The 136310-nt window shown below is 62.8% G+C and overlaps 5 protein-coding genes across 9 annotated transcripts in view; 4 read left to right on the top strand and 1 right to left on the bottom strand.

Annotated features, from left to right (window-relative positions):
- The first annotated feature begins 18665 nt into the window (after nucleotides 1-18665).
- On the top strand, nucleotides 18666-49306 carry GPC1 (glypican 1). The gene is made up of 9 exons (XM_066345432.1): nucleotides 18666-19488; nucleotides 42338-42496; nucleotides 43584-43975; nucleotides 44814-44979; nucleotides 45804-45934; nucleotides 46022-46141; nucleotides 46233-46366; nucleotides 46664-46839; nucleotides 47313-49306. The coding sequence occupies exons 1-9, from the start codon at nucleotides 19323-19325 to the stop codon at nucleotides 47543-47545; spliced, it is 1677 nt and encodes a 558-aa protein (XP_066201529.1). The 5' UTR covers nucleotides 18666-19322; the 3' UTR covers nucleotides 47546-49306.
- Nucleotides 49307-50115: 809 nt separating this feature from the next.
- ANKMY1 (ankyrin repeat and MYND domain containing 1) lies at nucleotides 50116-96437 on the bottom strand. Of its 2 annotated transcripts, none has more exons than XM_066345710.1 (16): nucleotides 96354-96437; nucleotides 94540-94683; nucleotides 90507-90982; nucleotides 89271-89487; nucleotides 88732-88896; nucleotides 83902-84299; nucleotides 81599-81770; nucleotides 77954-78094; nucleotides 77438-77578; nucleotides 71763-71870; nucleotides 69703-69834; nucleotides 66257-66370; nucleotides 65782-65947; nucleotides 64163-64238; nucleotides 62544-62704; nucleotides 50116-50265 (listed from the first exon to the last, which is right to left on the bottom strand). In XM_066345710.1, the coding sequence occupies exons 1-16, from the start codon at nucleotides 96393-96395 to the stop codon at nucleotides 50135-50137; spliced, it is 2784 nt and encodes a 927-aa protein (XP_066201807.1). In that variant the 5' UTR covers nucleotides 96396-96437; the 3' UTR covers nucleotides 50116-50134. The 2 variants fall into 2 exon arrangements, with proteins under 2 accessions (XP_066201807.1, XP_066201808.1); XM_066345711.1 differs by lacking the exon at nucleotides 50116-50265 and adding an exon at nucleotides 61489-61560.
- A 5663-nt stretch (nucleotides 96438-102100) lies between these two features.
- On the top strand, nucleotides 102101-104392 carry DUSP28 (dual specificity phosphatase 28). Of its 3 annotated transcripts, none has more exons than XM_066345712.1 (3): nucleotides 102101-102619; nucleotides 102759-102844; nucleotides 103367-104392. In XM_066345712.1, exons 1-3 carry the CDS (start codon nucleotides 102227-102229, stop codon nucleotides 103542-103544), a joined length of 657 nt encoding a protein of 218 aa, XP_066201809.1. In that variant the 5' UTR covers nucleotides 102101-102226; the 3' UTR covers nucleotides 103545-104392. The 3 variants fall into 3 exon arrangements, with proteins under 3 accessions (XP_066201809.1, XP_066201810.1, XP_066201811.1); XM_066345713.1 differs by having other exon boundaries at nucleotides 103238-103505; XM_066345714.1 differs by having other exon boundaries at nucleotides 102759-102893; nucleotides 103238-103505.
- Nucleotides 104393-107744: 3352 nt separating this feature from the next.
- On the top strand, nucleotides 107745-120408 carry RNPEPL1 (arginyl aminopeptidase like 1). Of its 2 annotated transcripts, none has more exons than XM_066345378.1 (11): nucleotides 107745-108389; nucleotides 111899-112039; nucleotides 112545-112696; nucleotides 113305-113421; nucleotides 114473-114708; nucleotides 115688-115801; nucleotides 116125-116237; nucleotides 117341-117449; nucleotides 118289-118591; nucleotides 118683-118825; nucleotides 119402-120408. In XM_066345378.1, exons 1-11 carry the CDS (start codon nucleotides 107853-107855, stop codon nucleotides 119675-119677), a joined length of 2241 nt encoding a protein of 746 aa, XP_066201475.1. In that variant the 5' UTR covers nucleotides 107745-107852; the 3' UTR covers nucleotides 119678-120408. The 2 variants fall into 2 exon arrangements, with proteins under 2 accessions (XP_066201475.1, XP_066201476.1); XM_066345379.1 differs by having other exon boundaries at nucleotides 107746-108389; nucleotides 118361-118591.
- Nucleotides 120409-129899: 9491 nt separating this feature from the next.
- CAPN10 (calpain 10) overlaps nucleotides 129900-136310 on the top strand; it is a 22946-nt gene continuing 16535 nt past the window's right edge. The window contains exons 1-2 of the mRNA XM_066344852.1: nucleotides 129900-130186; nucleotides 135221-135352. Of these exons, the coding sequence (XP_066200949.1) occupies nucleotides 130061-130186; nucleotides 135221-135352 (258 nt within the window). The 5' untranslated portion in view covers nucleotides 129900-130060. The remainder of the gene's footprint in view (nucleotides 130187-135220; nucleotides 135353-136310) is intronic.

Here is a 136310-nt window from a genome sequence, read left to right as displayed (position 1 = left end):
AGGCGGCCACACCGCTGAGCGGCTCCAGCCCTATGAGAGGCCGCCGGCCGGCCGGGCTCTGCCGTCTTCCTGGGAGAGCTGGCCTCCTGGACCAGGAAGGAAGAGATGGATCCCAGGGTAGGACCACCGGTTCTGTCCCCTGAGGTGAGGCCAGGAGGAGACCAGACCAGGAGCCAGAGAGCCCCTGTCTGCTTTCCCCGATGACGTCCCTTCTCTGGCCTCAGTTTCTTCGTGGGAGGATTGAGGGCACTGGGGGGAGGGGGCTGAGGTTTAAGGACAGAAGTGTCTGAATGAGGAGACTGTAAGCCCGAGGCAGGGGGACAGGCAGGTGGCCCGGCCCTGGTCCCCGCAGCTGCTGCACCCACACCCTGTCCCCGGCGGCCCAGCCCCTGGAATGTGCGGCTGCTGAGCCTGCCCAGACAGGGCCGGCCCAGCCAGCACGGGGACGGGACGGGCATCAAAGGAGCCCGGCTGCGGCAGAGGCAACAGGCTGGGGCACGAAGGCCCACCTGCCGCAGGTGGAGAGCCGGCCCCCGGCCCCCCGAGAGGAAGGCGTCCCCACCGGAGCGAGGCAGCCCCGCGCGCCCCAGTCAGGGCCCGGGTGGGGTCCCGGCCGAAGCTGAGCGTGGCTTCCTCCCAGCACTCCCACTCTGGGGTGTCCCCCACTGATGGCAGCTCGCGTGTCCCCACAGGCAGCCGGCCATGTCCTCCGTGGCCCTCCCGGTCACAGCCCCTGAGGCAGGCAGAGTAATGCCCCCAAGACGTCCGTGTCATTGTTTGGGTCCTCGCCAGAGGGAGGCCAGAGGGCCAGAGCAGGAGACTGGAGGGGGGACGCAGGCACGAAGTCAAGAGGCCACGCACCAAGACTGCCGGTCCCTCCAAGGTGGGAAAGGCCAGCGTCCCGCAGGACCCAGCCGCTCACACTCGCCAGCAGTGGGGCTCCGCCCAGGCCTGGCTCTGGCACAACTCACGGGCGTGCAGGAAATTCCACATTCGTTCTCGGTGGACGTTTAAAAGAGCAACAGAGCAGAAATAGATGGAAACCTCCCTCACAAGACACAGATGCCCACCTCAGCCCCAGGGTGGCATCGCGTTCGATGGGGACACACACACCTTTGTCCCCAGGACCGTTGGCACTCTCTCCCTGCTGCAGAGATGCTGGCCGGAACAGCGAGAAAAGAAAAGAAACCAGAGGGTCAGAGTGGACGAGAGATCGGCACAGTTGGCGCTATTCTCAGACAACGGGACTGTTCACCTGGCAGAACATCTTAGGGAAACCGAGTGGACATTGTCACAAGCCACAGGAGAGTGTTGCACAGGTGACTAAGTTCAGTACTAACATACAAAAACCTGTAGTTTTCGTAAATCCAAGTCATCAGAGACTGCAGGCCCCATGGAAGAAAAGTTCTCGTTAGAATGGCAACAAAGACGGATATAACCCTAAGGCACAAGCGTAACAAGATACCTAGAAGTTCTACATGAAGAAAATGCGAAAAGACATTCGTGGGACACGGCTACACATATATACATTTTTAATTAAACGTATTGGGGTGACATCGATTAATAAAAGTACACAGGCCCTGGCCGGTTGGCTCAGCGGTAGAGCGTCGGCCTAGCGTGCGGAGGACCCGGGTTCGATTCCCGGCCAGGGCACACAGGAGAAGCGCCCATTTGCTTCTCCACCCCTCCGCCGCGCTTTCCTCTCTGTCTCTCTCTTCCCCTCCCGCAGCCAAGGCTCCATTGGAGCAAAGATGGCCCGGGCGCTGGGGATGGCTCCTTGGCCTCTGCCTCAGGCGCTAGAGTGGCTCTGGTCGCAATATGGCGACGCCCAGGATGGGCAGAGCATCGCCCCCTGGTGGGCAGAGCATCGCCCCTGGTGGGCGTGCCGGGTGGATCCCGGTCGGGCGCATGCGGGAGTCTGTCTGACTGTCTCTCCCCGTTTCCAGCTTCAGAAATGAAAAAAAAAAAAAAAAAAAAGTACACAGGTTGTAAGTGTGCAATTCTGTGACGCGTCATCTGCATGATTGCCTTGTGCGCCCACCACCCAAATCTCAGCTAATATTGAACAAACCCAAAGACCGACTATGTCTTTGTGGAGATAGATTCACATCGTAAAGATGTCAGCTGCCCATAGAGATATCTAGAATATTAATGCAATTCCAGTAAATAAAAACAACAACAACAAAAAAAACTAGCAAAACATGTGAAGCAGAGAAGCAAAAGTTTAAATGAAAACATGAAGCGTCGTCATTGAAACCACAAGGTGCCATGGGGCGGTACGCACAGCTGAACGGCAGTGCAGGGCAGAACAGGTGACAGGCAGGCCACCCGGGGGGGTGTCAGGCACTGCTGCTGGGACAACCACAGAGTGAGCTGGGGGATCTCACCTGTGACACCAAAAAGTCACAGATGGGAATGGGCAGACAACAAAACTGTGAGTGTGCTCACGGGAGCCGTGGGACAGCCCAGCCCTGTCACGTCCTAGAGGGACACGCACGACGAAACCCAGGCGTCGTGCGGTATTGGTGCACATCGATCACCTCGGGGACTTCGCTTCCGTTTAGGAAGAAGTCACGGGAGAGGTCACCAGAGAGCGTCGCTCCGACCAGGACAAGAACGCGCCGTTGGAATCCTAATTCTGGACCCAGGGGGAAGCACCGATGGGAAGGCAGCTGGCTGGTGAGCCGAAACCCAGCGGGGACAGTCCCTCGGGGACGGACGAGACGTCCACTTCCCACTTTGGCAGAGCAAAGCAGATGAGAGAAAACGGCCGATATTTGAACAAATAGGTAAGGACCCCACGGGGCTGGTGGGGCAGTTTGGGAGCCCTGGAGTCCAGACAGAAGGAAACACGCCCTCGGGGACCACGCTTGACTCAGACCCACAGAGGTCCGTCCGGGAGCCGTGCAGGGGGCTTGGGAGAGCCGCTCTGTGGTGTGCGGCACCCGGCCAGCCAGGGTGGAGGGAGCAGGGAGGCCGGGAAAGACCCACCTGTGTCCTGATCCTGACGCACGCCGGGCCAGGTGTCCTCTGTGGCAGGGGAGTGGGCGCCCACCTGTACTCAGAATGAGGATGAGGCTGGTGCTGGCCTTTGGTGGTGCTGACGGGTATGTAAACCCTGCACTGGCCACCATGGGGGTGGGCAAGAATAGAGACCCCTGGAGGCTCAACACACTCCGGTGTGTAAGTAGACGTGCAGTTAGTTAGTGATAGGACCGGAGAAAGATCGCCGCCAGTCTGGACAAGCACACTGCAGTTATGTCACATGTCCGCTCTGGGGGCGGCAGGGAGGGGAGTTCTGTAGCCCACCCCCAGGCCTCTGACCCCTCTGCCACACCGCCTCCAAGCTGGAGCCGCACCTCAGACGCAGGGCCTGCCCCCATTCTGAGGATCCCTCACAGACCCCCGCCCCCACCCCGGGACCACTGTGCAGGCTGTGCTCGTCTCTGCCCACCCAGACTGGCCTTGACCCCTGCCTAGGACAGAGAAGTGGTCCGCCAGGGGACATGCGTGTGGACCGAGGACCCACGGGTCCTGCCCTGGGAGCGTGTGGGCTGTTCAGAGCCAGCCTGGTCCTGCCCTCGGGTCCCAGGACGGCCAGCTGGGCAGCTGGGCACTGATACCCAGGGGTATGGCATCCTAGATCCTCCACGGGGGCCGCGTGTCCTCACCACATCCTCTCAGCACCCCAGGGGGCACCGCTGCCCTCCCCACCGTTGCTGAACCCTGATTGGGGGGAGTCGCCTGCTTCTCCTGGGCTCCTCCTGGGCCGGCCCGCCATAGGCCCCGTCCCTGCGAGGCCAGGCCACTGTCCTGTAACCCCTCACTCCCTGGTGGTGGGGGGCTGCTCCAGCCCTCAGGCCTCAGGCTGCTCTGAGGGTGGGCATGGGAGGGAGGGGAGACAGAGGGGGGGACACGGGCCACAGGGAAGGGCCCCCCCATCCATCCCTGCGAGGCCAGGCCACTGTCCTGTAACCCCTCACTCCCTGGTGGTGGGGGGCTGCTCCAGCCCTCAGGCCTCAGGCTGCTCTGAGGGTGGGCGTGGAAGGGAGGGGAGACAGAGGGGGGGACACAGGCCACAGGGAAGGGCCCCCCGTCCATCCCTGCGAGGCCAGGCCACTGTCCTGTAACCCCTCACTCTCTGGTGGTGGGGGGCTGCTCCAGCCCTCAGGCCTCAGGCTGCTCTGAGGGTGGGCGTGGGAGGGAGGGGAGACAGCGGGGGGGGGCACGGGCCACAGGGAAGGGCCCCCCATCCCTGAGCAGGAATCCACCCAGCGCAGGGCTGAGGTTTGAGAACAGTTGGAGACGGCTCCCCGGCCGCGAAGGCCCCACGCTGGCTCCGTCTCCCGGGCCTGGGGGTTTGACTGGGAGGCGCCTGCAGGAAGAGGAGCCCGGCCAGCTGCTCGGAGGGTGGGAAGGAAAGCCGAACTGGACAGGCTCCTCTTGGACCTAGAACAGCTGACCGTGGCTGTCCACCTTGGCAGGAGGGAGCAGAAGCATCACAGGAGCCAGACCAACCTCGGCTGGGGTCAGCGCGGCCCACCAGGCCCAGAGCCGCCCTGTGGTCCTGGGAGAGGGAGGAGCCCGTGGAGCTGGGCGCCCGCGAGCCGTGGCAGGATGACGGCCGGGAGGTTTGGGGTCAAGTCAGGACACCAGGCTCCGGCTTCGTCCTCTGCTGACCAGCCGTGTGGCCGGGCCGTGGCCTCGTGTGGATGGCGGGTCTGGGCCTCCTCCTCCGGGATGTCTGCCAGGGGCAGCGTCCAGGCTCGAAGCCCTCTGGAAGGCACGGGCCTTCGGGTCCAGCGCGGGGTGAGCCCCGGACAGGTCCAGTGCTCCTGGCCCCTTCCTGGGACAGGCTCTCCAGACGTGGTGTGGGACACCGGGGATTCCCTTCCCCTCTCCGCCTTCGCCGTCGGGCTGTCTGCTCCCCGTGCGAAAACCGAGGTTCTGTGAGGGGAGCGGAGTTGAGGGTCCGAGTTCACTCCTGGGCAGCCTGGGGGCAATGGTCAGTCTTATGTGTCCAGTCAACTAAAAAAATATAGTTCCTGGCGATTCAATAAAGCACTAGTCTGGGCGTTGCCAAGAAGGTGTTTTACGGGCAGGGTCAGCATCTTACAGTCAGCTGACTCAGTGGAGAGGGTGACCTTTCGTGATGGGGGTGGGCCTCATCCAATCAGGTGAAGGCCTTAAGAGCAAAACTGAGGTTTCCTGGAGAAAGAGACAGTCTGCCATGGATAGCCGCATAGCTCATGCCCAAGGCTTGTCAGCCCGCTGACCTGCTCTATGGGTCTATGGATTTTGGACTTGCCTGGCCAGCCCCCCAAACCTCCTATCCAGGTATAAAGTCTCAACTGGTCCCATCTCTCGGTCAAACTTTAACTGATATAGTGAGCCAGAAGGGCAGGACATGGGGTCCCCCTTCTTGACACAACCCAAGAGCTTTGGGCTTGTCCATCTTATAGATTGAGATAGGGGTCCGTAAGTTATTCTTAATTAAGTGAGGGGAGGGGAGGCAGAGAAACAAACTCCTATATGTGGCCCAACTTGGATCCACCCTGCAAGTCCCCTACTGGGCCATGCTGCCCATCTGGGGCTTTGTTCCATTACTCAGCAAACAAGCCACTTTTAGTGCCTAAGGCAGAGGCTAGGGAGCCGTTCTTAGCTCCTGGGACCAACTCGCTCGAACCAATGGAGCCATGCCTATGGGAGGAGAAGAGAAAGAGAGATGGGGGAGAGGAGAAGCAGATGGGCACTTCTCCTGTGTACCCTTCCTGGGAATCAAACCCTGGACATCCACATGCTGGGCTGACACTTGACCACCGAGCCAACTGGCCAGGGCCAGTCATTCTTTTAATTAAACATTTTCTGCTAAAAACAAAATTTTCACACCATGGATGGAACCCAACCTCATCCATGCCCAGAGGTGGAAGAGGCAGGAGGGGCAGGGAGCCCAGCCCCAGACTCTCCCTGTCTGTGGTCCACCCCGTGCAGATGGAGCAGCCGCTCAGCAGGTAGGGTGGGAGGGGGCTGGCCGTGCCCCCTGGACCAGTCCCTGGCAGGCAGCCCCTGCTGGGTCATCAATCACCCGGCGTGGCAGAGAAGACTCCAGAAAGGCCGGCTTCTGCTTGGCGTCAGCGAGCTGGTGGCCCTGTCCTCCTGCTCCCTGCTGTGGCCTAAGGAAGGGCTCTGGCTCGTTTTCCTGGGACTGAGCGCCCACTGCTGCTGTCCTCGTCGCTCTGGGACCTGGGCCGAGGGCTGGCTGTGCCGGTCCTGGGGCTCGGGTGCTGCTCCTGCCTGCCTGCCTCGGGGATGCGGAATCCACAGGCAGCCCTGGGCGAGAGGCCGAGTCCACCCCAGGCCAAGGCCCTCCCGTCCTCGGGTCCCCAGCGTGCAGGCCCCGCGGGAGTCTCTGCTTCCTGCACCCCTGCCTGGGGGTCCAGAGGAGGGCCAGACTCAGAACCAGGAAATAAATGCAGGTGGGCCCTAAGAACCGTGATCGGGGCACAGGAGAAGCCTGCTGCTCCCGGCCAGGCCCCACCTGTTCTAATGAGGAACGTCGCCCAACCTCTGCCCCGGCTTCTGGGAGGTGAGCTCGGAGCCCTCGGCAGATCTGCCTGATAGAGGGGTCTCGGGCCACACCAGATAGTGACCGTGTGCTTTAGCATGGGGTCTCTGGGTCCTGTGAGTCAGTTGACCTCAGGAGGGCTGCAGACTGAGGGGAGCTATCTGAGCAATTACTTGATCCATCCATCCATCAATCAGTGGTGCCGACGTGGTGCAGGCTCCATGTAAGCTCTGGACACACGGCTCCGCGTGCCCCTGGTTGGCAGTGCTCCCTGCGTGTGGTCACACGTCACTGCCGGGAGGGTCCTGATCTCCGAACCGCACGGGGAGAACCCTGGAGCTTCCTGTGGCCGTTGACGGGCTCAGCCTGTGCTCTGGCCGGACCCTGCCTCCTGACCCGGGAGAGACTGGAAGCTGGAGCGTAGGGGCTTCGGTGAGCCCCGAGTCTCCCCGGGGAACGTCGGGGCCCCACGGTGAGCCCCGAGTCTCCCCGGGGAACGTCGGGACCCCACGGTGAGCCCCGAGTCTCCCCGGGGAACGTCGGGACCCCACGGTGAGCCCCGAGTCTCCCCGGGGAACGTCGGGACCCCACGGTGAGCCCCGAGTCTCCCCGGGGAACCTCAGGACCCCACGGTGAGCCCCGAGTCTCCCCAGGGAACGTCAGGACCCCAGCAATGGTCTCACACTGGTGTCAGAGTGAGCATGGTCTTGCGTAGACGGATCCCTCCAACTTGTGCAAGGTCCCGCCCTGCACCCCCACCTCCCAGAGCTACCGAGGGGAGATGCGCCCAGCTGTCCAGTTCGTCTTGAACCTCGGGGGCTGGAGATGACTCACTTGCTCTTAGGGTGGGGGTGGGGGCTGAAGAAGGTGGGCATCTGCCAACATCTCCATGAGCCCCCAGCCCCCACCCCAGGCCTCGGTGTCCTCAGATGGAGAGGGACGTGGTGGGGAGGGCGCGGGGGTGCAGCCCTGCCTTGGCCACCTCCCAGAGCCACACTGCGGTCACTCTGGGGAGCCCCGCCCCAGCTCCACCTCCGCCCAGCGGTCAGGCTTCCCTCAGAGCCATCTGTGCAGACCTCAAAATTCAAGTAAAATCAAAGGGTGTTTTTTTTTTTTAGAGTTTGGGCAAAAAAAAAAAAGAAAAGAAAAAGAAAATCTTGTGATTTTTTTCTTTTTGCACATAGTTTGGGCTTGGCAAGTCCCAAACGGCACTTCACCAAGAGCTCCTTCCTCCTGTAATTTAAAGAAGAAGAAAAAAAACCAAAAAGCAAAACCACCGTGCGTCTGCAGGAAGCGCGGCCCGCGTGCTGCCGGCTCGTTCTCGGCCATCGGAGTCTCGGCTGCAGAATCCGCGCGGCGTCCAGAGGGCCTCCCGAGCCTTCTCCGGGCTTTGTGACGTCCTGACACTTGACCTTTAATCCGCCAGCGAGGTGTCTCTGGGGGCGTCAGGCACCAGCCAGGTGCGGGCGGCCAGGGGGGACCTGCTTCTCCCTGGGGCGGCCGGACCCAGACCCCGCTGTGGGGGGAGGGTCTCCCGGGCTCTAAGGCCGCCGTCCGCCCTGCTGGTCCACGTCAGAGGTCAGCGGTGCAGTGGACGCTCTCCTGAGCCCCCTCACGTGCTGGGCCAGACACAGACGACAGACGTGCCGACAGCACCCACGTGGCCCGGAGGGCTGGTGGGTTCCGGGGGACGGGGCTGGAAGGATCATGAAGTCACGAGTCACAGCTGATGTTTGGCCTTCAACTCGCCTTGTGGGGTTCCCTGGGAACCCGGGGCAGGGAGCTGGAGGACAAAGTGCAGAGGGACAGTCTCCTGGGTGAGCAGGCCCCAGGCAGGGGGACCGTGGGCTGACCGGGACCCTGGCTGGGCTGTCAGGACAGGCTGCCCCAGACCCAAAGACGCCTCCTGCCGTTCGGTCCACGGGACGTGCTGACTGTCCCTCCCCTGGCCATCGCCCTGTGTTCGTGGGCTTTCTGTGGCCCCTGGTGGACGGTGGGCCCGCACAGGCCCCAACGCTGTCTGCAGATGGGCACCACACCCCAGCAGACACAGAGCCACACACACCCACGCGTCACGACAAGCCACCAAGCCCGCTCACAGGGCCGGGAGCCGAAGAGTCCACAGCCTTGAGCAGCGGTTTCTGCTGGGACGAAAGGGGGCGGGTGCTCGTTTCTGTGTGTGCCGCGTTCTCAGATCTGCCCGGGCACCGAGGTCTGCTGGGCACACCGACCCGCACCCAGACCCACACTTGGACCTCACAAGGGGGTGGCGTCCCTGCCCTCCAGCCCTGGGCGGCCCTCGGCCCCGAGCCTCCAAGTGCAACCCTGCAACTGACCAAGCTGTAGGGAGACATCGTGAGAGGACCCTCTGCAGGCCCCTGGTCTCCGCTGCTGGTGGGGGTGGAGGAGGGCACACCAGACCCGGGGGGCTCGAGGCTCCCCTGACTCGCTGGTGCAGGACCCTCCTCCTGAGCAGGCGGGAGGTCCTTGGGGACCCCACCCATTTCCAGGGACCCCACCCATTTCCAGGGACCCCCCGGAAAAGGCCATGCCACCAGGCTCCCCAGGGCCGGACAGGGCCATTGTGACATGGGCAGTGCTGACTGAGGACACTGAACCGTCCATGGGAGGCCCAGAGGACGGGTGAGAGGGGGGGCTTGCCAGACCGTGGGACTTGCTGTGGGACTAGCTAAGGCGGGACGGGGTGCCGTCAGTCACAGCAGGCGGAACAAGGCGGGACCGGGTGCCATCAGTCACAGCAGGTAGAACAAGGCGGGACCGGGTGCCGTCAGTCACAGCAGGCGGAACAAGGCGGGAGGCGGTGCCGCTGGGACCCGCTGGGACCTTCCTACCCACGGTCACAGGGACGTGGACGCCGCCCGGCGCCTGCAGGGGACGGACGGCTGGGGCAGGAGGGGCCAGCCAGGCCGTCAGAAGGGAAGGGCGGGGAGCTGACGGTAGCTAGCCGGATTTGCGGCAGGTAGGGTTCTCAGTCCTGGGCATGAGGACAGTGGGGCATCCGCCCGTCTATAAACATAATTCACCGCGTTAGGAAGTGACAGAAGGGATAGTACCCTAGAAACAAATGCAGAAGAGTCCCATATCCTCTCCTAAAACCTGAAAAAGAAACCTTTTAACAAAGAAAGGAGGAGACTTCCCGGGCAAAGGTTTCTCCTAAAAACCGTCAGCCAACATCGTGATGGCGGGAACACTTCAAACACACCCTCTCCCCTGACAATCGGGAAAAGACGGGGTCTTGGGGGTCACCCCGTATTTTTATGATAGTTCCTCACTCACCAGTATTCTACTAGAGACCCTAAGCAAGGCAGTAACACAGTTTGAAAAGAAATGACCGGCATAAATATTTGGGAATTAAAAGATCAAGTTATGACTAATTGCAGGTGCTACCAGGAACTCAGAAGGTGGTCCCCCGGAAGCCCCTTAGAACTAGTGAAGACTGTTCAGTAGAGGCCGACCAGGCGGTGGCGCAGTGGATGGAGCGTTGGACTGGGACGCGGAGGACCCAGGTTCGAAACCCCGAGCTCGCCAGCTTGAGCCCAAGGTCGCTGGCTTGAGCAGGGGGTCACTCACTCTGCTGTAGCCCTCTGGTCAAGGCACATATGAGAAAGCAATCAATGAGAAACTAAGGTGCCGCAATGAAGAACTGATGCTTTTCATCTCTCTCCCTTCTGTTCTGTCTGTCTCTCTCTGTCTCTCTCTGTCTCTGTCACAGCACACACAAAAAAGACTGTTTAGTAGAATTGTGAGGTTAAACAAACAAACAAACAAATCAGCGTCCAGTGGTCAATAGCTTTCCTGTCCAGTCATGACCAGTGAATATATATTGTCAACACTGCTCAGCACAGCCAAGAATATCTACAAATAAATCCAAAAATATAAATGGCTTAGAGACGATAAATCTTGATTGACAAGCAATTAAAAAAAAAGACTGAGTAAAGAGGGGAGGCATTTGAAATACAAAAAGTTCTCAATTTTGAGAAGAAACAAATAAACAAACAAAAAATCCGTTTTCCCAGAAGCCGTCTCTAAATCCAGGACAATTCCCATCCATTATTCATGAGACTCGATAGGCTGTATCCAAAGCTCTTATGGCGAAGCTTTGAAAGGACAGCCAAGAACTTCCGAAAGTAAGAAGTGGGTGTCCTGTAAAAACGACAGCCTTCCAGGCAGGGGGTCTCGGCCCAGACGGAAGTACAGGCACAGCGACCAACGGGGGGGCAGGGCGGGAACAGCCCTGGGGGTGCGGGCGGAGGGACCCCTTCTGCGGCTTCTCCACGTGGTGGACAGGGTGGGGGTGGGGAGGGACCGCAGCCCAGACTCCAGGCAAAGATCTTCAACCCATAAAAGTGCTCCTCAAAAATCAATACAGAAACAGCCAAGAGGTGACGGTGAACATGGCGGCGGGTCCTTGAGGCGCCGGCCCAGCGAGGTGCCGGAATGCGTCCGCGTCCCAGGCTCACGGGGGGACCGCTGGGGCCGCTCAGGAGAGATCACCTGTCGTTCCCCAGGTGGGCAGAGGCCGAGCGCCTATGTGACCAGGTGCTGCACGCGACCGACCACCTGGAGGACCGGCTTGGCCGTATCTGCTCACCATTCTCAGCAGCGCGTGCCCCAGAACTCAGCGGGTGTGTCCCGCCAAGTCACTGTGTGCTCACAGACAGCCTCGGTGCCCCTCGTTTGTCTGTTTGCTTGTTTGTTTTTTGTTGTTGTATTTTTCTGAAGTTGGAAACGGGGAGGCAGTCAGACAGACTCCCGCATGTGCCCCACCGGGATCCACCCGGCATGCCCACCAGGGGGCGATGCTCTGCCCCTCCGGGGGCGTCGCTCTGTTGCAACCAGAGCCATTCTAGCGCCTGAAGCACAGGCCACAGAGCCATCCCCAGCGCCCGGGCCATCTTTGCTCCAATGGAGCCTCGGCTGCGGGAGGGGAAGAGAGAGACAGAGAGGAAGGAGAAGGAGAGGGGTGGAGAAGCAGATGGGCGCTTCTCCTGTGTGCCCTGGCCGGGAATCGAACCCGGGACTCCCGCACGCCAGGCCGACGCTCTACCACTGAGCCAACCGGCCAGGGCCTCCTCGGTGCACCATCTTGACGCTGCTGTGCTCGAAACAACAAAGCCCCCTACGGAGGCCCGGTGAGAGAGAAAACACACAGACATTTCCCAGGACACAGGCCTCGGGTGGAAAGGACAGGGAGGTGTGTAGGTACGAGCGTGGACTTAGCCCCACCACACGCCTGACAGACCTCATGCCCCCGGGAGGACCCAGGGAAAGTTCCAGATGTACTTGCAGTGCTAGCCTTCATTATTCTGGGGGGCGGGGGTGGCTTAGCTGTGAACAGAAATTTTCTTTTTTGTTCACAAGCTTCTGAATTTGAAATGTTAACAATCACATATACGTGCATTACTCAAGGGATTCCTTTATTCATTGTTATTATTATTATTATTTTCAAGTGTTTAGAAAGCTTTAACTTCCGGCTGTTCATCCCATCGAACAAATCCTGCCTGAAAGCAGTGTCTTCAGCCTCTGAGCCGTCCTCTCTGGCTGGCCCCCGGCTCCCAGGGTGAGGGCTGACCCTCCCGAGTGGGCAGTACCAACTGTGGTCACACCAGCTGTCGGACGTGGAGACCCTGGGGTCCCCGGGGTCCCGCTGACCGGCACATCACGCCACAGAGAGGAACCGTCCACTCCGTCCAGCTACTGCGTGTGGCTCTGCGTGTTTCTAACCGCTGGGGGGAGGGAGGGGAAGTGTAGGAGGCTGCCCAGCGTGTGAGGTGTCCACGTGTGTTTCTGAAGTGGACCTAAATCAAAATGCCCAGTGTGGACAGCTCGACGGGGCAGACGTAGAAATGATCACTTGGCAAGAACAGCTCCTCCCAGTGAATCTGCGGACAGGCCGGGAAGGAACCTGGACGAAGAGGAAGTGGGGTCCTTCCGAGGCCATGAGAGGGGTCAGCACACAGGCCGGCTGGTGACCCCCTGCTCTGCGAGAAGACGGATGAGTCTGTATGTCCCATCCAAGCGTCACTGTGAGCACAGCCCTGGGAGAGAGGTGTGTCTTGTCCCCAGAGGAGAGGCCTTAGAGACGGTGCCGGCATCCCGGGGGTCCGGCGTATCGACCTGGACCGTGGCACGTGGGAAATGTCCAGGGTATGGACACTCAGGTGAGGGTCAGCCTGTGCAGAGGCAGTGCTGAGTCAGGGGCGAGAGCAAAGGTGTCCGTCCCCACTGCCCTCCCCGCACGAGGAGCTCATGAACTAAGGAGCCAGAGGGGGGAGGGGCGGGGGACGGAGTGCAGCCTCCCTCACCTGCGGCCGAGGCACTGCCCACCCGGGCTGGGCTGCCGGCTTCAAGGACGGATGAACACGTCCGTCAGCACCTGGTCCACTCCTCTCGGGTGCTGGGGTGGGGGGAGGCGGCGGAGATGGTCACGACCCCCACGGCGAGGACTCTCCGAACTCAGAGCGAGTGTCCAGACGCCTCTACGGACACCTGGCGTCGCAATGACCGCCCCACACACGGCCTTTGTCAGCCACACAGTGCCGTCGGGGCCTCACCTTCACGGTGACAAACCCAAGGCTGACATCACAGCGAGGACCCCCGGGGGGGGGGGCTTCCCCTCTGGCACACGGTGCCCACCCCCTGCCTGCTCTGGGAGACCCTCGTCATGACAGCGACGAGAGTGTCCGCCGTCCCGGGGGGGCGGGGGTGGGGAGCGCGCTCCCACGCGTCAACCACATCTACACGGCGGGGCGTCTACACGGCAGGGCATCTACACGGCAGGGCGTCTACACGGCAGGGCGACGCTGCTTTATTTATTCATTTATTTATTTTAATTGAGGTAAAAGTCAACTAACGTAAAACTCGCCGTACAAAGAGTACAACTCCGTGGCGTTGAGTCAATTCACAATGGTGTGCAACCGCCATCTCTAGCTGAAACATCTTCATTCCTCCCAAAGAAGTCCCAGACCCAGCAGCCGTCCGTCCACAGCCCCCCCAGAGCCCCTAAGGGGATCCTCGGCTGAGGCCAGGACACCGTGGCCCTGAGGCGGCAGTGGGCAGGGAGGGTGGCTGCCACAGAGGCCTGTGCACACCTGGTCCCAGGAGGCGTCTGGCTGGAACCAACCTGCTATTTTAGGCAACAGCACAGCTTCCAAAGAGCAGCGTGGTGGCTCATTTTAGATGTTGGCTTCTCTCTTCTTAAAGCTGACGGCTGGAAAGCAGGTTGTCCTCCGGCCACGTGGTGGACCCCTGGTGGTGGTGGTGGCGTGGGCAGGACAGGCCCAGTGCCTGGGCCCCCGCCCCTGGGAACTCGACGGATGCCCTGCACTAGGCAATACCCTGGACACTGGTCTGTGTTTCGGGGACCAAGCAGGCCCTGAGGCCACGCCTGTCCACAACCTCTGGGCAAGGCCAGTGGAAGGCCTCAGAGAGCAGGACGCCAATGCCCCTCGTGGTCTCAGGGGCGGTGTCTACACCGACACACGGCCTCTGCAACAAGCCCGTGGAGCCGGGTGCAACCCTCAGTCCCGCCCCGAGATGAGGGGAGATTCCAGATTCCGGGTCACCACGGACATCTGGGGATGGGCTGAGAGTTCGGTTTGTTTCCATGGACTGGCCAGGCGTGGACAAAGCCCAGACGCACAGCAGCAGTGGCCACGTGCTCCTTGCTTTATTCCGGGCTTTTGATTGACACCGGCTTTGGAACAATCAGCCTGGCCGAGCAGATCGGAGGGAGGTCAGCGACAGTCCAGGGGGGCAGAGGTGTGGGGAGGGGCAGGGAGAGCCACTCGGAGGGGCTGCTGGCGTCTGGGCTCCGAGCACCCCCCCCACACACACACACACACTGCACACTGCACACACACTGCACACACACACACACACACTGCACACTGCACACACACTGCACACACACACACACACACTGCACACGTGCTTCTGTGCGCCGGGCGGAGGAAGGGCTTTGTCCCAACGTCACCCGTGCCTGGGTGCCCGCGTCTGGGCTTCTGCCTTCCTCCCGGGATGAGCCAAGGAGCCAGGAGGAGCAGGAAGACCGCACAGGGATACTTGGGCCTGGCTGGGCCACAGCCGAGCACCGGGAGCCCTGGTCATCCAGCCGGGCACAAGGGCCGGAGAAACGGGCAGCAGCTCTCGGAGGGGCCGCCCCACCGCCCAGGTGGGGGCGCTCTGAATCAGCTTCCCCTCTGCGGGGCGTGGGTGAGAGGCCTGCCCGGGCCGACCAAACCCGGAGCAGGCTGCCACGAAGCCCGCCCTAAAGTGTTGCCCCCCACACAGGGCGTGCAGGGAAGTGGAGGTGGGTACAGGCGGGACCACCATTGCCGGAGAGTGGTGCCCATGTGCTGTCCCTCCTGCACACCTTGTGCCTGTCCTGCTCCCAGCCTGCCCAGCGCACTCTGACCGGGTGCACCCGCTGCCAGCAGGAAGCACGCATACATGGGGGGGTGACGTTGGCAGAGGCGTCCAGAGCGGGCATACAGGCATGGAAGCGGCTTTCACCGCCCGGTCCGCTTGGAAACTGGAGGGTGACCAAAGACAGCCAGCAGGAAAAAAAACCCCATCGTTCATCGTTCCCGAACCCTGGGGACAAGAGCTCTGACCCTCAGGAATCCCAAGAGGGAGGAAGCAAAATAATTTCTGAGGAAGAAGAGGCGGCTGCCCCCTGTGTCCTCTGAGTGGTCAGGACCCAGCCTCATCCCCCACCCCTCCCGGGTCTCAGGCAGGAAGTGGGGGCGGGGCGGGCGCTGCCCTCTGAGACTTGGGGTCACTCCTCCAGGAGACGGAAAACATGGGCGCGCCCACGCCCCTCCTGAGACGACTCAGAAGGGCCCCTTTCTTCTCCGCCCCCACCCCCGAGTCGGCCGAAGGGCAGCACCGAACAGTCTGTCACACGCCCCAGCGCAGTGCGAGCAAGAGGCTCACTCCCTCGTTCCTTACGCATGTCACACGCCTGTGCCACATGGCCGGGACAGCAGGCCAAACTCCCGCCTGAAAGATTCACTCACGCGGCCTCGTCTCCTGACGCCACACTGCGCCGGCCTGGCCAACAGCGTCCCTTGTCCTGAGCTGCATGGCCAGGGCCACTGGTCAGCGAGGCCAGCCGGCAAAGGAACGGCGAGGTCCCGACAGCCTGTAGTTCAGATGTGCTCCCCGGGGGTGGGGACTAGGAAGGAGGCTCTGTGGGCCTCTGACGGCTTCAGTAAGACCACCTCGAGCTGTGTCCACCCAGCGGTCAGCTGTCCCTGCACCTGGCCTCCCTGCTTCTCCTCATGAAGGGTCTCTGGCCAGTGCTGCCCCACCTAGAGCTGGAAGGACCACCCTGCCCGCCATCCACGAGGCCACAGGCCGACGCCGGCATGGCCCCTTGCTGCAGTTCTCCTCCCCGGCCCCTGAGGGCAGCGCCCAGGGCCGGCTCCACCCTGGGACCTCGCGGGCACCACTCTCAGATCCTCCCCTGGATCCTCCCAGGTGTGATACGGAAACTTCAGCCGACCACCGCATCCCAGATCACCAGCCCTGCACACGACCCTGGGTCTCAGCGTGCCTCGTGTGGGACAGGACCGTGAGCCGCCAGGCCGGCAGGTGACGGGGCCCAGCCCTGCACGTGACCCTGGGTCTCAGCGTGCTCCGCCCGGGACAGGACCAGTAAGCCGCCAGGCCGGCAGGTGACGGGGCCCAGCCCTGCACGTGACCCTGGGTCTCAGCGTGCTCCGCCCGGGACAGGACCAGTAAGCCGCCAGGCCGGCAGGTGACGGGGCCCAGCCCTGCACGTGACCCTGGGTCTCAGCGTGCCCCGCGTGGGACAGGACCGTGAGCCGCTAGGCCGGCAGGTGACGGGGCCCAGCCCTGCACGTGACCTTGGGTCTCAGCGTGCCCCGCGTGGGACAGGACCGTGAGCCGCCAGGCCGGCAGGTGACGGGGCCCAGCCCTGCACGTGACCTTGGGTCTCAGCGAGCTCCGCCCGGGACAGGACCAGTGAGCCGCCTGAGCCGCAGACCCCACATGTTGGCTCTCCTCCGACGCTCAGGGTGGCTCTCTGTCACTTTCCACCGGGGAAAATGCTGAACCCTGGTGGGAGGCGCAGGTGTCCTGGGAAGCTCTGCAGGCCCCCCTGCCTGGGCACCCTCAAAGGCGCCCGATGTGGAGGAGGCCAGGAGGAGCAAACGGCCAGAGCCCCAGGCCCCAGAGCCGGAGGGCGGCTGCGAGTGTCCTTGCGGGCAGTGGCAAGGATGCTTTTAAGGCAGGGGTCCCCAAACTACGGCCCGTGGGCCACATGCGGCCCCCTGAGGCCATTTATCCGGCCCTCGCAGCACTTCTGGAAGGGGCATCTCTTTCATTGGTGGTCAGTGAGAGGAGCATAGTTCCCATTGAAATACTGGTCAGTTTGTTGATTTAAATTTACTTGTTCTTTATTTTAAATATTGTATTTGTTCCCGTTTTGTTTTTCACTTTAAAATAAGATATGTGCAGTGTGCATGGAGATTTGTTCATAGTTTTTTTTACAGTCCGGCCCTCCAACGGTCTGAGGGACAGTGAACTGGCCCCCTGTATAAAAAGTTTGGGGACCCCTGCTTTTAAAGGATGGCGCCATCGTACACCTGAGAGGCGCCTGAGGAGGTGTGCCCGTGCCCACCACGTCCTGGAAACCTGCTCGGACAGTACGGTCATTCTGCTGTCTGGGGGCCAGAAATGCACTGGACACTGACCCCACCCTCAGGAACCTCCCAGTCTGGCTCCACTAAGAAGTCGTGACAGCGATGTTCACGAGAACAAGGACAGAAAGAGTGGGTGACTTTCTAGCCTCAGGCAGTGGGTAGGGGTGGAAGAGGGGTGTTTAAACCCCAGTCTGGCTCCTGCCTGATCTGGAAGCATAGGACTGGAAGTGAGCCAGGTGTCCCTAACCTCCCAGGTGGCCTGAGCCAGGCAGGCAGTGGGGAGGTGTCCGGGCCCAGGCAAGAAGGCGCAGGCCCTCGCGAGCGCTGCAGGGGAGTCTGTGAGTCACCGAGGGATGAGGCAGCAGGTGCGTGTGGAGAGGCAGAAGGTCTGGGCACTCGGGCTGGGTTCCCACGGCTGTCGTCTCAGGCAATGACTCAGTCTCTGGGTGAAGGGAGTCCCCGTCTCTGGGCGGGCAGGTGGGGGGAGGCAGAGCTGCAGCCCCTCCTTCCTTCCCCCTGGGTCCACAGAGCTGGCGGGCCCAGGGCCATCGAGGGGCAGCACCCTGCAGGCTGGTCTGTCCCTGCTGGGAGATGAAATCACAGCCCCCGGGGCTCCCGAACCCTTCCTGCCACATGGTGGCCAGGGCGAGGGTGCTGAGTAATTTGCTTGCCCCCCCTTCCTGCCAATCGGGCGCCTGGGTCTGTGGCCTGGGCCGAGCCTGCGGTCTCTGAGCCTTTGCCTACGAGGCAGAGGAGAGAAGAGGAGGCTGGGAGAAGGGGGCCGCAGTCTGGGAAGACTGAAACGGAGAAGTCTTCAGACACCAGTGCCTCTGCTTGTCACCTCTTCCCACAAACCCCACCCCGCACCCGGGCAGAGCTGGGGGCCAGCCTCACTCGGGAGCGGCCCTGGCGGCGGGTGGGCAGCCTGGCAACTGTCTCTGTAACTCCCGGCTTCCTCATTACCCAGCCATCTGACCTGTTGTCGGCCCAACTTCGTCCCTTCTCCAAGAGGTCACCTGCCACCGCCCAGCAGCCCTGGCCAATAGACAGTCATCACTTTTGTTTCTTCAGCATCCAGAGAATCACGTGGAGGGGACCAAGAAGGGCCCAAGACCTCCAACAACTAAGTGGTTCGTGCCTCTCGATAAAGCACGGAGTGGGGCGGAGCCTCTCGGTCAGTTTCCCCGCGTACAGCCCCCCACTATCCCCCACGAAAACACCAGGTGTGACCGGAGCTGTGGGAGAGGCGCTGGGCAGGGAGTAGGGGCGAGGCGCGCACAGAGGTGCAGGAGAGGAAGGAGGCAGCGGACGGAGGTGTGGGAGCCGGGCAGCGGAGACGGGGGGCTGCCGGAGCGGACCGCGGGGCGCGCTGCCAGGGTGCAGGACAGCAGGGCCGGAGCCGGGGAGGGAGAGGATGGGAGGGATGCTGAATTCGGCTGGGGGCGGGGAGGCCCCTGATAGGCGCGCGGGAGGCGTGATGTCACGTCCGGCGGGGGAAGCCCTGCCTCAGCGCCCCCGCCCCGCCCCGCCCCCACAGGTGGCGCTGCCGCCCCGGGCGCTGGGCGTGGGGGGCCCCCTCGGGGACCCCAGACGCGGCCCGCGCGCTTTCCAGCCACTCCCGCCTCCCTCGCACAGTGGACAGATTCACGGGAGCCACCGGGCCCCTAAGTCCTCGGGGAGGGGAGGAGCGCCCCGTGGGCCCTGGTCGCGCCCCGCGCCCCGCCCCAGGGCTCCCCCTCCCGCCCTGCGCGCCCTTCCCCTATACTCTCCACCCCGCCTCTCTACCGAGCCGCGAGGGGCCGGGCCGGGCCGGGCCGGGGGAGGCGCCGAGCCGGGACTGCGCGCTCGCCCGCTGCGCTCTGGGCGGCCCGACCGAGCAGCCGGTTTTCAAGCCCCGCGCGCCCTTCGCCGCCGCCGGCTTTTGTTGTCTCCGCCTCCTCGGCTGCTGCCGCCTGCGGACCGCGAACCGCGTGCCGGGACCTTGGTTCTGCCCTTCGCGGGCCGGGAAAACAGATCCGAGATCCGAGAGAGGCGCGGCGGGCGGCCGGGGGCGCCACAGCCCCGCCATGGAGCTCCGGGCCGGAGGTTGGTGGCTGCTGTGCGCCGCCGCCGCGCTGGCCTCCTGCGTCCGCGGAGACCCTGCCAGCAAGAGCCGGAGCTGCAGCGAAGTCCGCCAGATCTACGGCGCCAAGGGCTTCAGCCTGAGCGACGTGCCCCAGGCGGAGATCTCGGGTGAGTGAGGGCTGCGGGCCCCGGACCCCGGCGCGCCCGGGTTTCTCCTGCGTCTCCTGGTGGGCCCTGCGCGGCCACTTGCCCCGGACGCCCTAATCGCGCCTCTTGCGCCCGGCCACCCGGGCTCTGAATAGCCCCTGCGCCTCCGCTCGCCTGCATTCCCTCGGGCCCTCGCTTCTGAGCCCACGGTGCCTTCCCTCCGCCCGGTCTCCTCCGCTCCGCTCCGTCGTCACCAGTCCCCAACAGGCTCGCCGGCCCCTTTCCGTGGAGCTGTCCTCTCTGGGCTGTGACCGGGCGGTCCCCGGTTCCCTGCGCCCCTCCAGGGCCACGGCTCCAGCTGCGGCCACAGGCTCGGCCCAGCGCGGCGGTGGGGCTGGAGTCCGAGACCCGGAGGGCGCGCCAGCCGTCCTCGCCTCTAGACAGGGCGAGCCGCGGGGCGGCTGTCGGGGTGCAGCTGACGGTGCCTGCGGGCTAGGAGCTCCCACTGCACTGTATACGGGCCTCTCTGGGAGGCGCCCGGAATGGGCTGGGGATTCCCGCGGGGTCCCCAGCAAAGGCAGCCTAAGGGGGCGCTAGGGTGTGTGTGGGAGGGGGGAGGACGCCTCTGCCACTGTGAGCAGGAATGCTGCTTGGCAGAAATTCTTGCCTGGGAACTTGTGCCCGCCTGGCGCACCCGCCTGCCTGGCACTCTGAGCCACTTCCCAAGGAGTCCAGCTGCAGGTGGTCGGCATTTTGGATCCTGGCCAGGGGCCATGTCATTCTTTGTAAGAGTTATCGACCCTCCCAGTGGCCTCAGCCCTGCAGCTGCTGGGCAGCCCTGCCCATCCCCTCCCTGCTGGCCTCTGAGGAGCTTTGGGGACAGCATTGCCTGTGGGGGTGGGAGTTGGGGCAGTGTCCTCCGATCTCCCAGACCTCCAGACTTCATCCTCCAGCTGCCGTGTCCGCCGCAGCCACACTGGTTCCGTGCAGGGCGCCTGGGGCAGCGTGGACCAGAGCAGAGCAGACTGGGTTCCTGCCCTGGGGGCGCCTCCCGGACTAGGGTGGGGAGGCAGGTAAGGGCAGGCTCAAGCTGTGACGGGGACGTTGAACGGCCAAAGCCACAGGAATGTTGAGTGAGAAGAGTACATGGGCATGAGGGGTGGGTCCGTGGCCCTGGCCTTGCTTGCATGGGGGGTGAGGGCGGGGGGACGGGACAGCAGGCTCCTCAGAGGGGCAGGCACCCAGGAGGTTTCCTTGGGAGAGCCAAGCCCTCACCCCCGCCCCCAGCCCCTCACACCCCAGTCCTTCCTGTGCCTTCCTCTGCTGACTGCCGATGGGGCCTGTCATTGTCGGGGACGCCTCCCTCCCTGGTGAGTGCCGGCACAGGCTCTCTGCACAGTTGGTTCATGCTCCACCACCCCCCCACCTCTCCCACACACACACACACACACACACACACACACACACACACAGGAACTTTTGCCTGGCTGTCCGTGGTTCTCCTGGTAACCCCTCCCCGGACACTGGGGTCTCGACCCCAACCTGGCCCCAGAGCTTGGATAGAAGTCTCCCCCGCTGTCCTCCTCCTCATGTCCACTCCCGTGTCCTTGGGGGCCATCTGAAACTTGCTCGTGTCTGCAGGCCTCCATCCCAGTGAGGCTGAGAGACGGAGTGGCAGCATTGGGGGCTGCCAGGGGCTAGGAGAGTGCGCAGGGGCCGGGGCGAGGGTGGGGGGCTGGTCTCGTCCCCTTGGGCTGAGGGTGCAGCAGGTTAGGGTCTGAGGATGAGCAGACCGCCCTGCGGTGAGTGGGATGGATGGAGGCTGGGTGCTCTCCGTCCAGCTGGGGGAGAGTGGACACCCAGCAGCTGTCCAAGCATCGTCCCGGCCAGGATTTCAGGCACCACCCTCCTCGGGGCCTGGAATGCCAGGGTCTGCGCCCTCTCTGCCAGTGTCCCACGGCTCCTCCATGAGGGGAGCCTCCCCCGCCCCCCCGTGCCCTCCGGAATCCTAGGGTGCCCTCCAGAGTGCCCTGTGGGTCTCAGGCGCAGAGGGGAGTGCCAGCGCCACGTGGGTGAAAAGAAACAGGGTGACCTCCCGGGGCAGCAGCCACCAGTCCGTCCCCTCCTGCTGCGCCGTGTGACTCAGCCGGGCCTCCCTCCGTGGGCCGGGTGCCCTCTGGTGGCCCTGCAGCGGCATGCTGCTCTGCTGAGCACAGGGGGCCAGCCAGGCTCGCTTCTCTCCAGCACGGGGTCCTGGCTCCGCTGGCCCCGGTCGGCCTGGGCGGAGACTCTCCTTCCCGGTGGTGGGAGGGCGGGCGGGCGGCCCTGCGGCTGGGGTGGCCTCTCGGCCTCTGCCCGAGGACCAGGAACGGTGGGGAGTTCTAAGAGGAGTTTGTGTGGGTTTGGGGACTGCTGGTCCCGGCGGTGGTGACAGCGGCTGTCATCCCACTCCACAGGTGAGCAGGCAGGCCTGGGGGCGGCCCTGCCGGGGCGGCCCCCCCTCAGGCCAGAGCGTGCACAGAAGCCACGGGCACGAGGGGGCCAGGCTGGGCCCCTCGGCGGTGCTGAATCACGCACGCACATTGTCGGGTTTTCCACCCGCCACCGGCTGTTTCCCGAGCACCTGCTGGCCTCCCGACTCTCGGCTCGGTCTGTCCTGTGTCTCTCCGACCCCTCTCTGAGGTCCGGGGTAAGGGAGGGAGCGCCTGCCTGCACACTTCCCGGTTGTAACTGCAGGGCCTGGCGTGGATTCCGATGCTGGGGAGGTTCTGGGTCAGTCCTCAGTGGGGACTCACCCAGGGTGTCCTGCTGGGCGCTGGGCTCCGCGGAGCGCAGCACCTGGGTAGAGGAGAGTGACCATCAGTGCCCCACGAGGTCTGGCCGCTGCTCTGCCCCAAGGTTGGGACTGCCTGCCAGCAAAGGTGGGCACCTTCGCTTCTCGTGCCCACTCTGACCCCATGGGTGGTGGCGCAGCTTCTGAGGAAGAATCAGAAGCCCTGGGCGCCCCCACCCCACGCTCCCTAGAACCCACCCGGGGTCTGTCCCTCAGCCGTGGTCAGCAGGGCTCTTGCACGTCCCCTGGCACACAGCCTGTCCCCAGACCGGAAGGGTCTGTGTCCTCCATCCTGGTTAGAAGGCAGAAGCCCACCGTATGCCTGGCACGGGTCCCCAAGGTAGTCCTTGCCTCTGGCCCTGCCTCGCTCAGTCTCTCCGCCATTCAGGGAGCTGAGGTTTCATCACCCCCGGCGTGGGGGCAGGGCTTAGAGGGGGCACGTGAGGGGGACCCAGGGGAACCGGGACCTGACAGGGCTACCTGTGTGATGCAATGGCCTGGGCCCCTTGCTGGATGGAGCCTCTGTGCTGGACACGTCGCCGTGCTCCTGCGAGAGGCAGGGCGTCCCCCTGGGCCTGGGGTCAGAGGCAGGGCCCTGCCCCATCAGCCTCCCATGCCCCTTGGCCTCTGCCTATTTCTGTACCTGTGGCAAGAGCCATAGTCTCAATTACCCCTAGAAATTGCCGGGAGGCGGAGCATGCTGCCCGGGCACCCCAGGCCAGAGCCCCTTGCCCAGAGCCCCTCAGGGGGGTTCACCCTAGAGACACATCCTCAGTGTGAGCCAGACGCCAGGGGGTCAGCATCTAGGTGAGGAAGGGTCTTCGCCTGTCACTCACGGTTGAGTAAACTGAAGCCCAGAAGAGCCGCATAACTGTCTTCCTGGCTCACATGGAGCTCGGAGGTCCAGTCTGCTGACCTCAAAGCCTGTGGCACCAGTGGCTGCCCAGTCCCAGTCTGTGCTTTCTGGAAGCCTCGTGCATCTCCACCTGGAATGGGGGTTTGCAGCCGGGCCCTCTCCTGTTGGCTCCCTGCTTCTTAGATCATGTGAGAACAGTCTAGACGTCCCTGGGACTCCCCCCAGCCCCAGCCCTGTCCCAGGCCTGGCCTTGTCCAGCCTGACACATGGCTGGGCTTGCGTGCCCTCTGCCTGCCCACACTGCCCTTCTGGCGGAGCCCAGCTCTCTGGTGGGCTTGGGGCCTGCTGCGGAGGGCTGTTCCCCGCACCGGAGGTGTGACTCAGGTCAGCGGGTGTGTCCACAGAGGATGGCTGGCCTGAGGAGAAGCCCCCCGTGTGTCCCCAGCACTGGGTTGACCCACGTCCCCGAGGCACCGTGGACAGACGTCCTGAGGAGAAGCCCCCCGAGTGTCCCCAGCACTGGGTTGACCCACGGCCCCGAGGCACCGTGGACAGACGTCCTGAGGAGAAGCCCCCCGTGTGTCCCCAGCACTGGGTTGACCCACGTCCCCGAGGCACCGTGGACAGACGTCCTGAGGAGAAGCCCCTCGTGTGTCCCCCCCGAGTGTCCCCAGCACTGGGTTGACCCACGTCCCCGAGGCACCGTGGACAGACGTCCTGAGGAGAAGCCCCCCGTGTGTCCCCAGCACTGGGTTGACCCACGTCCCCGAGGCACCGTGGACAGACGTCCTGAGGAGAAGCCCCCCGAGTGTCCCCAGCACTGGGTTGACCCAGGTCCCCCGAGGCACCGTGGACAGACGTCCTGAGGAGAAGCCCCCAGTGTGTCCCCAGCACTGGGTTGACCCACGTCCCCGAGGCACCGTGGACAGACGTCCTGAGGAGAAGCCCCCAGTGTGTCCCCAGCACTGGGTTGACCCACGTCCCCGAGGCACCGTGGACAGACGTCCTGAGGAGAAGCCCCCCATGTGTCCCCAGCACTGGGTTGACCCACGGCCCCGAGGCACCGTGGACAGACGTCCTGAGGAGAAGCCCCCCGAGTGTCCCCAGCACTGGGTTGACCCAGGTCCCCGAGGCACCGTGGACAGACGTCCTGAGGAGAAGCCCCCGAGTGTCCCCAGCACTGGGTTGACCCACGTCCCCGAGGCACCGTGGACAGACGTCCTGAGGAGAAGCCCCCCGAGTGTCCCCAGCACTGGGTTGACCCACGTCCCCGAGGCACCGTGGACAGATGTCCTGAGGAGAAGCCCCCCGAGTGTCCCCAGCACTGGGTTGACCCACGTCCCCGAGGCACCGTGGACAGACGTCCTGAGGAGAAGCCCCCCGAGTGTCCCCCCGAGTGTCCCCAGCACTGGGTTGACCCAGGTCCCCGAGGCACCGTGGACAGACGTCCTGTGCGGGGGCAGGCGAGACGAGGAGACGGTGGTCGTCTCGTTGGTTCCCTGGCTCTGCTCGTCAGGAACGGTGCCAGCCTGTGGTTGGCAGGCCTGCGGGCTCAGCAGGCCTCCCGGGGAGAGGCTGGGGACATGCTGGCTGGGAGAAAGGCGTGCCGAGGCCACACGGAGCCAGTGTCTGCCCTGCCCGGGCCTGGACGTGCCCAGGCAGTGACAGGCTGGATACCTCTCCCGGAAGGCAGACCCTCCTCCCCAGGCCTGACCTCGTGGAGGGGGATTTCTGACCAGACCTGAGACTCGTGTCGGGGCCGGGAGGGTGTCGCGCCCGCTGTCTGCCCCCCGCCACCCCAGCCCCTGCCTGTGTCACGCCTGTGAGCCCAGCACCAGGTGCCAGCTCCGATCGTGTCTGACTGCCAGCGCAGCCCTGCGGGGTTCGTGGGGCCCGCTCGCTGCCCACAGGCTGGGGAGGGGGAGGGCTACCGCCCAGGGCCACCCACCCTGGATTCTAGCTCTTCGCCAACGAGCCAGCTGGCAGCCGTTCCTGCCCGAGTCCGTCTGGAACAGGCCTGGGCAGGTGCCCTGAGCTCCTGACGTCTCCCGGTGGTGGGGGCGGTGCCCTTTCGCCCCAGGACCGCCCACGTGCTCCCCGCCCCTTCCCTCCTGCTCCGGGACCGCCCACGTGGGAGCACGTGGCAGGCCCAGGTGAGGGGCAGGCGGGCCGTCCTTCCACGTGGTGGCCGCTGTCCTGGGAGGCAGAGCCCGGGCCTCCAGCCCCGTCAGGCCACGGGAGCAGGGGCACACACCTGCTCTCCCCGGGCAGGAATTCTGGAATCCTCGGTGCGTCTAGGAGCTCCTGGGAGTGCCAGGCCAGCCTTAGCCATCCCCTCGTCTGCCTGTGCCCTTGGCATTGTCTGCGGCTGCTCCTGTCGGGCTCACCTGCCTGGCATATGCAGTCAGTCCCTCCTGCCAAGTGGGTCTCCCATGCCCACCCAGGCACAAGCCCAGCATCTCCTCCCTTGGGGTCGGCGTCGCTGCCCGACTTCCCTGGGCACCCCCCAGCGCGTGCACCCTGCGGGCTCTGCCTTCTCCTCACTCCTGGGCCTCAGGCCTCCTGGGCCGGGTGCCACGGGTCCCGAGGACCATGGTGGCTTCCCCAGGCGGCCGGCACAGACACCACGGACCAGGTGGCTCTTCTCACGGCCCAGAGGCTGGAGGTCCGAGGTCCAGGTGTCTGCCGGCAGGATGGACCGTCCCCAGCCTCCAGCGGCCGCTCACGCCATCACGGCGTCCCTGCCCCGGTCGTGGGTCCCCGGCCTCCCTTTCCCACGGTATTCGCCTTGTGTCTGTCTGCCTCCCGTTCTCTCTTGATGAAAATAAGGACGCCAATCCTGTCCAATTACGGGCCACCTGCCTCCCTCCCGTGTGTCGTCACCATAACCAGTTACATCTGCAAGGACCCCCTGTGAAGTGAGGTCACCTTCTGAGGTCCTGTGGGTCACAGCCCTGGTCGATGAGCGAGGGGCCCTTCCTGTGGGTGGTGGGTGGAGAGGGTGGCCCCTTGAGCGTTTCACGCCGGGCTCCTTGAGACAGAGCCGTGCCTCCCCAAGTCTGCACAGGCCCAGAGGGGCTGTGTGAGGCCCCCGGTGACAGAACACGGTTGTCGGAACATCCCCTGACCGCTCAGGGGCTTCCGGGCACAGCCCTGGTCTGGGCGGCCTCAGCTTCGAGCTTTGTGTTGCTTCCTGCTTGGTCCTGGGCCAGCCCCCTGCCCTGTGGACCGACCTCTCCATTCCTGTCAAGGTGGACGGGCCAGGGCCACCCAGTCTGATGTTCAGAGCCTGGTAACTGCTGGCCCAACCGGGTTGGGCAGTGAGGGGCCGGCCTTAGGGGGCAGATGGCCCCTGGCTGGGAGTTGTGACTATGTCACCAGCGTGCCTTGCACAGGCTCAGGGTCCCCACGGGTGAGCGGGTAGGCCTCTAAGCAGGGAGCACAGTGTGTGTGGGGGGGGGGGGGGGCAGGGCAGGGTGTGGAGAGGGAGGGGGAGGGAGGCAGCCAGCGCGGGGGAGGGGCCGCCCGGGAGGCTCGCTGCTCACTTGTGCGCAGTGCTCCCTGGGTGCTGGAGGCTGGGCTGGGTGACAGGGCAGCCCCAGGGGCCTTCATCAGGCCTGTGCCCTCACCACCTCCCTGACCCCAGATCCTCAGGGGCCCGGAGCCCTGCCCACCACCCTGCTGGCCCCGGGCACATCTCCACGAGGCGTGGGCTGGGGCTTTGACAGGAGGAGACCAGGTTGTTCACAGACCAGCCCCAGGCCCCGGGCAGAGGGCGGGGCAGACAGAGACCAGTGCTCAGGGCTGCAGGGTGGGGCTGAAAGACCAGCCCTCAGCACCCCGGGCAGGCCTCTGTCAGTGGACAGGGCGGCCACAGCCGGGCCTGGGGCTGAGGACCGGACCTGGGCCAGAGCTGACGGGTAGGGGAGGCCCTGCAGGAGCCCCCAGCTCTGGGCACCGCCCTCCTCACCCCTCCTTGGTACCTGCCAGAGGCCCCCCTCACCCCCGAGGCTGGCCCAGGCCTCATTCGTAGGCCCTGTCTCCTTTAGCCACACCCTGACCTCTGATGGCCCGTTGTCTGCAGGCTCCTCCCAGAGAACTGGGCACTGGGCAGGACCCGGGCTGGCTGGGCTGGCTGAGTACCCTCTGCTCTGATCACTCAGGGGTGCAGGTGGGGAAACTGAGTCCCACAAGGGGGTTCCCGGGCCTCGGAGCACCGTTTATTAAGTGGCTTCTCTTTAGCGCATCACCGCCCCCCAGCCAAGCCCTGCTGGACTGAGGGCGTCACCTCGCCCTGGCCCCAGCTGTCCGGTGTGGGCACCAGGTGACGGTGAGAGGGTGTCCCAGAGCGGAGTGGCCCTGTTCCGCGGGCATTGGGTGTGTGGTCCCAAGGGTGGGGGGGAGGGCTGTGGGAGGCACAGGACCCTGGTCGGTCCATCCACCCACCCATCCATCCACCACCCACTCACTCGCCCATCCATCCACTGTGTGCTCGCCCTCTGCTCATCTCGGGGACACAGAGATGAACAGCCACGGTCCCTGCTCCACAGAGGAGCACAGTCTAGTGAGAAACGCAGTTGGGTTTCCTGAACCCAGCCGCCCCGGGCCCGGCAAGCACTGTCTGTGTCCTAAGCCTCCTCCACCCCTGGCCGACCCTCGGATGGTGGATTTGACTGCAGGCCAGCATGTGTCCCTCCCGTGTGGGCAGCAAGGCCCTGCCAGGTACGCCTGGAAGAGACTACAGCCCCCGGGTCTACCTGGGGGGACACGTATCCTGGGCTCACCATCAGTCAGCGCCTAAACCCGCGCAGGCGTGTGGCCCGTGCGTCACAGCAGATAACGTCCTCAACACGGAGGGACCTCTGTCGGAACCTGTGGGTGGCTGTCTGGGCTCACCCCTGTGTCTGGACACATCCTCAGTGCCCAGAGCCCCCTGTGGCCCCTCTGCTGAGCCTGGTGCGATGTCCGAGTGCATCCTCACGCGTCCGGGGCCCCAAGTGCCCGTCCCCGGCTCTGAGGGCTGCGGGAGCACACCCCACCTCCTGTGACCGCGTCCAGGCTCGGGGGAGGAAGATGATGCCATCTCCTGCCAGGGTTGGCTCAGGCGCTCACTGGCGCTTCCAGTTGTCATGGAGTGGGAGGGACGCACGGGGCCAAACAGAAGTACATATTTCAAAGGGACAAGGCCCTTTTTTTTTTAGAGACAGAGAGAGTCAGAGAGAGGGACAGATAGGGACAGACAGACAGGAACGGAGAGAGATGAGAAGCATCAATCATCAGTTCTTCGTTGCGACAGCTTAGTTCAGGGGTCGGGAGCCTATGGCTCACGAGCCAGATGTGGCTCTTTTGATGGCTGCATCTGGCTTGCAGACAAATCTTTAATAAAAAAAATAATGTCAAAAATATAAAAACATTCTCACGTATTCCAATCCATTCATTTCCTACCGCTCATGTTCATGGTTGCAGGTGGCTGGAGCCAATCACAGCCATCCTCCGGCACAACAGCAAATTTTTATTGGATAATGCCTAACGTACATGGGTCGTTGTATGGCTCGAACGGAATTACATTTTAAAATATGTGGCGTCGCCCTGGCCGGTGGCTCAGTGGTAGAGCGTCGGCCTGGCATGCAGGAGTCCCAGGTTTGATTCCCGGCCAGGGCACACAGGAGAAGCGCCCATCTGCTTCTCCACCCCTCCCCCTCTCCTTCCTCTCTGTCTCTCTCTTCCCCTCCCGCAGCCAAGGCTCCATTGGAGAAAAGTTGGTCCGGGCGCTGAGGATGGCTCTGTGGCCTCTGCCTCAGGCGCTAGAATGGCTCTGATTGCGGCAGAGCGACGCCCCAGATGGGCAGAGCATCGCCCCCTGGTGGGCATGCCAGGTGGATCCTGGTCGGGTGCCTGTGGGAGTCTGACTGCCTCCCCGTCTCCAACTTTAGGAAAATACAAAAAAAATAAATAAAATATGTGGCATTCATGACTCTCAGCCAAAAAGGTTCCCGACCCCTGGAGTAACCCCTTGCTCAAACCAGCAACCTTGGGTCCAAGCTGGTGAGCTTTGCTCAAACCAGATGAGCCCGCGCTCAAGCTGGTAACCTCGGGGTCTCAAACCTGGGTCCTCTGCATCCCAGTCCGACGCTCTATCCACTGCGTCACCACCTGGTCAGGCAGAACAAAGCTCTTAAATAATTCAACCCCACGTCCCTGCTCCCTGTTCCCAGCCTGTGGGGACTGCCCACAGGACAGGCTGGACAACCTCCCTTGGAGTGACCTAACACCCAACAAACAACTGCCACCTCCATGTCACTGTGTATTTGGGGTGGGAGGCTGGGGGCCATGGTGGGGGCACAGGTCAGACACACAGCTAAATGCCCCTCCCTGGGATATGGCCATGGCCCTGGGGGCACTTGGGTTGTCACAGTGATTTAATGGTGAAGTCAGGGAAACGAGGGATCCCACACCTTCCAGAAATGCCAGTAGAGCCCCCACAAGAGACACTTGAACCTAAGCCGGAGACAGGATGGGACCAGGGCAGAGGGAGCCCAGGGAAGGGCCAGCCTGCGGCTTCCGACCGGGAGGCAGCTGCAGGGGTGGGCAGACTGGGTGGGCAGACCCTTGGAGGGCGGAGTGGGTTCTCGCTGGGGTGCACAGGAGAAGTTCAGCGATAGAATTCAGGATTTGTAAACTTGGCTAAGGGAGATACTATGTTTCCCTTTTCTCTAAGCTCTTAACCGAGAGTTACATTTCCTGTTACTGTGAACACGGCTCAATGGCATTTCAGCGTCTGGGAGTCGGTCACCACTGAGACTTCCCCGTCCGTCCCTTCACCTTTGTGATGAACGGACAGCGCGAATACCGCTTACCCTCGCCACAGCTCTGAGGTTGGTCCGCGTGACCCGCTGCAGGGACGCTCTGCGGGCACTCGTCACCTTTCGGACGACGCCCTGACAACTGTCACACGCTGCTCCTGGTTTCCTTCGGGACCCTCTGCTCAATGTTTCGCTTCCTTATTCCAAGAAGGGGGTCTGCAGGCGTGAGTGAGAGAGAGTAGCTGGTGGAGCCCCAGGGTCAGCACCCAGGGAGCCATCGGGTGGGAGCCCGGCCAGCTGCCCGCGGGTGGCATCATGGGGACGGGGACAAGGAAAGAGCCGTCTCTCGGAGCCACTCAAGCAGGTGTCCCCTGAGCTCCTCCTGGGTGCCGGACCCTGTTCTTGGTGCTGAAATGCAGCCACAAACAATGCCGTCACCAGGGACAGGACAAGAATCAGAGGTCTCACGAGCTGTGGCTTTGCCGGCTGGCCACAGCAGTGACCGACCACGTGTGAGTTAAGACAAGCACGGGGGGGGGGGTTGTGGTCACGCTCCCCCTACCCTCACTTGGGAAAAGGGCTGAGCCCAAGCACGGCTTACCTGCTCCTGCTGTGAGCGGTGGCCTCTGGCCCTGTCCTCCTCCTCGGCGAGCACTTGACATGCACAGAAAAGTCAGGAAGGCTGCCTGGAGGAGGGGCTGCAGAGCCAGAGGAAGGAGGGCAGGGCTCTGAGGGAGGCCACACCCTGGTTGAGGACCAATGTCCCTTGAATCTACTGGCCATTCTTAGTGACCGTCATCTCAGAAAAGGGGCGGATCCCTGGAGGAAGCCAGAACGGCCGGCCATGCTGGACACGGCTGGCCTTGCTGGACACGGCCTGCCTGCGGAGGCTCAGGCCCCAGCGTTGCACTCTGGCTGTGTGACCTTGGCCGACCCTGAACTGCTCCGTGCGCCTCGGTGTTTTTTTCCGTAAAGAAGGGGTGTTAGCAGTGCCTGCCTCGTGGAGTGGCCGTGAGAACCAGTTCCCAGGGGGGCCGCTCCTCTGGGTGCCGGGCCAGAGCTCACGCCGCCCAGGATGGGCGTCGGTGGTCTTGGGAGCAGCTGCTGGAGAGGCAGGTGTTCTCGCCCCAGCCTGGTCTGTCTGCCAGAGGCTGCTGGTGGGGAGGGGTCCACCTGCCCCTGGCAAGGCTGAGGAGCCGCCCTGTGGACGCCAGGACTCGGGGGTCCGGTCTGAGGGGAGAGGCTGCCCTTAGTCACCTGGCGCTGTGACTCGGAAGTTAGGGATTTCAGGACGAGCTAGCCGCAGGCCCCTCCTGGAGGGGTGGCCCACCATGAGGGAGCCCAGCCCCCACCACAGGGCCTTGGAGAGTGGCAGCTGGTTTTCAGAAGGGAGCTGTGACCAAGGCCCCAGAAGACACTGCAGGCAAGGTCGCGAGGTGGGAGGGGCACGCAGACAGTGCCAGTGGGGCCCCACGGTGGGGCAGCCTGTGACCGAGCCTGGTGCTGGCGGCCTGCTTCAGAGAAGGCGCCTGAGGCAAGGGTCATGTGGGGCCTGGTCATTGTCCTTCTGGCTTCTCTCTGGGAACAGGGCTGGCTCCATCCCCTCAGCTGTCTGCTGTAGGTCTGACTGCCCAGGGCTGTGGGCATGGGGTCCTGGTGCCACTCTGCCTGCTGGGAGTGGCTGGGCAGGGGGTGGGGCAAGACATGGTCCTGGGAGAGCGGATTCCCCGCACCCTTAGCCACCGGGCCCTCTCTGCTGGTCCTCCAGCGTGACCGTCCCGAGGAGATGACCTGAACAAGTCAGGGCATAAGACGGTCTCCACTTTCCCACCACTGGCCCCAGGACCCCGCGGCAGGATGGGCCCCGCCTCTGGGGAGCTGGGCAAGCAGGCAGATGCCACGGGCAGCTCCAGACGGACCCGTATGCGTGTGAGCGCCCACACGTGACGACGGGGAACTTGTGTGACTTTCATCCAGCTTCTCCCCCCATCTCCAGAGAAGGCTGCCACGTTCAGCAGGCAGAAGAACTACAGGACACACCGCGAAGCCAGAATCCCAGCCAGACAGAGTCATTCCATAGCATGCGTCGTGGGTTTGATTTCAAAGGGACGACAAAGGAGTTTCTGGCATAAGCGCGCCCCCGCCCCGCAGTTCTTTGTGTGGGTCCGGTCGTATCCCAAGCAGCTGGGGGAGGCTGTTTGCTGCTGTGGTGGTGAAGTACGCGTAATAAAACTCACCATCTTAACCACTGCAAGGAGCACAGCTCAGCAGCGCTGGGGGACGCTCCCGTGGTTGGGCCGCCATCGCCACCACCACCACTGTCCCCAGTTCTCTGTCACCGACTCAAAAGGACACTCTGTCCCCATTGAACACCCACTCCCCTCTCCCTCCCCTAGCCCCTGGCACCCACCCTGTCTCTGCCTGTCCTATGGATCTGACCACAGGCAGGACCTCAGCGAAGGGGCGTTCACGGTGTTGGTCGTCCCGTCCGTGGGCTCAACGTCTCAGAGATTTATCAGGCTACGTCGTAGTGGGGGGGGGGGGCTCAGTTCCTGTTGCTAAACGGTTTCCGTCGTGTGTCTGTGCCGCACTTTGTTGACCCATTTCGGCCCTCAGTGGACGCAGGTGTCCACCCTGTGGCTCCGGTGACTGGGGAACAGGGGTGTGCAAGGTTCTGTCCAGCTCCCTGCTTCCAGTTCTTGTGGACCAATTCCTTTTACACTACAAAGTCATGCGTCGTTTCTGTTTTGTTTTGTTTTGTTTTCTGAAAATCACATCCAACCGTGTCCTGCCCTGTCCTGCCCTGTCCTGCCCTGTGCTGTCCCTACAGTGCCCGCCCTGCCCCCCCCTCCTTTTGCCTGCAGGGCTGGGCTCCCTGCGGGGCCCGCACACCTGTGAGCTGAGTGCCAGCTGGAGATGGCCACCCGCCTGGGGCGGCCACGCTGAGTCAGTGGCGGGGGCCGGGCAGTCTGCAACGTGCTCGGCGGAGCTGGGAGGAGTCTGCCCGCTGGCCCAGGAATTCCCCGGGACTGGAACCCGTGGGAGAGGCCAGGACGCTTCAGCTGTGCCCAGCCTGTGTCCCCTGCCCCCTCTAAGCTGAGGGACCTCAGCCTGTGTCCCCTGCCCAGCCTGTGTCCCCTGCCCTCTCCAAGCTGAGGGACCTCAGCCTGTGTCCCCTGCCCAGCCTGTGTCCCCTGCCCCCTCCAAGCTGAGGGACCTCAGCCTGTGTCCCCTGCCCCCTCCAAGCTGAGGGACTGCAGCCTGTGTCCCCTGCCCAGCCTGTGTCCCCTGCCCCCTCCAAGCTGAGGGACCTCAGCCTGTGTCCCCTGCCCCCTCCAAGCTGAGGGACCTCAGCCTGTGTCCCCTGCCCCCTCCAAGCTGAGGGACCTCAGCCTGTGTCCCCTGCCCAGCCTGTGTCCCCTGCCCCCTCCAAGCTGAGGGACCACAGCCTGTGTCCCCTGCCCAGCCTGTGTCCCCTGCCCCCTCCAAGCTGAGGGACCTCAGCCTGTGTCCCCTACCCCCTCCAAGCTGAGGGACCACAGCCTGTGTCCCCTGCCCAGCCTGTGTCCCCTGCCCAGCCTGTGTCCCCTGCCCCCTCCAAGCTGAGGGACCACAGGCTGTGTCCCCTGCCCAGCCTGTGTCCCCTGCCCAGCCTGTGTCCCCTGCCCCCTCCAAGCTGAGGAACCGCAGCCTGTGTCCCCTGCCCCCTCCAAGCTGAGGGACCGCAGGCTGTGTCCCCTGCCCAGCCTGTGTCCCCTGCCCAGCCTGTGTCCCCTGCCCCCTCCAAGCTGAGGGACCTCAGCCTGTGTCCCCTGCCCAGCCTGTGTCCCCTGCCCCCTCCAAGCTGAGGGACCGCAGGCTGTGTCCCCTGCCCAGCCTGTGTACCCTGCCCAGCCTGTGTCCCCTGCCCCCTCCAAGCTGAGGGACCTCAGCCTGTGTCCCCTACCCCCTCCAAGCTGAGGGACCTCAGCCTGTGTCCCCTGCCCAGCCTGTGTCCCCTGCCCCCTCCAAGCTGAGGGACCGCAGCCTGTGTCCCCTGCCCAGCCTGTGTCCCCTGCCCCCTCCAAGCTGAGGGACCGCAGCCTGTGTCCCCTGCCCCCTCCAAGCTGAGGGACCACAGCCTGTGTCCCCTGCCCAGCCTGTGTCCCCTGCCCCCTCCAAGCTGAGGGACCGCAGGCACACCACGGGAGCTGCCCGGGTTGCCTCTGTCGTGTCAGGAATAGGGAAGAAGGAGTTGCTGTGAAGAATTTGGTTCTGAAACCCGGAGGTAGCTGAGACCCTCACATAGGGAGCCCTCTGTCCGTCCGGACACGGGGGTGGCCAGGTGTCTGTGATAATGAGACCCCCTTGTGGGGCAGGAACTCCCCCCTGTAAGGTCCTCCTCACACCAGGACGCTGCTGGCTGTCATGCTGCCTCTGGGGGTGGGGTCACAGGTCAGGGCTGAGCTGGCTTCAGGCAAGAGGTCTGGACTGTGGCTCTGGGGCCATGTTGGTGTTACTGCTTGTGTCCTTAAATGCCGGCATTGGGCAAACGTTTTGCAATTTCTTCTTTTGTTTTGTTTTGTTTTGAGAGAGAGACAGGCAGGGACAGACAGACAGGAAGGGAGAGAGATGAGAAACATCAACTCATAGTTGTGGCACCTTAGTTGTTCATTCATTGCTTTCTCATATGTGCCTTGAGGGTGGGTGGGGGCTCCAGCAGAGCCAGTGACCCCTTGCTCAAGCCAGCGACCATGATGGGGTCATGTCTATGATCCCACGCACAAGCTGGATGAGCCCGCACTCAAGCCGGCAACGTCGGGGTTTTGAACCTGGGTCCTCTGTATCGGGTCCGACGCTCTATCCACTGCGCCACCTCCTGGTCAGCCTGTAGTTTACATATGTATTGATGCTGCCCAGGTGCTGGGCAGAGTCCAGAGAAGGGAAGGGGAGGCTCCCGCAGCAGGGAGGACCCCAGGGGAGGGCAGGAGGTCTTCCTTTGGGCTGGAGGGTCCTGCAAAGGCTTCCTGGAGGACGAGAGAGTGAGTGGGCCTGAAGAGAGAGCAGAGCTGGGGGTGGGGAGGAGATGGAGTTATCAGCAGAAGCAGCCAGTCACCAGCTGGGTGGGGGTGACAGCAGGGCGGGCAGGCCAGGCTGGAGGAGTCCGTGACCTTGAGGTGGGCTGCCGGGCTTTGCGGTCAGCGGCTGGGTCAGAGGTGAGCCGTCTGTTCGGCCCTCAGTACGTATGGCAGCCGGGCTGGGCGTGGGCCGCGTATGGCCCACCCGAGTGGGCTCCTGTGGCGGCATCGGGGGTCTTCTCTGTGTTCTGGTCCAGCTGAGCAGTCTGTGCTGGCCTCGCCCGTCTGGCATCGCGGGGGGCCTGCCCTGTGTCTTTGTGGAGAACGTGGCTGTGAGGACTCGAGGAGCTACCCCCCCCCCCGCGCTAGTCCAGGATGCCCCCTGTGGACACGGCAGAGAGGCAGCCCCAGTGCACCCCTGGGGGTCTCCTCGGCTGTGCCCAGGCCCTCGCTGTGGGGGCCGGGAGCAAGCTGGATGGGAGAGCTGTGTAAGACGGGTGTGTAGAGGTGGCCCAAGCAGGTGTCTGCCACAACACGGCTTGGGCAGGGCTGAGTGTGGCCTGACCAGGCTCCAGGAGAGGAGCTCCCTGCCCTGCAGCCAAGACCCGGGGTCCGGGGAGCAGCGGGTACACACCTGGCCCTCTCTCTCCTTCATTTGTCCTGTGACCACAGCATGACTGTGAGCCCTGAAGCAGCCCCGGAGAGGCCAGTGGAGGGCGGGGAGCCCACCTCTCTGTCAGGACTGTGACCAGGCCCACTATCTCACCAGAGTGCCTCCAATCCTGGTGCCCACTGGCAGGGTGGCCTGCCCAGGGAACCCCTGAGCAGGAACCAGGCAGCGCAGGGTGCAGACATGAAACCCCTTCTTCCGGGGTCCTAGGTGTGTGTCCAGCTGGGTTGGCAGCAAGTGTCTCCATGTCCACACGTGCAGGCTGGCCTGGGGAAGGGGGACACACAGGACCACCACACGGAGGGGATGGTGGCCTCGGTGGGTGAGCAGAAGGTTTTCTCCAGTGGGCCCAGCAGGCACAGTGAAGGGGGGGGTGGAGAGTATTTGTGGTAGCCATCACCATGTCCAGGGAGGGTGAGGGCCAAAGGAAGCAATGCTGTGGTCAGGTGAGGTTTGGTGTTTTCTAGGGTCAGCAGCTCAGGACCTTGGGTTGGGGACCAGGGTCATGGAGGTGAGAGACCAGTGGACCGGAGGGGCAGATGGAGGATGCTAGGTGACCGGTGGTGACCTTTGAGTGCCCAGACAACAGTGGGGAGCTGGTCGTTGTCGGTGGGAGAGGGGACTCCCAGGTGGTCAGCTGCCACTCTGTATCAGGAAGGAAACTTGACATCATCCACCCCTACCCTAGTCACCATCCCTGCGTGGGCCCTAGTGTTTTGAGCGCCGCCGGAAACCCAAGCCTGTGCCAGTGGGTGGACAGGGTGGACAAGGGGGAGGACCTGTCCTCCCGCCTGCGGAGATGGAGAGCAGCATCCGGAAGGGGCTCGGCCGCCACGGTGGGCACCGGGTGGGCACCGGGCTGAGGGAAGAGAGGAGCTTTGGGCCGCTGCCCTGCAGATGGTGGGAGGGGCGCAGGGTCCGGGGGCGGCGCGAGCGCGGCGGGCGGGGCTGCGGGAGGAGGCGCGCCCCCGCGGGGAGCCGCCCTCGCCGTGCGCGCCAGTGCGGCTTCGGTGCCGCCCCCCGGTCGCGGTAGCAGTCCTGGTCCGGCATCCTAGCGCCCCGTCCTGCTCCGGCTCCGCTCCGCCCAGCGCTCCTCCGCCTTTCCCCGGCTGGACTTCCAGAACCCCCGCATCCACACCCGGAGTCGCGCGCATTTCTCGGAACGTCGCCACCGCTGGAGCTGCCGCTACCGCCGCAGGGAAGGGATTTCGAGCCAAGGCTGGGGTGGCGTCCGCCGAGCTGGGGTCCACGCTGGGGGATCTCGCCCGGACCCCAGCCCACCATCCGCCGCAGAGCCATCTCCATCTCCGCTCGCTGCGCATCCCCATCCCCAGGCGCGCCGCCGCCGCCGCCACCTTCACGCCCTCCTCACCCCTCATCTCCGCCACGGTGGCCGCATCACCACCTCCTCGGCCCCACCCTCACCCTGCCATGGCCCTCGTCTTCCTTCCTCTGCGTCCCCATCCGTCCGTCTGCCCTGGTTCCCATCACGAGCACCTTCGCCCATCTCCACGTCCACCCCTTGGACCTCTCCATCCTCACTGTACCCCATCTCCAGCCCTGCTCCCCACCGGTTCCCCACCTTTGCCCCGTCCCCACGGCCCTCTGCGCCAGTATGCCCGCAGCGTCCGCGCCACCCCTCCACCCCTTCCTCTGCTCCCGGGTCGCCTGCCGCAGCCCCCTTACTGCATCAAGCCCCCCTTCCTCTCCCGCAAACCCTCCCCGCCCCCTCGCGCCGCAGCCCCTGCAAGCCCCTCTCCCACCAGCCCTCCCCGTGCTTGCCGCACCCTCTGCGGCAGACCCTTCCCCGCCAATCGCGTGGCCCGCCGCCCCTCCCCTTCCCCTCCCCGCCGCAGCCCCCCAGGCGCACCCCCGCCGCCTCCCTGCCTGCCGCAGCCCCGCACCCTCCGCCCCGCGCCGCCGCGCCCGCTGCGCCAGGAGCGCTGCCGCATCTGCAGACCCCCTCGCGCCGTCTCTGGCTCCGCGGCGTGCGGTCCTCCGTCCCCAGCCGGCCCGCGGCGACTAGGGACGGGCACCTGGGGCGTCCGGAACCCCCACCGCGGCGGCAGCGACGGAGCAGCCCTGGGCCACCCGGCCTTTGTTCCGCCGCCTACGACCCAGCCCCGGGCAGCCTCGCGCCCGTCACCCGCGGGCCAGGGGGGCGGACCCCTCCCACACAGCGCAGAGGCGGCCCAGCCGGAGCCCCTCGGTTTCGGGTCCCAGGGTGTGACGGAGGCTCGGCGTCGGGCGGCAGAGGGGCTCCTTGGTGACGCTGTCATTTGGCTGGAATGGTGGAGGGGGCTTGGGGTGGTGGGTGAGGTGGTGGTGAGGGGCAGGGAGGGAGCTGGGTGGGGGTACTGCCGCTGTCGTTAGTAAGGGGGGCAAGGTGATGTTGAAATGCCCTCTCACGGGTGGGTCTGAGGCCACCCTGGGAGAGGGGCAGAGATTTCGGGAAAGGAAGGTACAGAGCCGGGCAGTGGGCGGTGCCCAGTGGTCCTCCCGCCAATTGTCCGGTGCCCCAGCCCCGTGGGCTGGTGGACACGCCGGAGGATCCTTCGGCTCCTAGAGCTGGGTGGGGTACAGAAGCAGGAGTGGGCATGAGGCAGTTGTCCAGAGCAGGGTCTCTTGCTTGGGGAAGCATTCTGCACCCTGTCCATCCGGGCCTGCTGTAGGGTCCAGAACGGAGCAGAGAGGAGGGGTGGGCAGGAGCCCTGCCTGCGGCTTTTCCAGACCTGCCCTCCGTCACCTGCTTCAGCACGGTCCAGAGAGGCCACTGAGCTAGAGAGGGTGCTTGGGTGGCCGGGTCAGCGGGTGCAGAGCACCAGGGATGTGGCTTTAACGGTGGCTGAGCAGGCAGTCTGCACACCCGCGTGAGCTGTGGAAGCTTCTGGAGAGATGGGCTTGGCATGGCGCCATCTTCCTCCCGCAGTCTCCTTGGGAGGGCTCTACAGCCGCCAGTCACAGAGCTGCCCCGCCGGCCAGGACCAATGGGCTCCATGCCCAGCATGGGAGATGGGGACCACTGTTGGGATGGGGGCCTCAGGCTAGAGCGTTGGGGTGACTGTGCTGGTGGAGTGGCTGCAGGATGGGAAAGCCGTTCGGAATCTGCCCGTGCCCTAAGGTAGGAGAGCCGGGAGCCATGTCAGCAGGTGACAGGAGGGTGTGAGCTTTTCCGAGTGCTGGGGTGAATGAGAAGCCGGAGTCCGGTGTGGCCCCAGGAGGGCTGAACCCAGCGTGCTGCTGACCGCCTTAGGGGAGGGGCAGGTACTTTAACTGAGGAGCAGGATGGGGTGGTCTGGGACTTGGGGGCCTGGAGGGTGGGGGAACACACCTGTGATGAATCCATAGCCCTCTCCTCTGCCCCTCAAGACACCCGGGGTCAGCTGAGAAGGAAATGTCCTGAAGCCTCCGGGCAGGGAGAGTTCTGGAAGGATGGAGCCAGCTGTCCAGAACCCAGCACAGGGGGACAGCAGACAGGAGGGGAGGCTTTCTGGCCAGTGGGGGAGCATCCTCAGTGCCACGGGAAGGGTCAGTAGGGGGGAGTGGGGTGGGCAGAACGGGTGGGCTGGGCAGGTTTAAAATGGATTGTGAGGAAGTGGAGCAGGACCGGACTCCTGACCTGGTCCTCACCTTTCTCCAGGTATTGAGTTGAGAGAAGTAGGGGTTTGGGGGTGGACAGGTTTGAAATGGCAGGTGGAGAAGTCCCTCAGTCTGACTTGCACACCTCCAGGGTCTGGGAGCTCCTCTCCTGGCAGGACACTCCTCACCCCAGCACTACTTGGCTTGACCAGGAGGGGCAGGCTTCTTCTGCGTTGCCCGGGGGTACCCTGGAGAGCCGGGCTCTGCTCACCCTGATGTCCCAAGACCAGCAGACGACCTACAGCCCAGGCTGACCTGGGCCGGGGCTGGGCAGAGGGGACGGACATGCAGAGCCTCGGTGCCCTGGCCGGGTGTCTGCCCTGCAGGGGGCTCGGGGGGCTGCCTCGGCCCAGTCTGTCCGGGGCCTCAGGCCGGCGCCCGGGCTCTGGCTCCGTGTCTTCACTCCCGTGTGTGACCGAGGAGGGAGGGAGGGCCGGGGGCTGTGCTGGGGCTGCCGGATCAGCACAGGCCGCCGGGCGGCTGGGCCAGGTGGCCAGGCAGGGCTGGGGTGGGGGCGGCAGGGAGGCTGCGGGGTGGGGCCGGCTGAAAGCTCTGATCGGTGGGTGTGCTGGCGCTGAAGGGGCCGGGGGCCCGCAGAGCCTCCCGGGCGCCCCCTCGTGTCTGGTGTTTTGTCCTCACCTCTGTGGGCTCAGCCCCTCTCTCTGCTGTCCGCATGAATAGCCAGTTTCAGAGTGGGGACTTGGGGGGCAGTGGCGGCAGGCACCAGGGCACCGAGCCGGTTCTGGATGGGGGGGGGGGCGCCCAAGATGCTGCTGCCCCTCTGGCCTGTGGTGCACACGCCCCTGCAGTCGGCCCTTCTGAAGAGCTGTGTCTGCCCACCCGCTGCCCCTGGACCCAGCCAGCCTGGCCCGAGCACCGTCCCAGCTGAGCCCAGGGTGTCACCTGGAAGTCCCAGGCGGGCACCTTCCTCCCTGCTCCCCTGCAGCTCACCTCTTCCCCCCCCACACACACACAACCCCAGCAGGAGCGTGGTGGTTCCAAGCAGCAGGCAAGCCTCCCGGCCCCAGACCCTCTCCTGGCCCCTGTTGTTGGAGGGCAAGGCTGGTAGGGTGGGGAGACCCAGTCAGCATGAGGCGGGGGGCTCAGGTTCCTCCTGGTTGGGTGCACACAGCCCTATGCCACCGCCACATTCTACCCCCTGGGAGACAGACAGCTCGGTATCTGCCCTGCTCTGCCCATGGGGACCCCCGGAGAGAGGGTCCTGGTCCCACTCTATGCCTGTCCATGCCGGCCAGGGGCCAGGGCCGCACATCCGAGTCAGCAACAGCAGCTGAGGGGGAGGGTGGCAGCTGGCATGCCCAGCCCTCCCTGCCTGGAGGTGCCTGTCCCCCCACACAGATGGGGGGCAGGGACGGAGGCATCTCCTCTCTGCCAGGCTCCCTCCCTCCCCCCGCCCCTCTGGCTCTTAGGTGATCTGAGAGGCCTCACTCACCCTCTGGGGTCGGGACCCCTCAGGTCTTGTGAGCCCACAGGGGCTCTGGCTGTTCCGTCTGTCCGACCAGCCTGACCGGAGGCGGGGCGGCTTCGAGGGCCTGCAGGCAGGAGTGGTGGTCCTGATACATCCTGGGCCCCGTGGGTGGGGGCAGTCCTGGCAGACGAGGAAGGTGTGAGAGCAGAGGTCACCCGGGGTCCTGGGGCCGGACGGGAGGGGGCCGTCCTTCCTGCCCCTGCGTCCTGCCATCCACACCTGCCCAGGCCCACCGCCCATCTCGGCCGCCCCCAGGGCTGTGCATGTGGGGTGGGGAGATGAAGACACAACCTCGCCAAGGCCCACCACCCAGGAGGCTCTTTAGGATGAACTCAGCCTCAGGATAATGGGCTCACTAGACTTACACCCGCCCCCCCATTCCCTGCCCCCAACCCCCAGCTCATGCCCTGGGCCAGGGTGTCGACTGCAGGTACCCCACCCACCTTAGGACCTGAGGAGCTCTGCCCAGTCTGCTTCCCCCCCCCACCACTGTGCACAGGGGTGCCGCTCAACCTCTGCCCTGGCCAGACCCTGCCCGCATTCCACTGCAGCCCGGGCCTGTGGGGAGTGGGCTGGGCAGGGGCTGTGAGGAGGGGGTGGGACCTGAGCGGCCCAGCCCCCAAACCTAATCTCTGCTGCCCTCGGTTTCCTGGTCTGTGAAATGGGATCCCAGCACCCCCTTCAAACCCCCGTTATAAAACCGTCAAAGGTGCAATGCGGCCCCTCCGGGTGGGCGCCCCTCTCTGCTGGGCAGGGCTGACTCCCCAAGCCTGCCCCCTTGACCCCGTGGAGACCTGGACAGGGCGGGGCTGTGAACAGCTGACCTGCCTGCAGGGTGGGCGGAGAAAGACGGGCTCACGTCAGACCCCTCCGCCCCCAGCCGGCTCGTTCCTCCAGCCGTTTTCCTGACTTGGGGGAGCCGTTGCCCTCGGGGCCAGTGCCTGTGGCCAGCTCAGAGCTGTCACCGCCCACACCCACAGTACCTGGCCAGGGCTTGCTGTTAGTGGAACCTTGAGCCTTAGGTGGTGCTGGGGGAGGAGGCAGAGGCTGCCCTCCGCCATGGGGCTGGGCCCGCAAAGGGCACCAGGCAGGCCTAGAAGCCGCCTCCAGTGAGCCCGCCCCCACACCCCACACAGGACCCCAAGGTGCTCTGCCCTGGGGTGAGATGTGGCCTGAGCTGCTCCTGGCCCTGGGGATGGCCCTCCCTCCTCAGCGCATGGTGACGCTCTGGGGGGGTGACCCCGACATTCCGCCCTGGGGCTCGGCCCTCTGCACCCCTGCTCTGTGCCCAGCCCCACCGGGCTTGCCCAGGGCGGGCCTGGAGCTGAGGGTCTGGAACGGAAGGGGTGGGGGCGACCTGCGCCTCCCCAGCCTGGTCTGCCTTCCCCCAGGCTCCCCCCCTGAGCTGTGTGTGCCCCCCCTGGGGCCTGCCAGCCTGAGGCGGGTTCTGGTCCCCGGGCAGTGGGTGGGGTGGAGGCCCCCCCCCCACCCTCGGCCTCACGCCGTCTCCCCCTCCCCCCCAGGTGAGCACCTGCGGATCTGCCCCCAGGGCTACACCTGCTGCACCAGCGACATGGAGGAGAACCTGGCCAACCGCAGCCGGGCCGAGCTGGAGGCTGCCCTGCTGGAGGGCAGCCGGGCCCTGCAGGCCACGTTGGCGGCCCAGCTGCGCGGCTTCGATGGTGAGTGGGGCTCGGGGACCACAGGAGACTGAAGCAGTGAGGACCTAGGCCCACGGGGCCTCCCCCGGTGGGTGGAGTCGGGGGCACGGGGCAGCGCTTCAGGTTGGGGGCTGGGATTTGGGGTCCCGGGAGCAGAAGGCTGCCCACTTGCAGTGGTTCGAGCAGTGGAGCCGTGAGCCCCGGAGTCTGAGCCGTGTGTGCCTGCCCTGTGGTGAATGCAGCCCAGTATGGGTGCAGGTGCATGCTGAGGGGTGTGCGGAACCATCCACTCCGTCAGGCCCTGGGAGGGGACCCGTTCTGCGCCCAAGGTGGCTCCTTGCACGGGTGGAGCTCTCCAGGGCAGCTGCCAGGGACCCGCTTTGGGCTGGCCACCGGGAGGCCCGGAGCCAGGGAGCTGGGTGTGAGGGCTGAGACCCGACGGGGCTGCAGAGTGCCGGGCCCGCCCTGGGGTGGGGACAGGAAGAGCTGGGGCTCCCTCCAGGGCAGCTGCCACGGTCGAGCCGTTACTCCCAGCTCCGCACGGCAATTATGCCGACCCTGGGTAGAGAGCAGAAGACCCTGGACAATGACTGTGGGGAGTAGTTGCAGGGGGATCCCAGGAAGTGACCCCGAACCAAGTCTCCGTGGGAGAAGAAGGCAGCAGATGGGGCAGGGAGGCCAACGGGGACCCTGTGTGGCCTTCGTCCCAGGGCGTGGGTCTTGGCTTCTGGACTCCTGTCCACAGCAGCCGGCCTCACAGGCGCCCAGGGAGCCATGACCCTTGAGGCCGTTTCCACATGGCTGCTAGGCCTGGCCAGTTTTAACTGACCTCCACTCGTTGGGGCCCACCTGTCCCCATCTGGTTGGCCGCACTGTGCTTGCCCCTGGCGAGCCTCAGAGCAAGCCTCCCCGCCCCTCTTGGAAGAACGGGCGGGATGTGGACAGCCACCCCCTGCAGTCCTGGGTCCGCCCTGAGTGTGGGGATCCTCTGTGGGTGTCCTGGGCAGTCCCCCGAAGTCTGGTCAGGCTGCCACAGCTGGTGGGGGGCGGGGATGGGACGGGTGGGCAGGGGTCCCCGCTGGCCTCAGAGCCGCGTCCCTGTGCCCAGATCACTTCCAGCACCTGCTGAACGACTCGGAGCGGGCGCTGCAGGACACCTTCCCCGGCGCCTTCGGGGAGCTGTACGCGCAGAGCGCCAAGGCCTTCCGGGACCTGTACGCGGAGCTGCGCCTCTACTACCGCGGGGCCGGCCTGCAGCTGGAGGAGACCCTGGCTGAGTTCTGGGCCCGCCTGCTGGAGCGCCTCTTCCGGCAGCTGCACCCGCAGCTACTGCTGCCCGACGACTACCTGGACTGCCTGGGCAAGCAGGCCGAGCCGCTGCGGCCCTTCGGGGACACCCCGCGGGACTTGCGTCTGCGGGCCACCCGCGCCTTTGTGGCCGCGCGCGCCTTCGTGCAGGGCCTGGGAGTGGCCGGCGACGTGGTCCGGAAGGTGGCCCAGGTGTGCCCAGCTGCCCGGGGCTCTCGGGAGCCCCTCGGGGACCCTCACCCTCCCAGCTGCCCAGGGCTCTCAGGAGCCCCTCACGGACCCTCACCCTCCCAGCTGCACAGGGCTCTCAGGAGCCCCTCGGGGACCCTCACCCTCCCAGCTGCACAGGGCTCTCAGGAGCCCCTCGGGGACCCACACCCTCCCAGCTGCACAGGGCTCTCAGGAGCCCCTCGGGGACCCACACCCTCCCCAGCTGCCTTACATCCCAGCCCCCTGGGCCCCCTGCTGACCCTGAGTGTCTGCCCGGGGAGCTTTGGACAGCGGTACATCTGAGGACGTGAGCTCTACTGCAGAGCTCTCCCACCCACTGCTGTCCAGTCTGGTCCTTGGTCAGTCTGGATCCCGGGCAGGAAGGGAAGAGAAAAGGGCCTGGGGCTGGACACTGAGCAGCTACAGGGTCTGGCGGACAGGAGATGAGAACGGCCTCTGCTTGGAGGCCGAGCTGGCTGGGGCCGGGTCACGCAGGCCGAAGGCCTTGCCCCATTGGGCAGCTCACGTCAGACTCACCTGGTCACAGGTGTGGGAGAGCAGTAGCCTCAGACCCACACCGCCCTGGGTGTGAGCCACCTTCTCCTCCAGCTGGGGTCCTGAGAAAGCCGTCCCTCAGCCCTGGGCCTGGGTCCCCTCGTCCGCATGGCAGCTGTAGTCAGAGAAGGGCTTCCCCAGGGGGGTCAGTGACGGCAGCCAGGGGGTGATTATCAGCATGCGTCCTCCAAAGCCCCCACTCCGGGGCTCCTTGGGGGGGCTGGGCCCCCGGCCGCGAGGTGCTCAGGCTGCCTTGGCCCCCCAGGTGCCACTGGGCCCCGAGTGTTCCCGGGCCGTCATGAAGCTGCTGTACTGCGCGCACTGCCTGGGGGTGCCCGGCGCCCGGCCCTGCCCCGACTACTGCCGCAACGTGCTCAAGGGCTGCCTGGCCAACCAGGCGGACCTGGACGCCGAGTGGAGGAACCTCCTGGGTGAGCCTCGCCGCGCCAGGGCCCTGGGCGGCGGGCGGCCCCCTGGGGTCAGGGAGGGAGGGTTCCTCTGCACGTCCTGAGTGGGCTGTGACAGGGGCAAGTTCCTGGGAGGGAGGAAGTCCTGGGGGGGTCAGGGAGGGAGGGTTCCTTCTGCACGTCCTGAGTGGGCTGTGACAGGGGAAAGTTCCTGGGAGGGAGGGTTCCTTCTGCACGTCCTGAGTGGGCTGTGACAGGGGCAAGTTCCTGGGAGGAAGTCCTGGGGGGGTCAGGGAGGGAGGGTTCCTTCTGCACGTCCTGAGTGGGCTGTGACAGGGGAAAGTTCCTGGGAGGGAGGAAGTCCTGGGGGGGTCAGGGAGGGAGGGTTCCTTCTGCACGTCCTGAGTGGGCTGTGACAGGGGAAAGTTCCTGGGAGGGAGGAAGTCCTGGGGGGGTCAGGGAGGGAGGGTTCCTTCTGCACGTCCTGAGTGGGCTGTGACAGGGGAAAGTTCCTGGGAGGGAGGAAGTCCTGGGGGGTCCATCCCTCCTGCCCTTCCCCACTGGGTGAGCGCCCCAACATGCTTACATGCCAACACGTGAGTAACACGTGGTGGGCCATGAGCTAACACGGGTGCAACTTGGCACACACATGCCCAGAGGTATGTCACACATGATGGACCAACATGCACATGTGCCAACATGTATGTGACACAGCGGGCCACCGCACGTATGAGCTAACAGACATTGCTGATGTGTACATGTTAACACGTGGGAGCTTGCATATGTTGGCATGAGGTGAGCCGGCACACAGACGTGTAAACTGCCCTGTGTGTTCACGCTTGTGTCAGACTCCATGGTGCTCATAACTGACAAGTTCTGGGGCCCGTCCGGCGCGGAGAGCGTCATCGGCAACGTGCACCTGTGGCTGGCGGAGGCCATCAACACACTGCAGGACAACAGGGACACGTTCACGGCCAAGGTGCGGGCAGGAGGGTGCGGTGGGCGTGGGAGGGCTGTCCCAGACGTGGCCTCGTGCCGCTCCAGGACGCCGGTGGTCTCCCCTCAGGTCATCCAGGGCTGTGGGAACCCCAAGGTGAACCCTCACAGCGCCGGGTCCGAGGAGAAGCAGCCGCGGGGCAAGCTGGCACTTCCGGACAAGCTGTCTACAGGCACGTTGGAGAAGCTGGTGAGCGGCCCCTCAGCTGGCCGGGCCCCCGGGGACGGGAGGAGAGGGAGGCTGGGCTGGGGAGCCCAGGGGCCTGACCGCTGCCCCACAGGTCTCTGAGGCCAAAGCCCAGCTCCGTGACGCCCAGGACTTCTGGATCAGCCTCCCCGGGACGCTGTGCAGCGAGAGGATGGCCATGAGTGCCGCCAGCGATGACCGCTGCTGGAACGGCATGGCCAAGGGCCGGTAGGTACCGCCTGGCTGAGCTGGGTGCTGCGTGCTGCACGACACGGGTCACACAGCAGGACACAGAAAGGGACGAGGGCCACACCCTCGCCTGAACCAGCTCTCCTGCGCACACACGGTGCCGGTGCAGCCACAGCCCACGCGGCAGGGCCAGCTTGTGCTCCCGTTGGTCCCTGCAAACTCCCGGGGGGGTCTCAGACATGCTGCCCGCCCCCCCACAGAAGGAGGGACGTGCTTGGGCGGCGCCCATCTGCAGGGACTCGGGTGGTCACCAAAGGCCTGCTCTCCTGGCCCCAGGTACCTGCCCGAGGTGATGGGCGACGGCCTGGCCAACCAGATCAACAACCCCGAGGTGGAGGTGGACATCACCAAGCCCGACATGACCATTCGCCAGCAGATCATGCAGCTGAAGATCATGACCAACCGGCTGCGCAGCGCCTACAACGGCGAGGACGCGGACTTCCAGGACGCCAGTGAGGGCGGGGCTGCTGGGCTGGGGCGCGAGGGCGGGAACGCTAACAGTGGCTGGGAACGGTGGGCGGCCAGAGAGCCCCGCCCCACTGTGCGGGGGAAGAGTGCGGGGGCGGGGGACGCTAACAGCGGCGTGGGCGGCCAGAGCTGCCACAGGGCCCCGCCCCACTGTGCGGGGGAAGAGTGCGGGGGCGGGGACGCTAACAGCGGCGTGGGCGGCCAGAGCTGCCACAGGGCCCCGCCCCACTGTGCGGGGGGAACAGTGCGGGGGCGGCGGGCACTGCCAAGCACAATTGAGACCCGGCTGGGAAGTCCGGCCAGCCTTGGCAAACCCAGGCCATGCCAGCTGCCCAGAATCAGGGAGCCACCTAGCATGGGAGGCCCCCCGCAGGGACGCTGCATTCGGGGTCCCCAGGGCTGGGTGGGCCTGCCCCAGCCTCCTGAGTTCCTCTCCCCCCCCCCCCCGTTCCCCCAGGCGATGACGGCAGCAGCTCGGGCAGCGGAGACGGCTGCCTGGACGACACCTGCGGCCGGAGGATCAACAAGAAGACCTCCAGCTCGCGGACAACCCTGAACCACGCCCTCCCTGGCCAGTCGGAGCGGGAGGGTGAGAAGACGGGGGCCGCAGGCTGCCCCCAGCCCTGCGCGGCCCTCGTGGCCCTCCTCCTCGCCCTGGCCCTCTCAGTGGCCAGGCCCCCATGGCGGTAACTGCCCCCGGCCCCAGTGCCTGAGGCCAAGGACGGACTTTGCCAAAACGCAGACAGACGATATTTAATTTTCCTGGGCCTGGAGGCCCGGGGCAGGACGGAGAGGGACAGCGGGAGCCTGCTGCTCTGGGGACAGGGCGAGGGGCACTGCCCCCGCCCCAGGCCTGCCTCTGGTCACCCTGGCTCTTAATTTTGTGTGAGGCCCTCAGGTCAGCCGGGAACAATGTCCCCAAAAGCCATGTATTTCAGGGACCTTCCGGGGGCCCAGGATCTGAGTGTGCCCCCCGCTGGTGCAGGCCTGGGGGCCTCCCTCCTGGCCCCGCCTCCTGCCTCCCCGGGCACCTTGCCCCCCAGCTCCCTGCACTCTCCTGACAGTGCCAGGGCTGCGGGGAGGGGCCCTGAGCCTGTGCCTTCCTCTCCTGCCTCCTCCCGGGACAACTAGGGGCTCCAGGTGTCAGAGAGTGGTGAGGCCCCACCCCTCAGCGCCCCGAGAACCCTCCGAGAGGGCGTCAGGGTTTCCGCCATCCGGGATTTCGAGGGGCCTTTGAGATTGTGCACGAACCTTTCATATGCAACCAGGCCCCTGCCCTGTGATGCCACAGCACCCCGCCCCCAGCCCCTGAGTCAGGGGAGAGCCTGTCCAGTGAGGTCGGCCCCGAGGGGGCGCCACTGCTGGTCCCCGTGGACCTCGTCCTTGCCAAAGACCAGCTGGTGGGGGGAGGGCTCACGTGTGCCGTGAGTGGCAGCCGGCATGGCCGCGCATCCTAGGCTCTGCTCTCGGGTGTCTGGGGGGTGGACTTGCGGCCCCTCGCCATGCCAGGGGAGCAGACCCGGGCCCTCCAGAGAGGCGGGCATCCCTTTCACACTCGGGGCGGCGTCTGCGGCCTGTGCAAGGACTGCCAGGAGGGGCGGCCTGGCCACAGTGCCCCTTTCCGTCCTCACCCAGATGCAGACAAAGGGCCAGGCACCAGCTCAGGTGACACAGACCAGGGCTAGGGGTGACCCTGTGGTGGCCTGGCCACAGGGATGCTGAGTGGCAGGTGAAATTTCAGCTCAGGTCCAGAGAGTCCCTGGCACCGCAGGTCGGAGGGAGGCCCGGGTCCCTTCCTTGACCCCGCCAGCTGCAGGGAGCCTGGGGCGCTTTGACAGTTAAGGGCTTTTCCAGATACAAACTGCTTCCCGTCCTGGCCCTCTGGGGCTGTCCTCTCAGCTTCTCCCCACAGCTTTTTGAAGGACAACCTTCCGTCGGCCGGGAATCAGGGTATGTCCCTGTTCAGCCAGGCCTGGGGGCCCCTTCTTCCCGGGCCCCAGCTGCCGCCGGCCTGGGGAGGGGCCCAGGCAAAGAGAAGGCCACCCTGGAGGGCCCAGGCAGGGACCACGGTCCCGGCCAGCACCAGGCTCCGGGCAGGCTGCTTAGCAACGCATTGCTTTCCCTCGGGTCGGGGAGCATGCTGGCCCCCCCGCACGGCCCCCAGTGTGCTGAGTCCGGGCTCCCAGCCTGCGCTCCACCCCCGCCCACAGGCACGCCCACCCCTTACTAATGCCGAGGTGTTGGGATGGGGGCTGGGCCTGCGGGCAAGGGCCACTGCTGTGCGCCGGGGCGGCACCCTGGCTGCATGGGGATGGGTCCCGTGCTCCGGCCCGCCCGTCCTCCTCGTGTCTCTGGGCGGGGCTGGCCGGGCGGCTGTGTCCTGCTCGTGGCGTCAGCAGGTGACGTGTGTTCCTTGCGTCCTCGTATGAATAAACGGCTGGAGAGCTCATGCTGCTGCTCTGGTCCCTCCCTGCGCAGCTCAGCAGTGGGCACAGCCCTGGCGACGTGGCTGCGCTCAGCACTGGCCCCACAGCTGCGAGGGGAGGCTCTGCGTGTCCCCATCCTGCCCCAGGAGGACGTGGAGCCCCGGGGAAGGAAAATGCTGGGGCCTCCCTACTGTCCACCCAACCCCTGCTCTGGACACGTGCCCAGGAAGGGTCCAGATCCTGCCAGATAGCCTCGGTGCCCTCACCTCAGAGCAGGGGGACCAGTGTCCTGAGGCCGGGCCTAGTGGTCCAGTCTGGGCTGGAACCCCACTGTGCCTGGCATCCCTCCCGAGTGGGGCCCCTGGCCCAGCCACCCTGCCTCCCCAAGGAGAGTCCTGCACGGTCCGCGGGTGAAACCACCAGCCCTGTCCTCGTGCCCCCAGGGTGCCGCTCTGTGCAGTCCCCGGGTTCCAACCAGAGGTCGGCCGCCAACACAGACCCGCGAGCCACTGAAGGGTCGTTTTATTTGGGCATCACAGCCCTGCAGATACTCAACAAAGCCTCTCGCCTCGGATTTGGAGTGCTGAGGCCAGGCAACCAGGGGCCTGGGGGCCCCAAGTGTGGAGCAGACGGCATGCCCCCCCACCCCAGAGGGAAGAAGGGGGCTTCACGGGGGAGCCACTGCAGGCACCGAGACTCCTGAGGCCTCCGGGACACCTGCAGAGCAGCGGCTGTGTGCCCGCCTCCCTCGGAGAGCCCTGGGTGCCCAGTGCCGGCGGCCCAGCACCTCCCCCTCCCTGGGCACGGAGCAGTCTGGGCCCACTCAGCCTCGGGGTGGCCGGGTGGCCACTGCTCACTCGTGGTTGTAGCTGGAGTACTTTGGCTTCTGCTGGCACGGTGACGCCACGATCACAGGCTGCTGGCACCTGTTCAGATGCTTCAGGGGCCCCTGGACCGCCGTGAACAGCGGCAAATACGTTCTCCCTGTTGGAGAAGGGAGGGCACAGGTGGGGCGGGCACCCGGCACAGGAAGCTCCCAGGCCCCAGACTGTCCCCGAGCTCCCAAGCCCTGCCCGCCCTTGGTCCCCGATACTCCCTGCCAGAGGCCAGGAGGCCACAGACGTCCTACCGCAGGCGGGCTCACGTGTGGGTGTGCACACACTCAGACACGCCTGTGCGCACACAGGTGCAAACCCCCAGGAAGGCTCTCTGCTCCCCTCCAGGTGGCAACACGCCTCCACCTGGGTAACCTCTGTCCAAGGATGATGTTTGCAATCCAAGCATTAGCTTGAGTCCAGGAGGGAGAGCCGGTTCCCCCCAATCCCTTGTCCCCAGTGAGTCGAGGGAAGGGGAGGACCAGGGGTCTGTCTCCCTGCTGGAAACCAGGATGGATGGCAAGTTGCATGTCAGGGCCACCAAAGCTTGGGACAGGGTCTAGGAGAGGTGAGGGCACCGGAGGATGGGATTGCAGCAGCCCCGCTGGCCCTACTCCTGCTCTGCACCGACAGACCTCTCCCCGAGGGACCCCTCAAGCCCAAAGTGGAACCTCGGATGAGCTAAAGGTTTCCACCACCTTTGAGTGGCCTGCAGCTGTGGAACAGGGACCTCCCAGCTTCCAGCATAAACCCACTCCCATACCCGACCTGGGGAAGCAGAGAAACGAGACCGCACGACCTGAAACCCACCGCGAGGACCAGGAACCAGAGTGCTGTCCGCACGTAGACAGGGAGGGGCGCTAGGGAGCCTCGAGTTGAAGAGGGCGGGGCACTCGGCGGAAGGGACCCCTTCCCTGCACGCACGTCGAGATGCTGGACAAAACCAAAGCATCTTACAAACTCGGCCGCTGCCTGAGGTCCACGGAGTAAATCCCACAGGGGGCCTGGGGGGCCTCAGTGAATGGGGGGGGGGTGTCAGATGCAGAAATACCCCCTCAGGCGCTGCAGGTGAGCGGAAAGGGTGGAGCAGGCATGGAGCTGATGTCCGTGTGGCCCGGGCACTGTGGAGGGACACTGGTCCTCCCTGCTGCTGGGACGGCACAGAAGAGCCGCCTCCGCTGGGCCTCGGCTGACAAGGGCAGAAGCAGGTGCCAGATGGAGCGCGGGGCTCACCCAGCACACGGTGGCGGCATTGAGCCCCTCGGGGGACGGCTAACACACCCGTGACAGGACCACAAATCACAGTTCCAGTCACAGGGGGAGAGAGCCCACCGGGATCCGGCCCCGGGCCTGAGAGGGGAGGGCAGCTGAGGGAACACCTGAGATCGAAACCACAGGGCGAAAACTAGTCTGTTTTTTTTTAAAGAAAAAAAAAAAGAAAGCTTAGCTGCAGCACCGAGTGGAGCTGAGGTGCAGACCTTCCCCACCCCACAGAACAGGAGCTGTAAGACCCTGGGGGGGCTGCAGAACAGGAGCTGTAAGACCCTGGGGGGGCTGCAGAACAGGAGCTGTGAGACCCTGGGGGGGCTCAGAACAGGAGCTGTAAGACCCTGGGGGGGGCACAGGAGCTGTGAGACCCTGGGGGGGCTGCAGAACAGGAGCTGTAAGACCCTGGGGGGGGGGCTCAGAACAGGAGCTGTAAGACCCTGGGGGGGCTGCAGAACAGGAGCTGTAAGACCCTGGGGGGGCTGCAGAACAGAAGCTGTAAGACCCTGGGGGGGCTGCAGAACAGGAGCTGTGAGACCCTGGGGGGGCTCAGAACAGGAGCTGTAAGACCCTGGGGGGGGCACAGGAGCTGTGAGACCCTGGGGGGGCTGCAGAACAGGAGCTGTGAGACCCTGGGGGGGGGGCTGCAGAACAGGAGCTGTAAGACCCTGGGGGGGCTCAGAACAGGAGCTGTAAGACCCAGGGGGGGGGCACAGGAGCTGTGAGACCCTGGGGGGGGCTGCAGAACAGGAGCTGTGAGACCCTGGGGGGGCTCAGAACAGGAGCTGTAAGACCCTGGGGGGGGCACAGGAGCTGTGAGACCCTGGGGGGGCTGCAGAACAGGAGCTGTGAGACCCTGGGGGGGGGCTGCAGAACAGGAGCTGTGAGACCCTGGGGGGGGGCTGCAGAACAGAAGCTGTAAGACCCTGGGGGGGGCTGCAGAACAGGATCTGTAAGACCCTGGGGGGGGGCACAGGAGCTGTAAGACCCTGGGGGGGCTGCAGAACAGGAGCTGTAAGACCCTGGGGGGGGCACAGGAGCTGTGAGACCCTGGGGGGGCTGCAGAACAGGAGGTGTAAGACCCTGGGGGGGCTGCAGAACAGGAGGTGTAAGACCCTGGGGGGGCTAAGAACAGGAGCTGTAAGACCCTGGGGGGGCTCAGAACAGGAGCTGTAAGACCCTGGGGGGGGGCTCAGAACAGGAGCTGTAAGACCCTGGGGGGGGCTGCAGAACAGGAGCTGTAAGACCCTGGGGGGGGGGGCTGCAGAACAGGAGCTGTAAGACCCTGGGGGGGGGGGCTGCAGAACAGGAGCTGTAAGACCCTGGGGGGGGGCTGCAGAACAGGAGTTGTAAGACCCTGGGGGGGGGGGCTGCAGAACAGGAGCTGTAAGACCCTGGGGGGGGGGCTGCAGAACAGGAGCTGTAAGATCCTGGGGGGGGGCTGCAGAATAGGAGCTGTAAGACCCTGGGGGGGGCTCAGAACAGGAGCTGTAAGACCCTGGGGGGGGGGGCTGCAGAACAGGAGCTGTAAGACCCTGGGGGGGGGGGCTGCAGAACAGGAGCTGTAAGACCCGGGGGGGGGGCTGCAGAACAGGAGCTGTAAGACCCTGGGGGGGGGGCTGCAGAACAGGAGCTGTAAGATCCTGGGGGGGGGCTGCAGAACAGGAGCTGTAAGACCCTGGGGGGGGGGGCTGCAGAACAGGAGCTGTAAGACCCTGGGGGGGGGGCTCAGAACAGGAGCTGTAAGACCCTGGGGGGGGCACAGGAGCTGTAAGACCCTGGGGGGGGCTGCAGAACAGGAGCTGTAAGACCCTGGGGGGGGGGCTGCAGAATAGGAGCTGTAAGACCCTGGGGGGGGGGCTGCAGAACAGGAGCTGTAAGACCCTGGGGGGGGGCTGCAGAACAGGAGCTGTAAGACCCTGGGGGGGGGCTCAGAACAGGAGCTGTAAGACCCTGGGGGGGGCTGCAGAACAGGAGCTGTAAGACCCTGGGGGGGGCTGCAGAACAGGAGCTGTAAGACCCTGGGGGGGCTCAGAACAGGAGCTGTAAGACCCTGGGGGGGGCTGCAGAACAGGAGCTGTAAGACCCTGGGGGGGCTCAGAACAGGAGCTGTAAGACCCTGGGGGGGGCTGCAGAACAGGAGCTGTAAGACCCTGGGGGGGCTGCAGAACAGGAGCTGTAAGACCCTGGGGGGGGGCTGCAGAACAGGAGCTGTAAGACCCTGGGGGGGGGGCTGCAGAACAGGAGCTGTAAGACCCTGGGGGGGGGCTGCAGAACAGGAGCTGTAAGACCCTGGGGGGGGGCTGCAGAACAGGAGCTGTAAGACCCTGGGGGGGGGGCTGCAGAACAGGAGCTGTAAGACCCTGGGGGGGGGGCTGCAGAACAGGAGCTGTAAGACCCTGGGGGGGGGGCTGCAGAACAGGAGCTGTAAGACCCTGGGGGGTGGGGCTGCAGAACAGGAGCTGTAAGACCCTGGGGGGGCTGCAGAATAGGAGCTGTAAGACCCTGGGGGGGGGGCTGCAGAACAGGAGCTGTAAGACCCTGGGGGGGGGGCTGCAGAACAGGAGCTGTGAGACCCTGGGGGGGGCTGCAGAACAGGAGCTGTAAGACCCTGGGGGGGGCTGCAGAATAGGAGCTGTAAGACCCTGGGGGGGGGGGCTGCAGAACAGGAGCTGTAAGACCCTGGGGGGGGGGCTGCAGAACAGGAGCTGTAAGACCCTGGGGGGGCCGCAGAACAGGAGCTGTAAGACCCTGGGGGGGGCTGCAGAACAGGAGCTGTAAGACCCTGGGGGGGCTCAGAACAGGAGCTGTAAGACCCTGGGGGGGGGGGGCTGCAGAACAGGAGCTGTAAGACCCTGGGGGGGCTGCAGAACAGGAGCTGTAAGACCCTGGGGGGGGCTCAGAACAGGAGCTGTAAGACCCTGGGGGGGGCTCAGAACAGGAGCTGTAAGAACGGGGGGGGGGGCCGCAGAACAGGAGCTGTAAGACCCTGGGGGGGAGGGCTGCAGAACAGGAGCTGTAAGAACAGGGGGGGCCCTCGTGGAGAGGAGAACCGGGCAGTGGCAGCCCCAGGGACAGAGCAGAGAAGTGGGGAGAAGAGAGCGCACACACACAAGGTGCCAGGCCGCGGGCGAGCCCCATGGAAAAGGAGAATATGGCCCCCACCGCGTGCTCTCAACCACACACACACTCCGGACGAATGAAGGACCGAGAACCTGGACAGTGATGCCTCAAAATGTGGGGACGGCCTGGCCTGTGGTGGCGCAGTGGATGAAGAATCGACCTGGAACGCTGAGGTCACCGGTTCAAAACCCTGGGCTTGCCCGATCAAGGCACATACAGGAGTTGATGCTTCCTGTTCCTCCCTCCCCCCTTCTATCTCTCTATCTAAATAGAATAAATAAAATCTAAAAAAAGAGTTTAAAAACAAATGTGGGGACGGCACAGACGACAGGCGGACGGAGCAGCTTCCCCAGGACACAGGACCACGGACCACAGAGGACACCAGGGGGCCCCACAGAGCCTGGGCAGTCTGGCCCGAGGAGGACCACAGAGGCGTGACCTGCAGGCCGCACGGCGCGCCAGAAGCTCCCACTCGCTACAACAAGAAGCTGTTCCGTAGAAGAAAACGGGCAAAGTCCCCCGTGGGTGATGCACGGATGGGAGTGTGCACACGGCCTACACGACACATGCTGCGTGCCGTCCGCGGCCAACACACACGTGAAAAACGCTTGCCTGCTGACGCGGCGTCTTCCAGGGGAAGAGGCGGGAGCACAGACGTGACGCGCAGGACGACAGGTGGGACCGGGTGCCGGTCCAGGTCGGGTCAGCCCAGCCTGGTGTGGACAGCGGTCCACCAGGGTGGTGAGCGGCCGGCGTCCCCGTGTTACCCTGTTGTTTAGTTTCCGACAGCGCACCAGGTCAGGCCCCGGTTGGACAGGGCCGTGAGGCCTGCGTGTTGGGGGCGGTCCCTCCGCGAACAGGAACACAAACCACAGGCGGCCTCCCCGGGCTCCCGGTCAGTGGAGAGCCGTGGGCAGAGGAGAGGCGGAGGGAGGGATGGCTGCTGTCCGGCTGCCCAGGCGCCCAGGGCGAGCAGGCGGGCTCTGCTCTGTGGGACGGCACCTGGTCTCCTGCCCTGCGGTTTCTGCGTGCCCCGACTGGCCCCCCTCGCCACCCGTTCCTCCAGCGGGCACAGAACGAGGCCACCCGTCCCTCCAGCGGGCACAGAACGGGGCCACCCGTCCCTCCAGAGGGCACGGAACGCAGGCTTCCGGGCGGAACCCTGATGCTGGACGACTCCAGACCGTCCGTCTCCTCCCCGGCGTTCCAGCCTGACACCGACACCTGCTCCCCGTGCCCCGGCCTCCTCCGCTGCCGTCCCTGTCCCCCACCCCCAGCTCCCTGGACCTCTGACCCCAGAGCTGCGCCCTGACCTTATTGGCCACCCCTCAGGGGTGGGACTCGGGGAGAGGTGGCCTCACTCTCCCCACCCGCCCGCCTCCCATCCATCTACACTGGACAGCGGTCCCGCCCTTCACGGTCTTTCTGAAGTCGCCAGCTGTCCTCCTGCAAGACTCCCACCTCCACGGTCCTACCTCTGTCCACCCCGCTCACTGCTCCCATGTGAGCCTCGTGGGGCTAGGCCAGGTGGCAGGACACCTCCTTCCCAGCCTCAGAGGACCCTGGGAGTCCAGGTGGGTGGACAAGAGGAGCCCAGAGGCAAGCAAAGGTGGGAAGGAGGGTCACAGGGGACGAGTGGGCCGGAGGACGAGTCAGAGGAAGGGCCGGCGAGGCAGGGAGTGGGGAGAGGCTGGGGGTCACTCTCAGCTCTCCCTCAGCAAACTGACGCCCACCCCCACTTAGACCCAGAGTGGCCTCTCCCTCGGCGCGTCCAGGTTCTCACGAGTCACCGGGTCTGCACCCCTTCTCTGCGACCTCACCCCCCACCGCCTCTTCTGCTCACAGCCTCCCCTGGTTCCCCCTGCACCCCGGCCCTGGGGGCCCCAGCACAGCAGGCTGGACCCTTCTCCCCAGAGACTAAGGCACTTTCACCGCTCACCAGCCTCCAGCAGGTGAGTAACAGCCCCAAGAAGGCCAGGTCCCCAAAGGCTCTGTGCGTGGAGCCCACACAGAAGAAGGGGCCTGCAGACTACTAAGGGTGGGGGCCTGGCGTGGGGCCTCCCTGGGCCAGCAGGGACCCCCCCCCCCTGCACAGGGACCATGTGGCCAAAGCTCCATGTTCACAGACATCCAAGCGGCCAGTGTGTGCTGTGACCAGGGAGACGGGTCAGGGGCCCCCCAGGGCAGCCATCCTTGGGCACGGCCGCACACTCAGCGAGCAGAAGCAGGCAGAGGGTCTCAGCAGCGTCACAGAACTTTCTAGAGGGAGCGGTTCTCAGCGGGAGCCCTGAGGACAGGGACTGGGGAGGCCCCCTTTCTCTCCGAGCATGTGGGCAGTGCTAGGCCTCCAAACCCTCTGGGTAGGAATGACTGGGTCTGTGAGGGGGAAAGATGACCACAGGGACAGCTACGACCCAGCTGTCCCCGAGTGCGGGAGCCAGGCCAGGCTCCCGCGGTACCAGGTCCTGCTTCAACCCGAGTCTCATGGACGGCACCGTGAGAGGGGACAGATGGCACGGAGCCCCCACTGCGGACCCACAGGGTGCTGGCACAGGGCTTGGGACAGAGCAGGGACCTGAAGCGCCATGGCGACCAGAAAGGACGCAGAGAGAATGCCGTTTCCGGGACATTCTGAAAACAGAGGCAACTTCCTCTCCTGAGAAGCAGGGTGGCCGGGGGAGGGGCAGTGGGGAGGGCCAGGGGCCGCGGGCCAAGCAGGTGCGGACACCTCAGCTCACGAGCAGGAACGCACAGGGTCACCCGGTCGGCAGAGCAGACAGGTCAGCGGGACCAGGTATCCAAGGAAGAAAGCTCAGGATTTAGGCCGGAATGACGGACGTTACCGTGACAACTGGAAGATGGAATGCCTGTCCTTTGAGACGTTGGTGGCTGTGAGCATTCCCCAGAAGTCACAGGGTGGCCTGCCACCTGCCACTGTCACCCAGCACCACACAGCGGCAGCCCGTGGGCCGGGGAAGGACAAAGAGCGAGCCACAGACGCAGAAACGGCTGGGACCCCGTGTCTGCCGAGCCCGGAGCCGACCACCAGACGCAGGACAGGGACGCGGCTGCCGTCACCAGGTCACTGGCAGTGTGACCCCGTGGGGGGTGCCGAGGACCCACTCTGCCTTCAGGGGCTGGCACTGTCCTTCCACAAACAGCCGGTCTCCCCTTAGGCTGGGGTTCCCGCAGGGTGGGGATCCTGTCACGCTGTCCTCTGTGGTCAGAGGGCAAGCTCACCACACAGGTGGACCCAGAAGGGAGAGGACGGGGCAGCATCCATCTGGGCACAGAAGGACAGGGCGCTCCAGGCAGGTGCGGGCACAGCCGGGCACAAGGGGCATCACGTGGCGGGTGGTGAAGGACCAGCCCGAGCAGCAAGGACGTCGGTGGGCCGGCCCGCGTGTGGACGCAGGAGCGGCAAGGACGTCGGTGGGCCGGCCCGCGTGTGGACGCAGGAGCGGCAAGGACGTCGGTGGGCCGGCCCGCGTGTGGACGCAGGAGCGGCAAGGACGTCGGTGGGCCGGCCCCCGTGTGGACGCAGGAGCAGCATGGGTGGCCTCTGCAGCACTGGCCCCCGGGGGGCGCAGGACAGAGTGGAATGCAGGGGTGGAGGCGGCGGGAGGTTCTGGAAGCTGAGTGGACTTCCCGAAGGGACTGGAGCTGAAGTGAGGAGGCGAGAGCCGTGGACGGCAATCCTACATGAGCAAAACTGTCAAACCCGAGCACAGCAACCCAACGGCTGCCCCGAAACCACCCTTGGAGCGTGCCCACCAGGTCTCCAACCCGACGAGATGGACCAGGTCCAGCCCATGTTGCGTCCAGCAGGACGCGTCTCATCCGAGTGAGTGTGGATGGCAGCGAGAGGGTCCCCAGCCCGTGGAGGTGGGTCCCGCGGGGACAGGGAAAAGCGGGAGACGGCCTGGGCCCCCAGAGCGCACCTGCAGTGACCGCCCCGCCCCCACTGCTGGGGACATGCTGGACATCACACCTCCCACGGAAATTAGTTCGAGGCTGCTGACAGAGTCACAGGCGAAACAAGAATGCAGGAAGATCGGTAGAAGCTAGACGCGTCCTGCGTGATGGCATCCGGGGTGGCTCCCCCCCACCCCGGGTTCCCCAGCAAACCAGACCCCAAAGGTCGGGGCGACGCAGTGACCACAGAACAGGAAATCCCCTGCAGGCCATCAGATGAGGAGGTCCCCCCACTGCGCCCCCAGCGGTGGGCAGGGTGCTGGGCCTCAGGGGACTCGTGCAAGTCGGAGCCACACCCCCAGATACCAGGGACCCGGGAGACAAGCGCCACGTCGTGGGTGTGGAGGGCACTCACGCCACCCGTGGTGAACGTCCACGGTTCCTCCCTCGGGAGCCCAAGAAGCCGTCCCCCTGAGCACGTGCAGGCCGGGGAGACCCCGCCACCCCCTTCTGGGAGCGCACGGGAAGGGGGAAGACTCCTAAGTGTGAAAAGTCAGCCTCTGTGACATCTGCCCGGGGCAGCATGGGCCCGGGCGTGGGCGGCCCGTTGACGCAGGAAGGACTGAGCGACGTGGACGCCATCGAGGCGGCACCGGAAGACGCCCACGAGGGGACAGGGCGCCGGCGACGTGGGCAGGCAGGTCGAGGCCACAGAGTGGACCGCTGTTTTCATTCAAGTCAGTGGGGACACGAGAAGGCACACAGGCACACGCGTGCTCTGTGCACAGATCGAGCCGGGAGAACGTGCTCGGGACTCTCACCCGAGGGCAGGAGGTCAGGGGGTCAGGGGGTCAGGGTCAGGGGTCAACTCTTCCTCTGGGCTGTTCTAACAGCAGCGACCCCGGCACGCAGCACAGAGTGTCGTCTGTGGGAAATGACAGCGCAGAGAAATAACACAAAGAAAGATGTCCGTGGCTTAGTTTAAAACACACAGACCCTGCCTCCATGTTCCAGTGCACGTGTGTGTGTGCACGCGTGTGTGTGTGCCTGTGAAGATGTGTGTGCACATGTGTGACTGTGTGTGTGCCTGTGAAGATGTGTGTGCACATGTGAGTGTGCCTGTGAAGATGTGTGTGCACATGTGAGTGTGTCTGTGAAGATGTGTGTGCACGTGTGTGTCTGTGAAGATGTGTGTGCACGTGTGTGTGTCTGTGAAGATGTGTGTGCACGTGTGTGTCTGTGAAGATGTGTGTGCACGTGTGTGTGTCTGTGAAGATGTGTGTGCACGTGTGTGTGTGAAGATGTGTGTGCACATGTGTGAGTGTGTGCCTGTGAAGATGTGTGTGCACATGTGAGTGTGTCTGTGAAGATGTGTGTGCACGTGTGTGAGCCTGTGAAGATGTGTGTGCATGTGTGTGAGCCTGTGAAGATGTGTGTGCACGTGTGTGTGTGTGAGCCTGTGAAGATGTGTGTGCACGTGTGTGAGTGTGTGTCTGTGAAGATGTGTGTGCACATGTGTGAGTGTGTGCCTGTGTGCCTGTGAAGATGTGTGCACATGTGTGTGTGCCTGTGAAGATGTGTGTGCACGTGTGTGTGTGTGAGCCTGTGAAGATGTGTGTGCACGTGTGTGTGTGTGCCTGTGAAGATGTGTGTGCACATGTGTGAGTGTGTGCCTGTGTGCCTGTGAAGATGTGTGCACATGTGTGTGTGCCTGTGAAGATGTGTGTGCACGTGTGTGTGTGTGAGCCTGTGAAGATGTGTGTGCACGTGTGTGTGTGTGCCTGTGAAGATGTGTGTGCACATGTGTGAGTGTGTGCCTGTGTGCCTGTGAAGATGTGTGTGTACGTGTGTGTGCCTGTGAAGATGTGTGTGCACATGTGAGTGTGTCTGTGAAGATGTGTGTGCACGTGTGAGTATCTGTGAAGATGTGTGTGCACGTGTGTGAGTGTGCGTGTGTCTGCGTGGACAGATGGGGCTGGAAGGACACACAGCGCTGTCGGCCGGGGGGCTCCCGGGTGTTGGGATAAACACTGTTCGTCGCTCCTGCCTTTGCCTGTGAACTTGGGTCCAGTCCACCAGGGCTCGTCCGGTGCTCTCCCTGCGGGCAGATGCCGCGGGAGCCACCACACTCCTCCTCGGGGCTTACGTCCCACCAGCCCCTCACCAGGGAGGCCCTCCCCTGCCGGGAGTCCACTCACCAAGGTCACGGGATGGGGCCAGGGGACAGAACCGCCAAGCTCCAGAGCGTGACAGGGTGCTTGTCCCCTCCGCCCGGAGGCTTCCGCACCCCCACAGGGGTGTCGCCGAGACAGGGAGCCCCGTCTTTGCTAAGAGCCCGAGGAAACCAGGCGACACCGTGGCTGCAGCAGGGAGCCAGCCTGGCGGCCCCCACACGCTCCGTCAGCGCCCCCCACCCGCCCCCACCACCCTGTCCCAGGGCAAGCCCCCTGCTTCCTTCCTGCCCCCCAGGTGAGTGCCTGAGGACAGGCCGCCCCTCCCTCACCACCGCCCACTTCCAGCCTCCCTCCAGGAAACGGGCCACTGCACACGCCCACCTCCCCATGGGGCGATCCTGGCTCAGGGATACCCCAGTCCCGACTTCACACCCTCGGACCCCCCCACTCCTGGCACACACAGACAACGCCCTGGGGCCACGGGAGGACCCTGAGTGAGGCACACTCCCCCGTCCTTCTGAGCAGGAGAGTGGAGGCTGGGGGCTCCTGGGAGGCCCCCACCCGTCCCCAGAGCACAGACACAGCTTCTGGCATAACCTCCGCTCCAGTCCTGACCCTCACCTGCCCGAAGAGGCCAGGCCTCCGCGGAGACGAGACCGACGCCCCTCGGGAGCTCTGGGCTTGCTGGTGTACGGCACAGCGGCACAGACGTGGAAAACACACCCAGTGGGGCCACTTTATTGCGAGGTCAGGAGGGGGACGTTGCCACAGCCCCACGGGCCCAGGCTTCCCGCAGCCCCAGGCGGACCCAGGCAGACCCAGGTGCCGGTGGGTGAGGCTCCCGGCATCGGTGTGGAGCGGGCTCCCTCACTGGGCTCCTTCCGCCCGCACGCTCTCTTCCTCCAGGCAGGCCCCCGAGCTGGGAACTGGCAGAGAGGGGGGCCGTGAGGGGCCTGGGCACCTCCAGGAGGTGGAGACGCAGGCGGGCGCAGGAGCCCAGACCCAGAGCCAGCGTGCCCCTCCCGCCCACGCCACCCACCCGAACAGAGCGCCCGCGCCCTGTGTGCCCGGCTAGGCTCCCTGCGCAGCCCCAGTGGGTGGCGAGGGCCCTCGGGACCAGGAGCACAGGCAGCGTTCCCTCTGTGTGACGCGCAGGGGCTACAGTGAGGGTTGAGCAGGCTGGACTGCTCCTCAAAGAGGGGGCCTCCCAGGCCCCAGCCCCCCGGCCTGGGCCCGAACTGTGAGCAGGCCCAGCGTGCACCCCACTGTGGGGCTAATTGCTAACAGCCCCAATTTACAGACTGGGAAATGGAGGTGACAGCGAGGGAGGGACAGAGCCCAGGGAGGCTCGGATTCTGGGGCACAGCCTAGGGCAGGGTTACAGCCCACTGTGTGCAAGGACAGGCACCTCGCCACGCCCAGCCTGGCTCCCACTGCCCCGTGTGGGTCCCCTCTGGTCACCCCAGCAGGACGGGAGGGGGCCAGAGCACACATCGGCTAACCTCCATACTTCCAGACGCACCTGAGAGGGGGGTCAGGGGGGGACCTTCCGTAGCAGCTGCGAGGTCAAGTGACCGTGGTCCAGGGGAGCCCGTACCCACCAGGGAGCCCAGGTGTTTAGTGGAGTCCCCAGGCAGGCCCACCCGGGGAGCCATGGACACAGGGGGCATGGCGTCCACCACAGATGGAGAAAGGTCTCCCTGTCCCGCGGCAGGCCCATGGGGAACCTGTGGGCAGCGGCCCGGGTCGCAAGGGGACCAGGGAAGGCGGGGACCACGCCCAGCCACCCCGCCAGCCAGCGCCCGCGCCCTCGGCAGCGGCCGCCCCGCCAGCCAGCGCCCGCGCCCTCGGCAGCGGCCGCCCCGCCAGCCAGCGCCCGCGCCCTCGGCAGCGGCGTCCCGGGACTCACGGAGGGCCAGCAGGGAGCCGCAGTCCCGGCTGTGGGACTCGGCCCAGGCCTTGGTCTTGCAGCTCTTGCTGCAGGTCAGGATGCCGTAGCAGCGGCTGCAGGGCAGCAGACGGACCCCGACGGAGCGGCCGCACTGGTAGCAGAACTTGAAGAAGGGAAGCCTGGGGGGGGGGGCGTGGCCGTGAGGCGGAGCCCCCACCTGTGCCGCCCACCCACCCACCGGGCTGCGGGGCCGTCCCCGTGTCCTGGGCACGTGGACAGAGACCTCTAGTCCCATCCGGGGATGTCCACCTAGCACAGGGTCACTTGTTCAGCACAGAAAACAAGCACCGTGCCCAGGGTGCCGGCGAGGGTGCACTGTGGGGACCCCCACGTGCCACAGTGTGGGGTGGGGCACCCAGGGCCGTGGGTGAGCCTGGCTTCAGCAGGCTCCCCTGTCACCTCACCCCATCCTCGGGGTTCACCGGGCAGGAGCCGCCCAGGTGCCCTCGGGGACGACAAGGCACCGCCCGGTGCCCTCGGGGACGACAAGGCACCGCCCGGTGCCCTCGGGGATGACAAGGCACCGCCCGGGTGCCCGGGTGCCCTCGGGGATGACAAGGCACCGCCCGGGTGCCCTCGGGGACGACAAGGCACCGCCCGGTGCCCTCGGGGACGACAAGGCACCGCCCGGGTGCCCTCGGGGACAAGGCACCGCCCGGGTGCCCTCGGGGAGGACAAGGCACCGCCCGGGTGCCCTCGGGGAGGACAAGGCACCGCCCGGGTGCCCTCGGGGATGACAAGGCACCGCCCGGTGCCCTCGGGGATGACAAGGCACCGCCCGGGTGCCCTCGGGGACGACAAGGCACCGCCCGGGTGCCCTCGGGGACGACAAGGCACCGCCCGGGTGCCCTCGGGGAGGACAAGGCACCGCCCGGGTGCCCTCGGGGACGACAAGGCACCGCCCGGTGCCCTCGGGGACGACAAGGCACCGCCCGGTGCCCTCGGGGACGACAAGGCACCGCCCGGGTGCCCTCGGGGACGACAAGGCACCGCCCGGGTGCCCTCGGGGACGACAAGGCACCGCCCGGGTGCCCTCGGGGACAAGGCACCGCCCGGGTGCCCTCGGGGAGGACAAGGCACCGCCCGGGTGCCCTCGGGGAGGACAAGGCACCGCCCGGTGCCCTCGGGGATGACAAGGCACCGCCCGGTGCCCTGGGGGATGACAAGGCACCGCCCGGGTGCCCTCGGGGATGACAAGGCACCGCCCGGGTGCCCTCGGGGATGACAAGGCACATGGGTGCCCTGGGGGATGACAAGGGACCGCCCGGGTGCCCTCGGGGATGACAAGGCACATGGGTGCCCTGGGGGATGACAAGGGACCGCCCGGGTGCCCTCGGGGATGACAAGGGACATGGTGTGTAGAGACGATTCCAGGACAGCAGGAGGGGGCAGAGCTGTGACCTCAAGGGGGAGGCGCTGGGCGGGGGGCGGGGTGCAGGGTCCATGGGACAGCACACACCTGCCACGCGGCTGCTCCCCACCCCGACAAGGAGTGGCCCCCCGAGTGTGCCCTGCAGCCCCCGCCACTCCCCACCCCGGGGGCGCCCACGGCAAGCAGGGCCACGCCGGCCACTTACTGCTCCGCCTGCGAGTGCAGCCCCGTGGGCAGGCCGGACTCCTTTCTCTTCAGCCTGTGGCAGGGCATGAGCTCCGCTGAGCCCAGGGAAGACCGCGTCAGCCTCCTGACCCGCCTGGGGGCGCCGCCACGTCCCCTGGCAGAGGGAGAACGGGGCTGCCCCCTCCCCGCCCCCTGCAGTGAGCCCGCCCTGGCACCACAGGGAGGCAGGTGGGACCTTAAACCCTCGAGAGCCCACGACAGGTCCAGGGGCAGAGTGGGGTTTGGTCTGGAGGGGTTGGGGCACCCCCGGCCTCCAAGGAGGGGGCATCCCTCTGTTCCTGCATGCTGCCCACCTGGCTCAGCCCCCCGGCCACCCTGCCGCTGCTCCACCAACTGGCTCAGTGTCCCCCTCCCCCTCCGGCGCCCCTCTCCCCCCCCCGTGCCCCCCTCCCCACACCGCGTCCCCCTCCCCACTCAGCGCCCCCCCAGTGTCCCCTTCCCCCTCAGCGCCCCCTCCCCACACCGTGTCCCCCTCCCCCCTTCAGCGTCCCCCTCCCCCCCTCAGAGCCCCCCTCCCCACACCACTGAGAAGCACAGGCAGCACCAGGTCTCCCTGCCCCCACACACACACGCCCCTCTGGATCGGGGACCCCTCTCTGCTCTCTGGCCACTGCAGGGAGGTGCAGAGGGGCCCGGGGACCAGAGGGCAGAGAGTCCCTGCAACAACCTCGGAGCTGCCCCATGTCCTGCTGCGCCGTCCTATCCTTCAACAGCGCGTCATCCCACCATTCAGAGAGGCCACCTAACCCCGGCCCCCTCACCACCCCTCGGGCACAGGAGCCCCGCGAGGAAACGCCTGCTGGCCGGGCAGTGGAAGGTGGGGGCCCCCCCTCTTCGCTCTCCAGCAAGGTGGGCGAGATGCCACTGCAACGAAGCAGCAAGCTCCCTGTGGGCTGAGGGGTGTGTTCCGGATCTCCCTCCAGCCCACAGGCCCTCTCGCCGTGTCCGGTGACCCGGAAGCCTTTCCTGCCAGGCAGTGCCCCAAAACTCTGCTCTCTCGGATGGACAGGCTGTGTCACCTGCTGGTCACCGGTGACCCCGCCCGTGCCGAGAACCAAACCGCACCAGCACGGGCAGCGGCCACAGGGTCAGCCCCGGGGACGTGGTTTCACTAGCAAAGCACCAAGTGGGTCCCTCTTCCTCCCCCCTCCCCCCAGTGCCAGCCCGTCCACCCGGGCACCGGTTCTGCAGTGCACTGAAGTCACCCTCTCCTGTCCCCGGAGCCCACTCCCAGGGCTGGGGAGACCCTGGAACCCGGCTTTCATGGGGCAAGGGCCCCCTGCTGCCCACGCCTGCAGCGGCTCAGCTGGTGCTTCACCCCTCCTAGTGCTGTGCCCCCCACCCCATGGTTTCTGGGCAAGCAGGATGCTCCCAGACGGATTCCCACGGTGTGGCCTGGGGTGCATCCTGGGACTTTCCCTCAGTCTCTCCTGCGTGACCTCCTCGGAGGCAGGACACACAGGGCCGGGGGGCCAGGACACTGGGCAGTCACAGGACGGGGCTCTCTCATGTCCCTTCCTGCCCCCCCACGCCCCATGACCGGCAGGACGCATGCCTACGCCTGCCCGCGCCGCTCACCCCTCTTGCTCATGTACAGCACTTTCGGGTCCCACTGGCTCTCCGCGGCCAGGACGGCGCGGCGCAGCTGCAGACCCATGTGCTCCAGGAGCCGCTTCCGGGCCAGGAACGTCTCCCGCTCGGCAGGCATCAGTGTGTGGAAGGGGCTGTGGGCGATCCTGCGGTCCTGCCGATGCCACCGCTGGTCACTGGGGAGGGGGGCGCCCTGGGGGAGGGCGACCCCGCTCCCAGCCCCAGCCTGTCACCACAGGAGGGGAACGGGACGGGGCGGGGGGCGCACTGCTGCTCTCTGCGCTTACTGTGAGCACAAGCAGGGGGAGCACCCCGGGAGCGTGGCACGGGCAGCCACGCCTTCCCTTCCGGAAGGCCAGGGACGCTTTGGTCAGAGCACGAGGGACCTTTGGCCCAGCCTTGCCCAGAGGAGGCTGAAGGCCGGGCCCCACCCCTATCGCCAGCAGCAAGCCCAGACTCTCACCTGGAAGAATCTGAAGTACCCGTAGTCAACGGCCGTGCCCACAGCCACCTTGTCCCCCTGCGTGAGCACCACAGGCGCCAGGATGTCGGCCCCGTGATGGATCAGCAGGTCGATCTGCGGAGAACAGAGCTGCACTGAGGGCCTGTGCACAGCCCAGCCACCAGGCGGCAGGGTCCGGACCTGGCATGGCCAAGCACCCAACAGCCCCCCTGCCCAGGCTGCGATCAGGACACCCAAGGCTTCCGGGACGCCTCACCAACCCCCCACTTCCCTCCCCTCGCCTCCTCCGTGCAAAACTTAGCGTTCCTAACCGAGCCTGGTGCCCGGCTGGGGTTCCGAAGGGCTCGGAATGTTCCAGGGAACCCCGTCACACGAGGGAACAACAGAGGGGGGAGCACCAGATTCTCCGAAGAGCGCTGTTTAAATTCTAAACCTCTTAGAAAACGTGGGACCAACGCGCACGACCCTGAACTTGGCGGTGGTTGCTCGGCGATGACGTCAAAGGCACAGGCGACGAGAGGAAAAACTAGACAGGTGGATGTCGTGAAAATGAAACACTCTGGTGCGTCAGAGGGCGCGATCAAAGAGGAAAAACGCAACACAGATGTGAGAAAATGTGTTCCATCATCTCTGATAAGCGGTTCGTGTCTACAGAGAGAACTCTCAAAACTGAACAAACAACAACAAAAACCAGTTTTTAAAATGGGCCGAGGACTTGGATAGACATTTCTTCAAAAGCACACAAAGGGTCAGCAAGCCCCTGAAGAGACTTGCTCAAGATCACCAATAAAATGAAAATAAAGCCAAGCAACAAGCCCCCTCACTCCCACCAGGACAGCGCCATCCAGTCAGCCCGGACAAGAACCGGTGCCGACGAGGAGACAAGGGAACCCTCGTGCATTGTGGGTGGTGGGGACGCAGACTGGGGCAGCCCCTGGGGACAGTAGGACGAAGGTTCTTGAAAATATTAAAAACAGAGCTACCCATGATCCAGCAATCCCACTGCCGGGCAGATAACCAAATTGAAAATAGAGTCCAGAGGAGATATTTGCACCCTCGTGTTCACGGCAACATCCTCTAGAACAGTGTGCAGTGGAAGCAACCCAGGTGTCCACCAGTGGGCCAGTGAATGACCCAAGGTTGTCTATATTCACGGGGGAACGAGTCAGCCTCCAAACGGAAAGCTGTCTAACACCTGCTGCTACAGGGAGGGACCCAGAGGACCTGGCACTCAGCGAAAGGCGCAGTCACCACACACAAATACCGTGTGTGACTTCTCTTACGTGAGGTCCGGGGAGGAGGAGATTCAGAGGCAGAGAGGAGACGGGAGCCTGGGGCCAGGGGAGGGAAGTGGGTGCTCAACGGGGGCAGGGTGTCAGTTCTGCACAAGGAAAAGCGCTGTGAGGATGCACAAGGAAAAGTGCTGTGAGGATGCACAAGGAAAAGCGCTGTGAGGATGCACAAGGAAAAGTGCTGTGAGGATGGACGGTGGTGGTGGCAGAGCAGCGTGAATGGGCGTAACGCCACTGAGCCTGACGTTGGTAAGGTGGTCAGTTCTGTGCCTTTTACCACAATTCAAAAAAAAAAGAAATGTGCACAGTATAGCCTCATTTTAACAAAAACACACACACACAAAAAAAAAACCTTCCAGAAAGATCCTGATACCAATCCTGGCAGCTGCAGGTTGGAGGACCATCCCTTCCATGGTAAAGGAACGAAGTCGAGTGACCAGAGTGGACAGAAGCCCCACAGAACCAGACGAGGTCCGCCCGCTCAGACTGAATCTGCTGAGGCCAGAAGCAAGACCAAACAGGTTACACACAGAGCAGAAGAGAAGAGGAAAACGCCACGCTGTGCCGACAATATACGTCTCTCCCCAGGACAGGAGACTCTTAGGCTGACAGGAGTTGAGGTTGGAGGCCAACAGCTACAGGTCTACTGCTGACCAGACTCCTGAACCCTGATGGTGGCCAGGGATCCTAAGGGAAGGAATGCATATGCGTACTCTAGAGCAGGGGTCCCCAAACTACGGCCCGCGGGCCGCATGCGGCCCCCTGAGGCCATTTATCCGGCCCCGCCACACTTCCGGAAGGAGCACCTCTTTCATTGGTGGTCAGTGAGAGGAGCATAGTTCCCATTGAAATACTGGTCAGTCTATTGATTTAAATTTACTTGTTCTTTATTTTAAATATTGTATTTGTTCCCGTTTTGTTTTTTTACTTTAAAATAAGTTATGTGCAGTGTGCATAGGGATTTGTTCATAGTTTTTTTTTATAGTCCGGCCCTCCAACAGTCTGAGGGACAGTGAACTGGCCCCCTGTGTAAAAAGTTTGGGGATCCCTGCTCTAGAGATAACAAGAGCTGATCTGATTCTGCAGCGTTAACTGTTTTATAACCGGTTTATGATATACTGTGAATAAAAGTGTTTTAACTGTTACAAGTGTTGGAGGAGAATCGGATACATTATCTTGCGAGGACGTTTAATTAAACATGAACTGGAGTTGGGGATGAATGAGGGTGAGATCAATGTTCCAATCTCAGAGCGTCCACTTTGGTGCCCATTGCCAAGTGACCATCATGACCTTTGCTTCTCGGTGGGCAGAGGGTGGGGACAGCACCAGCAAGGACGGCTCCCGCCCTGCCTGGACACAGCACCCTGCACCCCCGCCCAGCAGGTCCCTTGATCAGGATCCCTGGCCGGTGTCCACCTGACATAGAAAAATCTAGAACACTGCAACCAGACCAAAACCTGTCTTTCCTGACACAAACCAGAGGACTTTTGTCCGGCCTATTGAGTGGCTTTGCTTCTTCACATATTTTAGACCCATAAGTTTTAAAGGGCAAGAAATTGTTCATTTGTTCTCAAGTATTTGGAGCCTCAAGGTTTGGAGAGCACAGAGCAAGATCCCATGAAGCTTCACCCTCTGGGAAGGAGGGCCAGAGGAAGGGACAGCCCCAGGCCCCTCGGCCCAGGGCCGCGCCCCTGCCCCCTGCATGCCCACCCGCCCCCTGCCCTTCCCCCACCCCCTGCATGCCCACCCGCCCCCTGCCCTTCCCCCACCCCCTGCATGCCCACCCCCTCACCAGGGCCGCGCCCCTGCCCCCCCACCCCCTGCATGCCCACCCGCCCCCTGCATGCCCACCCCCTCACCAGGGCCGCGCCCCTGCCCACCCACCCCCTGCATGCCCACCCCCTCACCAGGGCCAAGCCCCTGCCCACCCCCTCACCAGGGCCGCGCCCCTGCCCCCCCCACCCTGCATGCCCACCCCCTCACCAGGGCCAAGCCCCTGCCCACCCCCTCACCAGGGCCGCGCCCCTGCCCCCCCCACCCTGCATGCCCACCCCCTCACCAGGGCCGCGCCCCTGCCCCCCGCCCCCTGCATGCCCACCCCCTCACCAGGGCCGCACCCCTGCCCCCCCACCCCCTGCATGCCCACCCCCTCACCAGGGCCATCTTGCTGCTCAGGCTCCTCTGGGGCTCGTAGGCGATGTCACAGGCGACACACAGGGCACTTCCCAAGCCTCTGGTCAGGGGCAGGTTGGGGTCAGCTCCGTGGGACAGAAGCTCCTTCACAATCTGGACGCAGACAGTCTGGTCAGCGCCCACCAAGTCCCCTCCCGTCCGCTGGAGGAAGTCCCTGTAGCAAGGCCACTGCAGTGCTGAGTGCAGTGTTGACCACAGCTGGGGCTCGAGGGGGCCACCCCCTGGGTGGGCACTCTCCATGGCTCCCACCCACCGTCTCCCTTGCTGCCCAGCTCACAGAATGAGCAGGGGGGTGGGGCACATGGTTCTTTAGGGAGGGCTGCCACACTGCCCGGGCGCAGGGGACGGCACTGTCTGCACACTGTCCAGTCCTGTTGTCTGTCCCAGGGGCACCGCTGAGCCAGCACAGGGCCGGCTGCTCGTCCTGTCGGCCCTCATCCCTGGAATCAGTCTGCCTCTGCCCCGGGGCACCTGGGGCCCTATGACTGCCTGACCAGACATGAAGTGGGCCACATGTCCTTCATTCCCTGCTGTGTCCCCAACTGCTGGCCCAGGTGCCGCCCAGGGAACCAGGAGTAAAAGCAGCTGCACCAGGTACCAGACACGCTGGTGTGTGGCTCTCCTAAGGGCTCCGTCCTCGGAACGAGCTCTTTCCTGCTACGCCCCCCCCTGTAACGGCCCAGCAGGAGCAGATGCCCACACAGCTTGCTGAGGGCAGGAGGGAGGGGAGTCGGGCCTCTGCAGAAGCCCCTCCTGTGGCGACAATGCCTTCAGCTCCGCTGGGCCTCTGCTGAAATGCCCCCTCACCAGAGATGCCCTCCTGGCCGCCCTGCTCAGGTCGCCTACCTCCTTCATTCTCCACCTGCCATTAACCTTCATCTTCCTCCTAACACTCATCATGGCCTAAAAATGTCTCGCACACTGGATTACGGACTGTCTTCCCTGACTAGAATGTAACGCCCTGGAGAGCAGGGACGCTGTGTCACTTGTCACCGGATGCCTGAGACAGTGCCTGGCTGGTGTAGGGTAGATGCTCTGAAAGTAACAGTTAACTACAAGAAGGAACAGGTGGATGGAATACAGATGATGGATGGATGGATGGATGGATGGATGGATGGGTGGATGGTTGGATGGATGGAAGGAAGGAAGGAAGGAAGGAAGGAAGGAAGGAAGGAAGGAAGGAAGATGGGTTGATGATGGATGAAGAATGGATGAGTGAATAAGTGGGTTGATGAATGGATAGATGGGTGGACAGATGGTCAGATGTGTGCTTGAGTGAGTGGGTGAAGGAGTGAGTGAATAAATGTGTGGTGGGTAGGTGGATGGATGGATGGATGGATCGATGGTGAATGGAAGATGGATGAATGATGGATGGATGATGGATAGATGGATGGATGGATGGTGGATGGATGATGGATGTATGAGTGGGTAGGTGGATGGATGGATGGATGGATGGATGATGGATAAATGGTGGGTGGGTGGATGAATAGGTGAATGGATGGATGATGGATAGATGAATGGATGATAGATGAAGAGATGGATGTATGGATGATGGATAGATGAATGGGTGGATGGATGGATAGGTGAATGGATGGATGATGGATAGATGAATGGGTGGATGGATGAGTAGGTGGGTAAAGAGGTGGGTAGGTGGGTAGCTGGGTGGGTGGGTAAATGGGTGGGTAGATGGGTGGATGGATGGATGATGGATAAACACCCTTGGCGGCAGCAGGGGGTGGGACCCAGCCGATGTCCCTCTCCCGCAGCACTGAAGAAAGCATCCTGGGAGGGGCAGGGCTCTGATCCGTGCCCTGTGAGGGAGCATCCACCCAGCTGAACCCTCACCTCCCTGCTCACTTCTCTCCCTAAGGGGCGCCATCCCCACGGGAGGAGATCCACGCCCCTCACAACATGCTGCCTCTGGGCCACTGCCAACAGCAGCAGAGCCCGACCAGTGACCAGGAGGGGCCCTGGGGGAGAAGCAGCACAGGTGCCCCACCCGGGGTTCAGCACGTGCTCACCAGGTCATTCCCACTGACAATGGACAGGGAGAGCGGGGAGTGGCCACTCCACAGCAGGCTGGTGTTCGCTTGGTGGGAGAGGAGGAGCTGGACAATGTCCCTGGCACACTGGACAGGGAAAGGCGGAAGGACGGCAGGTTAGAGGCCCACGTCCCTGGAGCGCTCGGCGTGGACATGACTTCAGAGGCCCTGACATCCACTGCTGTTCCCCCACCCAGCACCTTGCCGGGCACAGAGAGCTCCGAGTTCTGGGTAGAAGAATGGTGGGTGGGCAGGTGGGTAGTTCGATCTTCAAACGGAGCTGTTTTCTAAACCTTCATCATTTCCGATGACAGCCAGGAAGGACAAGCGATGTGTGAGTTGATCGAGAACTTGTTGTCATAGGGAAGGGGAGAGGCAGGACCCTACCACTGTCGCAGCAGGCGTGAGGGAGAACGGCCGGGGAGACGGGAACTTCATCGGGGCTCGGGGTCCCTCAGGACACGGCGAGAGGAGGGAGCCCAGCCAGGCTGAGAGGGGGCATTCTGCACAGGGTCCCCCAGGACACGGCGAGAGGAGGGAGCCCAGCCAGACTGAGAGGGGACGTTCTGCACAGGGTCCCCCAGGACACCGCGAGAGGAGGGAGCCCAGCCAGACTGAGAGGGGACGTTCTGCACAGGGTCCCCCAGGACACGGCGAGAGGAGGGAGCCCAGCCAGACTGAGAGGGGACGTTCTGCACAGGGTCCCCCAGGACACGGCGAGAGGAGGGAGCCCAGCCAGACTGAGAGGGGACGTTCTGCACAGGGTCCCCCAGGACACGGTGAGAGGAGGGAGCCCAGCCAGACTGAGAGGGGACGTTCTGCACAGGGTCCCCCAGGACACCGCGAGAGGAGGGAGCCCAGCCAGGCTGAGAGGGAACGTTCTGCACAGGGTCCCCCAGGACACGGTGAGAGGAGGGAGCCCAGCCAGACTGAGAGGGGACGTTCTGCACAGGGTCCCCCAGGACACGGCGAGAGGAGGGAGCCCAGCCAGGCTGAGAGGGAACGTTCTGCACAGGGTCCCCCAGGACACGGCGAGAGGAGGGAGCCCAGCCAGGCTGAGAGGGGACGTTCTGCACAGGGTCCCCCAGGACACGGCGAGAGGAGGGAGCCCAGCCAGACTGAGAGGGGACGTTCTGCACAGGGTCCCCCAGGACACGGCGAGAGGAGGGAGCCCAGCCAGGCTGAGAGGGGGCGTTCTGCACAGGGTCCCCCAGGACACCGCGAGAGGAGGGAGCCCAGCCAGACTGAGAGGGGACGTTCTGCACAGGGTCCCCCAGGACACGGCGAGAGGAGGGAGCCCAGCCAGGCTGAGAGGGAACGTTCTGCACAGGGTCCCCCAGGACACGGCGAGAGGAGGGAGCCCAGCCAGACTGAGAGGGGACGTTCTGCACAGGGTCCCCCAGGACACAGCGAGAGGAGGAAGCCCAGCCAGACTGAGAGGGGACGTTCTGCACAGGGTCCCCCAGGACACGGCGAGAGGAGGGAGCCTAGCCGGGCTGAGAGGGAACGTCTGCGCAGGAAGGGCTATCACGCCTGCGCAGGAAGGGCCATCACGTCTGTGCAGGAAGGGCCATCACGTCTGCGCAGGAAGGGCTATCACACCCGCCCTGCCCTTCCCCCCTGGGGCACCGCGATTTCCCCTCCCGTTTCTCCCAGAAGAGCTCGTCGCAGGCTGGGGCAGCTGCCCTCCCCGCCCACTCCCCTGCCCCAGCCTCACTGGCCAGGCCAACACGGTGCCAGCTGACGTCCGCAGAGGGGCTCCCGGGAAAGCTTCCCAGGGGAATGCAGACGTGATGGCTGGACCGCGGCAGCCCTCGCCTCTCAGCCCTGGGAGTGCGCACTAGCCTCCCCTCCTCGACCTAATGATGATGTGGCTGCTACTTCTCTTAACTTCGCTGCCCCACAGCTTTTCCGAAGCTGAGATCGGTACAACAGACACAGGTGTGTGAGCTGCAAAGCGCTGTGTTCAAAGCCCGGGCCTCGCACTTGCTGGCTGGGGACCTGGCCAGCCCGCCTCTCGGAGCCCTGCTTGTCCCCGCGGCTAGCAAGGCCACAGGGCACCCTCAGCAGGATCCGGTCAGGGTGGAGCCCCGGACCCAAGGAGGCCCTCACAAGAGGGCTGCCCTGAAGCAGGGAGGCCTGGGGGTGCTGCCCACCTCCCCCGGCCGGCCTCGCCGGGCACCAGCCTCACACAGGTCCTCACAGTCTCGTGTCCAGGCGACACGCATGGCCATCACCCTGTGCAGCAGCAGACTGCCTGTGCCACACCCCCGGAGGCCGGAGGTCACTGTCATTCTATAGGAGGGGGAACTGAGGCTCAGTTTACCGTGTGTTTACAGCTTTCTGACCTGGGCTGCACTGGTCACTCTGACACAAAGCCAGTTACCCCCACACCCACTGCGGTCACTCGGCTTCCTCTTGCTGGGAATCAATGCCAACACCAAAGGAGGTGGTTCTGCAGAGCCTGAGGCCACTGCCCGGGCCCTGCAGGGTGTGAGCACTGCTGAGAACGGAGCCCTAGACCACTGCCCGGGGCCTGCAGGGTGTGCACACTGCTGAGAACGGAGCCCTAGACCACTGCCCGGGGCCTCAGAGTGTGAGCACTGCTGAGAACAGAGTCCTAGACCACTGCCCGGGGCCTGCAGGGTGTGCACACTGCTGAGAACGGAGCCCTAGACCACTGCCCGGGGCCTGCAGGGTGTGCACACTGCTGAGAACGGAGCCCTAGACCACTTCCCGGGCCCTACAGGGTGTGCACACTGCTGAGAACGGAGCCCTAGACCACAGCCCGGGCCCTGCAGGGTGTGCACACTGCTGAGAACGGAGCCCTAGACCACAGCCCGGGCCCTGCAGGGTGTGCACACTGCTGAGAACCGAGCCCTAGACCACTGCCCGGGCCCTGCAGGGTGTGCACACTGCTGAGAACCGAGCCCTAAACCACTGCCCGGGCCCTGCAGGGTGTGTGCACTGCTGAGAACAGAGTCCTAGACCACTGCCCGGGCCCTACAGGGTGTGCACACTGCTGAGAACGGAGCCCTAGACCACAGCCCGGGCCCTGCAGGGTGTGCACACTGCTGAGAACCGAGCCCTAGACCACTGCCCGGGCCCTGCAGGGTGTGCACACTGCTGAGAACAGAGTCCTAGACCACTGCCCGGGCCCTGCAGGGTGTGAGCACTGCTGAGAACGGAGCCCTAGACCACTGCCCGGGCCCTGCAGGGTGTGCACACTGCTGAGAACAGAGTCCTAGACCACTGCCTGGGCCCTGCAGGGTGTGTGCACTGCTGAGAACAGAGTCCTAGACCACTGCCCGGGCCCTACAGGGTGTGAGCACTGCTGAGAACAGAGCCCTAGACCACTGCCCGGGCCCTGCAGGGTGTGCACACTGCTGAGAACGGAGCCCTAGACCACTGCCCGGGCCCTGCAGGGTGTGAGCACTGCTGAGAACGGAGCCCTAGACCACTGCCCGGGCCCTGTGTGAGCACTGCTGAGAACGGAGCCCTAGACCACTGCCTGGGGCCTGCAGGGTGTGAACACTGCTGAGAACCGAGCCCTAGACCACTGCCCGGGGCCTGCAGGGTGTGAACACTGCTGAGAACCGAGCCCTAGACCACTGCCCGGGGCCTGCAGGGTGTGAGCACTGCTGAGAACGGAGCCCTAGACCACTGCCCGGGCCCTGCAGGGTGTGTGCACTGCTGAGAATGGAGCCCTAGACCACTGCCCGGGGCCTGCAGGGTGTGAGCACTGCTGAGAACAGAGCCCTAGACCACTGCCCGGGCCCTGCAGGGTGTGAACACTGCTGAGAACCGAGCCCTAGACCACTGCCCGGGGCCTGCAGGGTGTGAGCACTGCTGAGAACGGAGCCCTAGACCACTGCCCGGGCCCTGCAGGGTGTGTGCACTGCTGAGAATGGAGCCCTAGACCACTGCCCGGGGCCTGCAGGGTGTGAGCACTGCTGAGAATGGAGCCCTAGACCACTGCCCGGGCCCTGCAGGGTGTGAGCACTGCTGAGAACGGAGCCCTAGACCACTGCCCGGGCCCTGCAGGGTGTGCACACTGCTGAGAACGGAGCCCTAGACCACTGCCCGGGCCCTGCAGGGTGTGAGCACTGCTGAGAACGGAGCCCTAGACCACTGCCCGGGCCCTGCAGGGTGTGTGCACTGCTGAGAATGGAGCCCTAGACCACTGCCCGGGGCCTGCAGGGTGTGAGCACTGCTGAGAATGGAGCCCTAGACCACTGCCCGGGCCCTGCAGGGTGTGCACACTGCTGAGAACAGAGCCCTAGACCACTGCCCGGGGCCTGCAGGGTGTGAGCACTGCTGAGAACAGAGCCCTAGACCACTGCCCGGGCCCTGCAGGGTGTGAACACTGCTGAGAACGGAGCCCTAGACCACTGCCCGGGGCCTGCAGGGTGTGAGCACTGCTGAGAATGGAGCCCTAGACCACTGCCCGGGCCCTGCAGGGTGTGCACACTGCTGAGAACCAAGCTCGAGTGCCGTGAGGAGCACAGGACAGCCCCAGCCCAGGACAGCCACGCTCAGCGGTGTCTGAGCAGACCCCACATAGAGAAAGTGACGTCACACTGCAACCCAGGTGGACGCAGGCATGTGTGTGGTTGGGTGTCCCTGAAACACATTCCAAAACCACGCTTCCCCACGCGCGTCACAGGCAATGCCCTGGACATTCTCTACTGTGTTTTAACCTAGTAGACTCGATGTCACTGTGGGTGTGACCCATCCTGTCTGTTCTGAACCCACTCGGGCAGGATGGCCGGCGGCCGACACCCCAAGGGCTGTCCCCTAGCTGCCCCCCTAGCTGTCCCCCTAGCTGCCCCCCTAGCTGCCCCCCTTAGCTGCCCCCTTAGCTGCCCCCTTAGCTGTCCCCCTAGCTGCCCCCCTAGCTGTCCCCCTAGCTGCCCCCTTAGCTGTCCCCCTAGCTGCCCCAGTAGCTGTCCCCCCTAGCTGTCCCCTTAGCTGTCCCCCTAGCTGTCCCCTAGCTTCCCCCCTAGCTGTCCCCTTAGCTGCCCCCCTAGCTGTCCCCCTTAGCTGTCCCCCTAGCTGCCCCCTTAGCTGTCCCCCCTAGCTGTCCCCCTTAGCTGTCCCCCTAGCTGTCCCCTTAGCTGTCCCCTTAGCTTCCCCCCTAGCTGTCCCCCCTAGCTGCCCCCCCTAGCTGCCCCCTTAGCTGTCCCCCTAGCTGTCCCCCTAGCTGTCCCCTAGCTGTCCCCCTAGCTGTCCCCCCTAGCTGTCCCCCTTAGCTGTCCCCCCTAGCTGTCCCCCCTAGCTGTCCCCCTAGCTGTCCCCTTAGCTGTCCCCCTAGCTGTCCCCCTAGCTGTCCCCTAGCTGTCCCCTTAGCTGTCCCCTTAGCTGTCCCTTAGCTGTCCCGGCCCCCACATGGCTGCTGGCTCACGACCCTGCCCTCGACACACCCAGAAACACACAGGTGCGCACAAGCCATCAAGCACGTGCACACACATGCACACATATCCACACGTGTACTGAACTATAAGTACAACTCACACAGACATGCTCACATACATAGTTACGTGTGCACACATGGGAAAACACACGTGCACACTCATGTAAATGCACTCGGGCGTGCACACCCAGGGCACACACACCCCGGCACACGCAGCGCCCGCCGGAGGAGGCCCGCTCACCCTGTGGTTGTCCTCCCGCTCGCAGGCCACGTGCAGGGCCGTCCTGCCCCCCTCGTCGAGGACAGACGTGTGCGTGCCGTAGTAGGCGCGGGGCGGGCCCACCTCGTTGCTGAGCTTCAGGCTCGAAGGCAGCAGGTCCAGCTGTGTGCAGACGGAGGGGTCAGGCCCTGGACCCAAGCCCCTCCCCCAAGTGCCCAGAGACCTGCCACCTGCCCCACCGGGTGGGGCCACGGGTCCCTTCGGGTGCAAGCTCACGCACAGATGTGCTCCCCGACCGTGGGTCTGAGGCGGCCTCCCGTGACCCCCTCCAGCGTGGGGTGCGCGTGCACCGGCCTCTCCCCCGGGGCTCACCCCCCCCACCCCCCCGCGCTCTGCTGAGCTGGGCTTGTCCCGGGCGCACAAAGCGTCACTCAGCCTCTTTAAGGACAAGTGAAATTCTGAACTAAACGATGACACTGTCTACAGAGTGACCCCCGAGCCCCCCAGCGTCCCGCTTCCGCGTGGCCGACGGCCCACCTTGCCCTGTCTGTGCACGTCGTCCTGGTCGGTGGCCCTGGCATCCACGTCCGTGATGGCGTGGAGTAGCAGCTCTGTTATCTGGACACCCTCCTCCCCGGGAAGGGCAGCGGCAATGTGGAGGGGGGTCAGGGCCCCCAACTGCAGGGGGGACACGGGAGGGGTGAGGGCACAGTGCCCGGTGAGCGTCTCCCCGTGGTGCACAGGCGGAGAGGGCCTGTCCAGGGTGAGGGCACAGTGCCCGGTGAGCGTCTCCCCATGGTGCACAGGCGGAGAGGGCCTGTCCAGGGTGAGGGCACAGTGCCCGGTGAGCATCTCCCCATGGTGCACAGGCGGAGAGGGCCTGTCCAGGGTGAGGGCACAGTGCCCGGTGAGCATCTCCCCATGGTGCACAGGCGGAGAGGGCCCGTCCAGGGTGAGGGCACAGTGCCCGGTGAGCGTCTCCCCATGGTGCACAGGCAGAGAGGGCCCGTCCAGGGTGAGGGCACAGTGCCCGGTGAGCGTCACCCCGTGGTGCACAGGCGGAGAGGGCCTGTCCAGGGTGAGGGCACAGTGCCCGGTGAGCGTCTCCCCGTGGTGCACAGGCGGAGAGGGCCTGTCCAGGGTGAGGGCACAGTGCTTGGTGAGCGTCACCCCGTGGTGCACAGGCGGAGAGGGCCTGTCCAGGGTGAGGGCACAGTGCCCGGTGAGCATCTCCCCATGGTGCACAGGCGGAGAGGGCCTGTCCAGGGTGAGGGCACAGTGCCCGGTGAGCATCTCCCCATGGTGCACAGGCGGAGAGGGCCTGTCCAGGGTGAGGGCACAGTGCCCGGTGAGCGTCACCCCATGGTGCACAGGCGGAGAGGGCCTGTCCAGGGTGAGGGCACAGTGCCCGGTGAGCATCTCCCCATGGTGCACAGGCGGAGAGGGCCTGTCCAGGGTGAGGGCACAGTGCCCGGTGAGCGTCTCCCCATGGAGCACAGGCGGAGAGGGCCTGTCCAGGGTGAGGGCACAGTGCCCGGTGAGCGTCTCCCCATGGAGCACAGGCGGAGAGGGCCTGTCCAGGGTGAGGGCACAGTGCCCGGTGAGCGTCTCCCCATGGAGCACAGGCGGTGAGGGCCTGTCCAGGGTGAGGGCACAGTGCCCGGTGAGCGTCTCCCCATGGAGCACAGGCGGAGAGGGCCTGTCCAGGGTGAGGGCACAGTGCCCGGTGAGCGTCTCCCCATGGAGCACAGGCGGAGAGGGCCTGTCCAGGGTGAGGGCACAGTGCTTGGTGAGCGTCACCCCGTGGTGCACAGGCGGTGAGGGCCCATCCAGGGTGAGGGCACAGTGCCTGGTGAGCGTCACCCCGTGGTGCACAGGCGGAGAGGGCCTGTCCAGGGTGAGGGCACAGTGCTTGGTGAGCGTCACCCTGTGGTGCACAGGCGGAGAGGGCCTGTCCACGGTGAGGGCACAGTGCCCGGTGAGCATCTCCCCATGGTGCACAGGCGGAGAGGGCCTGTCCAGGGTGAGGGCACAGTGCCCGGTGAGCATCTCCCCATGGTGCACAGGCGGAGAGGGCCTGTCCAGGGTGAGGGCACAGTGCCCGGTGAGCATCTCCCCGTGGTGCACAGGCGGAGAGGGCCTGTCCAGGGTGAGGGCACAGTGCCCGGTGAGCATCTCCCCATGGTGCACAGGCGGAGAGGGCCTGTCCAGGGTGAGGGCACAGTGCCCGGTGAGAGTCTCCCCATGGTGCACAGGCGGAGAGAGCCTGTCCAGGGTGAGGGCACAGTGCCCGGTGAGCGTCTCCCCATGGAGCACAGGCGGAGAGGGCCTGTCCAGGGTGAGGGCACAGTGCCCGGTGAGCGTCTCCCCATGGAGCACAGGCGGTGAGGGCCCGTCCAGGGTGAGGGCACAGTGCCCGGTGAGCGTCTCCCCATGGAGCACAGGCGGAGAGGGCCTGTCCAGGGTGAGGGCACAGTGCCCGGTGAGCGTCTCCCCGTGGTGCACAGGCGGAGAGGGCCTGTCCAGGGTGAGAGCCCCGTGCCGGTCCTGGGACCCCACCCATAGCACTGTGGTCCCGTCAGCCGTGTCCCAACATTCAGGACAACAAGGACCACCCACAGCGGACTATGGACATGTCCTTTCCAATCCACAAGGTGCTTCCGTCTGCCAGGACCAGGACGGCCGTGCAGGAAGAGTCCCTGCCCTCCCTGCGAGGCCCCGGTTCAGGCGCCATAGCAGAGCTGGCCACGCAGCTCCTGACGCCAGTCCCTACCCCAGGCCTGTCGTCCACTTACTGCAGCCCTCTGACCATTGGCTGAGAGCCCCTGGAGGACTGTCTCTAGGACGCTCAGCCGGGGGGCTGGTCCTGGAGGGGGCACAGCCAGCTCAGAGAGAGACCCCGACCAGGAGCACACGGCGCCCCCGGCCAGAGGAAGAGGACTCACCGACCCTCCAAGCAGGACCCTGCAGGAGCAGGAGGGGCCCCGGAAACCCTGACCTCGACGCCCTGTGCACGAGGGGACTGGGCAGTCTCCTGCTGCTGGAATGCCACCCACTCAGACACATTAATGAAGCACAACTTCCATTTGCATTGATTCTCGATGGGGAGACAGTGGGTGGGCGGGTGCGCGGGCGGACGAGGGATGTCTGTGCCAAGTTTAAAGGCCGTGACCTTAGTTTCCCAAAGCTGGAGCCCAGTCCGTCAACTTAAAAAGGTGTCATCAGCCTGACCAGGCGGTGGCACAGTGGATAGAGCGTCGGACTGGGATGCAGAGGACCCAGGTTTGAGACCCCGAGGTCGCCAGATTGAGCACAAGCTCATCTGGTTTGAGCAAAAGCCCACCAGCTTGAACCCAAGGTCGCTGGCTCAAGCAAGGGGCTACTCAGTCTGCTGAAGGCCCGCGGTCAAGGCACATATGAGAAAGCAATCAATGAACAGCTAAGGTGTCGCAACACACAACGAAAAACTAATGATTGATACTTCTCATCTCTCCGTTCCTGTCTGTCTGTCCCTGTCTATCCCTCTCTCTGACTCACTCTCTGTCTCTGTAAAAATAAATAAATTTTTTTTTAAAAAAAAGCTGTCATGAATCATCTTGGGTCTTACACAAATTTTACTTTCCTCTCCTGCACCCTTTGACCTTATTCTCGGAACAGAAGGGAAGAAACGGCCCAGCCAAGGGGCCTGCACGGTGAGAGCCGCCTGCCCCTGAGAGTAACGCCTGAGGTCAAACAAAAGCACCAGCCTGTGTACCCTGGACGCCCTCCAGACACAGCAGGGCCGAGCGCTCCCGGGACCAGCGCAGGAAGACAGATGACCCAGGAGCTCCAGAACCGGATGCTCTGACCTCACGCTGCGCGGGGCCCCTCCCACCCTGCCCCTGCCTGTCTGCCCCTTCGGTCCGGCCCTGCCGCGGGGCCCCTCCCACCCTGCCCCTTCGGTCCTGCCCTGCGCGGGGCCCCTCCCACCCTGCCCCTGCCTATCTATCCCTTCGGTCCTGCCCTGCGCGGGGCCCCTCCCACCCTGCCCCTGCCTGTCTGCCCCTTCGGTCCTGCCCTGCGCGGGGCCCCTCCCACCCTGCCCCTGCCTATCTACCCCTTCGGTCCTGCCCTGCGCGGGGCCCCTCCCACCCTGCCCCTGCCTGTCTGCCCCTTCGGTCCGGCCCTGCCGCGGGGCCCTACCTGCGGGGGGAACTGGATGTCCGTCCTGGCGCCGTGTCCCAGCAGCAGCTTCACCCCGTCCACGTCCCCCGCCTTCACGGCGAAGAACAGGACCTGCACGGGCACGCGGCACAGGTTGGGGTCAGCGCCTCTGCGCAGCAGGAGGTTGATGGTCAGCCACCTGTTTCTCTGTCTGGGAGGAAGCAGCGTGACACGGTCACCGGCCGGAGGGGAGGCACCCCGGTCACTTAGCCTCATTGAGGTCCCCTGCTAAGTGGAGTGTGGGGTGGGGACCAGCTCCCTTCTGGGGTGGCGGCAAGGTTATGACACAGAGCAGTGTGAGGTGGTGCCATGCACACCAGCAATGCACACACACGCCCTTACACACACGTACACAAGTACACACCACACCACACCACATACGCGCATGCAGGCACGTACACAGCACGCACAGGCCCCCCCACACACGTACACGATTACACACCACACCACACACACACGCGTGCATGCAGGCATGTACACAACACGCACAGGCCCCCACACACACGTACACGATTACACACCACACCACATACGCGCATGCAGGCACGTACACAGCACGCACAGGCCCCCACACACTCGTCTCTACATGAGACGTACAGGGCTGGAGGGGGGCTGGGCTGAGACCTGGGCTGGCGGCCCCGCTGGGCAGGGAGACGGTCAGGGAGGAGAGTGGCCACACTGAGGAGCTGAGCCCATGGTGAGGACAGCAGGGGGGCGGGCAGGTAGCGGCTCTGCGGATCCCGCTGGCCCACCAGGGAGGGGCGGACAGGAGGGTGGTGGAGGGACCCCGGGTCACTCTAGAGCAGCGGTTCTCAAACTCCCTGCTCTCGGGATGCCCTTCCACTCTTAAAATTCTTTGAGGACCCTGAAAAGCTTTTTTTTTTTTTTTTTTTGACATGGGTTCTATCCATCCATTTCTGCTGTATTATAAATTAAAACAGAATTTTTTAAAAGCTTACTAATACATTTAAAAAGGAACAAGAACTACCCCATGGCACAGCAACATAAAATATTTTTGTGGAAAATCGCCCTCTGGATTTTGTGGAAGATCGCTCTTACCCAAGTGACATCAGGACTTCGTCACGTGGACAGACTGCCTGAGACACCCCCCCTCGCCCCCGGTGGACACGTGTCCTACACAATGTGTGGTGCGTGCAAATGCTCCAAAACTCTTCATTGTCACTTGAACGCTGGGATGTCATTACTGTCAAAGCGCCATGTCCACAGTCCTTCAAGTGGAAGCTACCTGCGGGCAGCGGCCGGTGAGGAGAGGGTGGCAGCTCCACATGCAGCTCAAGCCCTTGAAGTGCTTCCCCCGAAACCTGCCAGCGGCGGTTTGCAGCAGACAGACGCGCTCCGGGGGTCCTCACCCTCGTGTCACACAGGACGTCATGGGGCAAGTCCTCCGCAGTCAGGATGTAGTAAGTTAGTGGTTCCTAAGGCACACTAAGGCAAGTTAGTGTGATTCCAAGTGAAGCTGGCGCTGTCTTGGGCGTGTGTGACTGAAGAGACGCTACCCGACCAGGCGGTGGCGCAGTGGATGGAGCGTCGGAGTGGGATGCGGAGGACCCAGGTTCGAAATCTCGAGGTCACCGGCTTGAGAGCGGGTTCACCCGGCTTGAACTTGGGCTCACCAGCTCGAGCGCGGGGTCACCGGCTTGAGCTCAAAGGTCGCTGACTTGGGCAAGGGGTTACTTGCTCAGCTGTACCCCCCCCCCCCAATCAAGGCAATCAGTGAACCACTAAGGTGCTACAATGAAGAATTGATGCTTTTTCATCTCTCTTCCCTTCCTGGCTGTCTATCCCTAGCTGTCCCTCTCTCTGTCTCTGTCACCAAAAAAGGGGAAATGTCACACAACAGTCATAAGACTGTCACAACCATCACATGACTGTCACACCAGTCTCAGGATCACTATGAGAATTGTGTCAACCTCCCAGATTCCCTGAAAGGGTCTGAGACAGACCAGGGTACATGGAACACACTTTGAGAACCGCTGGTCTAGACCGTGGCTGTGTGTGTGTGTGTGTGCACGGACAAGCATGTGGTGCCCACTGCCCATGTGCCAGTCTAGGACCCACTCCTGGACTTTCCCCTGCTCGTCCCTTAGGAGCCATAGCCAGGCCCCCAGCACCAAGCCACCAGACAAGGACCCCAAAATCCCATAGAAATAAGACGCAGGCACTAAAAACACCACCTCCCCCGGGAGCAGGGAAGCGATGTTGAGCCTGCAGCTCACCCTCAGCGCGACCCTTGGCCCGCCACCCACACAGCAGCCACCTACTTGGTCATGGACAGCGCCAGCTGCCTCATGGTCCCTGGGTCGGCGCCGGTCTCGCCAGAGGGCCTCTGGAGCACGCTGTGGGCCCGGGCGCTCCTCTCCAGCACGTCCCGCGACAGCTCGATGGAGAAGTCCCGCACGCAGCGGTTGGACTCGAAGTTGGTCCCGTCGCTGCACGGCGTGCCGCTGTCCCGGGTCCCCGGCACGCTGTCCGGCCCCTTGTCCGGGTGGCTGACACTGCTCCTGGGGGACGCAGACGCCCACTTCCGGGGGCTGTCCCCCAAGTCGCTGGACTTCTGGTGGTTTGGGGTGAGCGCCAGCTTGTCAGGCTTGTCGTAGATTGAGCCCGAAGAGCAGAATGCGAGGGAGCAGTTTGGAGTCACGGGGAATTTTGTAGCTCCCTTTGGAAAGCACAGAAAAACATGATTAGATTAGAGCAGCAGCCCCATTCGACAACAATCTTCAGCAAGGACCAGCGCTCATGGCGAGAGTGGCCCTCACAGGACCTGGCCTAACAGGGCTGATGTAGGAGTGCCCGTGTACCTTCTCAAAAACCCACAGAAGGCTGACCAGGCGGTGGCGCAGTGGATAGAGCATTGGACTGGGATGCGGAGGACCCAGGTTCGAGATCATGAGGTTGCCAGCTTGAGCGCGGGCTCATCTGGTCTGAGCAAAGCTCACCAGCTTGGACCCAAGGTCGGTGGATTGAGCAAGGGGTTACTCGGTCTGCTGAAGGCTCGTGGTCAAGATACATATGAAAAAGCAATCAATGAACAACTAAGGTGTCGCAACGAAAAACTGATGATTGATGCTTCTGATTTCTTTCCATTCCTATCTGTCCCTGTCTATCCCTCTCTCTGACTCACTGTCACTGTAAAAATAAAAAACAAAAAAAAACAAAAAACAACCCACAGAAAGGGAGCGCATGACTTGGAGGCACCGCACAGGGACCCGAGAGACGGCAGCCACGCGTGCTAACAGCTCCAGTACGGGGCGCATGGAAGTGTGAAGACACCAGAGTAAAACCATGAAGTGTCTCCCCGCTGGCTACATACCGAAGTGTCAACCGATGGCCGTTGGCACCAATTCAACTACAACTGGCATCCCCAGTTTGGGATGGAGTGAAGGAATCTTTATATCAGTGGTTTTTCAACTCAACAGTGATACAGCAAGGCTGTGAAAATAGCGCTGTTAGGAGGCAGCCCTTGGGCCAGACCCCTCTCAGCTAGACAGCTCTGCTCTACTCCTGAAAGACATCATCTGTGTGTCAGCACAAGCCAAAACAAACAAACAAACAAACAAACAAAAAACAGTCAGTCTTCATTCTCTAATGGAAATGGAAAGTGCCAAGCCAGAGGGGAGCTGGCTTATATAGACAGAAGTTCCCACCCCTGGTCCTGATTGGCCCGTCTTCATGCAAATAAGGACTCAAAATCCTTGCAGTTTTGATTGGTCCAAAAGACACTGTCCTGATTGGTCAGAAATGAGCTGCTCTGAGTGATTGGTGAAGCTGTCTATGATACGGCTGCGCAGCTCCAATTGGAAAGGGAAAAGCCTCGTTCCTATTGGTTGGAATAGGATTCCGGGAACTGCTCTATAAGGGCTGGCTCAGGTTGCAGGCCGGTAGTTCAGTGCAGGCTTCCCCCTGAAGGGCTGTTTGCATGAAAGTCCCCTGTGCAGGATGGCTGCTAAGCTGTTTTGTTTGTTTGCTTGCTTGCTTGGTTTTGTTTGAGCCCGGTTAGCCACTAGGAGCCCTTCTTAGTAGGTATCTTCTTTTTCAGGATTCATAGGAGTGATAGATGGTGGACATCCCAGGTTAAGTAAAGTATATCAATAAAGCCTGACCTGTGGTGGCGCAGTGGATAAAGCGTCAACCTGGAAATGCTGAGGTTGCCGGTTCAAAACCCTGGGCTCGCCTGGTCAAGGCACATATGGGAGTTGATGCTTCCTGCTCCTCCCCCCTTCTCTCTCTCTCCCTCTCTCTCTCTCTCTCTCCCTCCCCCCTCTCTATAATGAATAAATAAAAAAAATAAAAAATAAAAAAAAGTATATCAACAAAATTAAGTCCACCCTTTTAACTTTTCCATGTGGCTCCTAGAAAGATTTAAAACCTACACGGGGCGCCCCCACGCTGCAGCTTACAGCACGTTTTGCTGGGCGACACCGCTCCTTGTCTGGGCTCCAAAGCCTCCCTTCTCCAAGTGGGGACGGACCCCAGACAGCATCAGCACTGCCAGCAATGCACATTCCTGGGTCCCACCCCAGACGCACTGAAGCAGACATACTGGGGGTGGGGTCCAGCCATCTGTGATTGTTTTGGGGGTTTTCTTTTCCTGTGAATAGTTGAGGTTTTGGGGACTTCAGCACTGCAACACAAACCAGCCACCATGGTACATAATGACTGATGCAGCCATGTTCTCATGGTCTCACCTGCAAGGACAGCCCTGCTTCAGGGGACCCCACACTAGCTCACATTTGTGAGTGGCTCTCACTGCGCAGCAGTGCAGGGGTCAGAGGAGAGGCCTATCCCCACAGAGAGGAAAGACAGCCCAGTTTCTCTAACAAATAGCGGGCAGGATGTGGGGCGAGGGGGATGCAGACTTTAAGGACCGAAAGAGGCACAGAACTTCACCAGCCGCACGGAGCATGCGACCTGGTTCGGATCCGGGTCCGTATAAGTCCATTCAGGGGATAGTTCATGACAGAACCCCGGGAAACTGAACTCAGACGGATATCAGAGGACAGTAGGAAATTCTACTTCGTTTTTTAAGCTGAGATAATAGTTTGTGGTTGTGTTAAAAAGGCAAGCAGAAGATGTGTCCTTTGCTGGCAGAGACGCACAGGGGGGTCCTTGTGTTCGAAGCTATCGGTGGAGAACGCGCTCTGATGAACGACCAGCTGGGCATCGGGGCGGGCAGTGCGGGGGAGGTGGGATGGGCCACACGTGGGGGACAGCCATCCAGGCGACAGGTCCACAGAAGTCCACTGCACTTTCTTTTGTGTATATCTAATATTTCTCAGAATAAAAAGTTTAAAAACAAAGTAAAGGAGTGATGTTTACAAGAATTTCAAGAACGGTAGTCAAAGGCTTTATGGGTCTGACTCCTTTATCAAGAATTAATTTACTCGAAGCGTATGAGAACTCCTCTAGGTACCAGGTCCCCGAGGATGCTCGGCCTCTGTTACCCCCTTCAGTCCCCTCCTCTGCTCTGCTCTGCTCGCTCCTCCACGGACTCCACTGGCTGCCCTGAGCCCATGCCCTCTGGGCTTGGAGAGGCTGCGGCCACCAGCCAGCCCCATCAGTCCCGGAAGCGGTCACTGAAGGCGACTCCACAGGAATGATGGCTACCTCTGCTCGCAAGGTCACCTTTGACCTTGGAAGTCGGTTGTTATTATAAGTGAACAACTTCTGACCAAGAAAAACAGAGTAGCCTGACTGGGTGGTGGCGCAGTGGATAGAGCATCGGACTGGGATGTGGAGGATCCAGGTTCTAGACCCCGAGGTTGCCAGCTTGAGCGTGGGCTCATGTGGTTTGAGCAAAGCTCACCTTGAGCCCAAGGTCACTGGCTTGAGCAAGGGGTCACTCAGTCTGCTGCAGCCCCCAGTCAAGACACATATGAGAAAGCAATCAATGAACAATTAAGGTCCCGCAATGAAGAATTGATGCTTCTCATCTCTCTCACCTCCTGTCTGTCTGTCCCCCTCTCTCTTTGTCTCTGTCTCTGTCTCTCACACACACACACAAAAAAAAAAAGAGAAAAAGAAAAAGAAAGAACAACAGAGTAGGGGCATCCAAAGGACTCGGCTGGGGGTGCAGCCTGAGCTGAGCGAAGCCTTCTCTGGAGAAAGCGACAGAAGAGACTGAGGCTGGGGGAGTGAGACGTGAATCAAGACAAGTCCAGCCACAGGGACGTTCCCCAGGTTGAAGTCACCAAAGCCACCATCAGAGGAAGCCCTCGGCCTCTCCGATGGCTTTTCTAGTGGACATCAGCTGCACCTCATGTGGCTGACACTCAGGGCCCAGGGTCTGCTTCTGAGAGGTGGGAGCACCCCCCCCACTGCAGGGGTGGCCCCTCTGCCCGCGCTCAGGAGATGTGGACAGCAGCTCTGCCCACGCTGCAGAGACCTGGCCCCTGCACGGTGACTTGTCCTTGAGTCTGGACTGAAATGGGGGCAGGAATGTCACCAAGCAGAGAAGAGTTTGAAGGTTCCCCAACAGATATATTAAGCATAGGACTGTCCTATGAACCACAATTCCACTTCTGGGTATCTGTCATGGGCCACTGAACAATGGGGACACATCCTAAGTAATGTGTCCTTAGGTGATTTCATCGTCACACCAACATCACAGGGGCACTCCCATGAGTCTAGTCCAGGTGGGACAGCGCACTCACTCCTGGGCTGTGTGCTGTGTCCCCATCGTGTGCACATTGTTGTTGACCGAAACGTCGCCCACGAAAACCAGAAGCGGTCCAAACCAGCGCTCACCCAGGGACATTCAGGCACAGGCGGCCCCCCCTCCTCTCTCCCTGCGTGTCCCCTTTCCTGAGGGCCACAGGGGGGGTCCCGGGGCCCCAGCTGCTGTGCACGTGGCTCACAAGGACATAGGTCCCTTGGCATCCTGGCAATGAGCTCAGGACACCACAGGGAGTGTGCAGGCTCCGCCCTGCTTCTGGCCTCGCGGCCACAAGCCTTAATTCACTCCGTGTGAACCTGGTCCATGCAAGGAAGGGAGTCTGGGCAGACAGACACAGGGATGGACGGTGGGGGTGGGGGCAAGTGGACAGGTGGACAGCAGGCTCTGAGCCACACTGCGGGGCCCACGGGCTGACCTGGCACTTGGGCACCGTCCTCTCCGCGATGTTGGGCTTGAAGGACTCGGAGGGGTAGTACAGGACGAAGCACGTGCCCAGGGGCGTGAGGCCCTCGTCCGTGCACTTGTTGACGTCGGCCCCGTGGTCCAGCAGCAGGCTGACAATGTTCGTGTGGCCGTGAGCCTGGAGGGAGGAGGCCAGTCTGACGCGGACAGCAGACACCCTCAGCAAGGGGTCAGACGGGCAGGTGGCGCTCACGTGGAAAACGGCTTCCCCGAGCGCGGCCCCGTGCCGGCCTGAGCTCAGAGACCGCGACGCACGCTCTCGCTTGGGCTCGGCGCGGGGACGTCGGACACGTGACCGAGGCGTGGGAAGGGGACACGCCCTCACCCTTTCCACGGGACTGCGCATCCCACGGGGACTGGGGGGGCTGCGGCTTCGCCGAGGGGAGAGGGGACGTCCCCTACTCACCCAAGGGTGCCACTGCCTGGGACCTCAAGGGTCAGGGCCCCTGCAGGGCGACCCCGCAGCAGACACGGGGGGGGGGGGGCACTCACCGCGGCCGCCGCGAGCACAGTGTAGCCCCGCGCGTCGGCCACGTTGGGGCTGACCAGGTTGTCCCTCAGGGTCCTGTATGTCCAGTCGTGGTCCCCTTCCTCCACCTTCAGGAACAGCTCCTCGGCAAGCTGCTCCTTGGGGCCGCGGCGCGCGAAGCCCCTCCGGTCCCCCTCCAGGATGGCGTCCATCTTCCAGAGGGAGTGTGCCCTCTTGTTCCTGGCAACACGGGGAGCTTCGGTGGACCTGCCATCTGCCACCAAAGGGGGCACCCTGCATGCACCCTCCCACACCTTCTCCCCTTCCTCGGCCCTTGCATTGCCCAGCCTGCTCCCCTCCCCTCGCCCTCAGCCCTGGGGGCTGCCTCGCTGGCCAGCCACAGTCAGCCTGGGTGTGGGGGACACGCTGCCTGCAGGGGAAGGTGCTCAGGGTCAGCGTCTGTCTGCCCTGGGCAGCAACGGCTGCGAGCAGACCCACGTCCCTGACTTATTCAGTCCCTCTGTGTGTGCCTGGGAAAGGGCTCCCACAGCAGGGGTCCTGGGGGGGGAGCCAGGCACACGCATGCCACACACACACACACACACACACGGGTCCGGCAGCCGGCACCAAGCAACCACAACCCACCTCTGCTCGTTCACTTTCCTGTCTGAGTGGAGAATGTGCAAGTCCCACGGCCCATTCACCACACACACCAAAGCCTCCTGTTACACACAACCTCTCTCACAGCCGGGAACACACGACCTCCTTCACGGCCAGGAACCTGTGGTTTCATGGAGCTTCTGTACCCAGTAGTTACCAACAACTAAAGGCTCAGCTGGTGTTCGCATGACGGATGGAGTGATGCACTGAAGACTCAATGGATGAATAAGTGGGTGGGTGGGTGGGTGGATATATGAGTGGATCATAAGTAACCGCAGCCGAGGCTCCATTGGAGCAAAGATGGCCCGGGCGCTGGGGATGGCTCCTTGGCCTCTACCCGGGCGCTAGAGTGGCTCTGGTTGCGGCAGAGCGACCCCCCCACCCCAGGGGCAGAGCATCGCCCCCTGGTGGGCGTGCCGGGTGGATCCCGGTCGGGCGCATGCGGGAGTCTGTCTGACTGTCTCTCCCCGTTTCCAGCTTCAGAAAAATACAAAAAGAAAAGAAAAGCCTATTGATGTCAACGTGACAAACACCCCAAGAGCCACTCAGCCAGGAGAGGGGACCGTCCAACGCCGGGTAAGAATGGCAGCCCCAATCACCTGAACTTGTAAGCTTGCTTCTGCATTTTCACCATCAAAGGGGTCTCGTTCTTGATGAGCCAGGGTTCGTCGTCCTCCGCACTTGGAGGGACATCACGCAGGAAGATCCGGGCGTCCAGGTCCCTGAGGAAGGAGCGGGTCACGGGCATGTGGGTGTTGTCGGTCGAGTAGATGTACACGTCCGGAGGCAGAGTGAGGTCATCGTTCAGCAGGAGCCGCTTGTAGTCGTAGAAAAATGGGTCCTGCTCCTCGTGCAGGTCCCACCGCATGGCCTCCTCCTCCTCGGAGAGGCGGGTTCTCGCAGGAGAGTGAGCCAGGAAGCCCGCGAACTCGGGGCGACTGCGGATGGAGAAGCCACCGGGTGTCTCCGTGCACAGCTTGACCAAGTGCTCCCGGAACCAGAGCCCCACGTCCTGGCTGCCGTCGTGGTGGGTCTCGATGCCCGGCCCGAACCGCGTGTCTGCTTTGTACAGCCCCTGCGAAACAGGAGCCGGTGGGACAGAGGGGGACTCAGCAGGGTTGTAGGCTTTGCGGCCAGTTTCTTAAAATTAAAAGAAGAGGACTTATTCCTAAGAAATGTACTCATTCCCTCAACAAAGAGTCGTTGAGGCTTTGGATGTCCCAGGCACAGGGACGCCCATGCAGAACCGGACGCTTCCAGGGAGGATGTACTGCGGACCCAGCGTGGTCAGAGGTGGCCTTTCTGAGAGGGTGCAGACAGGACCAGGGTCTCGGGTGGAGGTGTGTTGGGGATGCCATGACAGGCTCATTTCAGCTCTAACACTGGGCACCCAGCTCAGGTGCCCCGACAGCGTGTGGGCGGAGGCATCAAGCTCTGGGTCAGACAGACCCCAGCAGGTTTGGCCAAGAAGGAGGAGGAGGAGCCCAGCCTTGCTGCCCATGAACCTGGAAAAATGCAGCAATTCCTGCTCCTTTCTTTTTTTTTTTTTTTTTTTTTTTTTTGGTATTTTTCTGAAGTTGGAAACGAGGAGGCAGTCAGACAGACTCCCGCATGCACCCGACCAGGATCCACCCGGCATGCCCACCTGGAGGCGATGCTCTGCCCATCTGGGGCATCCCTCTGCCGCAATCAGAGCCATTCTAGCGCCTGGGGCAGAGGTCAAGGAGCCATCCCCAGCTCCCGGGCCAACTTTGCTCCAATGGAGCCTTGGCTGTGGGAGGGGAAGAGAGAGACAGAGAGGAAGGAGAGGGGGAGGGGTGGAGAAGCAGATGGGCACTTCTCCTGTGTGCCCTGGCCGGGAATCGAACCTGGGACTCCTGCACGCCAGGCCGTCACTCTACCACTGAGCCAACCGGCCAGGGCCACCTGCTCCTTTCTGGATGCTTCCACCAGGTACGGAGACAGAAGAGCCAGGAGGAAGAGATGAGAAACAATGGGCAAATGCAGCCCCCAAGACAAGGGAACTTGAGACCAGAGTTCCCTGCACGGGATCTTCCCTGCAAGGGTGTTGAAGGACGCCTGGAGGTCATGGGAAGGCAGAGGAAACCATCCCGAGCTGAAACAGCGGGAACCACGGGTCGCTCCCTGAGCACAGCCTCATCGGTGAACTAGAATCACCAGCTCCTGTGTCCGTTCTCCATCCGTTCAACACACGCATCTGAGCAGCTCTGCCGGTAGGCTCGGGGCACAGGTGCCGCCAGTAAAGAAGACCCAGTCCACAACAGGTGGCAGAAGACGGAATGAATTACACAAAGGGATTGGGGTATTTCTGGAAGAATCTAGAATTACAATGGGCACAAGTGCCACCAGACAAACTCTGTGACGGTGGCCAGGCGAGGCAAGAGGGAGCACGAGGTGTGGACAGAGGTGAGGTGGGTGGCCTAGCACATAGCTCTGGAGTGCCACTGAGTAGATGCAAGGCCACTACGATCGATGTACTTGGCAGAAAGACTGGAGGCAGGGCAAGAAAAGCGGGTAGAGGGACAAGCAGTGGCTGAAGATCTATGCAGGGTCCGAGCTGCTTGGACCCCAGACCTAGGGGCACCAGGTCTAGTCATTTTAGTGAGGAAATAACCTCTCACAGAGCTATAATCGCAAATGTGGTCACACAGCACCCAGTGCTAATCATCCTCACCCAGTGGTTAAATAGGGAGGGTGTGTCCACAGACAACCGCCTGCAGGTGTTTAATTTTCTGTTTTAGTCTGTGTTATCAACAGATGGTCACTGGCACCAATTCAACTTGAACAGAAATGGTGCCAGTCCCCAATTTAAGGTACAGTCAAGAAGGAAACTTTATTTGGTGTGAAATAGCTCAACTGCAATACAGCACAGCTCTGGGGCAGCCCTGGGGCCAGGTCCCTCTCTGGCTAGACAGCACCTCCCTGCTCTAAAGGGCAAAGGGCAAAATATAGCATCAGATATGGGCTTTAACCTCACCTATGGAAACTCATTCTCTGGTGGAAAGCATGCTCCCAGTCCCCACGGGGCGTTGGCTGATATAACTAGAAGTCCCTGCCCCTTGTCCCTGATTGGTCCATCGTCATGCAAATGAGGATTCCAAATCCTTGTAGTTTGATTGGTCCAAAAGACACTGTCCTGATTGGTCAAAATGGAGCTGCTCTGATTGGCCAGTGAAGATGTTGATGAGGGCTATAGCTGCAGGGCTCCAATTGAATGGGGAGAGCCTCAGTCCTATTGGTTGAGATAAGATTCCAGGGACTCCTTTATAAAGGCGGGCTCAGGGGCAGAAACAGTGCAGGCAGCCGGTTCAGAGCCGAGGAAGGTGGTTGAGTGTAGGCTTCTCCCTGCAAATTTGTATGAGGCCCCTGTGTAGAAATGGCTGCTAGGTCCTGGTTTTGTTTGTTTGTTTGTTTTAACTTGAACACAGTTAGCCACCAAAAGCCCTTCTTAGTAGACATCTTCTTTTGCAGGGTCTGCAGTGTTTACTTTTTAATTGTGGTTTTTTTTTGTATTTTTCCGAAGCTGGAAAAGGGGAGAGACGGTCAGACAGACTCCCGTATGCGCCCGACCGGGATCCACCCGGCACGCCCACCGGGGGGCGACGCTCTGCCCCTCCGGGGCGTCGCTCTGTTGCGACCAGAGCCACTCTAGCGCCTGGGGCAGAGGCCAAGGAGCCATCCCCAGCGCCCGGGCCATCTTTGCTCCAATGGAGTCTTGGCTGCAGGAGGGGAAGAGAGAGACAGAGAGGAAGGAGAGGGGGAGGGGTGGAGAAGCAAATGGGCGCTTCTCTTGTGTGCCCTGGCCGGGAATCGAACCCGGGACTTCTGCACGCCAGGCCGAAGCTCTACCACTGAGCCAACCGGCCAGGGCCTGCAGTGTTTACTTTTGAGCAAGCAACCTCATTCCTAGGAAAGCATCCCAGAGGTCACCGGCAAACATGACAGGATCTGTGAGCAGGCCGTGATTATAGCGCTGTCTGCGGGCTATCCGCCTGTCGCCATCCCTCCCGCGGAACCGCAGGAAAGGAGGGAGAGTGTGCGGCCCCGGGGAGGGAGGAAGGAATATGTGTGCATATGTGCTCAAAGTTGGTAGATATATAGACCGAGCTGTACAACATCAACAGTGACAAGGGAGGGCTGAAGATGGTAAAGAAAAGGGTGGACTCCTCTGGGCGGACTTGTTTGCTAGATTTGACCAGGAAAATATCACTTTTGCCTATAGTTCCAAAACTAAACGAGAGCAAGATTTTAACAACAGAATTCCAAAACATGAAAGCAAACTAACACAAGTGAAGGTGGCTCTATGTTTGGGGGGTGGGTTAGTCCCAAAGAGGAATCACTTTGTGTGATTTAAACCCACATCCCTGCTGGGATAGGCCAGTCGACAAAAGAATGGCCCAGAAGTCTTGAACTGTCCCTGGAAACCATAATGGTGGCAATGACGCTGTCTTGTTATTCTGAAACTATTATATTTTATGAGACAGAACAAATGAAAAAAATTTGTTAATAGTTAAAACCAACATTGTTGGAACTCAGAGAAACGTAGGCAGACGCAGCACCACAGCTGTGAGTGGAAGCCCCATCCTTCCAAACGGGGGCCACACCCCTCACCTGGAAGAGGCTTGTCTTCAAGTACAAGGTGCCGTAGCCTTCTCGGTAGCTGAGATAAAACATGCCAGTAAAAGAGGAGCCATCTGGCCATGTGTAGGTGCCAAAGCCATGGCGGTGGTCCCGGTAGAACTGCCCACGGTAGGACTGTGGATAGAGAACTCTGGGATGAGCATGTCTGAGAAGCTGTCCCTCACCACCCAGAACCCTACAGGACAGGCTGCCAGCTGAGCCACCACTCCAGGCCAGCATAAATGGGGACAGTTGGGGTTGTAAAGTCAGCTGTGGGCTGGGCTCAGCTCTCACCCTGCCCAGCCTCCACTCAGATTCATGGACAGCAGGCTAGCCCAGGGAGTGGAGAGGGAGCCAGCCTCCGGGTCATCCGCATGGCCTGGGGACAGGCTGTGCGCTCAGGCTAGGAACATAGATGTGGCTTTGACTCACAACTTCTCATTCTTAAGGCTGTGGATGTGGGCCTCCATCTGGGTCAGGGGTGGGCTTATTGGAGCCTGCCCCTCCACTGAGACCCTGGCTGCCATCCGCACCAGAGGCAGGCTGGTCACCACTCAGTCCACTGTCCATGTTCTGCAGGAAGGGCACCTACTGTTGCCTGCTTAGTGTCCCTTCTCTTCTGGCAATTGTGATGACTCCGCCACCGGTTTTTCAGTGGACTGACCATGCTATCCCCTGCACATGTGACCAAGCCTGGACAACCAGAGGACTCCTGATCCCCAGCCCCAAATGGGATTTGGGTTAGGTCCCCAAGTCAGACTAGGGTCCTGCTGGGGCCTTTTCTTGCTTCCAGGAGTGTGTGATGCCACCCCCATGGGCTTGCCAGATGGCAGGAGGTCAGTCTTGCCCTGCTTCACCCATGAAGGTGAGGAGAGAAAGGGTGGGTCATTAGAACCCTAAACCCAGTCATGCAGAGGGCTATGGAGCCCCTGTGATGGGTTTACAACAAGGCCCTTTTCATTTCAACCAGGTCTAATTTCGGTCCTTCTGGAACTCTCTCCTGAGAGTCTGGCAGTGCCGGACACTGGCAAGCAGAGAGGCCGTAAGCTAGGGACAGCCACCTTCCACCAACATTCGATGTGTACAATGACGTGGGGAGTATCAGTGTCTGTGCAACTAAAATAGACAAGTCTACACTGTAAACTGTGTAGAACTGTAGGTGGTGACTTAACCCTCAGCATGAGAGCCATCTGTCCACGCCCAGCACTGGGTGATGCCCCCAAGCTTCCATCCACCCCTCCTTCGGCCTCCACGCAGACAAAAGAGGAGTGGACGTGCTTGGTCCTGTTCTTCAAAACAGTTAACATGTTCAAGGTCACTGCTGGAGAGTGGCACACCCTCTGCCTCCCAGCCTCTCTGATTCCCAGGCATCCACAGCTGCATAAGCATCTGTTCGGTGGACCCACAGGTCCCTGCCAGGCCCTCTGCGTGCTCTCCCTTGACAGGAAGAAACAGGATGTATCCACACACCCCCACAACCATGAGAGGGCAGTTCGACCGAGACACCACAATGTCAGGTAGAAGAGAACTAAGAAACAAATCTGAACAGGAGTCAGTGCTGGAGTCATGAATGTCCTGGTGACCAACAGTCACTGACAGAAGCCCAGCACCGGCTCAGGTCCCTGCCTCCTGCCTCTGCCCTGGTCACGTGAGGTCTGGAGGCTCTTTCCAGCTCAGGGCAAGTTCCAGGTCTCACTATTGCTGGACCTATGAGTTCATATCACACCCCGCTCAGAAGGCGAGAGAGAGTCCCAGGTTGGCCAAGCCCTGGGCAAGGGGGGAAGGAAGCATCGGAAGCCAGTTACCTCGCCGGTGGGCCACGAGAATTCTCCATACCCCAGCTTCATGTCCAGCCCGAACTGCCCTTGGTAGACACAGCCATCCTGCCATTCCTGCACACCTTGGACCAGCTGCACGTACGCCTCCTTCAGGTCCTGCTCCCTAAGAGGGTCCTCAGACTGCTCTTTCTCCTCCTCCTCCTCCTCCTCCTCCTCCTCTTCTCCCTCCTTCTCCTCCAGATCCTCTGGCATGCTCCTGAGGGGGGACGTAGGGTAGTGGGAGGGAAGAGCCAACTGGCCAGGGGTCTTGAGAGTGACTATGTGTCAAGAACCCCACTCCACCCCACTTCACCCTCCCAACAACCCCAGGGCACAAACTACTGGTATCGCCATTCTCCAAAAAGGGAAACTGAGGCAGAGAGGGTGTGGTGGTTGCCTGGGGTCACACAGCAAGTGGAAAGCCCAGTCAGGCTGTCTAGCAAGGGTGATGGCATAGGTGCCTTGGAGGCAGGACCAGGCAGTGGACCCACGGTTGCCCACACCAGCTGTTTGCTGGCCCAGTGTTGTCTCTACCACCAACAGGGTCTTCCCTTGTGAGCCAGCAGCACCCACCCAGAGCTGGGCAGGAGGCGGAGCCTGGACAGATGCTGGGGACCAATGAACAGGCTAAACAAGGGGAGGGGGCTTCAGACTGAGGGATGGTCTGAGGGCAGAGAGCTCGTGAGATGAAGGAAGGATGCAGAGGTGGGTGGGTGGGCGGGCGCTCAACAGGGGCAGAGAACATGTACCAGGGAGGGCTTGCCTCTTTCCTGTTCTTGCTATCTAAAAGTACAGCAGAAAATAAAGCCAATGCCCTGAGGTTATGAGTGAAAAGGCAGGGGAAGAATGGGGCGGCCTAGGAGAAAGGTGCAAAGATCAGGTGGGGTGGGGGTGGGGGGCAGTCACCCATTATGGTAATTTTCCACAGTGGCTGTTGACATAACATTGAGGCTTTTCTATTTCCCCAGAGACTAGGTTTTTTTTGTTTTGTTTTGTTTTGTTTTTTGTATTTTTCTGAAGCTGGAATCGGGGAGAGACAGTCAGACTCCCGCATGCGCCCGACCGGGATCCACCTGGCACGCCCACCAGGGGGCGATGCTCTAGGGGCGTCTCTCTGTCGCGACCAGAGCCACTCTAGCGCCTGGGGCAGAGGCCAAGGAGCCATCCCCAGCGCCCGGGCCATCTTTGCTCCAATGGAGCCTCGGCTGTGGGAGGGGAAGAGAGAGACAGAGAGGAAGGAGGGGGGGAGGGGTGGAGAAGCAGATGGGCGCTTCTCCTGTGTGCCCTGGCCGGGAATCGAACCCAGGACTTCTGCACGCCAGGCCGACGCTCTACCACTGAGCCAACCGGCCAGGGCCCAGAGACTAGTTTTTTGAAGGATAAAATAACTTTTAGCGATTTCTTAACACCCGCCCCAAAGCTGAACGCCATCTAAATCTGGTCTCCGCGGTCAGATTCAGACCTCGCTGTGGAAGGGTCGGGTTCCCACACCTTTTACTGAAGAGCATGGAGCTGTCCAGGGTCCTTGAATCCTCAGAGGCAGCAGTCTCGCTGCCCCTCCCCTCCAGCCGGTCATCATTTGGGACTTTGTAAAATAAGGCTGAGGAATAACCACCTTCCATGTCTCTCGTCTTTGAACCTGGAAGCAAAGCCAGAGACCCACATTAGCTCTCAGGGCTCCTAGCGACGCCCACTGACCGCCCAGAGCCCCATCGGCCTTGAGAAACGCCCCCCTACCTAGCCCGACCGGGACTAAGGCTGCGCCCCACCCCAGTCACATTGTGTTAGAACCCCGGACACTTTTGCCAGAGCTTCAACGGTGTTCCTGTCCCTTCTGTATTATGAGAACCACAGGAAGGACCATCGGGGCCACCCTCCCACGACCACAAGTTAGATCCATGTGGTGGGGTCAGCCCTGCGCCAGCTAATTGCCCGAGAGCGGGACACAGTGAGCGGGCTCTCCCTTCCCCCGGGGTCCGCGGGAGCCAGCCCGCGAGTGCGACGGGACCGGGCGCTGGGGTACGATTACCAGCCAGCCCCGAACTCAGAGCCTACCACGCATGTCAGGTCCCAGATCTATTTCTGCACCTTCCCCGGGGTCGTGTGACTCACGCCTAGGCCCCCATCACCATCCTCCACGGAGCTCGGAGACCCCCCCCCCCTCCCCGGACTTCGGCTCACCGGGACTCGCTGCTTCCCCGCGGGGATCCCAACCGCGCTCCTGCCGCGGGGTGGCTCCGAGGCTCGGCGAGCTCGCCGCAGCAGCAGCAGCAGCAGCAAAGCAGACGGGTCAACAGCCTCCTCCACCGCCACCACGCTGGAGAGCTCGGGAGCGTCGGGTTTCCCTGGAGACCGGACCCCGCCCACGTACCCGCCCAGCTCTGTCTCCGCCAATCCCACGCCCGGCCTCGCCAAGACACGCCCACGGGCACGCCCCTCAGCGCTCAGACACGCCCCCGGCGCCCGTGGGTCGGTGGGTGCCAGGTGTGCCTGTCCGTGACCGCACAGTATTCCTGGCCCCCTGGCCCCTCCGCCTGCTCCCACTTGGTGTCCCCCACTCGGTGCCTTTCAGCGGTCCTGCACCTCCGCGAGTGCTGCTGGAGAGAGCGCAGGGACCCAGCAGGTCGTTCGTGACCCCGACCTCGACGTGCAGCAGAAGACTGGGCGGGTCAGCCTCTGGAGCAAGGGCTTCCCAGGGGGACACAGGGCGAAGTGCTCCCAAGGACCCCTAAAGAGAGCCCTGAGGACACTGAGGCACAACCGAGGGATAAATGAACTTGTCCACGGTCGGTCGCGGTAGAGCTGGTATTTGATCAAGCTCTGCCCAGAGTCTAAGCAGGCGTCCTCAAACATTTTATAAAAACCGCCCCCTTTTGCAGTGCTGGTCAACCTGGTCCCTACCGCCTACTGGTGGGCATTCCAGCTTTCATGGTAGGCCAATCGCAGCGCCTTTTGGTTGCTCTGCTACTGCCCACCATGAAAGCTGGAACGCCCACTAGTGGGCGGGAGGGACCAGGTTGACCAGCACTGCAAAAGGGGGCGGTTTTTATAAAAAGTGTGAGGATGCCTGGCTAAAGCCATCTGTTGAGTCGATGTTCGTGGAAGGCACGGAGGGGAGCTCGTGGTATGGTGGGGAACAAGGTGAGGTAGGGCCCGTGGTCACTGGGAAGGACTTTATGGAGAGATTTCTGAGCAGGGTCCCAGAGGACGCATAGGAGTTCTCTGACCAGGAGAGAGAGTGCACACTTCAGGGAACTGGGCAAGTATGTGCAAAAACACAAAGGTGGCAAACAGTACAAAGACTTTCTGCAGCTGAAGCAGTTGGGACTTCCCTGGTGGTGGGGTGGGGAGGGAGATAGAGATGCATTATTTTTTTTCCAATGTATAGAAGTTTCCAAAACACCTTTTCTTTTTGGACCACATTTTAGTATTTAGAATTTTTTGCCAATCTCACCAAATTGCCAGAGATAGTTATATTTTTAAAAAAAACACAACTATTGTTTAGTCTTTTATACTGGGTGAAGTATTAGTCTCCTGAAGCTACTGTAACAGAGCATGACAAACTGGGAGGCTGAAATTAACAGAAGTTATTCCTTCCTCTGTGTTAGGGTCTCCAGACCTTCCTCTCTTTATAAGGATACTTACTAGCCCAGTGGACTTATAAATCCAGTACTTCATTACATCTGCAAAGATCCTATTTTCAAATAAGGTCATGAACAGGCACCAGCAGTTAGGACTTCACCATTCAATCCACACAGGTTTGTAGGATACTTTTAAGTTTTAGTTGCCTGTTTTCATAAACAAAGTTCACAGACAGCTGTTTGTCTCTGCTCAGCTTCCCAAACTGCAGTTGGAGGGGACAGAAAGGCTCCCCTCAGGAAGCTGGTGTCAGATCCAGAAGAGGGTGGCCCAAACTAAACATAGCAATCAAGGCGGAGAAAATAGAGGTAGATTTGTTACCCATTCTTTAACTCAATGGAATGAGGGAACGTGAAGTATCAGGTAGGAGGCCTTGGAACAGAAAACGCACTTCATCCTGCAACAAAAAGGGGCGATTTGCTGGCTCAGGAAACCAAATAGTGCAGAATGCGAAGGTCTTCAGGTTTGGTTTGATTCATGTCGTCAAGGTCCTTGTGTTTCCCAATTTGGAATTCACTCAAAGCTGCCCTCCCCTATGGTGTTGAGAAAATGGAGACCTACCTACCTCCATGCTTCTCACCTCTTTGGATCATGAGAGCCTAAGCCCTCTGATGAATCAGCCACGGGAAAACAGCTTTACTGATTGGCTGGAGGTAACCAGGACCCACTTCTGGAACTGGGAGCAGAAAATCTACTTGGGTGGCTCCCATGAAGTTGGGAAAATGGGAATTCCATTGTCTCTCCATCCTAAGAAAGTTAAGAGTCTGTCCTGAGGGGAGAAGAGGGGAAATGATTCTGGGAGGGCCTCTGGGGGGCAGCCAATGCAGACCAATGTTTTGAGATTTCAGTTCAAGAGCCCAGGTTGCAATAAAGATCTGACAGTTACCAATGCTTGGTGGCTGCAGCTGAAACGGAGAGAATCAAAATCATCCAGAGATTGTATAGGTTCATTTTGTCAGATTTATCCAATACTAAGTGCATGGGTGAGTGGGGGGGGGGGGGGAGGGGAGTGTCACTACTGAAGAATAACCCCTGGTAGAATAAATAGCAAATTTTAAGTAAACAATGGAGATGAATCAGAAAAAAAAAATTTTACTGTTAGATATTGAAACTGCAACTAAATATATGTAATGCTGCAAAACAAGTTACTTTTCACTGAAACCATTCCCTAAAAGGCACTGGCCATCAGAAAAACCTATTGAAGAGGTCTTTTTAGTAAATCTTACTGAAGAGGCAACAGTGTGGACATTAAATGATAATTTTGGGGACATGACTTGTAACTTTAAAAATTAAATGATTAAGGAAAATAAAAACGACAAAAATACTGGCCTAGGAAGAAATGATGAAAAGTTCACGGCAAATAGCTTTATTTACATGAAACACACTTTACAATAAAAAGGGAAATAAAATGCAGAAATTACAAAGGGCAATTAATTAGGAAGTAGATAACAGAAGGCATAAGCATGAAACTGTACAGAAGCACCTGAGCGGCAATGCAGTTACAAGTAGCTTTGTATTAATACACAAAAGCAGGCGGTTTACCAGGACCAAAGGGAGAGCACCAGTCAAGGACCGGATAACAATCTGTGATGGCCCCCCCACCCCCGTTTCTCTACACCAGCCGTTTTCAACCCTTACCTCGTGGCACACATAATTACTAAAATTCTGAGGCACATCAAAAAATGTATTTTTTTTTTTTTTTGCCAGTTTGACAAGAAACAGGCATACCTTCGCTTCCTTCACACCAGATAGCTATTGTTGTAATGGCTGTTGTCATTTTTTTGTTTTTTTACTTGACAACGTAAAGAGGTCAGTGCCCTAACGAGTCAGGTACTGCATAATGTCCTGGCCCACTAGTCGAAAATTGCTGTGCTATATGGGAGCCACTACTTGAGACACCCCCCACCCCACCCCCACCCCGTCCCCAAGCCTGGCTGCTGCCCTGGGTGCAGCTGTCCCGTCAGGGGAACCTCCCCAGGTCCCAGGAGGACCTGCACCTGCACCTGCACCTGCACCTGCAGAAGCCCCGCCCACTGTTTGGCTGCCAGGCCCCGCCCACCAGTTGCCAATCAGCGCAGGACCTGACCAGTAAGGAGGGCCTCTGTGGGCGGGCCCGGCTCCTGCACAGCACGCTGTTGCTCCAACCAGGCGGCCCTCCGAAGCCTTTCGGACCTGGCCCGGCTGTCAGACGGCCCAAAAATAGAGCCCCCGGCGCCGGGGTCATGGAGTCAGGACGAGCCGGACGCCTCGGGGGCACCGAGGCCGCTCCGCCGCCGTTCGCGCACGTAGCCCCCTCGCTCTTCCTCGGGAACGCGCGCGCCGCGGCCGCCCCGGAGCTGCTGGCGCGCGCGCGCGTCACCTTGTGCGTCAACGTCTCGCGCCAGCAGCCCGGCCCGCGCGCGCCCGGCGTGGCTGAGCTGCGCGTGCCCGTGTTCGACGACCCGGCCGAGGACTTGCTGGCGCACCTGGAGCCCACCTGCGCTGCCATGGAGGCCGCGGTGCGCGCCGGCGGCGCCTGCCTGGTCTACTGCAAGAACGGCCGCAGCCGCTCGGCCGCTGTCTGCACGGCCTACCTCATGCGGCACCGGGGACTCACCCTGGCGCAGGCCTTCCAGGTGGGGCGGGTCTTCCGGCCCTTGGAGGCGGGATTTCCGGTGGGGTGGGAGCGGGCCGCCCGGAGGGGTGGGGCGGGACGCGTTCGGGGGCCTTGTAACGAGCACCGCACAGCGCTTCAACTAGTCCGGTTGTTTGCAGACCGTGAAGAGCGCCCGGCCCGTGGCCGAGCCCAACCCTGGCTTCTGGTCTCAGCTCCAGAAGTACGAGGAGGCCCTGCAGTCCAGGTCCGGCCTGCCCCGGGATCCCTCCGGACAGTGAGCCCGGATTGATCAGGTCCACCCGCCCGCTCCCCCCCCCCCCCCAGCCAGGGCTCGGAGTTTCCCGGGATGCGGTAGTCGGTGCACAGCCTCAGTTATTAGACAGGGTTTGGTCGGGTATCTATCAAAACCGCTTGACCTTTAGGCAGAAGGACATTTATTCCAGGGAAATCAAGGCTGGGATCCAAGGTCAGGAAGTTCAGGCGTCACACAGACCCGCCACCAAGATACTGGCCGCTGGCCACCCTGACGTGGGCGACTCTGGGGGAAGAACTCCTGGGGCTCCTGGCAAACTCTCCTGCCTGCCACCTGCTGGACCCAGAGTGACTTTTTCCCGGCCTCACACTGGTCTCCTTTCAGAACCCAACACATGATCCAACCCACGGGGGCCCATGGTTTCCAGATTTGTAGCTGCTGCCACATGCAGGCGAAGGTACAAGGCTAACGAACCGCAGAGCGTATCCACCTCTCACCTTATTTACCTCCCAGTTTCAGCAACAGCATGGAGCCCTGCCTGACTTCCTGTCGCCACCTTCGCACCGAGGATGCACCAGCCACCTGTGCATCTGAGCGTGTGCATGCCTCTTCTAGTTCACGGGCGCCTCACCTGGACCGCCCATGGCCTAAAGACAGTACTGGAAAGTTCATCACCGTGAACGCTTCTTAAATAAAATAGTGAGGGGGGCGGGGAGGAAAATTGGGTGATACATGTTGTCAACCAATAATCTAATTGTTGATGCCAATTCAATGCCAACAGGAATCCCCAATTTGGGGTGTGGTGAAGAAGGAAACTTGCTTCAGTGCAGAACAGCTGAATTGGGACACAGTGGTTTTTTAAACAGCCCAGCCCCTCTCTGGCTAGACCACTCTGTTCTACTCGCCCAACTCGTCAGTGTTCTGCTCCACTCTGCACTGTACTGGTCTGCTTCATGGTTTTCTGGGATTCTCTGATCCACTCTAGAAAGACACCTTTGGTGTCAGTTCAACCAGGGTAACAGTCATCTTCAGTCTTAGGTGAAAAGGAAAGCAAGGCTCTCAGAGCCATAGGGGAGCTGGCTTATAAAGACAGAAGTCCCCAACCCTTGTCTTTGCTTGGTCTGTCCTCATGCAAATGAGGACTTCACATCCTCACAGTTTTGACTTTAAATCAAGACACTATCTTGATTGGTCAGAATAGAGTTGCTCTGGTTGGGAAGAGCTTCCCCATTGGATGAGGAAAGCTTCAGTCCTATTGGTCAAAATAGGAACTCTTGCAAAAGTCTGACTCAGAGGACAGGTACACAGGGCAGCCTCCTCCCTGAAGTCCAGTTTGCATGAAAAGCTCTTGTGTAGAATGACTGCTAGGCTCTTTTGCTTAAAATTTAAGCCTAGTTAGCCAGCAGAAGCCTTTCTTAGTAGGTCTTCTTTCTCAGGTTTACAATGTGAATTCCAGATATTATAATTCCTGGTTAATGTAGAGAGATATATACATAATGAGATAATGAATAAAATAATAGCAGTTGATGTTTATCATCTTTTCTACTGCTCATTTCATGTCCCATCCACCCTCAGCCAGCTCCTTGCTAGTGCTGGGCTTTCCAGATGGGGTGGCTTGAGTCTTGACCCTGCAATGTCTTCAGTGGCCCTGCCTGCATTACTGCTCTGGTTACCTTTCCACCACCTGGGAGGGGTCAAGAGAGTGTCCTGAGCTCTAGCAGGCTCCTCCGCTCCCCACTGAGCAGCAGCACAACCCCACTGCCCCCTGGAAGTCAGGATCAGTCACTCCACCCAGTAGAGCAACCCTGATTTGCCTGATGCCTCTGGTGTGAGGTGGTGACTCAGCCTCTCATCCAGGGCAACATGGCATGTCTCTGGGTGGAAGCATTCTACCTGGGGATGGGAAAGGGAAGCTCACACTTTGTGAGTGAGGCGTGAGTGCTTGTGAAAGGAGCCCCCCCTTCCGCACTCTCTTGCTCCTGCACCTGTGACTGTAATAATGCCATCCATGGGCTCAGATCATACACATCCAGCCCCACTTGATGTCACTAGTCAGTTGCCCCCATTCCTAAGAGCCATGGCCCCAGTCATAACTTGACTTCTGCCACCTTAATAAAAGGTTTGCCAGCTGCCGCCTCCCCCAAGCCCCTCATGATCATTTCATCAGCCCCGTAGGGGTTTACTGCCCTCTTCTCCACTTGGCAAGTGCCCCAGCAGCTCCATCTGCCATCTTGGGAGCTGAGCAGTTTGCCCTGTTAAAAGGTCAGGAGCAAGGACCCAAGTGCACCCCTATTCACGGCACTTTTGATGCTGACCCTGGGTGATAAGGGTGCAAAGGTGATAGAGCCCAGGCCAGCTTGAAGGACATCTGTGGGTCACGTCAGCTTTTTATCCCACCAGCTCTGTTCTGAGGATCATCCAATGATGGCTCCTCCAGGAACCCAATAACCCCTAAGACATCTGTCCAAGGGACAACACAGCCCCCTCCTGAATGCCACTTCCTCCTGGAAGCCCTTGCTTCCACATCTCCTAGCAGGGGAGGCCACTCTCTTCCCTGGAGCCTGCTACTTAAATGGGGATGCACTGACCACATGCCTTAGGGGAGGCTGGTGTTGATAGAATGTCAGCAGTCTGCCCCAGCCGGTCAGGATTTGATCACCCAAAGGCTAGAGAATGAAAATTCCTGTAGGGGAAAACCCAGCCTCTGGCAGTCCAGCCCTCCACGTTTCTTTCCCCTGGTGAGGTCAGGGCAGGGTGAGGCCTGGGCCCAGACCTCTGTCAGCAGGTCAGGGATGGGTCGGGAGTAGAGATCACTACTGTGGGCTTCACAATTCACAAGGTGCCTTGGTGGGCTGACATTAACACTTAAAAACAGGTCTGCTTGCTCCTTCAAGACTGACTTGTGTTTGCTCCTTATATCAATGTGCAGTGGAAGGCACCCCACCCTGAAGGCAAAGGCGGTAAGAGCTCCTCTGGACCAGCAAGGCTGCCCCACTGTACCACTCCTGTGTGCAGAACTGGTCACATGGACATGCCCAGGGCCCTCCAGGAGAGATGGGATGAGACCCAACCCCTTCCTCCCCAAATCCAGGGGCTGCTGATGTTAACTTACCCTCAGGGCTCAGGTAGCTGGTAGGCCTGCCTGAGGGTGATTGGGGTGGGCTGTTGAAGGCCCCGTGTGCAGTCCCAATGCTCTAGCCCCAGTGCCACTGGCCTGCACATGGAGCTCAGAGAGGCTGGTCCACTGGGAGTGCCAACTAAAACTGCCCTCGTACCCTAGGACCACTGCCACTTAGCAGGCGCTGGACCGCTGAAGGCAGCAAGGACTGATCAGACCCCAGTCCTCTTCCTACGAGTCTTCCTCCAGATGACTGCAGGGCTCCTAGGGAATCTGGGGTTGAGGCCCCAAAGGGAGGCTGTGCCCCCAGCTAAGACTGCACGTGGGAACCTGCCTCAGTGCACTTGCTCTGCGTCAGTGAACACACATCCTCCCTCTCAGCAGTACTTCCCATCCCTGGGGGTGCGGGCAGGCACCAGCACGTGGTTACAGATGGGGCCACTGAGTCCAGAAGATTCAACAGGACTCAGGGATGACACTGAGGTCAATGCAGTATCTCAGTTTAGCCCCAGACCTTGGCACATGGCAGTGCTGCAGGGGAGACAGGTGTGTGGGCTCCTGGATGCTCCCTCAGGCCCTGAGTTCTTACGGAAAGCTGACGGCAACATCTTGGTGGCCCCTCTCACTCCACAGCTTTGAGGTCCACCTGACACTCTCCCACTGAGCATCCTGCCTGGTCTGCAGCTGTCGCCCTCTGAGCTCAGCACCTGCACAGGACTGTGTGCAGGTGGGTTGGTGGCAGGCAGGCCAGGTCCCTTTATTGCCCCAGCATGCACCCCCCAACACAATCTGGCCTTCAGAGCCCTGCAGACCACTAGGCAGCACTGTCCAATCAAACATTCTTCCATGATGAAATACCCACCCCGACCAGTGTGGTTGCCACTAGACACACTCTGCATTCCACAGACACAGGGAGACCTTGGAATAGGCTGTGGCAACTGAGGAGCTGAACTTCTCATTTTCATTCAAACCTAAATAGCCACACATGGCTAGTGGCCACCTGATCTGACAGCAGCACAGCCTTAAGGTTCCTGAGCTCCACCTGGCCCAGCATGGTCCACATCGGGGGCACCAGTCTCATGGGGACACGTGCCGGCGGGGGAGATATGAGAATCACTCCCTCGGAACCCAGTGGACAAGTAACATCCAGTTACAGATGCTACACTTCCCGGCTTCACGGAGGTAGCCCCGCCCCAGGAACCTGAGGCGGCGACGCGTCCTGGGGTCTCCCTGGGCGGGCCAGGGAGGAAGCACACAGGGCGGAGAGGCCCTCTGGGCGCCTGTCACACCCCGGGCCCGGTACCCCGGGTCCTCACATACCCCTGGGTCCCCAGCTCCGGGTTCACCACCCCACCCCCACCCTGTGCACATCGGCCTGAGCATCGGCGCACAGAGCCCTCCACACACCCACCCGCCCCCCAACACGAGCAGAGCGCCCGGGCCACTTGTGCACAGCGCCCCCGGCCGCCGGGTCCCCCGCGCACAGCGCCCCCAGCGCCCCCGGCCGCCCGGTCCCCCGCGCACAGCGCCCCCGGCCGCCCGGTCCCCCGCGCACAGCGCCCCCAGCGCCCCCGGCCGCCCGGTCCCCCGCGCACAGCGTCCCCGGCCGCCCGGTCCCCCCGCGCACAGCGCCCCCAGCGCCCCCGGCCTCCCGGTCCCCCCGCGCACAGCGCCCCCGGCCGCCCGGTCCCCCGCGCACAGCGCCCCCGGCGGCGGCCAAGCAGAGCCGGAGCGGGGCGGCGCACGGCGCGGGGCCGGCCCGGGCGGCTCCCGGCGCGACTTCCTGTTGTGCCCGCGCCCCACCGCCGCCGCCCGGCACCCCTCGCCAGCTGCCCGCGGCCCGGCGCAGCGCCGCCCATGGATTTCACCTAGCGCGGCGCTATGGCGGCGCAGTGCTGCTGCCGCAAGGCGCCCGGAGCCGAGGCCGCGCCCGCCCGCCCGCCGCCCGAGCCGCCGCCCGCCCTGGACGTGGCCTCGGCCTCCAGCGCGCAGCTCTTCCGCCTCCGCCACCTGCAGCTGGGCCTGGAGCTGCGGCCCGAGGCGCGCGAGCTGGCCGGCTGCCTGGTGCTCGAGCTGTGCGCGCTGCGGCCCGCGCCCCGCGCGCTCGTGCTCGACACGCACCCGGCCCTGCGCCTGCACTCGGCCGCCTACCGCCGCGCCCCCGCCGAGCCACCCTGCGCCTTCGCCTTCGCCGCGCCCGGACCCGGACGCGGACCCGGACCCGGACCCGCGCCCCCGCCCCCGCTGCCCGCCTTCCCCGAGGCGCCCGGCGCCGAGCCCGCCTGCTGCCCGCTGGCCTTCAGGGTGGACCCGTTCACCGACTACGGCTCCTCGCTCACCGTCACGCTGCCGCCCGAGCTTCAGGCGCACCAGCCCTTCCAGATCATCCTGCGCTACACCTCGACCGACGCCCCTGCCGTGAGTCCCGTCAGGGTGGGCTCCGGGCGGGGGGCTGGGAGGGGAGTGGGAGGGGGTTGTCTCCAGGAACTCGAGGCGGGTCTGGGGCACCTGCAGGGAGGCAGGGCTGGAGTGGCCCTGGAGGGCACTGGCTTCTCATCAGGCGCTCCCCCGACCTGGTCCTGGAGTCCTGTCCAGGTGCTCTCACGGGTTCCCAGCTGGTTCCTAGGGAGCCCTTGGAAACCTTGGGCAGAGTGAGAGTCCAGATGCTGTCCCAGTGGGTGCTGGGGACAGGGAACAGCCTGCCACCAAGGGAGGCCTCTCCTTTCAGGTGTGTAGGGACAGGCCCTGCCTAGGGACAGAGCAACTTCTGGTAGGCACTTGCCAAGTCGTGACTCTGCTGGAGCCTGGCACAGATCAGGGCTGTCAGATGTGGCAGGGCCTCCGTGTGGCCGGGGCCTTGTGAGCACCAGGTCTGCTCCCTGAAGATGGCGTGAGGGACAGACCTTGCAGAGCAGGAGCTGGGGGCTGGGTTGGCTCCAGTGCTTTGGGCCTCCTGGGCAAGGACTGGCAGGATGCTGTGGCTGAGTGGTCCCGTTTCCCGCAGACAGACGTAAGTTCTGCAGGACTGAGGGCACACAGCTCCCGGTGTCCCAGAGGCTCTGCCTGAAAAGCTTGATGGCCCTGGGCTCCCATATGGACAGCACACGTGGATACTCCCCTTCCCCTCCCCCACACACACCATGCACACAACTGTGGAGGGCCCCAGGAGGTTGTGTCTCTGCCCATGGCATGCCAGCGAGCTGGGTGATAGATGGATAGTGCTGAGGCATCAGGACAGTAGCCACCAAGGTGACATCTGGACGGGAAGAGCCTAGACCAGACAGATAACTAACTGCAGGCTTCCTGCACGATTCCCAGGAGCACTGAGTAGACTCTGTCACCTCCCCTCCTTCCCTGAGCTCCCTGGGGGGTGCTGGCCCCTGGCCAGCTTGGGTTGGCCGCTGCTGCCTGCTCAGGTAGTCTGGGGCTCTGACCAGTATGCCTCCCCGCACAGCAGTGAGAGGGGTGTGCTTCTCCCCGACCTTGATATGTGAACTTGGAGCCATGTGTGATTCACCCAAGACCATGGCCGGCTGAGTGGTGAGACCGGTGCCCTCAGCAGGCCACTGGGGATGGGGCCAGGCCCGCAAAGGGTGGCTGTTGTCCCTGGGCTCTCTGTGGGCCCTTGTGCTCGGGCAGGGAGGGGCAGCATGGTGCCCACAGACTGTGCCCCTCTGGGGCTGCAGGCTGGAGGACAAGGGACCTGGCCCCACGATCTGCTCTACTTGCAGAAGACAGAGTGTGGGTGGGTGTCTGATCTGGGTGCCACTTGTGAATGCCACGGGCTCAGGGCCTGAATCCCTAAGCCTATATCTGTGCCAGGTGAAGCTGCAGCTCCCTGGGAGGCAGTTTGGGGTGCTGAAGACTCTGGGCCCATGCCCCTTGCACCCCATTCTTGAACCCCACTCACTCACCAGCAAGAGCGGCTGTCTTCCTGTCCTGCGGTGTCTGGAGCCCTTAGGCCCGCCCCTTCCTTTCCAGCATGTCGGCTCCTGCACCTGGCTCCCTAGCCCTGGGTGCCCTCTAGGGCGGGTTACTCCTTGCCTGGGGGGTCGGCCCCAGCCTCTGACTCCCAGGGAGGACTGGGGACCCGACTGGTCTTTGTGAGGCTGAGGGGTCAACAGTGCCAGGTGTGCTGGTGAGGACAGGAGGCCTGAGCTGGGTGGAGCCGGAGAAGGACCACAGGGGCGGGAGGGGTCCGTGAGAGGCTGCAGTGGTGGGGTGAGTTTGGGGGACCATCGGGGCCTGTCCCCAGAGTGAGCAAAGGGATCCCTGCAGCAGGTTCCACGGTGGGGCCTCTCCTGATGCCGATTCCTGGGTCCCTGCCCCGGGAATGTTCTGGGGCTGGGCCCAGGAGCCTGCATTTTTTAACAGGCTCCCAAGACAAGTCTCTTGAACATGTAGGGCAGGAGTAGTCAACCTTTTTATACCTACTGCCCACTTTTGTATCTATGTTAGTAGTAACATTTCTAATCACCCACCGGTTCCACAGTCATGGTGATTTATAAAGTAGGGAAGTAACTTTATAAAATTTATAAAGTACAGTTATAGCAAGTTAAAGCATATAATAATTATTTACCAAGTACTTTATGTCGGACTTTCGCTAAGTTTGGCAGAATAAATCTTTATAAAACAACTTACTATAGTTAAATCTATCTTTTTTTTTCATTTTTATTTTATTTATTCATTTTGGGGGGGGGAGAGAGAGAGAGAGAGAGAGAGAGAGAGAGAGAGAGACAGGGGGGAGGAGCTGGAAGCATCAAGCCCAGGGTTTTGAACCGGTGACCTCAGCATTTCCAGGTCGACGCTTTATCCACTGCGCCACCACAGGTCAGGCCTAAATCTATCTTATTATTTATACTTTGGTTGCTCCGGTACCGCCCACCATGAAAGCTGGAGCACCCACTAGGGGGCGGTAGGGACCAGGTTGACCACCACTAATGTACGGGGGTCCGCAAGATACGGCCGGGGCTCCCTGTGGCCAGAGGGGACAGAGAGCAGCGGTGGAAGTGAGCTTTGAAGAAGTCTGTGAGCACCGGCAGGGACAGGATAGGCAGCCCTGCCGGGTCTGGGGTCCACTGGGGTCCGGGGCCTGCAGGGAAGATAGCCCCCCATAGTGGTAGGCAGATGGGTACTGGCAGCCGCTGCGTGGTCTGTCCGTATGGCCCCAGGGGCCCTCTCCACGGCCACGTCTGTCCAGCCGTCCTCTTCGAGTGCCTGGCTTTGGCTCACTGCCCGCTGACCCCTGATCTGGAGCCCGTCGCCCTGTGGCGGTCCTTCCAGGCGAAGCTGGTCCCGTTCCCAAGGGTGACCCGGGCTCGACATGCTCGTTCCTGTGGGGTCATCAGGAAGCGCCGGCTCCATGCATTTCCACGTTCCTGACTCCCTGGCCGGGCCGAGATCAGATTCGTTGCCGGCCGGCCTGTGAGAATTTGGACTTGGATGTTCTGACCGTGTCTCAGTTTCCCTCTGGACACTGGGGTGAGGGGCACAGGCTGGCTTCTGCAGGCATGTCTTGTTGCCTGGAGGGAGGGCTGGCCCTGGTGACACAATCCAGGTCACCCTCGGGTTAGCTGCCCTGCCTGCCCGAGGAGGTGGGTCAGCCGAGGTGACCAGGAGCATCTGCCGGCCTTGGATGAGCCTGGTCAGGCCGCTGCCTCCCGGCTCCGTCCGTCCGTCCGCCCGTCCTGCCTGGCTGGCTGCCGTACCCAGAGGCTCTGGGCCTGGACACGTGAGCGGGAGGGACAGCAGGTCTGGGCCTGCTTCCCACGGCCTTGCCCACTCCGGGAGACCAGCTCACCGGCCCCTGTAGGGTGCCCCAGCCTCGCCAGGGAGGGGAAGTGCCAGCCGGCAGCTGCTCCTGGACGGCTTTGCCCACTGCGGCAAGGAGGGTGCCTGCTGACGCCCCGCCTGCCGCCTGCCTGCAGATCTGGTGGCTGGACCCCGAGCTGACCTACGGCAGTGCCAAGCCCTTCGTCTTCACCCAGGGCCACTCCGTCTGCAACCGCTCCTTCTTCCCCTGCTTCGACACGCCGGCCGTCAAGTGCACCTACTCCGCCGTGGTCAAGGTCCTCCCGCCCGGGCCTCCTCGCTCGGCCCCGTCCCCCTATCCTGGACCCTCCTCGCCGGGGGGACAGGCTGCTCTGCAGGGGGAGGGCCACGTGACAGCCGGGACCCTGAGAAGGGGGACTCAGAGGGGGTGCCAGTCCCCTGGGAGGGGCCGGGCTGCTGAGCCTGCGGATGGCAGCCCCCACCCAGAGGGCAGGAGGTTTACAGAAGAGAAGCATAGTGTGGGGGTTCTCCTAGAAGGGGCTCCCTGACAGGTGGGGGATTTCCTGACCCAGGTTGTGGGGTGCCCTGACGGGGGGCAGGGGGCTCCGACATGAGTGGGGGTCTTTCTGACCTGGGTTGTAGGGTGTTCCTTGGGGTGCCTGCCCTGGGCTGTGGGTGCCCTGACAGGGGGCAGGGGGTTCTGACATGAGTGGGGGTCTTTCTGACCTGGGTTGTAGGGTTTCCCTTGGGGTGCCCGCCCTGGGCTGTGGGTACCTGACAAGTAGGGTCTCCCCTGTGCAGGCCCCGTCAGGGGTGCAGGTGCTGATGAGCGCCACGCAGAGCGCCTACGTGGAGGAGGAGGGCGTCTACCGCTTCTACATGGAGCACCCCGTGCCCGCCTACCTCGTGGCCCTGGTGGCCGGGGACCTGCAGCCGGCGGACATCGGGCCCAGGTAGACCCTCTGCGTCTCGCTTCTTGCAGCAGCCGCTGCCTAGGACCCAGGTCTTGGGGAGAGTGCACCACAGGCGGAGTGTGCGGCCTGAGATGGACCCCACACTCTGGAGACCAGCCCCCCCTCCCTGCCAGGCCCGGCCCCCCTCCCCCGACAGTCCCCCTCCCCCGACGGCTCCTCTCACCCCACGTGCCCCCAGACCTGGCAGCCCCCCCTCCTCGCCATGCCTGGCCCCCCTCCCCCGACAGTCCTCCTCCCCGACAGCCCCTGTCACCCCACGTGCCCCCAGACCTGGCAGCCCCGGCCCCCTCCCCTCGACAGCCCCTGTCACCCCCCGTGCCCCCAGACCTGGCAGCCCCGGCCCCTGACTGCCCGGCACCCTCCTCAAGGCCACACCAAAGGAACCCAGCTGCCCCTCGGTGTTGGGCTAAGCCCCTCCTACCACATCCTGCGTGGTGGCCCTCGAGTGAGGCAGGGGGCAGGGGTGGGCTGGCCTCCAGCCAGGCTGGACAAGTCCCGGCTGGTATTTGAGCCCAGAAGCAGAGGAAGGGTCTGGTGGGGCAGGTGGGGCAGGTTGAGCCTCAGCCCGCCCTCTCGGCCCGTGACAGGAGCCGCGTGTGGGCCGAGCCGTGCCTCCTGCCCACGGCCACCAGCAAGCTGTCGGGGGTGGTGGAGCAGTGGCTGAGTGCGGCCGAGAGGCTCTACGGGCCGTACATGTGGGGCAGGTATGTCCCGGAGCCCCTGGGGGCCCCCGCTGGCCACAGAGGGGTCAGAGGGCAAGACCCCATCCCCCCGAGGAGCCCCTGGGGGCCCCCGCTGGCCACAGGAGGGGTCAGAGGGCAAGACTCCATCCCCTCGAGGAGCCCCTGGGGGCCCCCGCTGGCCACAGAGGGGTCAGAGGGCAAGACCCCATCCCCCCGAGGAGCCCCTGGGGGCCCCCGCTGGCCACAGGAGGGGTCAGAGGGCAAGACTCCATCCCCTCGAGGAGCCCCTGGGGGCCCCCGCTGGCCACAGGAGGGGTCAGAGGGCAAGACTCCATCCCCCCGAGGAGCCCCTGGGGGCCCCCGCTGGCCACAGGAGGGGTCAGAGGGCAAGACTCCATCCCCTCGAGGAGCCCCTGGGGGCCCCCGCTGGCCACAGGACGGGTCAGAGGGCAAGACTCCATCCCCCCGAGGAGCCCCTGGGGGCCCCCGCTGGCCACAGGACGGGTCAGAGGGCAAGACTCCATCCCCCCGAGGAGCCCCTGGGGGCCCCCGCTGGCCACAGAGGGGTCAGAGGGCAAGACTCCATCCCCCCGAGGAGCCCCTGGGGGCCCCCGCTGGCCACAGAGGGGTCAGAGGGCAAGACTCCATCCCCCCGAGGAGCCCCTGGGGGCCCCCGCTGGCCACAGAGGGGTCAGAGGGCAAGACTCCATCCCCCCGAGGAGCCCCTGGGGGCCCCCGCTGGCCACAGAGGGGTCAGAGGGCAAGACTCCATCCCCCCGAGGAGCCCCTGGGGGCCCCCGCTGGCCACAGGACGGGTCAGAGGGCAAGACTCCATCCCCCCGAGGAGCCCCTGAGGGCCCCCGCTGGCCACAGGAGGGGTCAGAGGGCAAGACTCCATCCCCCCGAGGAGCCCCTGAGGGCCCCCGCTGGCCACAGGAGGGGTCAGAGGGCAAGACTCCATCCCCCCGAGGAGCACCAGGGGGCCCCTCGTCTGACCTTCCCGGGGGGGAGTGAGGCTCGCCACCCGGGCCCCGGCCGCTCACGGCCCCGGCACACCCCCCTCCCGGCGCAGGTACGACATCGTCTTCCTGCCCCCCTCCTTCCCCATCGTGGCCATGGAGAACCCCTGCCTCACCTTCGTCATCTCCTCCATCCTGGAGTGTGACGAGTTCCTCATCATCGACGTCATTCACGAGGTGGCCCACAGCTGGTTTGGCAACGCCGTCACCAACGCCACGTGGGAAGAGATGTGGCTGAGCGAGGGCCTGGCCACCTATGCCCAGCGCCGCATCACCACCGAGACCTACGGTACTGCCCACACCCAGCCCCGGGGACGGGGGACACAGGAGGGGAGGTGGGGACACCCAGCCCCGGGGACGGGGGACACAGGCGAGGAGGTGGGGACACAGCCCCGGGGACGGGGGACACAGGAGGGGAGGTGGGGACACCCAGCCCTGGGGACGGGGGACACAGGAGAGGAGGTGGGGACACCCAGCCCCGGGGGACAGGGGACACAGGAGGGGAGGTGGGGGCACCCAGCCCCGGGGACAGGGGACACAGGCGAGGAGGTGGGGGCACCCAGCCCCGGGGACGGGAGACACAGGCGGGGAGGTGGGGACACCTGGGGACGGGGATGGGGGACACAGGCGAGGAGGTGGGGACACCCAGCCCCGGGGACGGGGGACACAGGAGAGGAGGTGGGGACACCCAGCCCTGGGGACAGGGGACACAGGAGAGGAGGTGGGGACACCCAGCCCCGGGGACGGGGGACACAGGAGAGGAGGTGGGGACACCCAGCCCCGGGGACAGGGGACACAGGAGAGGAGGTGGGGACACCCAGCCCCGGGGACGGGGGACACAGGAGAGGAGGTGGGGGCACCCAGCCCCGGGGACGGGGGACACAGGAGAGGAGGTGGGGGCACAGGTGAGGAGGTGGGGACACCCGGGGATGGGGGACACAGGAGAGGAGGTGGGGACACCCAGCCCCGGGGACGGGGGACACAGGCGGGGAGGTGGGGACACCCAGCCCCGGGAATGGGGGACACAGGAGAGGAGGTGGGGACACCCAGCCCCGGGGACGGGGGACACAGGAGGGGAGGTGGGGACACTGAGGAGCAGCTGAGAGCCCCCCCAGCCTCCAGGGTGCAGCCCCTCCCCCCCTGGTGTGTCCAGGAAGGTGGCCTGAGGCCAGCTCTACAAGGCCCAGGGCAGGGACAGCCCCGTCCTTGCCCCAGGGCTCAGGCCTGTCCTGCCCCTCCCACCTCCCCTGCCCCTATGACCTGTCCAGGTGCTGCCTTCACCTGTCTGGAGACAGCCTTCCGCCTGGACGCCCTGCACAGGCAGATGAAGTTACTGGGAGAGGACAGCCCGGTCAGCAAGCTGCAGGTCAAGCTGGAGCCAGGTACCCACTGCCCCCGGGACCCAGGTCAGTCACCCGCGGTCTCTGAACCTGCCGCGTGCTTCCACTGTCCCCACCACGGCTGGACCCCTGCAGAGGCGGCCCAGGACGGTCCCCCAAGGCTTCCTCAGCCTGTCGCTACCTCTCGTGGGCTCTGAGCCCACGGCACTGCGGTTGCTGGGCCCCCCATCTCCCCCAGACCCTGCGGGTAGGGCCGTCCGCATGCCCGTGTTCCCTGGACGTCCATACTTGACGGGACAGGCCCCTGGCCGCTCCTGCCCCCTGGGGCGTGGAGGTGGCACCAAGCAGAGCGGGTCTTGTTTCAGGGGTGAACCCCAGCCACCTGATGAACCTGTTCACCTACGAAAAGGGCTACTGCTTCGTCTACTATCTGTCCCAGCTCTGCGGGGACCCCCAGCGCTTCGACGACTTCCTTCGAGTGAGCAGCCCAGCCTGGACAGCCCCCGCCCTGGACTGCCCCTGCCCCTCCCACCCCTGTCCCTCCCACCCACTGAGCCCCGCCCCACCCCTGTCCCTCCCACCCACTGAGCCCCGCCCCACCCCTGTCCCTCCCACCCCTGCCCTGGACTGCCCCTGCCCCTCCCGCCCCTGTCCCTCCCGCCCACTGAGCCCCGCCCCACCCCTGTCCCTCCCGCCCACTGAGCCCCGCCCCACCCCTGTCCCTCCCACCCCTGCCCTGGACTGCCCCTGCCCCTCCCGCCCCTCTCCCTCCCGCCCACTGAGCCCCGCCCCACCCCTGCCCTGGACTGCCCCTGCCCCTCCCGCCCCTCTCCCTCCCACCCACTGAGCCCAGCCCCACCCCTGTCCCTCCCACCCCTGCCCTGGACTGCCCCTGCCCCTCCCGCCCCTCTCCCTCCCGCCCACTGAGCCCCGCCCCACCCCTGCCCTGGACTGCCCCTGCCCCTCCCGCCCCTCTCCCTCCCGCCCACTGAGCCCAGCCCCACCCCTGTCCCTCCCACCCACTGAGCCCCGCCCCGCCCCTGTCCCTCCCGCCCACTGAGCCCCGCCCCACCCCTGTCCCTCCCGCCCACTGAGCCCCGCCCCACCCCTGTCCCTCCCACCCACTGAGCCCCGCCCCACCCCTGTCCCTCCCACCCCTGCCCCTCCCGCCCCTGCCCCTCCCGCCCCTCTCCCTCCCGCCCACTGAGCCCCGCCCCACCCCTGCCCTGGACTGCCCCTGCCCCTCCCGCCCCTGTCCCTCCCGCCCACTGAGCCCCGCCCCGCCCCTGTCCCTCCCGCCCACTGAGCCCCGCCCCGCCCCTCTCCCTCCCGCCCACTGAGCCCCGCCCCGCCCCTGTCCCTCCCACCCCTGCCCCTCCCGCCCCTGCCCCTCCCGCCCCTCTCCCTCCCGCCCACTGAGCCCCGCCCCACCCCTGCCCTGGACTGCCCCTGCCCCGCCCCACCCCTGCCCCTCCCACCCACTGAGCCCCGCCCCGCCCCTGTCCCTCCCACCCACTGAGCCCCGCCCCGCCCCTGTCCCTCCCGCCCACTGAGCCCCGCCCCACCCCTGCACCCTCGCAGGCCTATGTGGAGAAGTACAAGTTCACCAGTGTGGTGGCCCAGGACCTGCTGGACTCCTTCCTCAGCTTCTTCCCGGAGCTGAAGGAGCAGAGTGTGGACTGCCGGGCAGGTGAGGCCCGTCACCTGCTGCAGGTCCCGCCAGCCTGCCGGGGGAGCCGTGGGGTGTAGGGAGGACCTCGCCACACAGGTGCCACCTCGGCTTGGAGAAAACCCCGTGGGTTCATCTGTCCTTCCTTCAGACACCCTCACTGGACAGTGTGGGCTTCAGGCTGGGAGGCCACGGAAACAGAGGAGGGTATGCTTTTCAGCCCGATGAAGCCCAAGGGGCTTCCAGGAGGAGGTGGCACTTAGACCAAGCTGATCTGTTTAGACAGTCTCAGGAAGGAGGGCATGAAAACAGTACATGCAAAGGGCCTGGAACAGGGTCAGCAGGATGGAGGGAAGTTCGCCAGAGCTGGCTGAAGCCTATTGGCCTGCTTGTGCAACACCCATGAGGGTATCCCTGGGGGTCCCGGGTCGGAGGGCTTCGGGGCTAAAAGAAAGACTCGGGGCGTCTGACGTGTGAGAGAGGCCAAGATCTGTTGGAGGGCAGTGAGGTGGGGCTGGGCAGGCTGGGTATGGTGACCCTGTTTTGGTAGATGAAGGACTCCAAGGGTTTGGGGGGATAGAGGGGGGCAGAGCAGCAAGGTTTTAAAGCAGGAACGTCGCTTTACCCACATGGTGCAGAGACCCCGACCCCCCGTGCTGAGGTTGGGTTCTAAGTGCTCTGTTGTTCTGTGCCCAGGAGAAGCGGGGGGGTGGGGAGGGCCGAGTGTCCCTCAGTCGTCAACTCCAGCTTTCTGGCCCCCGGCTGTGCCCCCCGAGAGAAGCCAGGCCAGTGGCTTGACGTGGCAGGTGCTGGAGCTGACCCCAGCCTTCCCTAACTGCCCCTGCCCCGGGGGCTCCCAGGCTCTGGAACAGTCATGACCAGGGGACCCCTCCCCAGCCCGGTGGGGACCCCAGGATCGCACCTCCCTGCAGGACTGGAGTTCGAACGTTGGCTTAACGCCACGGGCCCGCCGCTGGCCGAGCCGGACCTGTCTCAGGGATCCAGCCTGACCCGGCCGGTGGAGGCGCTGTTCCAGCTGTGGACCGCAGAGCCCCTGGACCAGGCGGCCGCCTCCGCCAGCGCCATCGACATCTCCAAGTGGAGGACCTTCCAGACGGCGCTGTTCTTGGACCGGCTCCTCGATGGGTCTCCGCTGCCCCAGGGTGGGTCCTGCAGCGGCTGGGGGAGTGAGGTAGGGGCGGCCGGCTGGGGAGGGTGTGCCTGCCAGCCCTGACCTGCCCTCGGCCCCCGCAGAGGTGGTGACGAGCCTGTCCAAGTGCTACTCCTCCCTGCTGGACTCCATGAACGCCGAGATCCGCATCCGCTGGCTGCAGATCGTGGTCCGGAACGACTACTACCCCGATCTCCACCGGGTCCGGCGTTTCCTCGAGAGCCAGGTGTGTCCACCCGCACCGGGCCCTGCCCCTTCCGTCCTCTACCGCCTCACCTGACCCTCCAGTCCGGCTTCTCCAGCTGGGTATCCCAGAGAATGGGGTGGGGAAGACGTGGGGGGTTGGTGGGGGGCAGGGGGGGCGGGTACCACGTGGAAAGAGCCCAGACCCACCGGTCCTCGGGGAGACCATGCCCATATCCAGAGGGGATGAGCTGGAGATCTAGGCCCACTTGGCTCCGGCCTGTCAGCATTCGGGCTCCTGATCGGGGCTGGGGGCGTCTGCACTTCTCGGAGGCCCAAGGGTCCCAGGCCTCCCTCCAGGGGCCCCACCCTCTCCGCCCTGCCCCCGTCAGTGACCCCCAGCCCAGGCTCCCTGGAGATAAGCCCTCTGCACAAGGGCTGTGGTGGGGGTGGGAGGCCAGCCGGGCACCCTGAGTGCGGAGGCGGGGCCAGCGGGCTGGAGGCGGGGCCGGCGGGCTGGAGGCGGGGCCAGCGGGCTGGAGGCGGGGCCAGCGGGCTGGAGGCGGGGCCGGGCAGCAGCTGGCGTGACCCCGTGCCCCCCTCCCCCGCACCCGCCCAGATGTCCCGCATGTACACCATCCCGCTCTACGAGGACCTCTGCACCGGCGCCCTCAAGTCCTTCGCGCTGGAGGTGTTCTACCAGACGCAGGGCCGGCTGCACCCCAACCTGCGCAGGACCATCCAGCAGATCCTGTCCCAGGGCCTGGGTCCCGGCGCGGAGCCCGGCGGCACCGGAGCCGACGCGGAGGGAGACGCGCACACGCCAGCCCTGCTGCTCGGGGACGAGGCCCCCAGCGGCGCCATCTCGCTCAGGGACGTGAACGTGTCTGCCTAGCCCCGGCCTCCCAGACACCACGATTGTGCCTTCTGTGGCCCAGGCTCGCCATGACTGCACGTCGGCTCTGGCCACGAGCTCCGCCTGGGCCCATGCCCTTCCTGTGGCCACTCCAGGGGACCTCCTCTCGGCCAGGCAAGGCCCGTGGACCCGGTTCCCCCGCCCCAGCTCTCTTGCACTGCAGGCTCCAGAGTGGCCAGCACATGCCATGTCCTCCTGTCTCAACACTGACTGCCGGGCGCTGCCCCTGGGGCGATGGCCTCAGAGCCCCATGGTGACCGCCACACTGTGCCTTATGTCTGCAGGGAGGCCTGGGCCGCGCTGTGTCTGCAGCGGGCCTCCCGCAGAGCCCTGGACCCCAGCCCTGGGGTGAGCAGCCTCCTTTGGCCCCTGGTAGAGTGACAAGGATGCAGACGTGCCCTCGGTGTGAGGGCAGGGGACACCGAGGAGAGAGTGGACAGCCCTGGGGAAGGGCCCCTTCAAAGCCTTACCCCTCAGGGAACAGGGGGTCCCTGGCCCCAGGGGAAGTGGGACAGGAGAGCTGTCTGATGGCTGCTGGGGCTGGTGCAGCTGGGCCCAAACGTAAGGGGTAGGTGACGCTGGTGCTCTTTTCTTAGGCCCACTGTGCTGGGGGGTGTGGGGACCCTGTGCTCAGAGGGCTGGGCCACCCAGGGGGACCGCTGCCACAGGGTCACCCTGATTGTCCCATTAAACCTCCACTCTGAAATTGACCTCCGAGCTTAGTCACCCCAGTGCTTGTCCTCCACATCTGCCTGGCTGCCCTGGGCTGGAGTCAGGAGTGGGTCACGGCCCGTCCTCAGACACACAAGGCCCTGGCCAGAGACGGGGGTCCCAGATGGGCCGAAGATCTCTGCCCTCTAGCCACTCCTGGACATCCTTGGCTCTGCCCACAGCCCCTGGGGTCTGAGGAGCAGGGGCAGGCTGACCCCGCCCTTCCCAGCCCCTTGGCTCACCCATTGGGCCCACGAACACCAAAGCAAAGGAGGCCACTTGTCACCACCCTCGGGCCTTTCTCAGCAGTGGTCCCCCATCCTAGACAAGTCAAAGAGGAGGTGAGTGGCAGGGACATTTGGTCTCAGAGCAGGGGCTGTGACAGCCACCAGCACGTGTTCTGTAGCGGCTGGTGCAGCCGGGGCTCAGAGGAGGGACCAAGGTCAGGGACGTGACTCAGGACATCACCACAAAGGACAGCTGAGCCGTGGGCTGTGGTGTGAGGCAGCCGCTGAATTCACACGGTGGGGTCCAGGCTCCGGCCAACAGCTGCGGCGCTGTCTGGTCACAGATCTCATGCCAGGATGACCCGCTTTGATCCAAAGCGGCGTGTTACCCAACTCACTGGCCAGACCCGGGCTCAGAGATGCCCTCTTCCTTCATGAGGGGCCAGGACGTAGCAGGACCAGGAGTGATGGGCCAGCAGCCCTGGTGTCTCCACATCGAGCCCCCGCGTCACCAAATAGCCCATTGACTCTTCCCTGCGCTTCAGACCTCCCCTGCCAAGGAAGTCGCCCATTTCTCACTGGGTCACAGCGCAAGCCCATGCTGAGGAGCTTGGGTGGTCTCTAGGAGTGAGGGTCCGTGTGCCAGCCCTGCACCGGGGCCAGGTGGGGCTCCAGTCCCCCAGGCAGAGCCCCCACACACAGGGACCAGGGACCGGGCTGCTGCAGCGACGTCCCAGAGAGCAGGACCCGGGAGGCACCCAGGAGCCCCTGCCCCTCGGCAACCCTGCCCTCGGCCAGGCAGGTGCGGCCAGGGACCCGTCCCGGGAGTGGGCGCCTCAGTCCAGGGAACTCTGGGGCCCTTGGCTCCGTCCTCAGCGGTCCGACTTCATCCTGTCTTCTTGGCACCCTGAGCATGGCACTGACCAGGAAGCCCCCCTAGGGGACTGTGCTGCTCAGCTTGTCCCCTACACGGCTGTGGGCGCACCTCCAGTCTCAGATTCCCAGCCCCAGGCTGTGGGTGCACCTCCAGGCTCAGACCCCCAGGCTGTGGGCACACCTCCAGGCTCAGACCCCCAGCCCCGGGCTCTGGGCGCACCTCCAGGCTCAGACCCCCAGCCCCAGGCTGTGGGCGCACCTCCAGGCTCAGACCCCCAGGCTGTGGGCGCACCTCCAGTCTCAGACCCCCAGCCCCGGGCTGTGGGCGCACCTCCAGTCTCAGATTCCCAGGCTCTGGGCGCACCTCCAGGCTCAGACCCCCAGGCTGTGGGCGCACCTCCAGGCTCAGACCCCCAGGCTGTGGGCGCACCTCCAGGCTCAGACCCCCAGGCTGTGGGCGCACCTCCAGGCTCAGACCCCCAGGCTGTGGGCGCACCTCCAGGCTCAGACCCCCAGGCTGTGGGCGCACCTCCAGGCTCAGACCCCCAGGCTGTGGGCGCACCTCCAGGCTCAGACCCCCAGGCTGTGGGTGCACCTCCAGGCTCAGACCTCCAGCCCCAGGCTCCGGGTTTCTCTGATGGTTCAGCTCTCAGCAATGGTTCTGACACGTGCTTGGTCCCAGCTTTGCAGGCCAGCAGCCCTGCTGGCTGGTCTCTGCCGAGAGCGGCTGCACCCAGCGGGCCCCCCCAGCGTTGGGAAGCTCCGAAACAGCTCTCTGCAGTTCGCTCACGCTCCCTGTCATCCTGGCCACAGTCTGTCCCGGCTGGCGTCAGCCCAGGCGTCCTGCGTCCCTGGCCTTTCTCCATTCCTTGCTTCCCAGCCCGTCTCTTCCTGGTAGAATCTTGCCTGGTCAGCACGTGCTGCTGCTTCCCTGGCCTCTCCACCGACCGAGTCAGTGAGGATGTCATCGGCCCCGTGAGTCACCACGGCTGAGTTTTCCCACATGTTCCACGGCTGCATTAACAACTTACCAACCTTCACGCTCCCGGGAATGGGCCCCGGCCAGCCCCCCAGCAGCGGCACGCGCCCCGGGGACGGTTGGCTCAGCACCCTCTCCGAGGTTGCTTTCCATACCGTGTAGGCTGGGGTACGCTCCAGAAACAGGTTTGTTTCTCACTCGTGCTACTTGTCTACCTCAGGCCGGCAGTGGGGTGGGGGTCTTGCCGGCACTGGGTCCCCAAGGACCCACGCTGAGGGAGGAGAGGACACCTGCAGCATCCCAGGCCCCGTGCCACAGACACACGAGGGGCTCACGCTGGCGGTCAGACATGGGGACTATGCACCCCTTCTGTCCACACTGGTCTCATGCAGTCACTGCCTCCACGTGCACAGAAATGGGGGGGGGATAGCAGTAATGCCCCCGTGCTGAGGACAGAGAACGGAGGACCGAGGCGGTGGCACAGTGGTGGTGTTGGAGCTGGGGGAGGGTGTATACAAACAGAAGGGGAGTGACCACGACTATCAGATCCGCTGGGACCAAGGAAGGGAGGACGTTGATTGACAAGCTGGCTTCCGCGAGGTGGGTCTGGGAGCAGAAGTCTGAGAAGAGGCAAGAGAGAGGAGACGGGCTCGGGTGCAGAGCCTGCACGGCCCACCGCCTCTCTGGGTCCGTGGCACTAGATCAGGCGTTCTGTGTCCCTCAGGCCATGTCCTGTATAGTCCAGGCTCAACCCCAGGGGTGCTCTCCCCCCCCTTGCTGGTGTAAGTCACCCTGTTCTAGGCCAGATGCCTTGGGCAGAACTTCCAGGAACTTCAGTCCTAAAAATACAGCTCACACTTGGGAGCCATCGGGGAAGTATGAGACGGAGGACCACACACACACACCACACACTCCACGCACCCACCCAACACCGGATCGGTCAGCGAGCAGGAGAAACAGGGGACCTGACCACACGGGGCGGGAAAACCCCAGCCACACAAGGGGGCTGGAAGTAAACCACGGAACGGACAGGCGCTGAGACCAAGGGAGTGTGCGGGGACCAGAAACGCTGAGATGGTTTAAGGGGAAATTATTAAAAATAAGTGGAAAATCAGTAAATGGTCACAATGAAGATGGGGCGTGTGGGCTAGGACGGCAAGACAGAATGCTCCTTTGAAGTGGATGTATTATTTTAAAAAATATTTATAAAAATTTATTTGAACCAAAAGTACAGTGTGTCCGTAAAGTCATGGTGCACTTTTGACTGGTCACAGGAAAGCAACAGAAGACGATCGAAATGTGAAATCTGCACCAAATCAAAGGAAAACTCTCCCAGTTTCATACTATTCAGTGCAGTTCGATGTGGGCTCAGGCACAGATATTTTAGGGCTCCTTAGGCAGCTATCCCGTATAGCCTCTACAGACTCGTCACTGACTGATGGCCTACCAGAGCGGGGTTTCTCCACCAAACTGCCGGTTTCCTTCAACTGCTTATCCCACCAAGTAATGTTATTCCTATGGGGTGGCGCTTCGTTATAAATGCGCCGATATTTACGTTGCACTTTGCTCATGGATTCAGATTTAGTGAGCCACAGAACACACTGAACTTTACCGTCCACATCTCGACTGGCATGGCCGTGGGCTGCTCCGCTGTATACACGGTGTTACATCATCATCTGTGCATGCGCACATGCTGCCACATCATCCTACAGAAACTGGGAGGGTTTTCCTTTTATTTGGTGCAGATTTCACATTTCTATCATTTTTTGTTGCTTGCTTGTGACCGATCAAAAGTGCACCATGACTTTATGGACACACTGTATAAACCTAGAAGCAAGATCTGAGATGAATGCTCCCACATTCTTTTTATAATGGGGTTTAAAACCCCCAGAACAATATAAAACATCACCCCAAATAACCCATGCCTCCCATAGCAGTGAGCACAGTGACTCAGGTCTGCCTTGTGTGGGAGTGCAGGCTGTCCCCTCACGGAGCTGTCAGCGTGCCACCCACCTGGGCCGCCACAGCCTCCCCTTGAGGCTCTGTTTGTAGAATGGGGCCGAGATACATCCCTGTGGGGGGCGTGAGGCTCCTGCAGGCTCACTGTCCCCTTGTCTCAAGTGAGTTTGACCCTCTGAGCTCTCAGGCTGGGACCCTCCCCACTTCTGCAGAACCGCCCACAGTGGCTCTTCAGACCCAAACGGACCCTGTACCAGCCCAACCTGCAAGATTTCTTCAGCTGAGCCTCCGAGCCTGGGGAAGGGGGGTAGACTCAAGCTCCCAGGACCCCACCCCCCTCCCCCGTCAGGGACATCCCACAGAGGAGCGGTCCTCGTTTGTAACCCTCACTGACCCCCCACCACAGCCCAGGAGGACCAGCAAATGCTTTGCATCAATTTCTCATTTCCTCCTCACAACCACCCTGGGCCTTCTGCACGTGGGGTTTATTGATGAAGAGACAGAGGCCCAGAGTGGCCAGGACATAGGGCCAGCAAGACCAGGTGTCCAGTGGATCTTGCTCAGGCGATTTCAGACCACTCCAGGCTCCCGGGCTGCTGCTCTAGCCATCTCCTGGACCCACTGGGGTGGAGGCCCAGGCTCCCACCATCTCTCAGGGCTCCGAGGGCAGAGGCAGCTCCAGGAAGGGTGGGCTGGCAGCTGGTCCTGCGGGCCCACGGCCTTGCTGAGGTGTTGGTGATGGGGTTCTGTGATGAAGCCAGAGCCTGTCTGCCACCTGTGAGAATCCCAGAGAGGAGGCTGCGCTGCCTGCAGGCCCAGGACAACGGGCCTGTACTGTGGCTGCTGGGGGTGGGGGTGAGGTGGTGGAGGGGAGCACAGCGCCTACCCCGTTTTCTGGGTCTGAAGCCGCCCTGCAAATCAGACCCGTCAATGTAGCTGAGAACGTCTTTCACCCAGGTCCTCATCGAAGCATTGCCCCAAAGTCTGTCTTTTTACTACGAGCCCCATGGTCTTCCTAAATGGACAGGGGCCCAAACCCAGTCCTTGAAATTCCACAGGGTCTCTGGACTGTCTCACTGGGCACCACACCCTAATGGCACGTCCCCCCATCTCATAACTAGTCGCCAAGCACCTTCTAAGCTAAATCTTCATTGCTGATTAAAAAGCTGGGCCTCGGAGCTCACTGGACTAGCCCAGCCTCAGGGACCTACTTCTGAGCCCAAGCAAGGTAAGTGATCTTTTATTTTTTTTTTTTCATTTTATTTTCTTGAGAAAGGTAGAGAATTCAACTGGCAACCTCCAGCTCTGGGAGGATGCTCCAACCAACTGAGCTATCCGGCCAGGACTTGATTTCTTTTTTCTTTCCCGAGAGACAGAGTCAGGAAGGGAGAGGGCAGGAGGAAGGGAAGCATTCATCTGCTGTCCCACTCAGTCGTGCATGGGTGAGTGATCTTTTAAGTGAAAAGCACCGCCTGCCTCCACTCTTTCACAACCCTGATGGGAAGTTTCCCACCTCTGGACTGTGTCAGAGCCCTGGGCTGCCACACCCTCACACCCCCGCAGGCTCTCACACTGCCTGCCACCCGTCCCCGGCACATGCCACACTCTCATCTACACCCCTGGGGACACGGTGCTCTAAAAATACATCCAGAAACTTTTTGATGCTCAGCCCTGAAAGGGAAGACCTCGATGCCCTCCCCTGGCCTGTGAGCTAGACTTGGTGACATGTTTCTTTTCTTTTTTTTTTTTTTTTTACGTTTTTCTGAAGCTGGAAACAGGGAGAGACAGTCAGACAGACTCCCGCATGCGCCCGACCGGGATCCACCCGGCACGCCCACCATGGGGCGACGCTCTGCCCACCAGGGGGCGATGCTCTGCCCATCCTGGGCGTCGCCATGTTGCGACCAGAGCCACTCTAGCGCCTGGGGCAGAGGCCACAGAGCCATCCCCAGCGCCCGGGCCATCTTTGCTCCAATGGAGCCTTGGCTGCGGGAGGGGAAGAGAGAGACAGAGAGGAAAGCGCGGCGGAGGGGTGGAGAAGCAAATGGGCGCTTCTCCTATGTGCCCTGGCCGGGAATCGAACCCGGGTCCTCCGCACGCTAGGCCGACGCTCTACCGCTGAGCCAACCGGCCAGGGCGACATGTTTCTAATGAATGGAATGTGGTAGCAAAGAGGACTGTGACATCTGATGGGGGGGGTCAAAACACAAGAGCGGCTTCCAACTTCCCTGTCCCGAGGATCACATGCTCTGGAGCAAACCAGCTGCCACGCTGCGAGGACACTGGAACAGCTTTCTGGAGGTCCATGTGACAAGCACAGGCCTCCTCTGAGTGAGCCTGAGAGAACCCTCCAGTTCACTGCAGTCCTGGACATTTCCACAGCGGTTTCCCAAGAATCTGAGCCGCCCCCACCCTAACCCTCAGAAAGCATGAGATAATAAATGTCATGTTAAGTCACTAAGTTTTGGGGTAACTTGATATGCAATAGATTATTTGGTTTTTTTATTTTATTTTTTACAGAGACAGAGAGTCAGAGAGAGGGATAGATAGGGACAGACAGACAGGAACGGAGAGATGAGAAGCATCAATCATTAGTTTTTTGTTGCAATACCTTAGTTCATTGATTGCTTTCTCATATGTGCCTTGACCGTAGGGCTACAGCAGACCGAGTAACCCCTTGCTGGAGCCAGTGACCTTGGGTCCAAGCTGGTGAGCTTTGCTCAAACCAGATGAGCCCGCGCTCAAGCTGGCGACCTCGGGGTCTCGAACCTGGGTCCTCCGCATCCCAGTCCGATGCTTTATCCACTGTGCCACTGCCTAGTCAGGCAATACACAGATTATTAATGCAGGGCCATTCTAGGACTGACTGGTTCTGGAGCTCAGAGATATCACCAGAGACCCAGGCTCTGTCTGCTTAGGATTCTTCTCATCATATTGGTCTTTGTCCCCTGGCTGGACCCCTTGTGGTCACAAGCCAGCTGCAGCTTGTACTCCTTTGGGGGGGAGGGTGTCTGGTGCACACCCCCACAGATTGGCTGCAGAACACCTGTCCTCTGGCCTTCTGAAGACTGTGAAAGACTCCCAGCACCCCTCAAAGGACTGCTTCTTGTGCCCCACCATCCAGAGCTGGGGTCTGTGCCCCTTTCTGAAACTTCTGACTCTGGAGCTGGGGAGAGGTCCAGATGCCCCCAATGCCAGCAACTACACAGACTCAAAACCAAGACTCTTGTTGGTGAAGCGGCAGTGGCTATGTGGTGGACCCCAGGGGAACGCGGCAGCCGGACAAGCCAGGGCTGCACCACGGGCCCAGCACGCTGCCCCCTTCCTCGCCACCTGCTACTGCTGCCTGCCCCTTCACTTAGAGCAGTTAGTTCAGTGCTCCCCTCTCCACCCCCACCTAACTTGGGGGGTGATTTGCAGGCAGGACACTCGTTTCTAGTCTCTGTATCGCCATGAGAATGCAGTACCCAAAGCAATGCCCCATTTTTGCCCACTGAACAAATGGTGAAGAGATGAGGGGGTTCAGAGGAGAGACCCCCTCCTGGCAAGGAAGTCAAGGAACATCCCTAGAGAAATGACAAGAGCATTCATCCAAGCAGAACAAGAGGTGTGAGCAAAACCCTGGGGCACCAAGTCTCTGGAGTGGTGACAACCTGGGGGCCCAAGTGGGCTGGGGATCAGGGAGAGCAGGCAACGTTCATAATCTGTAGGACCCGAAGGAAGCCGTTAGGAGTGTGGTCAGTGGGGGTCAGGTCCTGCCTGAGGGCAGGGGGAAGGGACATTTACCTTCATCCTCCTGAAACCCTCGAACTGCACTGTGACGTGGGGGGGGGGGGTCCCACCTTAATGAGGTGGCTCCACTGAGGCTCAGACTTGAAATAACTCCCTGTCCCAGGGCCTGCGGCCGTCAAGTTTGGGGTCCAGAACTAGATGCCTCCAGAACCTCTCGTCCCACCACCCCAGGCTGCTTCCTGATACCTGCTGGCCAGAGGAGCCTGCACTCCTACCTGGCCAAAGGCGCATCTCGGCGCCCGGGCGTGGGAGATCACAGGGCCTGCGGGGTAAGGGTGCTACAGGGCGGGCTGATGCCATCTCGGGGCCCGTCACTCAGTTGTCCCTGCAGGCCGGGGCTGCTGCCTATCGGGCACCAGCTGTCTCCTGTGGTCCCTTCTCTGGGCATAGGCCCTGCTCAGGAGACAGCCTGCAAGCCGGGGTGAGCTGGCTCCTCTGCTGCTAACCACCCCGATGTGTTACGTGGGGCGCACCCATTGCCCAGCACCCCAGGGAAAAGATCGCCTCCTACTCCTTCAAAATCGCCCAGGCCTTTCCTGATTGCTCTCACCTACAGGGCAGCCTCCAGCCTGCCAGGAGGTCAGGCACCTCTGGGAGAGCGAGCGCCCCGGGGGTCCTCAAGTCACGAAGCATCCCCTGGCATCCCAGAGGGGTGCTGAGATGCGGTCGCCCCGTTGCTAGAACAGCAGCAGCGATGAGTACCCTAGGCCCCCACACCAGGGAGCTGAGGCCTAGCGGGGTCGAGATAACTCAACGTCAGGCCACCACCAACAGCTGCTGCCCAGGCAGGCCCTGCCCAGCCTCTCAGCGGGAGGAGCTCGCAGAGCGGTCAGGGGCCGGGGCTCCTGGACCAGGTTCTTTCCGCGTCCGCCGGTAGGGGCTTTGTAGGATCTTCCGCTAGAAGAAGGGCCTTGATGTGACCACTCGTCACATCAGGTACAAGTGGCCTGAGGATGCAAAAGCTGAGAAGCCCTGATAGGTGGCCCAGGAGCTGTCCCTAGCTGGCCCCTTCTCCCCCGCCGGACCCGCTGCTGAAGGCTGCAGCCACAGCGAAGCAGCTTGGACGGGCGGGTGGAGAATAAGCTCTGGCTGGCCGCCTTCCTTCCTGGGAACGGGGATGGCGACGCGCAGGTTCCCGCAGCAAGAGCGAATCAATCCTTGAGCAGGTGCCTAACCCACCGCCCTCACCGCCCGCAGCACTAGGACCGCACGGCCAGCGGGGCGCTGTCCAGCCCCAGGGCCCGCCGCGCGCGCCGGAAGAAGAGGTGCATTCTGGGAGGGAGCGCTGCCTGCTGGGATCTGTAGTCCACGGCGTGAGTCGGCCTCTCTGCTCCCTTCAGCCCCCCCGGAGTCCGCGAGTCCAAGCGGTGCCGACGCCCCGGCCCGACCTGCAGAGGCCCAAGGACAGGACGCCTGCCGGCTTCGTCGGGCATGAACTTCGACCGGAAATGTTCCGGGCCCGTTACGTCCGGGAGGAGAAGGGCATCCGGGGCCACGATAGGGCCTCGCGAGAGTCCTGCTTGGGAGCCACGCCCCCAAGAGGAGGGCTGGAAGCTGCTTGAGTGTGATTGGGTTTCTTTGTCACGTGATTTTAAGCAGCGCGCTCGGTTGGCTGCAGCCTGCGACCCCCTGCTGCGGTTACCCGGGCGACCGTGCGGCGGCGCTCGGCGGAGTCGGGGCTGTCTGGCTGGAGCGGGGGAGGGTCGGGCTGCACCGGAACGCCAGTGACCTCGGCCTCCCGCTGGGGCTGCGCTGCCCCTCGGCCGCGCTGGGCGCGGGGGCGCGCGGGCTGCACATGGGAGCCCGGGACCCCCCAAGATGCGGGCGCCGGCCAGGGAGCTGTTCCGGGATGCCGCCTTCCCGGCCTCGGACTCCTCGCTCTTCTCCAGCTTCTCCACGCCGCTGGCCCGGTTCCGGGAGGACATCACGTGGAGGCGGCCCCAGGTGAGCGGCCGGCGGGGGGTCTCGGGTCCGGTCTTGTTTGCACGTGGATTCCTGGCGGAGGGGGCGGGGTCAGCCCGGTCGGGGCGCGCGGTAGCCAGCAGATCTGCCCTGCTGGCCTCGGGCGCGAGTCCGCAGGCTCCTTCTGCAGGGTCGCCCCCACCTGGGCGAGCTCGGGTCCGAGAGGGCGCCGGCCCCTCCCCGATTCTGCTCGGAAGGGCGCCGGACAGGCTGGTGCATCAGGTCTGCATGGCTCTTGCGCCGCCTGTGCCCGGCTGCCCACGGTACCTACCCAGGACCCCTCGAGTTCTAGTGGAAGGAGGGCCCGGCTGCTCTGCCTACAAAAAAGCAGAGCCGCTGTGCCCTGCTCATGTCTCTCTTTTGGACTTTGTCCACTTGCATTTTCAGATGTAAGCGTTTTAAAGTGGCAGCTTAAAGGGGTGCTCTGGTCTAGTTTTCTGTTGACATCTTTGGAGATGGGTTATCGGGATCTATCTGCTGATAAGGCAGGCAGGGAGCAAGCAAGCCTGCCTCCCCCACCCCCTGGGGTGTGTGGATGCCAGAACGGTTCAGCGCTAGGGCAGCACTGCCAGGGCCTGTGTGGCCTGGGCGGGGGCCGGGCCACAGAATGAAGACATGCCTCAGAGGCCACAGCCGTGAAATTTGGGTGAAAATGGGTCTTAGTTGTAATGGGAGGCTATTAGACTTTTTTCTTTTTTTTTTTCTTTTTTCTTTTTTTTTGTAGAGAAGTGATTCAACTGAGTTTATGTTTAAAGAGTAAAGCTCACTCTTACCGCTGGGTGGGAAATGGATGGGGGGTGGGGGCAGAAATGCCATTGCATTGGTCCCAGAGAGGGATGAGGAAGCTTGTATTGTGTGACAACCCTCAGCTCTCTGACGGGTCTTAGTGACCCATCAGAAGTAGAGGGTGAAGCTAAGGGCAGAATCGAGAATGACATTTAGATTTCCAGCCTGACCACCCTGGTGGACATCCTGGGGGAAAGTGGGAGGTAGGAGTCCAGGGTTGGTTTGGCTCTCACGCATTAACTGGCGCTGTCAGTGGGCAGGTGGATGTGAGCGTTGAGAGCTCAGGACCGTGGAGGGTAGAGGCTTGATCCGGGAATGGGGACTGTCACTGGTGGCCTGGGCCTCGGAAAGGGTGTGTCAGGTAGAGGAGGACTCAGAACTGAGCCGGAAGGAGCCCTAGCATTTCCGAGTGGGGTGCCGGGACAGGTAGACTCCAGAAGCAGCAGGCAGTGAGTTGCAAGGACACCCAGGAGGCGCACACGGGAATCGTGGGAGCCACGAGGGGACGTGCTGGCTCAGGGGACAGCCCTCCACTGTCCTGATGCTGCAAAATGTTGGGGAAGATGAGGACACAGGCTTGCCTGTTGGGTTTGGTAACACGGCGTGACGTTGGTCAAGACAGTTTGGGGTATGAAACGACAGGAGCCTGTGTCTCCGAGAGGGAGGAAGTGGGGATGGCAGCTCTTTCCAGAAGGTTGTCAGTGGAGGGAAACCCAGGGGGGAAGTCGTGTTGAGGGGCCGTGTGTTCGAGGTGAGAGGTTCTGCCCGGTGCCTATACTGGAGGATCTGAGAGGTTCTGCCCGGTGCCTATACTGGAGGATCTGAGAGGTTCTGCCCGGTGCCTATACTGGAGGACCTGAGAGGTTCTGCCCGGTGCCTATACTGGAGGATCTGAGAGGTTCTGCCCGGTGCCTATACTGGAGGATCTGAGAGGTTCTGCCCGGTGCCTATACTGGAGGATCTGAGAGGTTCTGCCCGGTGCCTATACTGGAGGACCTGAGAGGTTCTGCCCGGTGCCTATACTGGAGGATCTGAGAGGTTCTGCCCGGTGCCTATACTGGAGGATCTGAGAGGTTCTGCCCGGTGCCTATACTGGAGGATCTGAGAGGTTCTGCCCGGTGCCTATACTGGAGGATCTGAGAGGTTCTGCCTGGTGCCTATACTGGAGGATCTGAGAGGTTCTGCCCGGTGCCTATACTGGAGGATCTGAGAGGTTCTGCCCGGTGCCTATACTGGAGGACCTGAGAGGTTCTGCCCGGTGCCTATACTGGAGGATCTGAGAGGTTCTGCCCGGTGCCTATACTGGAGGATCTGAGAGGTTCTGCCCGGTGCCTATACTGGAGGATCTGAGAGGTTCTGCCCGGTGCCTATACTGGAGGACCTGAGAGGTTCTGCCCGGTGCCTATACTGGAGGATCTGAGAGGTTCTGCCCGGTGCCTATACTGGAGGATCTGAGAGGTTCTGCCCGGTGCCTATACTGGAGGATCTGAGAGGTTCTGCCTGGTGCCTATACTGGAGGATCTGAGAGGTTCTGCCCGGTGCCTATACTGGAGGATCTGAGAGGTTCTGCCTGGTGCCTATACTGGAGGATCTGAGAGGTTCTGCCCGGTGCCTATACTGGAGGATCTGAGAGGTTCTGCCCGGTGCCTATACTGGAGGACCTGAGAGGTTCTGCCCGGTGCCTATACTGGAGGATCTGAGAGGTTCTGCCCGGTGCCTATACTGGAGGATCTGAGAGGTTCTGCCCGGTGCCTATACTGGAGGACCTGAGAGGTTCTGCCCGGTGCCTATACTGGAGGATCTGAGAGGTTCTGCCTGGTGCCTATACTGGAGGATCTGAGAGGTTCTGCCCGGTGCCTATACTGGAGGACCTGAGAGGTTCTGCCCGGTGCCTATACTGGAGGACCTGAGAGGTTCTGCCCGGTGCCTATACTGGAGGATCTGAGAGGTTCTGCCCGGTGCCTATACTGGAGGATCTGAGAGGTTCTGCCCGGTGCCTATACTGGAGGATCTGAGAGGTTCTGCCCGGTGCCTATACTGGAGGATCTGAGAGGTTCTGCCTGGTGCCTATACTGGAGGACCTGAGAGGTTCTGCCCGGTGCCTATACTGGAGGACCTGAGAGGTTCTGCCCGGTGCCTATACTGGAGGACCTGAGAGGTTCTGCCCGGTGCCTATACTGGAGGACCTGAGAGGTTCTGCCCGGTGCCTATACTGGAGGACCTGAGAGGTTCTGCCCGGTGCCTATACTGGAGGACCTGAGAGGTTCTGCCCGGTGCCTATACTGGAGGACCTGAGAGGTTCTGCCCGGTGCCTATACTGGAGGATCTGAGAGGTTCTGCCCGGTGCCTATACTGGAGGATCTGAGAGGTTCTGCCCGGTGCCTATACTGGAGGATCTGAGAGGTTCTGCCCGGTGCCTATACTGGAGGACCTGAGAGGTTCTGCCCGGTGCCTATACTGGAGGATCTGAGAGGTTCTGCCTGGTGCCTATACTGGAGGACCTGAGAGGTTCTGCCCGGTGCCTATACTGGAGGATCTGAGAGGTTCTGCCCGGTGCCTATACTGGAGGATCTGAGAGGTTCTGCCTGGTGCCTATACTGGAGGATCTGAGAGGTTCTGCCCGGTGCCTATACTGGAGGATCTGAGAGGTTCTGCCTGGTGCCTATACTGGAGGATCTGAGAGGTTCTGCCCGGTGCCTATACTGGAGGATCTGAGAGGTTCTGCCCGGTGCCTATACTGGAGGACCTGAGAGGTTCTGCCCGGTGCCTATACTGGAGGATCTGAGAGGTTCTGCCCGGTGCCTATACTGGAGGATCTGAGAGGTTCTGCCCGGTGCCTATACTGGAGGATCTGAGAGGTTCTGCCCGGTGCCTATACTGGAGGATCTGAGAGGTTCTGCCTGGTGCCTATACTGGAGGATCTGAGAGGTTCTGCCCGGTGCCTATACTGGAGGATCTGAGAGGTTCTGCCTGGTGCCTATACTGGAGGATCTGAGAGGTTCTGCCCGGTGCCTATACTGGAGGATCTGAGAGGTTCTGCCCGGTGCCTATACTGGAGGACCTGAGAGGTTCTGCCCGGTGCCTATACTGGAGGACCTGAGAGGTTCTGCCCGGTGCCTATACTGGAGGACCTGAGAGGTTCTGCCCGGTGCCTATACTGGAGGACCTGAGAGGTTCTGCCCGGTGCCTATACTGGAGGACCTGAGAGGTTCTGCCTGGTGCCTATACTGGAGGATCTGAGAGGTTCTGCCCGGTGCCTATACTGGAGGACCTGAGAGGTTCTGCCCGGTGCCTATACTGGAGGACCTGAGAGGTTCTGCCCGGTGCCTATACTGGAGGATCTGAGAGGTTCTGCCTGGTGCCTATACTGGAGGACCTGAGAGGTTCTGCCCGGTGCCTATACTGGAGGACCTGAGAGGTTCTGCCCGGTGCCTATACTGGAGGACCTGAGAGGTTCTGCCCGGTGCCTATACTGGAGGACCTGAGAGGTTCTGCCCGGTGCCTATACTGGAGGATCTGAGAGGTTCTGCCCGGTGCCTATACTGGAGGATCTGAGAGGTTCTGCCCGGTGCCTATACTGGAGGATCTGAGAGGTTCTGCCCGGTGCCTATACTGGAGGACCTGAGAGGTTCTGCCCGGTGCCTATACTGGAGGATCTGAGAGGTTCTGCCCGGTGCCTATACTGGAGGACCTGAGAGGTTCTGCCCGGTGCCTATACTGGAGGATCTGCCCTGGGGGGGGGGGCGCAGGAGGAATCCAGGCCCGAGGCAGGGGAGGGGCAGGGAAGGCGGCTCTGGACGAAGCAGGAGATGAGGACGTTTTGAGAAGGGAGAACAGGAGGCATCAGCTAGTGGGGGTGTGGGAAATGAGCCTTTTAGGGAAAACAGTAGGATTTTCAGCAGCATCACGGATCCATTCTAGGGTTGCCATTATGAATTTCAAGTGAAACCATTTTTTTAGATGAACATTTAACTGATGGCAGCACTTATCCAGAGCTGGGTGTTTTGCCAATTAAGGAAGGTGGACAGAGACAGGGACCCCATAATCTAAGCTAGGCAGGGTGATCTGAAGCTGGGGGGCGGGGCTGACAGATCCTGCCTGCGAGAAGCAGGAGGCTGTCCGGCAATGCGAGTGAGCAGAAAACCCTCCAGCCGTCATGCAGAGCCGTGTCCTTCGCTCTGCAGACTCGCTGTGAGGCATGCTGTCACTGGACCACTTCCTTTCTTTTAGGAGATCTGTGCGGCACCCCGGCTGTTCCCAGACAGCCCGCTGGAGGGGCAGGTGAAGCAGGGGCTGCTGGGGGACTGCTGGTTCCTGTGCGCCTGCGCCGCCCTGCAGAAGAGCCGGCGCCTCCTGGACCAGGTGTCTGTGCCCGCGGGGTCCTCCTCCGCCCGCCTTCCTGTCCGCCAGGCGCAGGGGTTCCCCTCCGCTCCGCCTTCCTGTCCGCCCGGCGCAGGGGTTCTCCTCCGCTCCTCCTTCCTGTCCTCCAGGCACGGGGCTCTCCTCCGCTCCGCCGTCCTGTCTGCCAGGCACAGGGGTTCTCCTCCGCCCGCCGTCCTGTCCGCCAGGCGCGGGGGTTCTCCTCCGCCCGCCGTCCTGTCTGCCAGGCACAGGGGTTCCCCTCCGCTCCGCCTTCCTGTCCGCCAGGCACGGGGGTCCTCCTCCGCTCCGCCGTCCTGTCTGCCAGGCACAGGAAGGAAGCGGGAGGCCAGGGGCTCTGCTGTGGCTGCTCAGCGGGGGGCCGTGGGGAGTGAGAGGTCGGCTGTTGGCCGCGGGCTTGGGGCCCAGACACTGTGTCCTTCTCTCCCACGGGGGCGCTGTGCGCCCTGCTCTGCTGTCTCCTGGGCCCTGGGCTCTCACTGTCAGAGCCCGGCATCTGAACCGAGAAGGCACACGTGCCCACCCGGGTAGGAAGGGGTTGGCCAAGCAAGCCTGTAGCCCCGGTTTGTAAGTGTCCCTAGCTGGTTGACTTCCTTAACAGGTTTGAAGACAAGTTGGCAAAAGATGATGAGAACGGTTTCTGATCTTCGGCAGACACCGCAGGCGCAGAAGGCCTGCTCAGACCCCCTCTCCGGAGCGTTCAGGGCCTCTGTCTGGCTCTTAGCTAAGTGTCAGCAGCAACATGCGTTGACAGTGGTGCCCTCATTCGGAGCTCCTGGGGCCCAGGCCCCATGCCAAGCACCCCACATCGCTGGCGTTCACTCTCACAAGCCTCCCCCGCTTTGACCTTCACCAGGGCAGGCACTGGAACCATCGCCCCTGTGTTTCTGGCCAGTGAGCGGTGGAGCCAGCACCAAACAAGTTGACTGGGTGCAAAGCC

This window comes from Saccopteryx leptura, chromosome 7, assembly GCF_036850995.1.
Source record: "Saccopteryx leptura isolate mSacLep1 chromosome 7, mSacLep1_pri_phased_curated, whole genome shotgun sequence".
Classification (NCBI taxonomy): domain Eukaryota; kingdom Metazoa; phylum Chordata; class Mammalia; order Chiroptera; family Emballonuridae; genus Saccopteryx; species Saccopteryx leptura.
Note: the sequence above shows the minus strand (reverse complement) of the source record. Positions and strands in the feature narration are given on the sequence as shown.

What these genes read in the sequence shown, in the direction of transcription:
- GPC1 (XM_066345432.1), top strand. Translation starts at nt 19,323, where the DNA reads ATGGAGCTCCGGGCCGGAGGTTGGTGGCTGCTGTGCGCCGCCGCCGCG. An exon ending in GGGACACGTTCACGGCCAAG is followed by an intron (nt 45,935 to 46,021) that starts GTGCGGGCAGGA and finishes GTCTCCCCTCAG; the next exon opens with GTCATCCAGGGCTGTGGGAA. An exon ending in CGCGGACTTCCAGGACGCCA is followed by an intron (nt 46,840 to 47,312) that starts GTGAGGGCGGGG and finishes CCGTTCCCCCAG; the next exon opens with GCGATGACGGCAGCAGCTCG.
- RNPEPL1 (XM_066345378.1), top strand. Translation starts at nt 107,853, where the DNA reads ATGGCGGCGCAGTGCTGCTGCCGCAAGGCGCCCGGAGCCGAGGCCGCG. An exon ending in CCTCGACCGACGCCCCTGCC is followed by an intron (nt 108,390 to 111,898) that starts GTGAGTCCCGTC and finishes GCCTGCCTGCAG; the next exon opens with ATCTGGTGGCTGGACCCCGA. An exon ending in CCGGCGGACATCGGGCCCAG is followed by an intron (nt 112,697 to 113,304) that starts GTAGACCCTCTG and finishes GGCCCGTGACAG; the next exon opens with GAGCCGCGTGTGGGCCGAGC.
- ANKMY1 (XM_066345710.1), bottom strand. Translation starts at nt 96,395, where the DNA reads ATGAAGCTGGGGTATGGAGAATTCTCGTGGCCCACCGGCGAG. An exon ending in AGCGGGAGGACAACCACAGG is followed by an intron (nt 71,871 to 77,437) that starts GTGAGCGGGCCT and finishes TTCCCTGTCCAG; the next exon opens with TGTGCCAGGGACATTGTCCA. An exon ending in GCTGTACATGAGCAAGAGGG is followed by an intron (nt 64,239 to 65,781) that starts GTGAGCGGCGCG and finishes CCCTGGGCTCAG; the next exon opens with CGGAGCTCATGCCCTGCCAC.
- DUSP28 (XM_066345712.1), top strand. Translation starts at nt 102,227, where the DNA reads ATGGAGTCAGGACGAGCCGGACGCCTCGGGGGCACCGAGGCCGCTCCG. An exon ending in CCCTGGCGCAGGCCTTCCAG is followed by an intron (nt 102,620 to 102,758) that starts GTGGGGCGGGTC and finishes GGTTGTTTGCAG; the next exon opens with ACCGTGAAGAGCGCCCGGCC. An exon ending in GAGGAGGCCCTGCAGTCCAG is followed by an intron (nt 102,845 to 103,366) that starts GTCCGGCCTGCC and finishes TTTACCTCCCAG; the next exon opens with TTTCAGCAACAGCATGGAGC.